General features: G+C 39.7%; 2 protein-coding genes, 1 long non-coding RNA gene and 3 pseudogenes across 5 annotated transcripts in view; 2 read left to right on the top strand and 4 right to left on the bottom strand.

Annotated features, from left to right (window-relative positions):
- Nucleotides 1–10,196: 10,196 nt before the first annotated feature.
- Nucleotides 10,197–10,458, bottom strand: LOC143671806 (signal recognition particle 9 kDa protein pseudogene; annotated as a pseudogene).
- Nucleotides 10,459–16,269: 5,811 nt separating this feature from the next.
- Nucleotides 16,270–21,226, bottom strand: LOC143670708 (rhox homeobox family member 2B-like). Its single transcript, XM_077145624.1, has 4 exons — nt 20,946–21,226; nt 20,479–20,827; nt 19,765–19,810; nt 16,270–16,737 (listed from the first exon to the last, which is right to left on the bottom strand). Exons 1-4 carry the CDS (start codon nt 21,025–21,027, stop codon nt 16,399–16,401), a joined length of 816 nt encoding a protein of 271 aa, XP_077001739.1. The 5' UTR covers nt 21,028–21,226; the 3' UTR covers nt 16,270–16,398.
- Nucleotides 21,227–53,641: 32,415 nt separating this feature from the next.
- LOC143670618 (protein tyrosine phosphatase type IVA 2 pseudogene) lies at nt 53,642–54,144 on the top strand (annotated as a pseudogene).
- Nucleotides 54,145–62,334: 8,190 nt separating this feature from the next.
- On the bottom strand, nt 62,335–111,424 carry LOC143671564 (uncharacterized). Of its 3 annotated transcripts, none has more exons than XR_013169600.1 (4): nt 110,587–111,424; nt 88,983–89,090; nt 67,369–67,501; nt 62,335–63,911 (listed from the first exon to the last, which is right to left on the bottom strand). XR_013169600.1 is itself a non-coding variant. In XM_077146777.1 (4 exons), the coding sequence occupies exons 2-4, from the start codon at nt 89,010–89,012 to the stop codon at nt 63,335–63,337; spliced, it is 510 nt and encodes a 169-aa protein (XP_077002892.1). In that variant the 5' UTR covers nt 89,013–89,090; nt 110,587–111,424; the 3' UTR covers nt 62,335–63,334. The 3 variants fall into 3 exon arrangements, 1 of the variants encoding a protein (XP_077002892.1); XM_077146777.1 differs by having other exon boundaries at nt 62,335–63,681; XR_013169601.1 differs by lacking the exons at nt 62,335–63,911; nt 88,983–89,090 and having other exon boundaries at nt 66,241–67,501.
- Nucleotides 96,068–98,774, bottom strand: LOC143671598 (actin-related protein 3 pseudogene; annotated as a pseudogene).
- Nucleotides 111,425–143,879: 32,455 nt separating the features above from the next.
- LOC143670249 (uncharacterized) overlaps nt 143,880–144,179 on the top strand; it is a 1,817-nt gene continuing 1,517 nt past the window's right edge. The window contains exon 1 of the long non-coding RNA XR_013169304.1: nt 143,880–143,990. This is a non-coding gene — a long non-coding RNA (uncharacterized LOC143670249). The remainder of the gene's footprint in view (nt 143,991–144,179) is intronic.

The following is a 144,179-nucleotide window of genomic DNA, read 5'->3' as shown; positions in this document are numbered from 1 at the left end:
GCCCCTGCTGCAGGTAAAGTCTCTTTCCTTTCCCCTGTGGGAAGCAGCCTGTGGGGGAGGGGCGTCGGCTGCTGCGCCTTGGGGAACTCACCGTTCTGGGGGGGGGCTGGCACCAGTCCAGCTGGTCCAGACTGGGGTACGCTGTGTGTCTGGTCACTGACGTGGCCCCAGGAACTGTTCTGTACTGTTTCTGGTTATTTAGTAGTTGTTCTGAGGATGAACTAAAACACGCACATTGTTATGCTGCTATCTTGGCACCTCCCCCAGTTATGCTGATTTTAACTGTCAAGGGCATAATAGTTTTGCTGTAGAGATTTTGAATCTAGTCTTCCAGAAGATAGATGGCCTGTGGGTCTTTCTTCCTGATAAGTAAATTAAAAGACGTGTTAAATGTAAGGCCAGTTGAATAAGCTAAATGTCCTTTTCTGGAATTTAAAGGAAAGATGTACGAAATAATGTTAAATGGAAAAAGAGGACCACACTATTGGATATCTTGTATCTAAAAACATAGAATCAGAAACTAGAATATCAGTTATCAAGGGCTGTGGTCGGGGTACAGAATGGGGAGTTAATGCTTAATTGATAAAAAGCTTCTGTTTGAGGTGATGGAAAAGCTGTAGTAATGGCTGATGTTGATGGTAGCACAACATTGTGAATAAAATTAACATAACTAAATTGTATATTTGAAAGTGATTAAGATGGGAAATTTTAGGTTGTATATATGCTGCCAGAACAAAAATTTAAAAAAACATAGAAGTGTACAACATAAAGAGTAGGCTCTAATAGAAGCAGCCTGTGGGGGAGGGGCGTCGGCTGCTGCGCCTTGGGGAACTCACCGTTCTAGGGGGGGCTGGCAGAGAGTGGGGTCCAGCTGGTCCAGAGTGGGGTACGCTGTGTGTGTGGTCACTGACGTGGCCCCAGGAACTGTTCTGTACTGTTTCTGGTTATTTAATAGTTGCTCTTGAGGATGAACTAAAACACGCACATTGTTATGCTGCCAACTTGGCACCTCCCCCAGTTATGCTGATTTTAACTGTCAAGGGCATAATAGTTTTGCTGTAGAGATTTAATTAGAGAAGTTGTAGGTTTAAGAAATATCAGACTATAGTTAATAGGATAATTATAATTTTTTTGTCAATTGTAACAAAGGTCTCACATTAATGCAAATAATAAGGAAAACTGTGCATGTGAGGGTGAATTAAGGGAGAGCTCTACTTTCTGCATGATATTTCTTAAACCTACAACTTCTCTAATTAAAAACTTGGGGAAATGCCAGACAAGGTGGCTGACAGATTATGGTTATATGTTCAGTAGCGAACAGATGGGAAAGCTGCCCGAATCATTTGCCAATTTCATTGCATTGAGTTGTTACATCCTGACAGGTTTCAGAAGAACCCACAGCCATATTCCTTGTCTCAGGGACTTTCTGGTGTCAGTGCAAATGTTAGGCAGGAAAGATGAGATTTTTGTGTGTCTATTCTGGCTTGTCAAAGAGGAGAGAAGGAGCTAGAGATCAGATGGCACGTCCAGTTGTCAGTCAGGTTTCCTGCCACCATGATGGCCCGGGTTAGCTGGATGAAGGAATTGTTCTTCCAGTCAAAAGGAGAGTCCCAAGTGGTGTCCTTGTTCCCCCTTTTGGGGGCAGTCTTCATCTTGACGGGGGTAAGGGAGGATGAGCAGCAAAGCCTGGATTCTTCCCTACCCTCGTTCCCTTCCCAGGCTAGGAAATGGGATAAAGCTGTTTTCCTTTCGCGGAACTACTGTGTTTAGATTCCAGAGGGCCAGAGTAAGAGAATTATCAGGGTGTAGACACTGAAGCTCCTTTTTTTAGGCAGCCATTAAAATTCTCCACAGTGCCAGTTGCCTGGGGGTGGTGGGTCATGTGGAAGGCCCATCTAATTCTGCAAGTCTGGGCCTATTGTTGAGTGGATTGTGCAGTAAAGTCCTTGGTCAGAGATGTCATCTGGATATCTGAAAGGGTGGCAAAGCTGTTTTTCCAAGGTATCCCATGTATGTACCACATCTGCATGATGAACTGGATAGGCACGGCCATAGCCTGAATAGGTGTCTACCGTGACCAAGGCACGGGACATACCTTGGGATAGCAGGAAAGAGTTGATGTAATCCACTTGCCATGAGCAGCCCACTGCAGCCTCTCTGGGAATAGCTCTGAAATGCCCTTTTCAGGCTCTGACTTGTAGTTGACATCTCTCACACTGGTAAACGGCAGATTGGGCCTCTTTTAACAAAAGAGGTACTTCATGGGGTTGGAATGTCCATGTCCAGTTTGGTGGTGAATCCACCCAGCAGCAAAACCACCCATGGGATATTCAGCTACTTCACAGATGTCACTGAGGCTAGGTTCGTTGTCCTCATCCTCTGGACAGCACTCATCCTCTGCCTCTCTCCAGGAGGATCTCTAGCCATGTCGAGTCTGAAAAACAGCCCTGTACTTCTATGTGAGACAAGGGAAACAACAGCTGCTGCCCAATGGACACCATGCGTTTTGTCTTGGCCAATCCATCAGTGAACCAGCAGTGAGCATCTGGTGGGGCATCTTTGAGTAGGGGTCGCCAGGATGCCAATGATGGAGGGAAGGGCCATTATCTGGCCATCGTTGATGGGGACTCTGCCACCTGCTCATGTGAGCATGTCATTCCCTGGGGGGCCAGGAGAGGGCCATCCTAAATACACCACTTCCACTTGATTACTCTCTATTGTGGGCACTGTCTGGGTGAGGGCAGTCCCGGCACTCCCAGGACCCAGGGCATGATGGGGATTTCTGGCCTCAGAAGGACCTGTGACCTCTTGTTTGATCCTTTCTGTTTCCACCAAGACCCAACCGCACATCAGAAGCTGCCTCTTGAAGGGGGAAGAGTGCTGGGGTGCATCTGTGAACCTTGTAGTTCCAAAACCCAGGGTTCTGTGAGTTCCTGTTGTTCCCTCCCTCTGCCAGAGGGACCAGTCACCACAGGTCTGGGTGGCAGAAACCTGCAGTGCAAACAGAGACCCAGGCTCCAGCGGCAAGATGACTGAAACAGCTGCTTTTACTTCTTGCAGAGCCCTTGCCTCCTTAACTCCCCAGGTGAAAACTCCTACCTTTCATGTCACCTAATATAGGGGTGCCAGGAGGATACCGAGATGAGGAATATGCTGGCACCAATATGTAAATGGGTGTCTGGGTCTGCGAGCTCCAAAGGGGACATTTCTGCTTTAAGGCCCCAGTAGTTCAGCTTCCACACTCCACTTGCTTTTATTCCCTGGCCGTACTGGGCAATTATAGGCAGAGAAAGGGGAGGGGAGTACACCTGCAGATAGAAGGTCCTATATGAGTTTAGTAATGTCCTCCCCATCCCCCAGGGAAGTGATATTGCTTGATAATGCAGTGAGGAGATCGGAGCACTGGGAGAGCATGGCCAAATGTGATGGCCAGAATTTGTTAAATGGGGAGTGCATCCCCACAGTCGCCATTGGGAGGTGCAACAGTGCAGGACATCAACTCTTAGAATGCTTTCCTACATGGGAAATGTGGTCATCTTAGCAGAAAGGAGCCAAAGGGACTGACCCACAGGGACTGACCCACAGGGTGGCAGTAACCTCCCTTCTCCACACCTGAAGGGAGAGGCAGGAGACCTGCAAATCCTGCCTCTTCCTGTACCACTCAGGCATAAACTCCATGAGTGGGGGACCCTGAGTGGCACAGGTGGCCCAGTCCATCCCAGGGGTCCGAGAGTCTGCCATGTTACTGGACATGTGCCCACTGCCCTCTGGCCCAGCTACCCTCCCAGTCACCACAGTTGTCACTCCTTTAGTATGGAAGACTCTTCCACAATGGGGGGGGGGGGAGGGTATGATAAACTCACTCACTTGCATCTCCCAGGGTGAGGAGCAAAATCAGCTTGTCCCACTCAGAGGGCCCATTTCTAATAAAATCATCAATGTCCGGCTGCAAAATAGGATTCTGGTGAGGGCCTAAATCCCTCCAGCTGGGATGGAATATCCATACACCTACACCCAGTGTGTCAGTGTATAACTATAGCTTTCTTTTTCTACTCCAAGGCTTGGTTGGAATGTGGAGGAGGTCACCCAGAGTGGCGTTTACTCATCTGTCTACCTTTGGACCCAGTCATACAGAGTTTGGGGCTGTGCCTCACCTAGCAGTGGCTCAGCCCACTCCTTCCCCTTTCCGCACTTCCTCCTCTCTCAGCTCCAGCTTGCTGAGAGTCTGTTGGAGATTGGGGTTTGATGCAAGGCAGTTGAAAATTCTCCACTCAGTGTGCTTAATCAGGCTGCTCATCAGTCCCTTCATCATAAAGTCGGGACAGTCAAGACAGGAGGTCCTCCCCTGTCTTCTGCCCAAATCTGTCTTTCATATCCTGTATCTCCTTCTTTGTAAAAGCTCGTATCTTCATTTGCACCTCCAGATCCCACTTTCAGTTTGAACAGCCTCCTGAATAACAACCTGTCTCACACTAAACTCAGAATCAGTCTGGGTAAACCAATTTGCCAATTCCCCGGCGTTCATGGGGGAATTTTCAAAATCCCATTTATCATTGCCTGTCTCCCAGAGGGCTGAGATAGCATGCCCTATGTCCCCCAGGCACGAGTCAGTGCATCTACCCATGCAGGTAGGGTGGGGGCGTCCCTTCAGTTTATCCCACAAAACCCTGAGTCCAGTGTTGCTAAAGATATTCCTGTACAAAAGGAGTGCAAGAACGAGTTGTTTAGAGTCATGCCACCAATTAATACTGCAAATATAAAAAGTTCTTGTGTGAACTACTACAAATATATGATACTTGTACAAAGAGTTAATAATAGAGTGATATACAGGGGGAAATTACCTATTGCCAAGCTACAGACTATAGTTAACAGTAATAGCTTAGTATTCTTTCATCAACAGTAGCAGGTGTACCACACCAATACTAGGGGTCAATAATAGGGGGGTAGATAAGGGATATGGGGTGTTTTTAGTTTTCTTTTTTGTACCTATCTGATATTTTTCTTATTGGAGCAATGAAAATGGTCTAAAGTTGAGTGTGATACTACACAACTAAATGATGATTACTGTGAGATGTTGATTGTTTACTTTTGAATATGTCTCAATAAAATCTCACATTAAAAAAGGAATGCAAAAGTGGTAAGAGGGGCCAAAAAAATTAATTCACTCCATATTTCTCTGTGCACACTGCTTGCTGTGCCAAAATCTGTGTAGTGAGTTGCTACAACGATGGGAACACAGGTTCAGGGCAAAGAAAATCTTTCAGCAAATGATCTCTTTATTTTACAGCATAAAGAGTCCAGAAGGGGCAAACCTTACATAGTGTTATCAGACAAAGGTGGTGGATTCTTTTGCCAGATGTGCTCAAATGACCAATTCCTGAGACACCAGGTTCTCAAAGAGAGAAAGAATTTATTATTAGGTATGTAGTAGGAGATCGAATAGACTATTGGCCCAAAATCTGTTTCTCCGAACTGCAGTCATTCTGACAGTTTTATTAGAGAAAAAGATGGGCAGGGTTTAGGATAATGAGCACAGTGGCTCATTATCTGTATCTGTAATTAGATGTAATTAGCAGTGATCTGATTATTGAGCATGTACAGATTGATTACATGCTTAGGCACAGAACGTATGTATGTAAGAAAAATCCTAATTTCTTGATTACAATTATTCCCTCTCTTGTGATAATAATCTCTCAATCTTGAGGATTATCTGGGCGACGACTCTTCTGTTTCAAGGCTGAAAAGGGGCATTGTCATTAAGGGGTAGAGGGATGAAACCATGAAACTGGATGCTGTTCTTGGAGAGTCTGGTAGTTCTGGTTTACAGAGCTTCTCTGGCACTGGAGCAATCTGGAGGTTTTAAGTCTCTGAAAAACAAACTTGAAGAGTAAAACTTTACAGAGCCCAGAATATGTTTCAGGCTTTTCAGGAATACTGTTGGTTGGGGTTTGCCGAATTGTGGCAGTTTTCTATATCTGCTGAAACTCCAGAAAGACCTTGCAACTTGATTTGAAATTTCTTAGTCATTGAAACTCTTATTTTTCCCCCCACTTTTGGTCAGTTCATCTACGATGCCAGGGCCATACTCATTCTTGGGACTTAAGTCTCATGATGCTAGGCCAGTTACGTCCCACAATGTCAGGGCCAGGCTTACACCCCTGGAAATTATGTCCCATGTAGTGGGGAAGGTCAGAGTTTGGCTTAGAGACAGACCACATTTGAGTAATAGCAGAGTTCTCTGGAGATGACTTTTTTTTTCCATATACATTTCTTTTTAAAAAAAATTTTTTTGTTTATTTTTTCCTTCCATCTTCTAGTTCTCCTTTTATCTTTTAAAAATTTTGATTAGAGGAATTGCAGGTTTGCAGAAAAATCGTGTAAAAAGCAGTGTTCCCACATACCATTCCTATTATTAACATTGTACAACCGTGTGGTATCTTTTTTTACATCTGATGAAAGAATATTATAATTGTATGATTTACAGTTGTCCATGGTTCACATTAGTGTATATATTTTTTCCCAGTATACCACTGTTTTAGTTTAAGCTGCCAGAATGCAATATACCAGAAATGTAATGACTTTTATTTATTTTTTAAAATTTTATTAATAAAACCAATCAACATATAATATGAACTTTCTTTTTTATCACATACTTGTATATTCATCATCATGATAATTTCTTTGAACATTTGCATCAATTCAGAAAAATAAATAAAAAGAAAACAGAAAAAATTCATACACACCATACCCCTCCCTTTCATTGATCACTGGCATTTCAATCTACTAAATTTATTTTAACATTTGTTCCCCCTATTATTTATTTATTTTTAATCCATATGTTGTATTCATTTGTCCATAAGGTAGATAAAAGAAGTATCAGACACAAGGTTTTCACAATCACACAGTCACATTGTGAAAGCTATATCATTATACAATCATCTTCAAGAAGCATGGCTACTGGAACACAGCTCTACATTTTCAGGCAGTTCCCTCCAGCCTCTCCATTATACCTTAACTAGAAAGGTGATATCTATTTAATGCGTAAGAATAACCTCCAGGATAACCTCTCCACTCTGTTTGGAATCTCTCAGCCACTGATATTTTATTTTGTCTCATTTCTCTCTTCCTCCTTTCGGTCGAGAAGGTTTCCTCAATCCCTTGATGCTGAGTCCCAGCTCATTTTAGGAATTCTGTCCCACGTTGCCAGGAAGGTCCATACCCCTGGGATTCATGTCCCACATAGAAAGGGGGGGGGCAGTGAGTTTGCATGTCGTGTTAACTGAGAGAGAGAGGCCACATCTGAGCAACAAAAGAGGTTCTCTTGGAGGTGACTCTTAGGCCTAATTTTAAGTAGGCTTAGCCCATCCTTTGCAGGGTTAAGTTTCATATGAACAGATCCCAAGATTGGGGCTCAGCATAGAGCTTTGGTTGTCCCTACTCCTTGTGAGAATATCAAGAATTCTCCACTTGGGGAAGCTGAATTTTCCCTCTTTCTTACCATTCTCCCAATGGAACTTTGCATATACTTTTTTATTCACTGTTCAAATCCTTCTGGGATTTATTGAGGCATCACTCTGGACAAACCTATAAAATCTCATGCCCTACTCAAGGTTCCATGTACTTATGGTGTTCTATTAAGCTGTCCATATAAGTTATATTAGGAAATACACTAGTCAAAATATAAACTTTGTACCAAATAAATATTTTTTGCTTTAGTCTTACACATAAGTTAAAATTTTAAAATATTAATTTCCATCTATTTTCAATACCCTACATTATTGATATTCCTTTGTTCTTCCTCATACAAAACATTTTTAAATTTGTACATTTAGTCACTATCATTACACACTCTAGGCATTCCTACATTATACCATCTCAGTTTTTTGTCTATCTTTCCTTCTGATTTCCTTTGTGCCCCCAGGCCTCCTGCCTCTATCATTCTCACATTCAGCTTCTGATACCTTATTTGTTACACTTCTTTTTTCCCTTTTGGTCAGGATGGCATTATTGATTTCATGGTGCCAGGGCCAGGCTCATCCCTGGGAGTCATCTATCACACCACCAGGGAGACTTTTACCCCTGGATGTCATGCCCCATGGCAGGGGGTGGTGCAATGGTTTCACTTGCAGATTTCGGCTTAGAGAGAGAGAGAGGCCACAACTGAGCAACAAAACAGGTCCTCCAGAAGTAACTCTTAGGCATACTTTATTTGTTTTACTTCTTTTCCTCCTTTTGGTCAGGATGACATTGTTGATCTCACTGTGCCAGGGCCAGACTCAACCCTGGGAGTCATCTCCCACAGGGCCGGGCAGACTTTTACCCCTGAATGTCATGTCCCACATAGGGAGGAGGGTAATGGTTTCACTTGCAGATTTGGGCTTAGAGAAAGAGAGGCCACATCTGAGCAACAAAAGAGGTCCTCCAGAAGGAATTCTTAGCATACCTATTGGTAGGCTAAGCTTCTCCATTACATACATAAGCTTCACAGGATCAAGCCTCAAGATCAAGGGTTTGTCCTTTGATTTGGGTATCCCTAATGTTTGAAACAGTATCAGGGATTTCCCTGGTGGTAAAGTTTAGTAGTTCCCTATTTTTACCCTCAAGGGACTTTGTTATTACTTTTTTATTATCTTGTATTTGCAGTTCTTTTGACAGTATGTGCATACCTCAGAGATATTGTGGGGTTGGCTCCAGACCATTGCAATAAAGTGAATACCACAATAAAGTGAGTTACACAAAATTTTTGGTTTCCTAGAAAAGGTTATGTTTACCCTATAATGTACTCTATTTCTCATGCAATAGCATTATTCTAGAAAAACAATGTACATACCTAGTTTGTTATGTACCACAGAAAAGTCATGTTCTTTTAATCTAATCTGTTGGGGCAGACATATTGTTGGGTGGGACCATTTGATTAGGTTGCTTCCATGGAGAACCTTCCCACCCAACTGTGAGTGGGACCTTTTTTTTTTATTCCTGTAATATTTTATTTGCTGACCTCTGTGAAACATTCCAAAATTCATAATGGCCAATGGAACTTTCCATGCTAAAATGCTACTCAACGTGACAAATTTCTAACAAAAAATATTTTAAAGTATAGTGCTTTCATTTTACTCTTCACATTTCAACATGTGAAAATTACATTTTGGTGGTAAAACTCAGGTGACAAATACAAGATAAATATCAACTAATATCATATTTCTGGTTTAATGGAAAACAATAGTTTTGACAGTCATGTTTAACACCTTGGTTAAGTAAAGAGACAATGGGCAGGGTTATCACAGAGGTATGCAAACATTTAACAGGTCAAATAATCCTTAGCCCTGCTGAGAAATTATAGATAGGATACATGTAGTAAATATTTTTGTAATAGGGTGATTTCAGTCATTAGTGACCATCATTCTATTCATGTGGTCAAAGTAATTGCAGTTATTTTTGATTACTGAAAACTGGATTCAAATAAATTATAACTCAGTGAACTAAATACCTTACATTCAAAAATATAGTTTAACTCTGGCAAGTTTAAGGTAAAGAAATACTTGTAATTCATAATTACCATTAGATATAATTGAGACTACACTACTATACTTAAATAGGTATACTATTATTCATAGTTAATTTCAGTTACTATATTAAATATTTACTGGTCATCAACAGCACACATTTTTATGCTCCAAAACAATTATTGATCCACTAAAATGGCTACATTTAATTTTCTTTTAAAGACAGAAGAACGAAATTGAAGGAAGATTGGCTCCTCTTGGTATCTTTTTCAAATTACGGATACAAATTTACCAAAGAAATAATTATATATTTTTCCTAACATCAAATAATCTGCAAAAAGTTTCTAAGATAGATGCATTTCATGTTCAATTTCCCAAAATAGAGGCTTTCTAACTGACTAAGTTAACTAATTTACATTCCTAGCTCTCTAAAGTAAAACATTAAAAAACAAAGCACAAAAAATGGTCTCTCGGTTTTTTTTTTGTTTGGTTTTTTTTTTTACATGGGCAGGCACCGGGAAACGAACCCGGGCCCTCGGGCATGGCAGGCAAGCATTCTTACCTGCTGAACCCCCGTGGCCCGCCCTCAGTTTTTGATTAACCCATTTAGTTACATAAAGTATTTTCTGTCCCAACACTTCCTCAAATTCAAAAGATATTTATTTACTTCCTAAGAACATGACAGTCTTCACTTCAGAACATGCAGTCGGTTTCCATGGCAACACTGCGGGATTCGTTGACTACCGTAAGTCGTTGACTGTGGAATTTCTCAATCTTCTTTACATCTTGAACTTGGTCTGTTCTATACACCAAACAAACTAAATCATCTGTTACTTTGATACAGACTCCCATCAGAATGCCTATATTTGAGAACCACACGTCCCTTCATAGGGTCTGCAAGGTAGAGCTTCTCGGCCGCGTGGCTGAGCTCCTCCCAGGTTTGGTACTGAGGCATGACAGGCTCGGGGTGGAAAGGGAAGAGGGAAGACAGGCAAGGCCAGGGAGGCAAGGCCGCGGACCCGAGGCGCGCGACCGGGCACACCTACGTACCCACCTCCCGCAGCCACCGGCGAGTGGGACCTTTTGAGTGAATTATTTCCATGGAGGTATGACCCCCCTGCCCATTCAGGTTGGGTCTTAATCAGCTTGCTGAAGTCCTTTAAGAGAGCTGAGAGATGACAGATGCTTAGGGAGGAAAACAACCCAGGCCAGAAGGACCCACAGGAGCTGAGAGAGCCATTACGGAAACCAACCCAAGAGAGAAGGGTCAGCAGACTTAGCCATGTGCCTTCCCATGTGACAGAGAAACCCTGAATGTGAAAGTATCCTATTGTTGATGCCTTAATTTGGACATTTCCATGGCCTTAGAATTATAAATTTGTAACCTAATAAATCCCATTTGTAAAAGCCAATCCATTTCTGGTATATTGCATTCCAACAGCATTTTTAAACCGAAACAATACCTTAAATAGAATGTGGCAGAGAGACGCGAAATAAGCACATGCTGTTTTAAAAAATGGCACAGATGGCCTTCCCTCATGCAGGATTGCCACAAACCTTCAATTTGTCAAAAATGCAATATGTAGAAAGCGCAATAAAGCGGAGCACAATAAAACCAGTTATGCCAGTAGGTAAAACTGTTGGTGCAGTCATGAGACAATCTAAGCCAGAGGGCCAATGATGCCAATTTAAAATAGCCATTTTCCCTTTAGTGACTGACACTATTAAAACTCACATAGGAAAAGAGTAGCAGGGTCTCCTTCAAGGAACACAGCAGGAAGGGGTTTCAAAAATTCATACTTACTCAAGAGTATCCTGGAGTCAGAAGCAAGGTTGTACTACCAGACTGCTCTTGAGAGTTGAGACCACAAGATAGGGTTCTCTCAGTAGCCCTGGCTATGGTCTCCCAGCTGTTGGCCACTTTAGGCTCTGGATCTGATAAAGAATGTGAGTAAGAGGGACCACCTGTGATCCTCAGATCCTGAGGCCACACCCTCAGTGCTGCACAAGCCGAGTACCAGAGCCATCGCTGCCTGGGGAAAAGGGAAGATCTCAATCGCCTTAGCTCCCAGAACCTGCCCCCTAGCAACCACAAGGTTCCAAAGAGAACCTCGGAAACAGTTCTTGCTGTATGGGCAAAACCTTTCCCTGGCCCCAGTAGGCCTCCAACTGACAAGAGGATTCCGCATGAGGCTCCCCAAGTGGTAAGCTGGACCGGATGCTAGGTCATTTTTCAGCCTTAGACTTGAAATAACTGAAGGGAAGGAGAATGGGCCAAAGGACATGGTTCAGTGAATGGCTGTATCAACAATACAGTCAATTTTGCTTGTGTTTTGGCTACTTTCTATGTGTGTGGGTGTATGTACCACATGATATATAATATAGAGTGCATACCCTGTCATATATGTCATATATGTGTGGTGTGTATGGGAATGTATAGGATTGGCTTAAATCAAAGTACTTTTTTTTCTGAAATTCTCTTGAATTAAAAGTAAAGTTACAATTGGATGGGAAGATAAGGAAAAAGTGTTCAAAGTATTTCCTAAGCAACTGACAAGGTGTTTATTTTATGCTTGCAAGATTTGATAGATAAAAATAAAGGACACATAGTTACATTTGAATTACAGATAAGCAAATATATTTTGTGGATAATATATTTTTCCCATGCAATATTTGGGACAAACTTATACTAAACATTATTTATTGTTTATCTGAAATTAAATGCATATTTATCTGTGGGTCCTACATTTTATCTGGCAACGCAAGGTTACTTTCCATTCTTCAAAGTCAACAAGGTAAAAAAGATGATGTTTTCTTTAAATTTGAAATTTCTTCCCATTGGTACTTTTTGGTACTACATTACTGTAGTCATAGAAAATTTAACTTGTCATTATAAAAATTCAAACAATTTATAATAGTTGAAAGCAGAGAGAACATATCTCCCCACATCCCATGACCAAGAAATAATCAGGGATGACACTGGTGAACGTTTTCACAGACATCTCTATGCATACAAAGATGAAGAAGGATCAATGCAGAGAGATAATTTAATAAGTTTGGAATTATACTACATATACTTTGTTTACATATAGTTTTAAAATATAAAAGTATTAATTTAAGTTTTACTTCAATTAGAAGAAAAAGAAACAAAAGATATTGAAAGAGCTGTCGAACTTTAGAAAAAATGTTTCTTGACCATAAGAGATACTAGTTTCACAAAATCCCTATCTGTCCTTCTCTAGGATGCCCTGGCGCACCCAGCCTCTTACCTTGTCCCTTGAGGGATAATGTTTCTTAAGACTTTCTCCAGCACCCACTTATCATTAAGAAGACTACATAGTGTACCAGAAAGAACAGTCAGGTCAGGTGGGCCTAAAGCCTAATTTGTTACTGTAAGGCCTCCTATCTTTGATGCTTGTGTTGTTTTGGTCCTCCGTGGTCAAGAATTGTGGACTAGAACTCAGTAGTAAGAGTGAAAGATAAAGTTAGAGAAACTGGTGGTCAGGGCTTGAGAGCAGAGGACAAAGCATACATGGGTGGAGGACTTATGATGAGGAAGAACAGGGAAGAATGATGGCATCCTAGGATTGTTGGCTTTGGAAGGGTCCTTCATTACATTCTACTGCTCCAGAGTTGTGAAATTGCTTAAAATGACCTTTTCAGGCAAAAGTTGCAAATTGGCAGCTGCAGGTTGAAACTGGTCTACAGGCTTGTTTTAGATGGCCAGCACACTTTTCAATAAACATATTTGAATTCATTAACAACTTTGGCTAGTCTTAAAAAATCGGAAACTCTGGCAGCCCTGTAACTTTCTTCCCCTGTAACACTGAGCTAGAGCTGAGTTTTGCTATCCGCTTTGGAGGTGACATATTCTTTCCCAGCTTGCCACGGTCCCCACTCTTGCTTCTGTCGTTTTTGTTACCTGCCTGGCCATGTTGACATTTGATTTTACAAAACTTGATCATTTTTGTAAGTTTTTTATTATGGAAAATGCCAAATGTATACTAAAATACAGAGAATTGTAAGATGACCCCCTTGGTACCATTAACCAGTTTCAACAATTATCGTTCACATCCAATCTTTTTTCATCAATAGCCTCACCCATTCTCCAACATCCCTGCATCCATCTCTGAATTGACTTGAAACAAACCTAGGTATCACATCATTTCATTAATAAATATTTCAATGTGTATCTTAATAGATATACCCTTTTTATAAAAATAAATACTGCATAATCATCACAGCCAAAACAGGAACAATTCTTTACTATTATCAAATATCTATTCTGCTCATTCTAAAGAAATTCCTCTCCATCTTATTCACCTCAGTTGATTTCCTCTGTCTTTGAGGAGAAAGGAAAAAGTAGAAAGAATTTGTCTTGGAAAGAGAGGTGGGGAGTAAAAGCATTTATAGGATCATCTGATCTCTACAAAGTAATATAGGAGATGATTCCTTTTGCTTACGTAACACATTGATTCTTTATGTTTTTTTTATGATTTTCTGAAACGTATGATTTCATGCTACCTTAGAACAACTGTGTATACATGGGACAGATTATTTATTTATTTATTTATTTTTATCTTTAGAACTTCAAGTTTTATTTTGACAATCAATTTAAATTTTACATTCTATTCCATAATGTAACTGGTTCTATTTTAACACAAAAACAATCCCCATTCCCCTTTAACAATAAAATTCATGACATGAATAACTATGACCTCCCAGGAAGAAACATTCTTTTCTTCTGTCTTAGCACAGGGGACAGCAGCAAGCCACAGCCCATTGGCCAAATTTGGCTCGTTAACCTTGACATTGCACAGTCTCTGGAGTCAGACAGACCTGGATTCAAATCCTGTCTTTCATTATTTTGTTTTTGTGGGCATTTTTCCTCATTTTTAAATACAGATAATATTCCCACACTCTTGGTAATTATGTGAAGGTCAGCCAGATCATGTACTTAAATTATTTAGTACATTGCTTGGCACATAATAAAGGCTTAATAGATGTAAGGTACCAAAAAATGTGGGGATGGTTTTACAGTACTATCCCCACCAACGTGCCCCAGCGAAAGGAGATTGTAACCTATTTCATCCTCTCAAACTAGTTACCCCAATGATAAGTAGTTTAAAGTCAGTTTCTATTCATTTAATACAGATATTAAGCAAAAGATCAGTCTAGTTCTAATTGTATTGATTTTAATTGTTGAAGGCACAATAGGTTTGCTGTGGAAATTCTGAATCTAGTCTACAAAAAAACTAGATCACCTGTGGGTCTTTTATCCTAAGAGGTAACATAAGGCACAGGAAAACTAATGCCAAATGATTATGGAAAATCTCCTTTTCTTGGATATAAGGAAAAGATGTATCATTGAAAACTCTTTGGATGGTGTAAAATTTTCATGAATCTGATCACCATGGAGAAGGATAATGGAAGTATGATTTCAAGCTTCCCAGCCCCCTTTTTCTCTTCCCTTTGACCCTCTGTGAGCATCTGCAGATACTCATGTGTTTTTGTGGTGAAGATAAAAGAACAAAAATGGGTGAGCAAGAGTGGGCAAAGTGGTACAAAATATGTCAAGTAGAAACAAATAATTATCAGACTAAATGTGTGCTGACCCCTGGGACTTTTCCTAAATAGTTATACAAAGCGCAGTACAATGTAATGAACAACAACAAAAACTCAACAAAAGGGGAAAAAAATTTCCTGGCAAATGGGTTTGCCTGCATGCATAGGGGCATTCCTGGACGTTTCTTACTTCTACCAGGACCTGCGGCCTCTGGTGAGGCAATAAACTCTTTCCACAGAAGCCCCCACATTAAACACAACTGCTTTGCTGATGTTTGACACCCACAAATGCGAAGGTAGGAGAGAAAGGAGGATGAAAAAGTAGCAGACAACCCAGAAAAAAAGGGATGCTTTCTCAAAAAAGAGCATTTCTTCACACTGGGAACACATAAACACTATGAAACTGGCCTTCAGTTGGCTCTCATGAGAAGACATTCTGGTGTAACTACAGCACCTTTTTGTATACAACGCAATCATTTCATTTAATGATAATGGTGTTCACAATCACTTTAAACATAAAACTACTTTAAAGGAACCTCACATTGCTAGAGATTGCACAAAAGCAAAAGTTATCCTGAGAATTAGGTGGGCCTGGCCTAATTTCCTCCTCACTTCATTTTTGTTTCTATTATTTTCTTCCCTGGCAGTTTCACATGAAGAAGATAGCATAAACAAAGCCACGGTGCAGCAGCTTCTTTTCAATAAGCAATTATTCTACAACATCGTTCAGGGGACCATTTTCTTACTCTCACTTCGTGCATAACTAAACCAAAAGGTTTCCTTTCAGTGTCTAATCAGCAGGAACCGAGGTTGTCTTAAGGATACCGAAGGAGCCAAAGTACATTTTAAGGTTTGATTGCCTGCTTCTGAGCGAGAGAAGGTATAGGAATATGCTCTCCTTAACTGGAACAGGGAGAGTGGGAAAAAAGAGGCTCATTCTGGCCTCTGGTAGGGTGGGGATGAGAAAGAGGCTTTGGAGGTGGGGCAGAGGAGAATGTCTGGGTCAATGTAATTCTACCACGTGCCCTAGGAAACTTCTGTGAGGTACAGGATCTTGGGGGTACTGCCTCCTTGACATTTTGTTTGAATGGGATTCCCTTAGCAATTCCCATCCATACCCTCTTGAACAATCCGACACACAGAAACAAATAAACAGAGAATTCACATCTTTATTGAAAATCTGAAAAAAGTACCCTAAAAAAACGGAACAATAACATGGTACTTTATTTAATACATTTAAAAGGCATTTGGTGAACTGCTATTGATGATTGGTATGCACAATTTGAGTATGGCAGAAAAGGGCTTTGGAAAACCTTCATAGAGACCATACTTAGAAATTGGGAGCTGCATAAGGATAATTGATGATAGGGCCCCATGCCAGACCATATGGGGGCGGGCCAAAGGGAGGTAACGGTGGAGGAAACATGGGTGGATTAGGCATGCGTGCGGGACCTAAGAATGGCATTGGTGGCATGGGTGGCCCAGGCAGTGGAGGAGGTGGTGGCATCATAAGAATCATTCTCCTGTCAGGCTCCCGAACATAAACAGCATTATTCTGCCTATTCAAGATTACGAAGACTGGCTGGCCCAGGACAGCAGGTGGCATATTTCTGAACATTAATGCTCTCTGATGTCTCCTCCACTTGGCCCTCCTATTCTTAAACCAAACCTTCAACAGAGGGAAAAAGGGATATATTTAGTATATTAACAATTATTGTCATCTTAGGAAAAAAGAGAACATGCAACTCTACATACTATTGACATTTTCCAACATAGGAGAAGCTATTTCCTTATTGCTAAAATGTGTTAGGAAAATGAGCACTACACCACTTCCCTTCAGCTTGCCTTTAGTGAGCATCAACTATGTGCCAAGTTCTGGACTAGAGTTCTTGTTTTATCTCTCTCCTCTCACTTTTAATATTCTTTCATAGTTTTTCCCAGGTTTTGGAAGTAGGTCTAGCTGATGAATTGCACCAGGTCTCTACTGATAATGTGTTGCCTGGTAACAAGCTATAGGAATGTCTAACCTGACATGAACATCAGGACAAGGTCAGTTCCCTCAACTTTAGTTACAGTTCCAGGATCCTGGACGGGAGTCACTGTTGACCACAGAGTTGGGCACCCTAGGTGGAGTCAGCACCATTCCGCAACAATGAGATTCCAATCTCATAACTAGTTCCTGTGGCAGGAAGTCCAATATGCATTTTAGGCAGATAGTCAAAGACAAACGGGGGGGGGGGTGTGGGCCACGGATGGCTCAGCAGGCAAGAATGCTCGCCTGCCATGCCAGAGGACCCGGGTTCGATTCCTGGTGCCTGCCCATGTTAAAAAAAATACATATAATAGGGTGCATATAGGAAAATAAACCTAATGCAAATTATGGACTATAGTTAGTAATATTTTATTATTCTTTAAATATAAATAAATCTGTATAGAGAAAATTAGATTAGTGGTTTTCTAGGCATGGGGAAGGATAGAGGGATTTGAGAGGTGACTGCTAAGGAGCACAGTTTTTCTTTTCGGAGTAATGAAAATGCTCTAAAATTACCTGTGGTGATGAATGTACATCTCTGTGATTATTTTAAAAGCCACTGATTGTACACCACAAAACAAACAAACAAACAACAAAAAAAAATACAAATGGGGAAGGAAATCACACACAAAAAAGCTCCCTCCTTAAATACCTGCCAACTATTAAAGACCAAAAATTAAAAGCTGTCAATTAGACTTCATTATCCCCTAAGCATCCTAGTTAATGGGGCAGGATTTACATTGCATTTAATGCTTTTGGAAGTTCCCAAACTGCAAATTTAATGTGAGACAAAGGGCCTCCTCTCCCTGCTTGATATCTCCTTTTCACTCTCACTCTCTCATCTTAGGATTTGGGGACTTTCTGCTGCATGAATAAACAGTCTTAAAAAAAAAAAAGGCCAGTGTAATACAGATCATTTGGGTGAATTAAAATCTACCACTGGTCAAATCTCCCTAATCATAATCAGGCCCACAGCGGGCTAGATATGGTATGGGGCATTAGGCTTGTATTTCCAATACTGGTTTCATAAAACAGGTCTATTGTATTTGAAATACGGAGAGATGAACCATCTCTTAAATGTTTCTTGGGGAAATTCATGCAGTAGAATTTGGAAATCAATGAGTGAATTTTGTCTTTTTCTTTTTTTGTTTCATGTGGCTCATTTTCCCTCTGGAAATCCATTGAGAGAGCACTATGTAAACCAGGAAGGGAAGGAAAGCAAACTCACTAAACCTTTTCTTTTCCTCTGAGTTTGCCTTGCCAGTCTGAGAAAGCAGAGTTCTACCCCTCCCAAACCGAGGGATGCCAGTAATCAGTGACCTGCCTTGTTGGGCTGCTTTTCTGGACACCATCGTCAGGTCTGCACCCCATTTCCATCACTGCATTCACACACATACTCTAGAGCAATGCTATTATGTTCTTGCTGATTTTTGTACAAACAACTTCGATACAACTTATGGTTTTCTATGCTCTCAAATAATCACCTTTTGATCCCATGAAACTACAAATTAGTCATCACTGCCTGAGTATACAAACAAGTATTTCAAATTAACACAGATAACCAGATAAGAATTTAGCATGAACCGAGAACCAATTTCCACCACCCAAAACAAATTCCACAAAATCCACCTCTTCATAACAGTACCATGAAAAAGGGGAAAAAAAATCCTTAGATGTTAGAAATTCCTCAAGAAAATATTCAATAATGCACTTGGTAATTTCATAGAATTGAATTTATAAAATATACCAAGACATATTTTGACTGTGTACAGTTCTTCTCTCACCTTTCCACCTTTCTTAGGTCAGTGGAACTGTATTCAAAATTGTTCTTTTTGTTTGTTTTGTTTTTTAGGCAAATTTCCAAAGGTTGCAAACCTTTCCCCCAACTCCACCATACTGTAACTTTTTTAGCAACGTTTTCAGGCTAACACATCAAAGTATTCCAGAAAATGAAAATTGAGAGCTGCCATTCCCTGCATCACTTTACCAAACACAAAAACGTATCAGGAGGGCCAGACACTTGGACTTCTCAGCTACTCTCCATCATCAGTTTCAGCTTACAAAACATACAGCAGTTACTCCTAAGGTATGTTCTCTGTGATTTCCCCTCACTCCAATACCTAAATATTTATAAATTCACTCCTTAAGCAAAGAACTTATGGCTGGTTTTAAATATTTTTAAAAATTCAGCATGTTGAACCTTCATATAACCTAGCTCCTAGGTATTTAAGGAGAGAGCTTTTTTTGTGATTTCCTTCCCCCACTTGAGCATGAATCTGAACAATTCCTAGTTAGACTGAGTCCCAAGATGACTCCACACAGAAGTATTCCATACATGTTAGAAGGTGAAATGTACTTATTGGACATATATTATATTTATACAATATGTATACTGGTAACAGGGAAAGTATTTTGGCTCATTTTTTTTTCCTTTAGGAAATCACGCTTCCTTTAGTAATGGGCCGTTCCCATAAGATGGAATTTACTTATTCTGCGCCCCGCCCCCACACAAGCCTCCAAAGTTCAAAACTTATTTGCCAAACATGGAAAAGGTAAGAAAAACTACATCAACTTGAGAAAATACTGTATAAAGCTGTCCAAGTTCAAAGCAAGTTTTAAAACAACTGCCCTGAACAAACTGCTTTTTACATCAGGTTTACTGACCTGCACTCGGGCTTCGGGGACATTCAGGAACCTCGCGAGCTCCCTTCTGAAGGTAGAAAATCCCAAATATTCAGTATTTGCGTTTGTGGACGAAATGAAACACGTAGTATACATTTAGTTCTTGTTTTCGAATTTACTATCGCACTAAGCTATCCGGCCCTCCCGTATTATTCTGTAATATCCAGCTTGAGGCTTGTTTTAGGGATGGTTTTCTCTCCCGTATCTTTTTAATATGCCAAAAGGCGAGGAATCATGATAAATGATGTTTTAATGCAGTATGAAAAAATATCAAAATTAATGCAAAAATAATCCATGATAAACAGATTATCAAAATTTTTTAAAAAGGCAACAACCAACCCTGAACTTGCTTCACTATGCATCACTCTCCTCATTCTTCTTCCCGCCCTGGTTCCGAGAGAACGTTATTTATACTAACAGGCTACCTTCAAATTTTCTCAGCCATGCTTATTTTAAATACTGCAATTTACCTTGTTGCCTAGTACTCGCCGTCCCCACCCCAGAACCCAAGGACACGTGGGCTCCACGCCTTAAAACTTCCTAGGTGGCGTTTGGTTCAGGAGGGCGGGTAGGTGGCGGGGGTGGGGGAAGGGCGGGGGGAGGGGACGATTAGGGACCCTGGGAGAAAGCCAAAGGTGGACCAGGACCAGACGGAGCGCTCTGGAATATGGGCGCAGCCCCAAACAATTCGCTTACCGCATTGCCTGGTCCAGATACGGAGTGTAACGGAAAACGTTCTCCAGCTCCTGCAGCTGAAAGGGGTTCAGCGGGGTGCGATAACGGCGCCGTGGCCTGTATGGAGGCTCCGGATGCTCAACGACCTGAAGGTCCGGGCCCCCCTGCTGCTGTTGTTGCTGCTCAGGCTCACTGCCGCCGCCACCCTCGTAATTCTCTTCGTCCATCGGACCTGGAGTTTCCACACCAACGTCGCCTTCTTCTTCACCTCCTTCTTCTCCTTCGGCGGCTGCTACTTGCTCAGGTTCGGTCTGTATACTCTCCTCTGCGTCTTTTCCTGATGTTATAATCTCCATGGGAGGATTCGCGTCTGCAAAGGGGTGAAATCAAAGAGAGAGATAAGGTTGTTGGAGCCCAGGGCTGTGGAACGAGGCTTAAGGTCGTGTCTTGGAGTTTGCCAAAGCACCTGTCCCTGTCCAGACACTGACCATGCTGTTCTTCCTGGCCCTTGTGGGTTCCTGGGTCGCCGTGGCCGTTGTCATCATGGCTGCACTCAAACAGAGACTCCATCCCTGAATATTGTCGAAGAAGCTATGCGTCTCGGTTGACCGCGCTGGGGACAAGGCGAACGCCTGCTCAGAACCAGAGCTGTGTTTAGCAGCTTCCTGGAGCCTCCGGTGGCCTACAGTACGAGCTATATAGTGCCCGCCCAAGATTCAAAGCCCACGAGTCGCCAGTTCCACGCCCTCTATTGGCTTTCCCTTTTACCGCCAGTTGCGGTGGGTTGGGCCTGTTGAGGTGCGTTTGCGACTTGGGCGTGGCGATTAAGTAGAGCCCGCGCACGCGGGAAGGATGCTGGTAGGGCACGTGCATGTGTTCGGAATTTGAAGCCTGGAGTTGCAGCTTAGCTGTCTCCTCCAGAGTCGGAGTACGGTGCCTGCCCCAGGTCATGCTGTATCCTGCACTCCGATGGAGGCTGGGGGGAGGTGGGGGGCAATTAACTTCCTAGCAGTCCCGGGAGTGCTTGGAGAAATTTTGGAGAACATCTCATTGCTCAGTTTTCCTTGATCCGGCAGCCAGTGCATGGCGCGGATGATCCTGCAGCCGGTGCATGGCGCGGGTGATTCTGCAGCCGGTGCATGGCATGGGTGATCCTGCAGCCAGTGCATGGCGCGGGTGATTCTGCAGCCGGTGCATGGCACAGGTGATCCTGCAGCCAGTGCATGGCGCGGGTGATCCTGCAGCCGGTGCATGGAGCGGATGATCCTGCAGCCGGTGCATGGCACGGATGATCCTGCAGCCGGTGCATGGCACGGGTGATCCTGCAGCTGGTGCATGGCACAGGTGATCCTGCAGCCGGTGCATGGAGCAGATGATCCTGCAGCCGGTGCATGGCGCGGATCATCCAGCAGCCGGTGCATGGCGCGGGATGGTAATTAAGCTGAAATGATCAGCTACTACCTTGGGGTTTTGAGCAAGGGCACTGAAAGCAGAGGTCTCCATGTTCCCCCGGCTCCAAAAGCAGGAGCTTGGGATTGGGTTTGCAGAGCACTCTGGCTGCTCAGATGCCACTATGTCAGAAAACCAACAGGTCCCTTTAAAAGTCTGAGTCCAAGTTTTTAGTAATGAATCTACGTCAGAGTGCAAGTGTAGAAACATGTACAGCGCCATGCCGGATCATCCGCGCCATGCACTGGCTGCCGGATCATCCGCGCCATGCGCTGGCTGCCGGATCATCCGCGCCATGCGCTGGCTGCCGGATCATCCGCGCCATGCGCTGGCTGCCGGATCAATGAAAACTGAGCAATGAGATGTTCTCCAAAAATTTCTCCAAGCACTCCTGGGACTGGTAGGAAGTTAATTGCACCCACCCCACCCCACCCCGCCTCCACTGGATTGCAACATGTACAGCGCTTAGAATATCTAAGAATGCTGACACTGCATTCTAGTTGTGACTGTAGATCACGCAATATCTGAAGTGTTCCCCCTCCCCCTTCCCCTCTCCCTACTCCCCTCACCCCCCCTTCCCGAGCCTATCTACAAAAGAGCACTTGTTCCCTGTGCTATGCTCCACATAGCTGTTGAATGCGGAAGAGTTTCGCTGTTTCCGCCACCGACTCCTCATCCTTCACCGCACCCATTTTTCTGGGTCTATCTTCCTGAGCTCTTGCTCAGAGATAAAAGTATATGTTGTCAAATTAGAGAGACAAGCCAGATTGAGAGTTCCATGGTTCTCCTTTCAAGAAGTGTTTGGTAGGTGTTCTGTGAGGTGTCATCCTGAATATTGAGACTAGCTTTTTTTCTTTAACTTTTTTATTGTGTAGTAATACATATATACAAAGCAAAGAAATAAAAAAGCAATCGTTTTCAAAACACTCTTTAACAAGTAGTGACAGGACACATCCCAGAACTTGTCATGGGCTACCATACAATCCTCTCATATTTTTCCTTCTAGTTGCTCTGTAATATAGGAGGCTAGAGGGCTTAAATATATATTTTTCATCACAGGCGACTTTTTTCCTTTTTTCTTTTGTGAAAAATAACATATATACAAAAACAGCAATAAATTTCAAAGCAGAGCACCACAACTAGTTGTAGAACATATTTCAGATTCTGACGTGGGTTACAATTCCACAATTTTACTTTTTTTTTTTTTTTTTTCCGCAATCACATAGTTACATTGCAAAAGCTATATCATTATACATTCATCTTCAGGAAACATGGCTACTGGAACACAGCTCAACAGTTTCAGGAACTTCCCTCTAGCCTCTTTAATACACATTAAGCTAAAAAGGAAATATCAATGAAATGCGTAAGAATAACCTCCAGGATAACCTCTCCACTCTGTTTGAAATCGCTCAGCCACTGACACTTTATTTTCTCTAATTTCTCTCTTCCCCCTTTCAGTTGAGAAGGATGCTGGTAGGGCGCGTGCGTGTGCATCCCGCCCCGCCTGCCGCGGCGTGAAGGGGGCCGCGCCTGTGCAGGCCGAGGGTTTATCTGATTTTTAATCTTTATGTTGGTAGCATAATTATCAGGCATTCTGCATTTTTAAACCTAATTTTATGAAGCATTCTCGTCTTGAACAGTAAAATACCACCTGCTGAATATAACAATTTTTATATTTACAGGCATAGCCATTTTCTTTCAGATGATTAGTGGAGGAGAATGAAATTATAATTTAAAGCTTGCAGCACAAATGCCAAGCATTGTAGTACCTTGGAACCTTTTTATTTGCTTGTGCTAAGTATGTGAAATAGTTCAAATTCTTATCAGTAATTGCTTGTTATATAGATACCACTTTTTTTTTACTCCATTTTTTAACTTGTGGTAGTGATGTCCTGTACTTTTTTATCACTTTAATGTGAAAATTAAAATTTCTAAGTGCCTTTTAAGGAACTCTTAAGATGAATAGTTACGTCATATCTCATAAGTGGGAAGAAAAACTTCAAATGGTTTTGTTGGATATAGCAGTTGGGCTGAAAATAGATAAATTATGTCAAAATGAGAATATTACATTTAGAAGTAAAGAGCTAAAGAGTGTTCCTCAGTAAGTAGTATAATAGGAATTACTGTTAAATATGACTGGTAAATATGTGGCCCAAGAATTTTTTTCATGGTCAGTCTTTAATAGCTTATTAAAGTTTTCCCCACTTTTATGAGTTTTTTTAAGTTACAAAATAATTGCCATTAACTCTAATTAAAAAAGGAAACTAGATATTGAAATAAATTTGATATTTTTGTAAAGAGTAAAAAAAAAGAAACACGGCTATTGGAACACAGCTCTACATTTTCAGGCAGTTCCTTCCAGCCTCTCCATTACATCTCGACTAACAAGGTGATATCTATTTAATGCATAAGAATAACCTCCAGGATAACCTCTCCACTCTGTTTGAAATCGCTCAGCCACTGACACTTTATTTTCTCTAATTTCTCTCTTCCCCCTTTCAGTTGAGAAGGATGCTGGTAGGGCATGTGCGTGTGCATCCCGCCCCGCCTGCCACGGCGTGAAGGGGGCCGCGCCTGTGCAGGCCGAGGGTTTATCTGATTTTTAATCTTTATGTTGGTAGCATAATTATCAGGCATTCTGCATTTTTAAACCTAATTTTATGAAGCATTCTCGTCTTGAACAGTAAAATACCACCTGCTGAATATAACAATTTTTATATTTACAGGCATAGCCATTTTCTTTCAGATGATTAGTGGAGGAGAATGAAATTATAATTTAAAGCTTGCAGCACAAATGCCAAGCATTGTAGTACCTTGGAACCTTTTTATTTGCTTGTGCTAAGTATGTGAAATAGTTCAAATTCTTATCAGTAATTGCTTGTTATATAGATACCACTTTTTTTTTTTACTCCATTTTTTAACTTGTGGTAGTGATGTCCTGTACTTTTTTATCACTTTAATGTGAAAATTAAAATTTCTAAGTGCCTTTTAAGGAACTCTTAAGATGAATAGTTACGTCATATCTCATAAGTGGGAAGAAAAACTTCAAAAGGTTTTCTTGGATACAGCAGTTGGGCTGAAAATAGATAAATTATGTCAAAATGAGAATATTACATTTAGAAGTAAAGAGCTAAAGAGTGTTCCTCAGTAAGTAGTATAATAGGAATTACTGTTAAATATGACTGGTAAATGTGTGGCCAAAGAATTTTTTTCATGGTCAGTCTTTAATAGCTTATTAATGTTTTCCCCACTTTTATGAGTTTTTTTTAAGTTACAGAATAATTGTCATTAACTCTAATTAAAAAATGAAACTAGATATTGAAATAAATTTGATATTTTCGTAAAGAGTAAAAAAAAAAGAAACACGGCTATTGGAACACAGCTCTACATTTTCAGGCAGTTCCTTCCAGCCTCTCCATTACATCTCGACTAACAAGGTGATATCTATTTAATGCATAAGAATAACCTCCAGGATAACCTCTCCACTCTGTTTGAAATCGCTCAGCCACTGACACTTTATTTTCTCTAATTTCTCTCTTCCCCCTTTCAGTTGAGAAGGATGCTGGTAGGGCATGTGCGTGTGCATCCCGCCCCGCCTGCCACGGCGTGAAGGGGGCCGCGCCTGTGCAGGCCGAGGGTTTATCTGATTTTTAATCTTTATGTTGGTAGCATAATTATCAGGCATTCTGCATTTTTAAACCTAATTTTATGAAGCATTCTCGTCTTGAACAGTAAAATACCACCTGCTGAATATAACAATTTTTATATTTACAGGCATAGCCATTTTCTTTCAGATGATTAGTGGAGGAGAATGAAATTATAATTTAAAGCTTGCAGCACAAATGCCAAGCATTGTAGTACCTTGGAACCTTTTTATTTGCTTGTGCTAAGTATGTAAAATAGTTCAAATTCTTATCAGTAATTGCTTGTTATATAGATACCACTTTTTTTTTTACTCCATTTTTTAACTTGTGGTAGTGATGTCCTGTACTTTTTTATCACTTTAATGTGAAACTTAAAATTTCTAAGTGCCTTTTAAGGAACTCTTAAGATGAATAGTTATGTCATATCTCATAAGTGGGAAGAAAAACTTCAAAAGGTTTTGTTGGATATAGCAGTTGGGCTGAAAATAGATAAATTATGTCAAAATGAGAATATTACATTTAGAAGTAAAGAGCTAAAGAGTGTTCCTCAGTAAGTAGTATAATAGGAATTACTGTTAAATATGACTGGTAAATATGTGGCCCAAGAATTTTTTTCATGGTCAGTCTTTAATAGCTTATTAAAGTTTTCCCCACTTTTATGAGTTTTTTTAAGTTACAAAATAATTGCCATTAACTCTAATTAAAAAAGGAAACTAGATATTGAAATAAATTTGATATTTTTGTAAAGAGTAAAAAAAAGAAACACGGCTATTGGAACACAGCTCTACATTTTCAGGCAGTTCCTTCCAGCCTCTCCATTACATCTCGACTAACAAGGTGATATCTATTTAATGCATAAGAATAACCTCCAGGATAACCTCTCCACTCTGTTTGAAATCGCTCAGCCACTGACACTTTATTTTCTCTAATTTCTCTCTTCCCCCTTTCAGTTGAGAAGGATGCTGGTAGGGCGCGTGCGTGTGCATCCCGCCCCCCCTGCCACGGCGTGAAGGGGGCCGCGCCTGTGCAGGCCGAGGGTTTATCTGATTTTTAATCTTTATGTTGGTAGCATAATTATCAGGCATTCTGCATTTTTAAACCTAATTTTATGAAGCATTCTCGTCTTGAACAGTAAAATACCACCTGCTGAATATAACAATTTTTATATTTACAGGCATAGCCATTTTCTTTCAGATGATTAGTGGAGGAGAATGAAATTATAATTTAAAGCTTGCAGCACAAATGCCAAGCATTGTAGTACCTTGGAACCTTTTTATTTGCTTGTGCTAAGTATGTGAAATAGTTCAAATTCTTATCAGTAATTGCTTGTTATATAGATACCACTTTTTTTTTTTACTCCATTTTTTAACTTGTGGTAGTGATGTCCTGTACTTTTTTATCACTTTAATGTGAAAATTAAAATTTCTAAGTGCCTTTTAAGGAACTCTTAAGATGAATAGTTACGTCATATCTCATAAGTGGGAAGAAAAACTTCAAAAGGTTTTCTTGGATACAGCAGTTGGGCTGAAAATAGATAAATTATGTCAAAATGAGAATATTACATTTAGAAGTAAAGAGCTAAAGAGTATTCCTCAGTAAGTAGTATAATAGGAATTACTGTTAAATATGACTGGTAAATGTGTGGCCCAAGAATTTGTTTCATGGTTAGTCTTTATTAGCTTATTAATGTTTTCCCCACTTTTATGAGTTTTTTTAAGTTACAAAATAATTGCCATTAACTCTAATTAAAAAATGAAACTAGATTTTGAAATAAATTTGATATTTTTGTAAAGAGTAAAAAAAAAAAAAAAGGAACATGGCTATTGGAACACAGCTCTACATTTTCAGGCAGTTCCTTCCAGCCTCTCCATTACATCTTGACTAACAAGGTGATATCTATTTAATGCATATGAATAACCTCCAGGATAGCCTCTCGACTCTGGATTCTCTCAGCCATTGACATTTTATTTTGTCTCATTTCACTCTTCTCCCTTTTCGTCGAGAAGGTCTCCTCAATCCCTTGGTACTGAGTCTCAGCTCCTCCAGGATTTCTGTCCCACGTTGCCAGGAAGGTCCACACCCCTGGGAATCATGTCCCATGTAGATAGGGAGAGGGCAGTGAGTTTGCTTGTTGTGTTGGCTGGAGAGTGAGAGGCCCCATCTGAGCAACAAAAGAGGCTTTCTTGGGGGTGACTCTTAGGCCTAATTTTAAGTAGGCTTTACCTATCCTTTATGGGGTTAAGTTTCATATGAACAAACACCAAAATTGGGGGTTCAGTCTATAGCTTTGGTTGTCTACATTGCTTGTGAGAATATCAAGAATTCCCCCCTTTTTCACCATTCCCCGAAGGGGACTTTGTAAATACTTTTGTATTCACTGTTCAAATCACTCTGGGATTTATCGAGGCATCACTCTGGACAAACCAACAAAATCTTATACCCTACTCAAGGCTCCATGCACTTATGGTGTTCAACTAAGCTGTCCACACAAGTTATATTAGGAAATGCACCAGTCAAAATACAAATTTTGTACCATTTTTTGCTTTAGTTTGAGACTGGTTTTTAATAACGGGCCCTATGCTTGACAATGTACATGATTTATCCCATTTTTACCATCACAATCACCACTGTTATCAATCCCATTTTTTAAAAGAAATTAAAATTTTTTGCGGGCCCATAAAAAAATTGTGAACCTTAAGCACCTGCCTACTGTGTCTAATGGATAAGTGCCCCAATTTGCCTCATGTTCCAGAGGATGGGTATGAAACTAACTAAAAACTAATTGGCCGACTAATACACTTTCAAAAAGCTGTCAAAGAATGACAATCCCACAGCCTCTCTCTGACTATAACCAAGACATTTAGCTCCTCTGCCTGGCTCTGGCTGGCTCTGGTTGGGTTCTGCAGGCCTAGAGATACCTGGTATACAATGTTGTCCTGGGGTCAGTTATTTCATGGGAGAACCACAAAGGCTTTGATCACGGTGTGCAGTAGCCTAGCAAGGACATCTGGGACACCTCGGGTGCTGTGCTCACTCGCATCTTGTATTTGCACAGTTTACTCCAGTATTATCTAATCTCCACTCACTCCTGTGCTTCCTTGGTGGAGTGTTGACCTCTCTGGACACCAGTCATGCTAGTATTTGCTTAAAATATTGACTTAAATCCATTCACTTTTTGAAAATCTTACTTAATGGAGTCTCATACTAAATAAAAATAGCCATGGATCATGGGTTTGATGTACCAGATTTATGAGAGCAGGGGCCCTGGAGCCAGACTGCTGGTGTCTGAATCCTGGCTTCCCTAGTCACTTGCTAGCTGGCTAACCTAGTGAGTTGCTTATTTTCATTTTGCCTGTAATATAACAACAGTCCCTACCTCATGGAGTTTTTTTGTGAGGATTAACTGAGATGATAAACAAAACTTTACAAATGACCATACCAAGTTGTCTCACATTTCCTACTACACTCAATTTAGTATTTATTTATTTGCAAGGGACCATGAGAAAAGAGGGAAGATGGTTATCATCTGGCAGTTGGCAATAAGGACAGGATGTTTCCTTTTGAAAATAATGTCCCTCTCGTGTATTTTCATACCTATGGGCTTCAGTCAGTAAGCCTGTGTTGGCTGCGAGGTGTATAGGGCATGGTGCCAAACAGAGTGGGAAGCACTGTGATACCTGGCCGGGCTGTTGTGCTGTAGGCTCTCACAGTCTGGCAATGTGGATTGTTCTGTTGTTTGGCTGAGAGAACTGTGCGTGTTGTCCTTCATGTAACTTTCACTGGCAAAAATATGCCTATGCCACTGTCACTGGGTGACGGGACCTTATTGGCCTTGGGTCAGTTTGGGCAGGTTCTTTTGAGCTCTGCAGTTTCTCTAATATAAAGGACGTATTGACTACTGACCTACCTCATAGGGGTGTTGTGTGGATTAATAAATGTTGGTATAGTACTTTGAACAACTACAAAAAATAGGCTGCTCAGTATAGGAGCAGACTGCTTAGCACTTCCACTTGCTCACCCTGAGACCCTGGACACATTGGCTGACCTCTTTCTATTCAGTTGCCACATCTGTGAAATGTGGATTATGATGGTTCCTGCCCTGTTGTGCTGTTGTGAAGTTTGAATGAAGTCCTATCTGAGTGGAGAAGATTCTTCTGTTCTGTCACTTTTTCCTTCATTGCTGTCATCTTCCTTTTCCTTCCTATAGTATGTTTCTATGTCTGTGTATGTGTGTATTCTAACACAGCATCCGAGGGTGTATCTAAGAGTGACAGAGATGCAAGTTTTGGAGAGAGAGAAAATCCATGAGTCATTTTCTCATGTAAATGCCACAAATGAGGAAGAAAGCAGTGTTATGAAAGTTACAAGGAAGAAGAGATCACAATCAGAACAAATCTGTAAACATAGATAGAAGAACTAGAACTTAGGTTGAATCTTGAAGTATAGATGGAAGTAATTTTTACTTTCTTAAAATAAATACTTTCCCCCACAATCACAAATGAATTGAATGATCATGGGGAAATGTAGGACCCCAAAATTAAATTAAGCTTATATATAACCATATATAACATCCAGGGTGATAATAACAAGTTTCATTTTTTTATCCTAAAATCTCTATCATAAGTACTATATTCCATACACTACGTGATATTCCATCTGTATTACCTAACATCTTACTATAAGCATTTCCTACACTTTAAAAAAGGTTTTTGTAAGCTGTGATTTAATGAGCATTATAGTCTGCTATTCCTTCATTTTTCCCTCATTCAATCATTTAATCAACGTTTATTGCCAACCATAGCCATTGTTGTATGCCACAGTCAAGCAAAGTGCCTAACACTTGTGAATGCTCAATAAATATTTGTTGAATGCATAAGTCAATAGAAGGCATTATACTAGCCCAGTACTGTAATTTAGTTAAACGTTTTCTATGGTGCTGAACATTAAAAATGTTTTCCCTGCTTTTATAACCAGTGCAGCTTGTGCATAACTCCTCAGATGGAATAAGTACAATGGGTGGAATTGAGAGATGGAGCAAATAGTCAAGACAGATAACTCAACAGGAAGATGGCACAAGTTCATACTTATGGAACAACGAATAATTCAGTTTGGCTAGAGATTTGGTAGGAGAGAAGCTGAAGCCAACGATAAAATTTCATCACAATTGCATACCAGTAAATACTTTGCAAAGTGTTTTCATGAGTATTATCTTACATAATTTCTTCACAGTATTTTCTCTATTTTACAAACTCTCTACGTCCAAACTCCATCTCCAGAGTTTGGACGTTATCTTGAATGCCATTGGGAGTCATCAGAGGGTTATTTCAGTATTATTAACATAACTTCTATATTGAAATAATTAAAGAAACAAGAAGTTTAAAAAGAGTACAGCGAGTTCTTGTGTATTCTTCACACAACGTACATTACTATAGTACAAATATCAAAATGAGAAAATCAATGTTGATACAATGCTATTAGTTTAGAGTTTCTCAACCTTGGTACTACTGATAATTTGGGAGAGATCATTCTTTGTTTGGGGGTGGGGAGTGAGAGGGCTGTCCCGAGCTTTGAAAGATGTATATAAGCACCCCTGCCCATTATCCACCAAAGGAATCCCTCCAATTGTGACAACCAAAAATGTTCCCAGACATTTCCAAATATTCCCTGTGTGTGTGTATGGGGGGGGCAGGGGGGAATTGTCTCAAGTTGAGAACCACTGTATTAACTCATGTTTAGAGCTTGTTTGGATTTCAACGTGTCAACTTTTAGAGTATGTGGGTTTTTTTTGTTTGTTTTGCTTTTGTGTAAGGCTCTGTGAAATTTGATCTACAAATGTAGATCCAGGTATCCATCACCACCATCAGAATACAGAACTGTTCCATCACCACTAAGAAACTCTCCATACTTACCCCTTCATAATCACGCCCTGTCAATCACTGATTTGTTCTCCATTTCTATAACAGAGTCTATAATTTTGTCACTTCTTAACTGTTACATAAATGTAATTGTACAGTATGTAATCTTTGGAGACTGTTTTTTTTTTTTTTTTCACTCAGCATAAGGTACTTGAGATCCTCCCATGGTGTTGCATGCATCAATACAGCCCCAGATGCCAATCAAGGCAGAAATTCTTAGTGGCAGAGTCCCCTCCCCCCAGAGGGGTAAATACCACAATCAAACAATATAGATTTATCTCTTTTCTCCAATGCAAAGTGGTGCATGAGGAGCTGCCTCTGTCGACCCTGACCAGAGCAGTTTGGGCCACCCTTGGTAACTGACCACTATGGGATTTCTTTCCCTATTCTTTCAGATCATTTGTGCTGCATAATAAAGCAGTCATTTGCTGAAAGATTCTGTTGTGCCCTGAACGTGTGTCCCCATAATGCACTGTGTAGCAACTCTCTACACAGATTCTGGTGGAGCCTCGAGCAGGGTGAACAGGGAAATATGGAGTGGGTTGACTTTTTGGTGATTCTTTTTATTGCTCTTGCATTTGTTTTGAACAAGAGTATCTTTAGCAACACAGGACTAATGGTTTTGTATGCTAAACTGAGGGAATGCCTCTGCCCTACCAGCACTGACCCATGGCTGGGGGACCTAGGGCTTGCTATCTCTGTCTTCTGGGGGAAGGATAATGATAAATGGGATTTTGAGAATCCCCCATGAATGCCAGGGAGTTGGCTAGCTGGTCCTATGCTGGGATCAATGAGGTTGGGGCTTCCCCCACCCTGCCTCATGGCTTCTTATATCTGTTCTCATTCTGGAACCAGGCATACCTGCAGTCAGGCTAGTCATTATTCAGGAGACTATTAGAACTGAAGTTGGGGACCCAGAGGTGAAAACAAAAGTACAAGGTTTTACAGAGAAGAAAATCTGGGATATGAAAGATAGATAAGGGCAGAAGTCAGGAGAGGATGCATGGGTGTCCCGAATTTACGATGAGAGCATGTTGAGCACCTGATTATCCAGGCTGATTGGAAAAGTCTTGCAGAAAAGTCTCGGGGAAGTTGAACCACAACTAGGCGAGGCACAGCCCCATCTTTGTTCGACTGGGAAGGAAATTAGACAAGGATACCCCACTCTGGGCAACCAGCCCGACTTCCAACTAAACCTTGGAATAATGAAAAGGAAGCCTTGGTTATGCTGCAACAGCTGGATATTGACACATGGATATTCCACCCCCTCCAGTGGGATTTAGTCCCTCATTAGATTCCCAAGTTATAATGGAATGTTGATGATTATCTAAAAAAGGGCACCCTTGAGTGAGGCAGCAAGCTGATTTTGCTTATCACCACAGGACTTCTTCTGGAAGACAAGATGGAACAGCCAAGAGCGTGCTGCCATAGTGACTGACAGGGGAGCCAGGCAGCAGGTGGTGGGCACATGCCTACTAACCTAGCAGGTTTGAGGACCCACGGGCCAGGTCAGTGGCCACCCCCTTCTCTGTGGGCCCTCTCTTGCTGAGTTATGTTCTTGTGGTTTCCAGAGCAAGAGTACATCATAGATGGGATATCCATTGGAATACTTTGGGAAAAATATAAATTAGGAGGGCCTTGGGCTTAACAGGGACAATCTTCCCCTGTCCAACCTCATTTCCATTATCCCCAGATCTTGGCAATAGAGGAGGAGGAGGAGTCTACAGATCTCCTACCATTCCCTTTGGCTCTTACTGAGGAGTCTGGCTTCTGGGAGGGCCTCTCTACCCAGACTTGCCTAAATTAAAAATGGCCTCGGGTGGGGCCAAGCTCCATACCCACACCCCCACCCCCAGGACCTTATGACTTATCCCCCAGTGTGTGTGGGATTTTGGACCAGTGAACAGACCTTTATGGTGCTTTTTGATGCAGGCACCCAGGCCTCTTCCAGGGAGAGGGAGAGGGGAAGGGATGGTGAATCACTTTGGAACGTTTCAGCATTCCACATGGGTGTGTGTAGAGCGGGGTGAGGTTACTGCCACCCTGTGGGTCAATCCCTTTGGCTCCCTTTCTGCTTCAATGGGTGTATTTCCTGCCAGGAAATGCATTAGGAGAATTAATGTCCTTCACTGTTGCACGTCCCAGTGGCAACTGCAGGGATGCACTCCCCCATTCAGCAAATTCTGGCCATCATGTTTAAGTAGGTGACTGGCCATGCTACCCCAGTGCTCCCATCTCCTCGATGTATTGTCGAGCAGTCGCAGTACCACCTCCCTGGGGGATGGAGAGGACATTACTAAACTCATATAGAACCTTCTATCTGCAGGTGTACTCCCCTCCCCTTTCCCCTTTCTCTGCCTATAATTGCCAAGTGTGGCCAGGGAAAAAGGCGAGGGGAGCGTGGCAGCTGACTACGGAGCCTGAATGCAGAAGTGTCCCTTTTGGTGCTCGTAGACCCAGACATCCATTTGCATCTTGGTGCCAACATATACCTCATCTTGAGATCCTTCTGGCACCCCTATATTGGATGACATGAAAGGTGGGTGCCTTCCACTGGGGAATGGAGGAGGAAAGGGCCGTGCAGGAAATAAAAGCAGCTGTTTCAGTCATCTGGCCTCTGGAGCCTGGATCTCTGTTTGTTTGCACTGCAGGTTTCTGCCACCCAGACCTGTGGTGACTGGTCCCTCTGGCAGAGGGAGGGAACAACAGGAACTCACAGAACCCTGGGTTTTGGGACTACAAGGTTCACAGATGCACCCCAGCACTCTTCCCCCTTCAAGAGGCAGCTTCTGATGTGCTGTTGGGTCTTGGTGGAAACAGAAAGGATCAAACAAGAGGTCACAGGTCCTTCTGAGGCCAGAAATCCCCATCATGCCCTGGGTCCTGGGAGTGCCGGGACTGCCCTCACCCAGACAGTGCCCACAATAGAGAGTAATCAAGTGGAAGTGGTGTATTTAGGATGGCCCTCTCCTGGCCCCCCAGGGAATGACATGCTCACATGAGCAGGTGGCAGAGTCCCCATCAACGATGATCCTGGTGCAGATAATGGCCCTTCCCTCCCTCATTGGCATCCTGGCGACCCCCACTCAAAGATGCCCCACCAGATGCTCACTGCTTGTTCACTGATGGATTGGCCAAGACAAAACTCATGGTGTCCATTGGGCAGCAGCTGTTGTTTCCCTTGTCTCACACAGAAGTACAGGGCTGTTTTTCAGACTCGACATGGCTAGAGATCCTCCTGGAGAGAGGCAGAGGATGAGTGCTGTCCAGAGGATGAGGACAACGAACCTAGCCTCAGGGACATCTGTGAAGTAGCTGAATATCCCATGGGTGGTTTTGCTGCTGGGTGGATTCACCACCAAACTGGACATGGAAATTCTGACCCCATGAAGTACCTCTTTTGTTGTTGTTTAACCATTTGCATGTTGAGAGATATCAGGATTGTTTCCTATTTTTGGTTACTACAAATAAGTTGCTTTGACCATTTGTGTACAGATTTTTCTTCAGAGAGAAAGGGTTTATTACAAGGCACATAGTAGGAGAGCAGATGGCCTAACAGCCCAAAATCTATCTCCCCAAACTGTAGTAATTTGGATTGCTTTGTTAGAGAAAAGATGGGTAGAGTTTAGGATAAGGGGCACAGTGGCCCCAGATGATGTAATTAGAGGTGATTATTGAGCATGTGCAGATTGATTACATGCTTAGTCACAGATGTATTAAAAAAAATGGCAGAATGAAGTATAGATGACTTGTAGGTTAAAGTCTAAGCTACTGCACAGGTCTGGCAGGCCCACTTTGGTTGCATCCAGTTTCGGTCATGAAGATAACTTTAGAGTTGGGGTAAGTTAGTTCTGGGCTGACCCAAGACCCTTCATTAACAGACATTAAGGGCTATCTTTAGTTATCACGAGACTCTAAAGTTGAAAAACTGAATAACTGGGTAAAAATGAAGGTTAGTCACAACGTTTTTACAATCACAGGGGCAGAAGATAAGGACTATACAACATTATCAGAGATCAAGGCAGCTGGATGACCATTTATAGATATCAGGAATTTCCCTCCAATATACCAGATAGCAAAGAAGGAATATCTATATAATGATTCAGTATTCAAAATTATCCCTTAAATCCTGATTTCTCAGTTACAATTCCTCCCTCTCATTTGATAATTATCTCTCAATTTTGAGGGATATCTGGGCGATGACTTCCTAACTGCTTCAAGTCTGAAAAGGGGCATTGTTATTAAGGGGCAAAGGGTTGAAACAATGACACTGGTTATTATTCTTGGAGAGTTCAGTATCTCTGAGTTTCAGAGCTTCTCTGGCATTGGAAGAATCTGGGGGTTTAAAGTCTCTGAAAAAAACCTTAATAGGTAAAATTTTATAAAACACAGGATATCTTTCAGTGTTTCCAGGAACATTGTTGTTTGTGGTTTACCGTATTGTGGCAGTTTGCAATATCTGGCTGAAACTTGCATTAGAGTAACCTCCAGAATGACCTCTTGACTCGATTTGACATTTGTGTGCAGATTTTTATGAAAGCACTTGATTAGGTTGCAATTCCTTTTTTTTTTTTTTTTGCCTTCAAATGTCCAGTTTCTCCAGCACTATTTGCTTAAAAGACTGTTTTTCCCCATTGAATTGCTTTTGCATCTTTGTCAAAAATCAATTGACTTATGTGTATGCATCTATATCTGTTTTCACCATTCTCTTCCATTGATCTGTGTCTTTCCTTCTGCCAATACCACACTGTCTTGATTACTATAGCTTTAAAATAAGTCTTAAAATCAGGTAGAGTGATTCCTCTCAGATTATTCCTCTTTTTAAAAATTGTTTTGGCTATTATAGTTCCTTTGCCTTTGTGTATGTATTTCGGAATCAGTTTCTCTATATGTACCAAGCATCCTGTGGGTATTTCGCCAGGAATTATGTTAAAACCTATAGATCAGTTTGGGAGGAATCGATGTCTTTACTGTGTTTAATCTTGAAATTCATGAATACGGTATATGTCACATTGGAGAATCTATGGAGGGGAGTAACAAGATCTGATTTATGTTCTCTGAAAATCTTACTGGCTGTTCTGTGGGTACAGGAGTCTGGCAGGTGACCTGAATAGAAGCAGAGAGATAAGTTAGGACACCATTGTAGAAGGTTAGATGAGAGATAATGATGACTCAGTCTAGATGATGGAAACTGAGAGATGCTGAATCTAGGGCTTATTTTTCAGGTGGAAGTAATAAGAGTTACTAATGAGTTGAATGTGGGGATTGAATAAGAAGGAAGTGGCAAGGATTACCAAAAGGGGAAAGATCTAGGCATTGTCATGCTATTTTGGTATGCTGGGTACAAGGTCCTTTTATGGATGATTGGTCACAGGCAGGGTGAACTAAAAGTTGGGACTTTTATAAAAAATATGTTTTCCAGTATAGTCCAAGTCCAAAGTCGTAGCTGAAGGCACTGTAGAATGCTTCCAACCCTCAGTGACTACTCTAGGGATGGATAGGGAATTTCCCTGGACTAAGGAAGACTAGGATTGGGTGGAGGTTTTCTGAGTCTGGAAGCGTGGCAGCAATGTTTCCTGGAACATGCTCATCATACCTGTGAGCACTAGGAGAAGGGTCAGCCTATAACTCTGTTCTATGATTTGTAACTGTGTCTTTTTCCCACCTCAAATCTGTTAAATACAGTTGTCTCTATATAAGAGGCTAACAATAAGTTCCTCCTTTTCCCATTGACCAGCATTTTACTCATCTAACAACCCATTTCCTAAGCTCACTGGGCAAGTTGTTTATCTTAGCTATTTGTGCTCCCCAATCCAAGAATCCCCTGTGCAAATACAAATAAATGATCTGGTTAGTTAACAAGGTTTGGGGTGTTTATAGGATGGATAAAACTGGGCAAATAAAAAAGAAAACAAATTAAGGTTTCCTTCAGAGTTTTAGTGAAACCCATCACTTTAACTCTCACAGCTGGTGTTTGTGGTCTAGGACATTTCAACATTAGCCTTACTTCCTAGTTATGCATTCGTTGGACAAAGACAATGCTTGCCACACTGGAGGGCAGATGTAACAGAGTGTGTTAGAGTGGAAACATATCTGGGATGGGTCCTCCAGAACAACTACTAAATAACCAGAAACAGTACAGAACAGCTCCTGGGGCCACGTCAGTGACCAGACACACAGCGTACCCCAGTTTGGACCAGCTGGACTGGCTACGAGCGCCCCCCAGAACCGTGAGTTTCCAAAGCTGCGGCGGCCAGTGCCCCTCCCCCATAGGCCACTTCCCAGAGGGGAAAGGAAAGGACTTTACCAGCAGCAGGGACTGGGCACAATCAAACGCCAATTGTGGAACTAATTAACAAATTCTGACTACTAAAAATAGGCCCCCAGCTTAGGTGAACCTGGTCAAAGTGGAGGTCGCTTATTTTTGCCCCAGCACCAAGGGGGCAGGGCTGATGGGAAAAGGGGGGAAAAAAGAAGAAAACAAAGGTTTTTGTGGCTGTGTATCTACAAAGGCTTGACTGCCTCTGGGTACAGCGGCAGGACTTTTCAGGCTGCAACTACCCCAGGCATGGGCAGAAGTGAACTCTTTTGGGGGCTTATCTGGAGCCTGTGCCTTCCCCAGGGGAGGGGTGAAGCCCCACCCAGGTGGAATCCCTCCATCAAGGAATTCAGACACCAGGGCTTGGAAATTTGAAGCCATTAAAACCAGCCTACAACTTCTCCTCTGTCTCCACCACGCCCCAGCAGGGAGAGTCCGCCAAAGTTAAAGGTACCGCATCATCTTATGCTGGTGGGACCTGCAGGCACACAAGCGCCTCATACTGGGCAGGATAAGAAAAACAGAGTCCAGAGACTTCACAGGAAAGTCTTTCAACCTGCTGGGTCTCACCCTCAGGGAAAACCGACGCAGGTGATTCTTTCCTCCTGATAGGAGGCCAGTTTGGTCTGGGAAAATCTGACTGGGGTCTATAATATCTAAGTAGACCCTCCTAAGTGTGTGTGGGGGGGGAAAGGCACCACAAAAGCAGGGCAAGAAACAAGAAAACAAGAACTGAAAAATTCTCCTCTGTTAAACAAAACTTAAGCTCAAGGTCCAGATAAAGCTGAACGGACTGTCAAAGAACAGATAGAAAACAAATTCATCCAGCAAGAAAACCCTAGATAAAAGAAGTGAAAGCAAACTCCAGAATAAACTAATTAAGGCAATTAAATGCCTAGACACCAGCAAAAAATAACAAATCACACTAGGAAAATTGAAGATGTGGCCCAGTCAAAGGAACAAACCAACAATTCAAATGACATACAGGAGCTGAAACAATTAATTCAGAATATACAAACGAATATGGAAAACCTCATCAAAAACCAAATCAATGAATTGAGGGAGGATATAAAGAAGGCAAGGAAAGAACAAAAAGAAGAAATAGAAAGTTTGAAAAAACAAATCACAGAACTTATGGGAATGAAAGACACAGTAGAAGAGATGAAGAAAAAAACAATGGAAACCTACAATGGTAGATTTCGAGAGACAGAACATAGGATTTCTGAACTGGAGGACGGAACATCTGAAATCCAAAAAGAAACAGAAACTATAGGAAAAAAATGGAAAAATATGAGCAGGGACTCAGGGAATTGAAAGACAATATGAAGCACACAAATATACGTGTTGTCGGTGTCCCAGAAGGAGAAGAGAAGGGAAAAGGAGGAGAAAAACTAGTGGAGGAAATTATCACTGAAAATTTCCCAACTCTTATGAAAGATTTAAAACTACAGATCCAAGAAGTGTAGCGTACCCCAAAGAGAATAGATCCAAATAGACATACTCCAAGACATTTAATAATAAGAATGTCAGCGGTCAAAAAGAAAGAAAGGATCTTGAAAGCAGCAAGAGAAAAGCAATCCATCACATACAAGGGAAGCCCAATAAAACTATGCACAGATCTCTCAGCAGAAACCATGGAGGCGAGAAGACAGTGGGATAATATATTTAAATTATTAAAAGAGAAAAACTGCCAACCAAGAATTCTATACCCAGCAAAATTGTCCTTCAAAAATGAGGGAGAATTTAAAACATTTTTCAGACAAAAAAATTACTGAGAGAATTTGTGACCAAGAGACCAGCTCTGCAAGAAATACTAAAGGGAACACTAGAGACAGATACGAAGACAGAAGAGAGAGGTGTGGAGAAGAGTGTAGAAAGAAAGACTATGAGTAAAGGTATAAAGAAGGAAAATGACATATGACATATAAAATCCGGAAGGCAAAATAGTAGTAGAAAGTATTACCCATGCAGTAATAACACTAAATGTTAATGGACTAAACTCTCCAATCAAGAGACATAATCTGGCAGAATGGATTAAAAAACAGGACCCATCTATATGCTGTCTCTACTCAAAAGACAAAAGGCCAAGGACACAAATGGACATTTACACACCAATGTTCATAGCAGCATTATTAACAATTACCAAGAGATGGAAACAGCCAAAATGTCCATCAACAGACAGTTGGCTAAACAAACTGTGACATTTACATAAGATGGAATATTATGCAGCTGTAAGACAGAATAAAGTTATGAAGTAATAACAACATAAATGGACCTTAAGGACATTATGCTGAGTGTGATTAGCCAGAAACAAAAGGACAAATACTGTATGGTCTCACTGATATGAACTGACATTAGTGAATAAACTTGGAATATTTCCTTGGTAACAGAGACCATCAGGAGATAGAAATAGGGTGAGATATTGGGTAATTGGAGCTGATGGGATACAGATTGTGCAACAGGACTGAATATAAAAACTCAGAAATGGACAGCACAATATTACCTAACTGTAATACAATTATGTTAAAACACTGAATGAAGATGCATATGAGAATGATAGAGGGAGGAGGGCTGGGGTGTAAATGAAATCACAAAGAAAGATAGATGAGAAAGACTGAGATGGTGTAATCTAGGAATGCCTAGAGTGTATAATGATAGTGACTAAATGTACAAATTTAAAAAATGTTTTTGCATGAGGAAGAACAAAGGAATGTCATTACTGCAGTGTGCTGAAAATAGATGGTACTTAATATTTTATTTATTTATTTATTTATTTGACTTCAATCATTCTTTTTTTTGTTTTTTTGTTTTTTTATTAATTAAAGAAAAAAAAGAAATTAACACAACATTTAGAAATCATTCCATTCTACATATGCAATCAGTAATTCTTAACATCATCACATAGATGCATGATCATCATTTCTTAGTACATTTGCATCGATTTAGGAAAAGAACTAGCAAAACAACAGAAAAAGATATAGAATGTTAATATAGAGAAAAAATAAAAATAATAATAGTAAAAAAAAGAAAAGGAAAAAGAAAAAAGACACAAACAAACAAACAAACAGACAAACAAAAAAAAAACCTATAGCTCAGATGCAGCTTCATTCAGTGTTTTAACATGATTACTTTACAATTAGGTATTATTGTGCTGTCCATTTTTGAGTTTTTGTATCTAGTCCTGTCACACAGTCTGTATTCCTTCAGCTCCAATTACCACTATCTTACCCTGTTTCTAACTCCTGCTGGTTTCTGTTACCAATGACATATTCCAAGTTTATTCTCGAATGTCGGTTCAGATCAGTGGGACCATACAGTATTTGTCCTTTAGTTTTTGGCTAGACTCACTCAGCATAATGTTCTCTAGGTCCATCCATGTTATTACATGCTTCATAAGTTTATTCTGTCTTAAAGCTGCATAATATTCCATCGTATGTATATACCACAGTTTGTTTAGCCACTCGTCTGTAGATGGACATTTTGGCTGTTTCCATCTCTTTGCAATTGTAAATAATGCTGCTATAAACATTGGTGTGCAAATGTCCGTTTGTGTCTTTGCCCTTAAGTCCTTTGAGTAGATACCCAGCAATGGTATTGCTGGGTCGTATGGCAATTCTATATTCAGCTTTTTGAGGAACCGCCAAACTACCTTCCACAGTGGTTGCACCATTTGACATTCCCACCAACAGTGGATAAGTGTGCCTCTTTCTCCGCATCCTCTCCAGCACTTGTCATTTTCTGTTTTGTTGATAATGGCCATTCTGGTGGGTGTGAGATGATATCTCATTGTGGTTTTGATTTGCATTTCTCTAATGGCCAGGGACATTGAGCATCTCTTCATGTGCCCTTTGGCCATTTGTATTTCCTCTTCTGAGAGGTGTCTGTTCAAGTCTTTTTCCCATTTTGTAATTGGGTTGGCTGTCTTTTTGTTGTTGAGTTGGACAATCTCTTTATAAATTCTGGATACTAGACCTTTATCTGATATGTTGTTTCCAAATATTGTCTCCCATTGTGTAGGCTGTCTTTCTACTTTCTTGATGAAGTTCTTTGATGCACAAAAGTGTTTAATTTTGAGGAGCTCCCATTTATTTATTTCTTTCTTCAGTGCTCTTGCTTTAGGTTTAAGGTCCATAAAACCGCCTCCCATTGTAAGTTTCATAAGATACCTCCCAACATTTTCCTCTAACTGTTTTATGGTCTTAGACCTAATGTTTAGATCTTTGATCCATTTTGAGTTAACTTTTGTATAGGGTGTGAGATACAGGTCCTCTTTCATTCTTTTGCATATGGATATCCAGTTCTCTAGGCACCATTTATTGAAGAGACTGTTCTGTCCCAGGTGAGTTGGCTTGACTGCCTTATCAAAGATCAAATGTTCATAGATGAAAGGGTCTATATCTGAGCACTCTATTCGATTCCATTGGTCAATATATCTATCTTTATGCCAATACTATGCTGTTTTGACCACTGTGGCTTCATAATATGCCTTAAAGTCTGGCAGAGTGAGACCTCCAGCTTCGTTTTTTTTCCTCAAGATACTTTAGCAATTCGGGGCACACTGCCCTTCCAGATAAATTTGCTTATTGGTTTTTCTATTTCTGAAAAATAAGTTGTTGGGATTTTGATTGGTATTGCATTGAATCTGTAAATCAATTTAGGTAGGATTGACATCTTAACTATATTTAGTCTTCCAATCCATGAACACGGTATGCCCTTCCATCTATTTAGGTCGTCTGTGATTTCTTTTAACAGTTTTTTGTAGTTTTCTTTGTATAGGTTTTTTGTCTCTTTAGTTAAATTTATTCCTAGGTCTTTTATTCTTTTAGTTGCAATTGTAAATGGAATTCGTTTCTTGATTTCCCCCTCAGCTTGTTCATTACTAGTGTATAGAAATGCTACAGATTTTTGAATGTTGATCTTGTAACCTGCTACTTTGCTGTACTCATTTATTAGCTCTAGTAGTTTTGTTGTGGATTTTTCTGGGTTTTCGACGTATAGTATCATATTGTCTGCAAACAGTGATAGTTTTACTTCTTCCTTTCCAATTTTGATGCCTTGTATTTCTTTTTCTTGTCTAATTGCTCTGGCTAGAACCTCCAACACGATGTTGAATAATAGTGGTGATAATGCACATCCTTGTCTTCTTCCTGATCTTAGGGGGAAAGTTTTCCATTTTTCCCCATTGAGGATGATATTAGCTGTGGGTTTTTCATATATTCCCTCTATCATTTTAAGGAAATTCCCTTGTGTTCCTATCTTTTGAAGTGTTTTCAACAGGAAAGGATGTTGAATCTTGTCAAATGCCTTCTCTGCATCAATTGAGATGATCATGTGATTTTTCTGCTTTGATTTGTTGATATGGTGTATTACATTAATTGATTTCTTATGTTGAACCATCCTTGCATAACTGGGATGAATCCTACTTGATCATGATGTATAATTATTTTAATGTGTTGTTGGATTCGATGTGCTAGAATTTTGTTGAGGATTTTTGTATCTATATTCATTAGAGAGATTGGTCTGTAGTTTTCTTTTTTGTAATACCTTTTCCTGGTTTTGGTATGAGGGTGATGTTGGCTTCATAGAATGAATTAGGTAGCTTTCCCTCCACTTCGATTTTTTTGGAGAGTTTGAGCAGAGTTGGTACTAATTCTTTCTGGAATGTTTGATAGAATTCACATGTGAAGCTGTCTGGTCCTGGACTTTTCTTTTTAGGAAGCTTTTAAATGACTGATTCAATTTCTTTACTTGTGATTGGTTTGTTGAGGTCATCTATTTCTTCTTGAGTCAAAGTTGAGTCAAAGTTCATGTCTTTCCAGGAACCCATCCATTTCATCTAAATTGTATTTATTAGCGTAAAGTTGTTCATAGTATCCTGTTATTACCTCCTTTATTTCTGTGAGGTCAGTGGTTATGTCTCCTCTTCCACTTCTGATCTTATTTATTTGCATCCTCTCTCTTCTTCTTTTTGTCAATCTTGCTAAGGGCCTATCAATCTTATTGATTTTCTCATAGAACCAACTTCTGGTCTTATTGATTTTCTCTATTGTTTTCATGTTTTCAATTTCATTTATTTCTGCTCTGATCTTTGTTATTTCTTTCCTTTTGCTTGCTTTGGGATTAGTTTGCTGTTCTTTCTCCAGTTCTTCCAAGTGGACAGTTAATTCCTGCATTTTTGCCTTTTCTTATTTTCTGATATAGGCATTTAGGGCAATAAATTTCCCTCTTAGCACTGCCTTTGCTGTGTCCCATAGGTTTTGATATGTTGTGTTTTCGTTTTCATTCGCCTCGAGATATTTACTAATTTCTCTTGCAATTTCTTCCTTGACCCACTCGTTGTTTAAGAGTGTGTTGTTGAGCCTCCACATATTTGTGAATTTTCTGGCACTCTGCCTATTATTGATTTCCAACTTCATTCCTTTATGATCCGAGAAAGTGTTGTGTATGATTTCAATCTTTTTAAATTTGTTAAGACTTGCTTTGTGACCCAGCATATGGTCTATCTTTGAGAATGATCCATGAGCACTTGAGAAAAAGGTGTATCCTGCTGTTGTGGGATGTAATGTCCTATAAATGTCTGTTAAGTCTAGCTCATTTATAGTAATATTCAGATTCTCTATTTCTTTATTGATCCTCTGTCTAGATGTTCTGTCCATTGATGAGAGTGGGGAACTGAAGTCTCCAATTATTATGGTATATGTGTCTATTTCCCTTTTCAGTGTTTGAAGTGTATTCCTTACGTATTTTGGGGCATTCTGGTTCGGTGCGTAAATATTTATGATTGTTATGTCTTCTTATTGAATTGTTCCTTTTATTAGTATATAGTGTCCTTCTTTGTCTCTTTTAACTGTTTTACATTTGAAGTCTAATTTGATGGATATTAGTATAGCCACTCCTGCTCTTTTCTGGTTGTTATTTGCATGAAATATCTTTTCCCAACCTTTCACTTTCAACCTATGTTTATCTTTGGGTCTAAGATGTGTTTCCTGTAGACAGCATATAGAAGGATCCTGTTTTTTAATCCACTCTGCCAATCTATGTCTTTTGATTGGGGGATTCAGTCCATTAACATCTAGTGTTATTACTGTTTGGATAATATTTTCCTCTACCATTTTGCCTTTTGTATTATATATATCATATCTGACTTTCCTTCTTTCTACACTCTTCTCCATACCTCTCTCTTCTGTCTTTTCGTATCTGACTCTAGTGCTCCCTTTAGTATTTCTTGCAGAGCTGGTCTCTTGGTCACAAATTCTCTCAATGACTTTTTGTCTGAGAATGTTTTAATTTCTCCCTCATTTTTGAAGGACAATTTTGCTGGATATAGGAGTCTTGGTTGGCAGTTTTTCACTTTTAGTAATTTAAATATATCATCGCACTGTCTTCTAGCTTCCATGGTTTCTGCTGAGAAATCTACACATAGTCTTATTGGGTTTCCCTTGTATGTGATGGATTGTTTTTCTCTTGCTGCTTTCAAGATCCTCTCTTTCTCTTTGACCTCTGACATTCTAACTAGTAAGTGTCTTGGAGAACGCCTATTTGGGTCTATTCTCTTTGGGGTGTGCTGCACTTCTTGGATCTGTAATTTTAGGTCTTTCATAAGAGTTGGAAAATTTTCAGTGATAATTTCTTCCATTAGTTTTTCTCCTCCTTTTCCCTTCTCTTCTCCTTCTGGGACACCCACAACATGTATATTTGTGCGCTTCATATTGTCCTTGAGTTCCCTGATACCCTGTTCAAATTTTTCCATTCTTTTCCTGATACTTTCTCTTTTTGGAATTCAGATGTTCCATCTTCCAATTCACTAATTCTAGCTTCTGTCTCTTTAAATCTACCACTGTAGGTATCCATTGTTTTTTCCAGCTTTTCTACTTTGTCCTTCACTCCCATAAGTTCTGTGATTTATTTTTTCAGTTTTCTATTTCTTCTTTTTGTTCAGCCCATGTCTTCTTCATGTCCTCCCTCAATTTATCGATTTGGTTTTTGAAGAGGTTTTCCATTTCTGTTTGTATATTCAGCATTAGTTGTCTCAGCTCCTGTATCTCATTTGAACTATTGGTTTGTTCCTTTGACTGGGCCATATCTTCAATTTTCTGAGCGTGATCCATTATTTTCTGCTGGCGTCTGGGCATTTAATCAGATTTCCCTGGGTGTGAGACCCAGCAGGTTGAAAGATTTTCTGTGAAATCTCTGGGCTCTGTTTTTCTTATCCTGCCCAGTAGGTGGCGCTCGTGGCGTTCATCTGTCTGCGGGTCCCACCAGTAAAAGATGCTGTGGCTCCTTTAACTTTGGAAAACTCTCGCTGTAGGTGGGGGTCGCCAGCCGAAGTGGCTTGGGGGAGTGCCAATCCGAATCTCCCAGCCGGCCCGGGGATCCGCACGTGGGGAGGGTCGCCGGCCTCCGCGGCTTGGGGGAGCGCCTGTCCAAATTTCCCAGCCGGCCCGGGACGCCAAGCGTGGCAGGGGGGCACCAGCCGCCGCGGCTTGGGGGAGTGCCTATTCACCGTTCCCAGCCGGACCGGGAAGGCACGTGTTTGGAAGGGACACCAGTCGCCATTCTCCGCGGCTTGGGGATCTCCGATCCAATTCTCCCAGCTGGTCTGGGGGGGCTGCGCATTGGGGGGGGGCGCCAGCCACCGCGGCTTGAGGGCACCGCCTGTCCAATTCTCCCAGCCGGCCTGGGAAGGAGGGAGGGAGGGACTCCTGCCGCCCCGGCCCGGGGAAGCGCACGCCCCTCAGTGATCTCACTGTAGCGGGTTCTCCCAGCCAGTCAGCTGTTCCAGAATGGGGTACACTGTCTTCTTGGTCTCTGTCGTGGCTCCAGGAGCTGTTCTGTATCGTTTCTACTTCCCTAGTAGCTGTTCTGGAGGAGGAACTAAGACCTGCACATCCTACTAAGCCGCTATCTTCTCCGGAAGTCAACTTCAATCCGGTACTTAATATTTTAAATTTTCAATTAATGTGTGAGACTAAAGCAAAAAATGTTTATTTGGTACAAATCTACACTTTGACCAGTGCATCTCCTAATATAACTTATGTAGATAGTTGATTGAACACCTTAAGTACATGGAACTTTGTATAGGACATGAGATTTTGTTGGTTTGTCCAGGTGATGCCCTGATGAATCCCAGAGTGATTTGATCAGTGAGTGGAAAAGTATTTGCAAAGTCCCCTTTGGGGAATGGTGAGAACGGGGGAAAACTCAACTTGCCCAAGTTGAATTCTTGATATTCTCACAAGCAGTGTGGACAACCAAAGCTATAGGCTGATCCCCCAGTCTTGGGGTTTGTTCATATGAAACTTATCTCCACAGGGGATAGGTCAAGCCTACTTAAAATTGAGCCTGAGAGTCACCCCCAAGAGAACGTCTTTTGTTGCTCAGATGTGGCCTCTCTCTCCAGCCAACACAGCAAGCAGCCTGACCACCTCCCCCTGTGTACGTGGGACATGATTACCAGGGGTGTGGATCTTCCTGGCAGCATGGGACAGAAATCCCAGAACGAGCTGAGATTCAGCATCAAGGGATTGAGAAAGCCTTCTCGACCAAAAGGGGTAAGAGTGAAATGAGACAAAGTGTCAATGGCTGAGAGGGGGACTTCCGGAGAAGATGGCAGCTTAGTAAGACGCGCGGATCTTAGTTCCTCCTCCAGAACAGCTACTAGGGGAGTAGAAACGATACAGAACAGCTCCCAGAGCCACGACAGAGATAAAAAAGACAGTGTACCCCATCCTGGAACGGCTGCCTGGCTGAGAGAACCCGCTCCGGTGAGATCGCCGAGCGGCGCGGGCTTCACCGGGCGCGGCGGCAAGCCGCCGGAGTTCCTCCCTTCCCCCTTCCCGGGCCGGCTGGGAGAATTGGACAGGCAGTCCCCTCAAGCCGCGGCGGCTGGCGCCCACACCACGCGCAGCCCCCCAGACCAACTGAGAGAATTGGATCGGAAATCCCCAGGCCGTGGAGAACGGTGACGGGGGCGGTCCCTTCCAAACACGTGACTCCCCAGGAACGGTGCACTCTCCCGGGTGGGCCGCGGCGGCTGGCGCCCTCCCGCCATGCTTGGTGCCCCGGGCTGACTAGGAAATTCGGACGGGCGCTCTCCCGGGCTGCGGCGGCCGGTGACCCTCCCCGCGTTCGGACCCTGGGCCGGCTGGTACTCTTCCAAGCCGCTTCGGCTGGCGAACCTCCCCGACGGTGAGAGGTTTCCAAAGTTAAAGGACCCACAGCACCTTTTACTGGTGGGACCCACAGACAAACGTGTGCCACGAGCACCACCTACTGGGCAGGATAAGAAAAACAGATCCCAGAGATTTCACAGAAAAATCTTTCAACCTGTTGGGTCCAGCACCCAGGGAAATCTGACTAAATGCCCAGATGCCAGCAGAAGATAGTGGATCACACTCAAAAAATTGAAAATATGGCCCAGTCAAAGGAACAAACCAATAGTTCAAATGAGATACAGGAGCTGAGACAACTAATGCTGAATATACGAACAGAAATGGAAAACCTCTTCAAAAACGAAATCGATAAATTGAGGGAGGACATGAAGAAGACATGGGCTGAACAAAAAGAAGAAATAGAAAAACTGAAAAAACAAATCACAGAACTTATGGAAGTGAAGGATAAAGTAGAAAAGATGGAAAAAACAATGGATACCTACAATGATAGATTTAAAGAGACAGAAGCTAGAATTAGTGAATTGGAGGATGGAACATCTGAATTCCAAAAAGAGACAGAAAGTATCGGGAAAAGAATGGAAAAATTTGAACAGGGTATCAGGGAACTCAAGGACAATATGAAGCGCACAAATATACGTGTTGTGGGTGTCCCAGAAGGAGAAGAGAAGGGAAAAGGAGGAGAAAAACTAATGGAAGAAATTATCACTGAAAACTTCCCAACTCTTATGAAAGACCTAAAATTACAGATCCAAGAAGTGCAGCACACCCCAAAGAGATTAGACCCAAATAGGCGTTCTCCAAGACACTTACTAGTTAGAATGTCAGAGGTCAAAGAGAAAGAGAGGATCTTGAAAGCAGCAAGAGAAAAACAATCCATCACATACAAGGGAAACCCAATAAGACTATGTGTAGATTTATCAGCAGAAACCATGGAGGCTAGAAGACAGTGGGATGATGGGATGATATATTCAATTTACTAAAAGAGAAAAACTGCCAACCAAGACTCCTATATCCAGCAAAATTGTCCTTCAAAAATGAGGGAGAAATTAAAACATTCTCAGACAAAAAGTCATTGAGAGAATTTGTGACCAAGAGACCAGCTCTGCAAGAAATACTAAAGGGAGCACTAGAGTCAGATACAAAAAGACAGAAGAGAGAGGTATGGAGAAGAGTGTAGAAAGAAGGAAAGTCAGATATGATATATATAATACAAAAGGCAAAATGGTAGAGGAAAATATTATCCAAACAGTAATAACACTAGATGTTAATGGACTGAATCCCCCAATCAAAAGACATAGATTGGCAGAGTGGATTAAAAAACAGGATCCTTCTATATGCTGTCTACAGGAAACACATCTTAGACCCAAAGATAAACATAGGTTGAAAGTGAAAGGTTGGGAAAAGATATTTCATGCAAATAACAACCAGAAAAGAGCAGGAGTGGCTATACTAATGTCCATCAAATTAGACTTCAAATGTAAAACAGTTAAAAGAGACAAAGAAGGACACTATATACTAATAAAAGGAACAATTCAATAAGAAGACATAACAATCATAAATATTTACGCACCGAACCAGAATGCCCCAAAATACGTAAGGAATACACTTCAAACACTGAAAAGGGAAATAGACACATATACCATAATAATTGGAGACTTCAGTTCCCCACTCTCATCAATGGACAGAACATCTAGACAGAGGATCAATAAAGAAATAGAGAATCTGAATATTACTATAAATGAGCTAGACTTAACAGACATTTATAGGACATTACATCCCACAACAGCAGGATACACCTTTTTCTCAAGTGCTCATGGATCATTCTCAAAGATAGACCATATGCTGGGTCACAAAGCAAGTCTTAACAAATTTAAAAAGATTGAAATCATACACAACACTTTCTCGGATCATAAAGGAATGAAGTTGGAAATCAATAACAGGCGGAGGGCCAGAAAATTCACAAATACGTGGAGGCTCAACAACACACTCTTAAACAACCAGTGGGTCAAAGAAGAAATCGCAAGAGAAATTAGTAAATATCTCGAGGTGAATGAAAATGAAAACACAACATACCACAACTTATGGGACACAGCAAAGGCAGTGCTAAGAGGGAAATTTATTGCCCTAAATGCCTATATCAGAAAATAAGAAAAGGCAAAAATGCAGGAATTAACTGTCCACTTGGAAGAACTGGAGAAAGAACAGCAAACTAATCCCAAAGCAAGCAAAAGGAAAGAAATAACAAAGATCAGAGCAGAAATAAATGAAATTGAAAACATGAAAACAATAGAGAAAATCAATAAGACCAGAAGTTGGTTCTATGAGAAAATCAATAAGATTGATGGGCCCTTAACAAGATTGACAAAAAGAAGAAGAGAGAGGATGCAAATCAATAAGATCAGAAATAGAAGAGGAGACATAACTACTGACCTCACAGAAATAAAGGAGGTAATAACAGGATACTATGAACAACTTTACGCTAATAAATGGCTGAGATATTCCAAACAGAGTTGAGAGGTTGTCCTGGAGGTTATTCTTATGCATTAAGTAGATATCACCTTGTTATCCAAGATGTAATGGAGAGGCTAGAAGGAACTGTCTGAAAATGTAGAGCTGTGTTCCAGTAGCCATGTTTCTTGATGATGATTGTATAGTGATATGGCTTTCACAATGTGAGTGTGTGATTGTGAAAACCTTGTCTCTGATGCTCCTTTTATCTACCTTGTCAACAGATGAGAGGAACATATAGAATAAAATTAAATAATGGGGGAACAAATGTTAAAATAGATTTAGTTTGAAATGCTAGTGATCAATGAAAGGGATCAGTAAGGGGTATGGCCTGTAAAAATTTTTTTCTGTTTGTTATATTTTTCTGTTGTCTTTTCATTTCTTTTTCTGAATTGATGCTAATGCTCTGGGAAATGATTATGATGATGAATATGCAACTATGTGATGACATTGTGAATTGCTGAGTGTATGTGTTGGGAATGTTTGTGTTTCTTGTAATTGTTTTTAATTAATAAAAAATTTTAAATAATCTGGAATTGATAGGTGGGGGGACAGTCACAAAGGGAGGCCAATCTAGGGTTCAGAATTTGATGGATAATTCATGAAATTCATTCACAGAGACAAGTGGGGGAATTCACCAGACTGGAAGAAATTACTCTTTTTAAGATGGATAAAAAATCCAGGATTATACTTGTTGAGTGAATAAATGGATGAATCTGTAAGTTTTTAATCAGGGATTTCTGATCTGTGTGGATAACAAATTTCTCTTAAAATAGATGGACAACAGGTGTTTTAAAGAACATTATTCTAGGAGATGAATGTTCACTTTTAGAGAGGAATCATAACAGACGTTAATCTCCTGACATCACTAATCCTTCTGGTTTTTCCTTTTTTTTTTAATTGCATGGGCAGGCACCGGGTAGCAAACCTGCTCAAGACAGTTAACTTTTTCTTTTCTGTTTTTGTTTGTTTATTTTTTTTTGCATTCAAAATTATTGAATCAAACCTGGGTCTCCTGTATGGCAGGTGAGAACTCTGCCTGCTGAGCCACCGTGGCCCGCTCTCTTCCAGGAGTTTTAACCACCTCTTTGGCATGTTGCTAGGAATCAGGCAGGTAACCTATGCCTTTTCCAATTCTCAGGCTAATTGACATAGCTGTCATGGAAAAAGCTTACTAGGTTCATTCGGGACTCCCTGAATTGTCTCCTCACACAGTTCTGCATGGCATAGGTCTATTTTGAAATTAAAATGAATTTAAATCATTTCTAGATTGAAATATTCTTATATGCTCTTTGAGCTAACTTGAGAGTTACCTTTGGAGGGACCAACGTATATTTGGAGGTGATTTGTGTGGACATTCCCACCCAAAATAGGCTGGAAGTTTATGGATGAATGACCACAGATTTTTTTTTTAACTTTTATTTTGGAATAATTTCAGACTTATAGGAAAGTAACAAGGAGAATACATGAGCAAATTTTTTTCTGATCTCTTTGAGATTAAGTTGCAGACAGGGCGCCCTTTATTCCTTAATAGTTCAGTGTGTACTGTCTCAAAACAACTACATTCGCTTACAGTACAAATATAAAAATCAGGACATAACATTAATACAATGATATTTTCTTTTTGAGTATGCCTTTAATATTTTTATGTTGCTCAATAACCCTTCCTTGGATCTAATGTTTTCTTTCTTTCACAGACTTTGGAGAGTTGAAATGGTCTCTAGAGGTAATTTATCAAAGCCCATCACTTTGCAGATGAGGGTACAGGGGCCTGGAACTGGGTAAGGACAGTCTAACACACCAGTTACTAGTGGTACCCAGGGCTTCTGAGCAGCTTGCTCTGTGCTCTTTCCACTCCACCAGATGCCTCAATTCAAAGATCATCTTCCTCTCCACGTGGCCATTCATACTTTTTCCTTTATTTTATTTTATTTTTACCTTGAGTGAACTAATGCAATCTTAAACAAGACATTGAATTAAACTATTTCCATCAGGCTTAACTCTTCCCATTTTTGTCATTATGCAGGTCATGGACTTTTACGTCACTCCCGTGTGTGTGTACTATCCCTGTATTTTGTAATTGTAAAATAACACTACTTCATATAACTCACCTTGTTGCCACATTGCTCTCTTGCGGGGAATGAATCAATTCTCTGTCCACTGGCAATGCATAAACATACCTATCCCCTCCTCGGTCTCACAAGCACGCACACACAAGCCTTCTGATACCAAGTTTCATAATTGATGCTTTAATCATTCTTATTCATTTTTCCAATTTCCCAGCTACGCACATTGTGATACCTTAAAATTGTTTTGATTTGCATTTTCCGTTGATCGCAATACTGGGCATTCTTGTTTGTGTTTCCTCTTGTATACATCGTTGAGGAGACGCAGCGGCAGCCGCCGCAGCAGCAAGACCGACTCGTGGACACACGCCACCGAGGCTGGGGGGAAGTCGTCGCCGCAACTGCTACCGCCGCTGCCACCGCCGAGGAGAGAGGTGCTTCCTCGCTCCAGCTGCCGTCAGATTGCAATGCCCATCCCCCAGCTCGCCAGCGTTTTGCGTTGGAATATAGGCTGCACATCTATGGCGATTCTGAGCGTGAGGGCAGACATCTGCCAGGCTCAGCACAGCGTTTTCGCTGAGAAGTGAGCTTGGAGGTTCTAGGTGCCATAATTAACATGGCCTTGAAGACTCTGGATACCGAGACTGGCCTCAGTAATGGTTGCCCCTCCCCTTTTTTTTTTTTTAATTGGAAGCTTATTTCTTTTAATGACTCCAGGAAAGTTAAGCATCAGGTAAACAAAAGTGGAAAGAGATCTACACTTTTAACTTGTCTCACTAGGGCCTAAATGTAGTAAAGGCTGCTTAAGTTTTGTTTGTAGTTGGATTTTTTAGGAGTCCGAAGGTATCCATCTACAGCCACTGAGGCCCAAGTTGAATTTGGATTCGAGTGGATTTTAAATCCTTCTACATATCTTGAAGAGAGAAGCTTCTTAAAGGAATAAATAAATTGAATAGAGAAAACACTGATTGATAATAGACATTTTAGTGGTCTTTTCAATGTTTACTGCTGCAGAATATTTCAAGATTTATTGATTCCTCCTATCCCCGACCCCCTCTTCCATTTTCCACTCACAGTCACACAAGCACGCACACACTTTTTACTTGCCATAATGAACCACCCACCTCCTGTGGAGCTCTCCTATGAGAACATGCATTTTCTGCTAACTCATAATCCTACCAATGCTACCCTCAACAATTTCATAGAGGAATTTAGGAAATATGGAGTAACAACTTTGGTTCGAGTTTGTGATGCTACATATGATAAAGCTCCAGTTGAAAATGAAGGAATCTACGTTCTACATTGGCCATTTGATGATGGCGCTCCACCCACCCCCTAATCAGATAGTAGATGATTGGCTTAACCTATTAAAAACCAAATTTCGTGAAGAGCCAGGTTGCTGTATTGCAGTGCATTGTGTTGCAGGATTGGGAAGGGCACCAGTGCTAGTCACACTTGCTATAATGTGGAGTGAAGTATGAGGATGCAGTTCAGTTTATAAAACAAAAAAGAAGGGGAGCATTGAACTCAAAACAGCTGCTTTACCTGGAGAAATACAGACCTAAGATGCGATTACGCTTTAGAGATAACAATGGGCATTGCTGTGTTCAGTAGAAAGTAATGTAAAAGAAGGCTAACTTGATTGTGTCATTTAGATGGAACTCTTGTTACCTGGAAATGTGAATCTGGAATCTTAACTGTGTCATCAAAGTACTAATGGATTCAGTACTCCTCCACCACTCTCCTCATGATTGGAAAAAAGCAAACAAAAAAGAAATCCCTCTATTACATGAATAAAATATTTTTTAAAAGGAGAAAGAAAAAGGGATTAATTTAGTGAAGGATGATTTTGCTCCCAGTGTTGGAGTTTGAATTTCTGCCAGGATTGAATTATTTTAAAATCTTGTGTCTTTTTAACTTTTTCAAAATAGTTCTCTAAGGAAAACCAGAACATTAGCCTGTACAGAACCATCTGTTTGGGGAGCACACTCTTGCATTACGCTTGGCATATAGATCTCCCTGTGGTAGGATTTCTTCTTTTTTTAATTCTCTCTTCTCTCCTCTTCTCTTCCCTTCCCCTCCCCTCCCCTCCCCTCCCCTCCCCTCCCCTCCCCTCTCCTCTCCTCTACTCTCCTCTTTTCTTTTCTAGGTTGGGAAGGGTATATTTTCTCTCTCGTCTCTCCTCCTCCCCACCTTTTCCCCACAAGTTGTAGATATAATAGGGGAAGCTCTTGTTGCTGTAGATGTGTGTGCAGTCTGGCAGCCTTAAGCCCATCTGGGCACTTTTAGGGGGAGAAAACAAACAAACAAACATAAAAAGCAGAGGCATAAACATTATGTGCTCCAGATGGTTTTTAGTCTTTACTGATAATGAAGTGTTGTAATAGTTTCTTTTCCTGAAAACCTTATCCAATGTTAGATAACGTAGCCAAGAGCCTTTTTGTTTTGATTTTCGTTTTGGCAAATTAGTGGGGAAATGGGATTTTAAGAGGAGTCTTTCTTTTCAAAGAACTTAGCTGAGAGTAGAATTTTTCCCTTTTCCAACCAGTGAAGCTAAGTAGGTATCTCAGAAACTTGTTTTCTGAAGGGATAGACTCCAGGCGATCACTGAAGTTGTCCAGGCAGAGAGTTATTAGTTCACTTTCTACATGTCGTAGAATTGTGGCTGTAGCATTACTCTGATTTTATTTCTAATGATGTCAGAGTATGCTGGTAGTTTAACATTTTTATTTTAGAACTGATTTGTACTCTGAATTTTCAGGAATGGTCAAAGGAGTAGCAGCAAAAACATGATTATCTGGACTTGAGAAATGCCTGTGATGGGTATTTTCCAAACTGCCCCCTATATGTACAGTTCAGTTTACCCACTGATTGACTTGTTTTTTTCTTACTAGGTTCTTTTTGAGATTAAAACAAACAAACAACAAAATGCTGTTCAAAACCAACATGCCTAGTGAGTATGTGTCCACGGGCCATAACAGGGTAGAAGAGAAACATAGGGCAACACGAGTAGCAAAGGGACTGTGTCGCTTGTGAGGTGGTATAGAATTATTTTTGCAGAGTCTTTGCTGGGTTCAATGTGCTGATCTAGACAAGCTATTTTTCTGCTTCTTTGCGGGAGGTAGTTGTGACTGGATTGCATTGACGAAGCAAGTTGAAGGGCACCATCAGGGGCTCTTGCACTCTTTCCACCTGAATATTACATGTTTAATAATGTGCTGCTTCTAAGGCTCTAAATACAGGCTCAGGGTCATCTTCTCCTGCTGGAATTTACTGTGCAGAACCAAAAACTTCCCATTTTGCCAGTAGGAATGGACCAGGACCTTGTCTCATACTGATGATACCTCAGATGTTGGCCAGCTATATGAACTGCCTATTTCCTATTGCTGGAGTTGTTTTGAGTTTTAGCTACATGCACATGTGTAGATCTTTCCTTGCCCAGACCCCAAAACAAAACAAAATAATGCTTTTTGAAATTGCTTGTAGGATTTTAAAGTGAAATGATAGTACTAGCCAAAACTCTTTATTTCAGAACATGACAATAGATTCCTTTAATATTTGCTCAAGATCAAAACAACATACCCTCCAAGCTCAGATGGACTGTCTGTTGACATCAAGTGTTTTGATCGATATGATAACAAATCTTTTCCCTTTGACATACCCTAATTTTTTATTGCTAGTGGGAGGGTGCGTGTGTGCAGTGTCTAGTATCAATGCCTGCTCGAGTTAGGAAAAAGTACATTCCTGGTTCTGTATGAGGAGAAGGGTGTATAAAGCAACATGAAACATTAGCCCTTATTTTGTTTTACATTGCTTTGTTTATATGTTATACTATACAATAAAAAAGTTAAAAAGAAAGATAAAAGGACTCAAGTAAGAGGATTAAGACCCATCCTGAATGAGGGGGTCACACCTTAATTTAAGTAATCTCATGAAATGATTGTCCTTTTGATGGGTCCACACCCGTAGGAATGAATTAACTTAAATAACATATTTTTCTGGGGTACCTACAGCTTCAAACTATTGCAATCATCTTCTGAGTCTTGTACATAGTAGCTCACTCTCTGGATGAGAAGATCAAGCATCTATTCTTTAAAAGTTGCACAGTGATGGTAGCACAACACTATGAATGTAATTAATACTACTGAATTATACATTGGAAAATGGTTAAAATGGAAAATTTTAAATTTTATATATGTTGCCAAAATAAACATGTTTTAAAAACCCAAGAACTGTACAGTACAGAGTGAACTTTAGTGTGAACTATTATAGTTAATAGTGTAATTATAATAACACCATTTGACTAATTGTAATGGAGGTACTATACTAATGCAAAATGTTAATAATAGAGAAAACTGTGGCGGTGGGGGGACTCTATTTTCTGCATTTTTTTCCTTTAAAACTACAACTGCTCTAATTAAAAAAAAAAAAATTAGGCGGGAGGTGCGATGGTGGCTCAGTGGCAGAATTCTTGCCTGTCATGCCAGAAACCCAGGTTCGATTCCCAGTGACTGCTCATGCAAAAAAAAGACTAGGCAATGGGAATATGGTGGTGACATGTCACAGACCCTCCTTCAGGTTAATCAGAAATACAGGGATGGGAGAGTATGTGAAGGTTCAGAGGCAAGAGAACAGGGAGTGCTTGGTAAACTGTAAGTAGCTCCTCTCATTTCAGTTGGCATGTGTCTGCAAATGGAGATGTGATAAAGAATGAGGCTAGAAAGATTAGCTGAGGGAAGATCAAGAAGGACACTAGAAGCTCTGCTAAAACCCGTCCAAGATTTACCAAATTAGATACAATTTCTTCATTCTGGCACTCAAGACTGTACAATGTGGCCCAGTCTGCCCTTTTAGTCTTTACTCTCAGTCACTACACTGACGTTGCTGTTCTATGATGTGGCATATAGTTCTTCCCTCTTCCTTGCTCTTAAGCCATTTCAACCTTGGCTTTGAATCTTTTTTTTTAATTTATTTATTTTTTATTTGTGATACATAACCACATACAAACACATTCTTATATGATTATTCCGTTCTTGTTATATAATCAGTAACTCACACTATCATCACATAGTTGTATATTCATCATCATGATCATTTGTTAGACCATCTGCATTAATTCAGAAAAAGAAAACAGAAAAAATTCATACATACAATACCCCTTACCCCTCCCCTTCACCGATCACCAGCATTTCAATTTACTAAACTTATTTTAACATTTGCTCCCCTTATTATTTACTTATTTTTAATCCATAACTTTTACTTGTCTGTTGATAAGGAAGACAAAAGAAGCATCAGACACAATGCTGTCACAACCACACAGTTACACTGCGACAGCCATATCATCATACAATTATTTTTAAGAAACATGGCCACCGGAGCACAGCTCCACATTTTCAGGCAGTTTCCTTCAGCCTCTCCATTACACCTTAACTAAACAGGTGATACCTATGTAATGTGTAAGAATAACCTCCAGGATAACCTCTTGACTCTGTTTGGAATCTCTCAGCCATTGACACTTTATTTTGTCTCATTTCGCTCTTCCCCCTTTTGGTTGAGAAGATTTTCTCAATCCCTTGGTGCTGAGTTTCAGCTCATTCTAGGATTTCTGTCCCATGTTGCCAGGTAGGTCCACACCCCTGGAAGTCATGTCCCACATAGAGAGGTGGAGGGCAGTGAGTTTGCTTGCAGTGTTGGCCGAGAGAGAGAGGCTACATTTGAGCAACAGAAGAGGTTCTCTAGGCGTGACTCTTAGGCCTAATTTTAAGTAGGCTTATTGGCTTTGGATTGTAACATACCGACAGTAACAACACACACACACACACACCAAAGGCAGGCTTCATGTTAGGAAAATTCAACATGTAAAAACCCAGGAATGGTCAATAGATATATAATAGGTGAAGAAAAGCCTTACAGTAAATTATTTTGCATTTTTTAAAAAATGGAAAGTGATTATAAAGTATTATATAAGTGAAAGCATATATAATCTGCTAGTCTTGTGACAAATTATTTTAGTCTTCTAATTGATTGTACATGCCTAAAAATCTGTCTAGCAATTACAAAACTTTATAGTAATGATGTAAACTGATAAGGAGGAAAAAAAACCTATCTATGAATGTCAATGTTATGAATAGATCAGAAGATTTAAAGTTCTCTAAAAGAATTTTTAATATTTTGGAATTTCATGGCAGTTTTTATTTGTATATTGTTTCTGTGTTATACTATCTCTCTAGCAAAAAATGAAAAAAAAAAAACCACCTATGGGTCTTACGCATTTTGGAGGAATTGAATGGAAATATCTTTTTAAATTTTTTTTTTTTATTGTATGCTGTATGGCAGGGTCACATTTATTCTTTTTCCATGCGAGTATCCCATTATTGCAGCACCATTTGCTGAATTTTTTGTTTGTTTTTGTTGGTTTCTTTGTTTGTTTGGGAGGTGCCTGGCCCGGGGAAATATCTCTTTAAATTGAAAATTAATGTACTTGCACTATTTTTGCTGTACCTCAACTGTTAGTTTCGATTCCCCCTTAGGGCCTTCGAACTTTCTGTTTCTTCTGTCTGGAACACTCTTCCCTAAGATATTCTCATGGCTCACCTTTGTACCTCCCTTCAAAAGTTTGCTAAAATGCCACCTGTTCATTGAGACCTTTCCTGGCCACTTTAAATTTGCAGCTCTTTCCTTTTATTTACTTCATTTATTTCCCTTAGTACTCATTGCTACCTAAGATGCTAAATTTTGTTCATTTATCCTATTGCCTCTATCAATGTCAGGTACACATTAGATGTCTGATAAATATTTGTTGAGTACACGAACTCTCCATACCATTACAGGCATACCTCATTTTATTGTGTTTTGCAGATATTACATTTTGTACAAATTGAAGGTTTGTGGCAATCCTGCACTGAGCAAGTCTATCGGCACCATTTTTACAACAGTATGTGCTCACTTCGTGTCTCTGTCACATTTTAATTAAGGTATGTACAACTGTTTTATTTAGATTTAATGCTATTTTACACTTAATATAATATGAACATAATTTTTATATGCATTGCAAAACCATAACATTTCTGTGACTTGGAAGCCAAAAAATTAATTTTTTTGTGTAAATTTTTTTTATTGCTGTGGTCTCAACCAAACCTGCAATGCCTTCGCAGTATGCCTATATTTCCTCACAGATAAAACACTCTCCTCAACTTCACAGGACTGTTGTGAGGAGAGAGGTGATTAGAACGTAGAAGGTGACTGAGAAGCTGAAAGCTCTGTACAGGTAATGATAGCAAATCGTCATATTTCCAGCACCACTGATGCATGGAGTCAGAGAGGTCAGGTCTACTATATAAGTGCCAAGCACTTCCAATGGAAAGAATTAGTAAGTGTGTTGCAGATTTCCTAGTCCTCACCATAAGAGGGGATGGTAAATTAGGAGGGGCCATTTTTTTTATATGAATGTTAATAGCAGCTTTGTTCATAATAGCCAAAACAATTGTAAACCACCAAACTGTCTATCACATGTTTGTATAAATAAATTGTGATAGAGCAATACAATGGAATACTACTCAGTAATTAAGATGAAGAAAGTACAGATACGTTTAAAGTATACAGACAATGATATTCTCTATGATTCATTCATATGAAGTCCCAGATCAGGCAATGCTAAGCCCATTCTTGCCCCCCCCACACACCTAAAAACTTAAACACAAACAGGCTTAGATAAAAATATTTGTTCTTATACAATAAAAAATATGAACCACACGACCAGAACACTCAATAGACAAAAGAATTTTAAGATGGATGACATATTATAAAAAGAAGATTAGTCTGACCAATAATGAGTATAATGCAAATTAAAACAACGGATAAATTGGAATCTCACAAATTAGGAAAATGGCTAAATAAATATATTGTCATGGCATGAAATATTACTAAACCCTTAAAAATGATGAGGTACACAGTGAACCTTAAGTTAAACTATGGACTATAGTTAACAGCACAATTGTAAAACTGTGTTATCACCAATTGCAACAAATGTTTCACAGTAATGCACAGTATTAATAAAGAGTGATATATGGTAATATTGCATTCTCAGTTCTATAAACCCATAACTTCTCCAACAAAGAAAACAAAACCAAAAACACCCACCATAAGGTAGATTATATGCATCAAACATGGTAAGTTGTCTAGGATGTATTATTAAGTGAAAAAAAGCATAGGCTAAAAATAGTACATGGTATTATACAATTTTTGGTTAAAATACATATACACACACAATGCCCCATAAATAAAAATCTTAAATAAAGGATTATAGTTGCCATTCTACATTATAACTGATTTAATTCTATACTCTAGAGTATTTCACAACAAACTGATGTTATCATTATAATCCAAGAGTATAAAATGTTTCCACTTTGCAAATTACAAATATTTAAAGAAGACATAGAGCTATATAATTAAAAAACACAAGTATAGAGTATTTATTATTTTTTTTTTAAAGAAGAAGTAAAATTTCTTTATTTACAGAAAATATGGTCATTTACGTTGAAAATCTACAGAAAAGCTACTGGCATTGATAATTAAGTTAAGCAAATTTTCAAGATTAAAGAGAAATGTAAAAATCAACCACATTTCTATATATCAGAAATTGACATTTTAAAAATAGTATCATTTATAAAGCTTCAAAATATATTAAATGTTTTGGGATAAATCTGAGGTATACAAGACATGCACTGAAAACTTTAAGATATTACTAAGAGGAATTTAAAAGCCTTAAATAAATGGGGAAATCTGTCATGTTCATTAGTTATAAGTCTCAAGATTGTTAAGATATCAGTTCTTTCCAAATTAAACTATTGAGTAATTATAGTTCCCTATGATCAGTTGACTGAGGAATATGTAGGTTCCACCCTGAAGGACAGTGGTGAAGGAAAGCCCACCCAGAGGGCAAAGTTTTGAACAATGCACCTAGTTGTTAATTTTGCTTGGAGGAAGAAATGGCCAGAGGTGCATTTCTGTATTGATTCATGGGCTGTGGTAAAGTCCTTGGTGGCCAGGGACTTGGAAAGGAAGATGATTGTAAAATCAGTGACAAAGAAGTCTTGGGAAAGCTTTGTGGGTAAACCTTTCTGAATTGGGGAAAAACATGAAGATATTTATGTCCCATTTGAATGCTCACCAGAGGGAGACTTAGCAGAGGAGGATTTAATAATCAAGTGAATAGGATGACCCAACCAACCTTTCCTTAGCCACTGCTTTCATTTACAATGAGCTCATGAACAAAGCGGCCATGGTGGAAGAGATGGAGGTTATGCATGGGCTCAGCAACATGGACTTTCACTCACCAAGGCCGACCTGGTTATAGCCACTGCTGAGTGTCCAATCTGCCAGCAGCAGAGACCCACACTCAGTTCCTGATATAGCACCATTCTCTGAGGAGATTGCTACCTGGTGGCAGGTTGATCACATTAGACCACTTCCATCATAGAAGGGGTAGTGTTTTGTTCTTCCTGTAACAGACGTAGAGTACTTATTTTTGTAAATGAAAAAAGGGTGGTTTACTTTTTTTTTCTTTTACAGTATTTTAGTCATTTATCCTTTAGAAATATTGGAAAGAACAGTCTAGGAAGGGACAGTAAATTAAAAATTCATGGGAAATTTTTTTTTCCCAGGGTGGTTTACTTTAAAACAATTTCTAAATACATATATTTCAACTTTTGACCGTGCTTACCCCCATTGGGAACAGAGCAACAAGTGAATTAATATCTGCTTTATTCTTTTTCTAAAAATATTTTTATTAATAAAAACAACATACAAACATGCATTCTTTACAAACATTCCATGCATGGTGTACAATCAGTGGCTCACAATATCATCACATAGTTGTATATTCATCACCATGACCATCTTTTAGAACATTTGCATCACTCCAGAAAAAAAAAGAAAAAAAAACTTATACATACCATACCTTTTACCCCTCCCTCTCATTGACCACTACTAGTATTTCCATCTGCCCAATTTATTTTAAACTTTGTCCCCCTTATTATTTGTTTATTTTTATGCATATTATTTACTCATCTGTCCATACCCTAGTTAAAAGGGGCACCAGACACAAGGTTTTCACAATCACACAGTCACATTGTAAAAGCTGTATCATTATACAATCATCTTCAAGAAACAAGGCTACCGGAACACAGCTCTACAGTTCAGGTATTTCCCTCTAGTCACTCCAATGCACCATAAACTAAAAAGAGGATATCTACATATATGTAAGAATAACCTCCCAACTGTTTGAAATCTCTCAGCCACCCTGCTTTATCCTTAAGTTTCAGTACTGTTCAAATTTTTAAATAGTGCAAGTATATTAGTTGTCAATTTAAAAAGATATTTCCCCAGGACAGGCACTTCCCAAACAAACAAAGAAATCAACAAAAGCAAACAAATAATTCAACAAATGGTGCTGCAATAACGGGTTACTCAAAAATAAAAAGAATGAAATGTGACCCCGCCATACAGCATAGAAAAAAAAATTAAAATATTTAAAAGGATATTTCCATTCAACTCCTTCAGAACGCATAAGACCCATAGGTGTTTTTTTTTTATTTACAGCAAGGAGACTAGTGTAACTGAAGGTGAATGGGGAGAAGGTAGTAAGTGATAGGGTCAGAGAGCAAGTAATTGGGGGGACAGAGGACTCAGATTATATCAGGACTTGTGCACCATTATTGGAGCTGGTTTTATGATTGCCTTTAACATATGCTTTACCCACACTGTTTCAGTTCATTAGGGTCACAAAAGGCAACAAATAAACATTCTAAAAAACAAAAGCAGACCTGCTTGTGCTCCAGAAGCTAGTTCCACTTCCTTCTACCTGAATTACCCCCTGCCAGGGAACACCGCTCTCACTCTTAGGTCTCCTCATTGCCAAAGCCGTTTCCGCTTGCCGCCCCTCATTCCTGGTTCTGTGAAGTAGATGCCAGGCCCTGGGCAGTGACTCTGGAAGCCTGATGTGGTTTGGCCCACTTCCTGCCACTGATACAGAGCGAGTGACTTGTAGGAGCTTAGAATCGTGGAACAATAGGAACGTTCGTTCATTCTCTGAGCATTGAGTCCCAAGCTCGGCGAGGGTCAAGATGACGAACCAGGCAGACCCCATCCTTGCTGTGAAGAGGAAGACACAAGTAAATGTGGAATTACAGTAACTGGGAGATGCCGGGCAAGAGATGCAGGAGGAGAGGCCTGCGGGTGAGGAAGCTGGGCAGCGGAAGCAGCCCGTGCAAAGGCCCTGTGGTAGCAGGGAGCTTGGTGCATAGCAGTAGCCGGAAGAAGCTCAGAGATGGAGCAAGCTGGAATTGGCCACCGAGTCTGGATGAGAGATGGATTACCAAAACCTAGATATAATAAACCTATTATTAGAAGTGATGATAAATGCTCTGAAAGACCCTTGGGGGAGGGGTAAGAGTTATATGGGGGCAAACCAGATTCCCCGAAGGCGCTGATTTTATTCTATGGTTTAAAACGTGGAAATAGGAAGTCTCCAGTAATCCCTTGGCCCTTAAGTGGTTGCCATTAACATTTAGCCATTGAAAGGCCCTCCCTGCACATACAATTTAATTATAGTTCCCCACGTGCCTTCCCTATTCACTCCATCACCTTTTTCAGGTCTCTATTTAAATATTACCTCACTGGGGCCTTCTTTGAAATCATCTTTTAAAAATCACAAAACCTTCCATTGCTTTTCCCCTCCCTGTCCTTATTTCTCTGTTGTACCTTTCATCCTCTAACTACCGTTTCTGTTAATTTCTCTTGTTCACTGTCTGTTTCCCCACTAGAGCATCAGCTCCATGAGGGCAGAGACTATTGTCTGTATTATACCTTGATTTATTCCCAGTGCCATTTATTGAATGAGTGAGTGAATGTATATTACTATTTCCTTCCCTTTTTATAAGATGAAAGTTATTTTTGTACTTCACTGAAATTCTATAACTCTAACTCATCAGTGGACAATAGGCAACTTTTTAAATGGCCGTATCATATTGAATTCTGCAGATATGCGGTAATGTTCCCCATATGGTCTCAAGGACATTTGAGTGTTTTTTTGAGGGGCTTGCCCCCAATGCTGCATCCAACCTCTACAGGCAGTCATCTCTTTAAGGGCACAATATGTCACAGTTGGGGGTCACCTCTGAAGCTGGAAGACCTGGGTTTGGATCCTGACTCTGACGCTCACGACTTGTGGCTTTGGGCCATATCTGAAACTTCTCTGACCCTCGGTGTCATCATCTATAGAATAGGAGTGATAACAATCCATCTTTGGTTTATTGTGCAGATTCAATGAATTAATACGCATAAAATGCTTGGCACGAGGCCTGGCACATTGTAAGTTGTCAATAAATAGAGACCATTTCTGTGGCCGAAGAAGATCAAAGGTCAATTAGCATTTTTACTTCACTGTGAATAGAGGTGGACCCGGGTTGTATTGGGGTCTGAAGCTATCTTTTAAGAAAGAATTAAAAAGACTAAATACGAAATTACAAGGACATCTCCCATGTCCTTGTGTCGGGCGGGACTTAGGAAGTGAGGGAACAGGAGGCGTACATGTCATTCACTTCATAGGAAAGCCACTTCTGACGGCCACCACCTCAGCAAAGAAGCTGTGCCGATTTCCACACCCCCAGGCAGAACAAGAATGTTTGTATCTTCACAGCCTTGCCCACCCCATGGCCAAGGGGTGGCCGCTGTGTGGTTTTAGTTGCCTTTCCCTGATGAAAGAGTGAGACTGAGCACTTTTCCTTATGTTTACTGAGGGTCAGAAGATATGATGGAATGGGATGGCTGTTATTAAAATAACAAATGTGGATGAGGGTGTAAAGAAATAGGAACCTTGGGACATTGCTGGTGGGAATGTAAAATGGCACAGCCGCTGTAGGAAACAGTTTGGCGGTTCCCCCAAAAAGCTGAACATAGAGTTGCCATATGACCCAGCAATTCCACTCCAAGATAAACACCCAAAAGAGTTGAAAGCAGGGACTCAAATAGATACTTGTTCACCAGTGTTCATAGCAGCATTATTCATAAAAGCTGGGAGTCACACAAGTGTCCATCCGAAGATGAATGGATAAATGAAATGTCCATGCAATGGAATATTACTCAGCCATAAAAAGGAATGGACTTCTGATACCTTCTGAGTGAAATAAGCCATACACCAAAGGACAAACACTGCATGAGTCCACTTATATGAAATACCTAGAATGAACAATTTCATAAAGACAAAAAGTAAATTAGAAGTTACCCAGGGGCCGAGGACGGGAGGAATGGGGAGTCATTGCTTTTGTCTGGGGTGAGAGAGAAGCTTTGGTAATGGGTGGTGGTGATGGAAGCACAGCATTGAAAATGTAATTAACACTGCTGCATCCTACACCCAAAAATGGTTAAAATGAGAAATGTTATGTTATACCTGTATGACTACAATAAAAACCTTTAAATGATTTAAAAAAAAAAAAAACAAAAAAAACAAAAGCAATGATATTTTGTTAATGATATAAAGATAGGCACAGTCATGGCTAACATCTGAATTCTCCAATTTAGTGGCCTGATTTTTATTTGGCGGATTCTTTTTTTTTTCTTTTTTTTACTAATTTTTAAATTTTTTAAAAAATATAACAACAAACAAACGCAAACATTCTTAACTTATGATCATTCCATTCTACACATATATAATCAGTAATTCACAATATTATTACATGGATACATATTCATCATCATGATTATTTCTTAGAACATTTACATCAATTCAGAAAAAGAAATAAAAAGACAACAGAAAAAAATTCATACATACCACACCCCTTACCCCTCCCTTTCATTGATCACTAGCATTTCAATCTAAATTTATTTTAACAATTGTTCCCCCTATTATTTATTTTTATTCCATATGTTTTACTCGTCTGTTCATAAGGTAGATAAAAGGAGCATCAGACACAGGGTTTTCACAATCACACAGTCACATTGCAAAAGCTATATCATTATACAATCATCTTCAAGAAACATGGCTACTGGAACACAGCTCTACGTTTTCAGGCAGTTCCCTCTAGCCTCTCCATTACATCTTGACTAACAAGGTGATATCTATTTAATGCATAAGAATAACCTCCAGGATAACCTCTCAACTCTGTTTGGAATCTCTGAGCCACTGACACTTTATTTTGTCTCATTTCACTCTTCCCCCTTTTGGTCGAAGTTTTCTCAATCCCTTGATGCTGAGTCTCAGCTCATTCTAGGATTTCTGTTCCATGTTGCCAGGAAGGTCCACACCCCTGGGAGTCATGTCCCATGTAGAGAGGGGGAGGGCAGTGAGTTTGCTTGTTGTGTTGGCTGGAGAGAGAGGCCACATCTGAGCAACAAAAGAGGTTCTCTTGGGGGTGACTCTTAGGCCTAATTTTAAGTAGGCTTGACCTATCCCTTGTGAAGTTAAGTTTCACATGAACAAATCCCAAGATTCGGGGCTCAGCCTATTGCTTTGGTTGTCCCCACTGCTTGTGAGAATATCAAGAATTCAACTTGGGGAAGCGGAATTTCCCCTTTTCTCACCATTCCCTGAAGGGGACTTTGCAAATACTTTTTTATTCACTGTTCAAATCACTCTGGGATTTATTGGGGCATCACTCTGGACAAATATTTGGTGGATTCCTGTCTTACAATGTTAATGGGTCACACCTTTTCATAAACTTCAGCCACAACTGTCTTTTATTTGTAGGAAAAGAGGGTTGCCCATTAGTCATACAACTTGTAAGGAAGTGAAAATTTAGATTTGGACCATGGCCCATGCCTTTAGCCCCTATATTGCATTACCTGTCCAGTTGGTAGTTACATCGTCAATGACCTCATTTGTCAAAATAAAAACCTGGTAAGGGGCGGGCCATGGTGGCTTAACAGGTAGAGTTCTCTTCTGCCATGCCGGAGACCTGGGTTCGATTCCTGGTGCCTGTCCATGCAAAAAAAATTAAAAATAAAAAAAAGAATAATTAAAATAAATAAATAAATAAATAAATAATAAAACCTGGTAAGTTCTTAAATGATTTACGCAATCTTCATGGCCTGTGTAATCCAGGAAACTGGGAGCCATTGACGTAGAGTGGTTGAGTTCTGTTTTTAAAAAGATATGCAAATGAATTTTGATGACTGTTTTTCTTGTACTGGTGTACATTTTTCAGGATTGTAAACTTTAGAAGGATAAAAGATTGATTTTAAATATATAACCCAACCAACAGTGGTGTACATTAGTGAAAGGCTAACAGGATCAATTAAAAGAACACAATAGTATACACTGGTGGGAAATACACAAACTTTGGAGTTGGATACGCTTGAATTTGAAACTCTGCTCCTACTTAGGATATTTGCTCTCTAGACCTCTGTTTGTTCATGTGTAAAGCAAAACTGTTAAATACTACCTGATAGGGCTTTGTGACATGACAATATTTGACACATATTGAGGAAATCAGCACAATATTTGATAGAAGCTCAACTAATATTTGTTTGCTTCTTGTTAATTTCAAAGTTGTCTTTATTCTAGGTACATTGGCTGAAGAGGAAGAGGAGGAGGGTGAGGGCGAGGGTTAGCAGGAGGAGGAGGAGGAGGAGAAGAAGACATGTAATCTTACCACTTCTGAGATAACTATTGTTTTCGATTTAGTATGTATCCTTAACTGTTTTTTTTTAACTTTTTTATTGTATAATATAACATATATACAAAGCAAAGAAATAAAAAAGCAATAGTTTTCAAAGCACTCTTCAACAGATGGTTGCAGGACAGATTCCAGAGTTTGTCATGGGCTACCATACTATCCTTTCATATTTTTCCTTCTAGCTTCTCAGAATATAGGAGGCTAGAGGGATTAAATACTTTTTTATCATCGCAAGTGACTTTTTTCATTCTTTTTTTTTGTGAACAATAACATATATACAAAAAAGCAATAAACTTCAAAGCACAGCACCACAATTAGTTGTAGAACATATTTCAGAGTTTGACAGGGGTTACAATTCCACAATTTTAAGTTTTTACTTTTCACTGCCCTAAAATACTGGAGACTAAAAGAGATACCAATCTAATGATTCAGCATTCATATTCAGTTGTTAAATCCTATCTTCTCTGTAAAACTACACCATTACCTTTAACCTTTCCATACCTCTCTTTAGGGGTGTTTGAGCTATGACAATTCCAAATTGAGAGACTGGGCTAGCTTTGAGGACTTATCTGGACTAAGGACTCATCTGGAGATTGTAGATTTCTGGAAAGTTACACTACTGCATGGAACCCTTGTGGAACCTTATATATTTCCCTAGGTATTCTTTAGGATTTGCTGGAATAATCCTGATTGTAGGTTGGCAGGTTATGATAGGTAGCAAGGTCTACCTGAAGCTTGCATAAGAGCAATCTCCAGAGTAGCCTCTCGACTCTATTTGAACTCTTTCTGCCACTGATACTTTATTAGTTACACTTCTTTGCCCCCTTTTGCTCAGAATGCAATTGTTGATCCCACGGTGCCAGGTCTGCATTCATCCCTGGAAGTCATCTCCCACGTTGCCAGTAGACTTTCACCCCTGGATGTCACGTCCCAAGTAGGGGGGAGGGCAATGATTTCACTTGCAGAGTTGGGCTTAGAGAGACTGAGGCCACATCTGAGCAACAAAAGAGGTTCTCCAGAAGTAGCTCTTAGGCGTGCCTATAAGTAGTCTGAGCTTCTATGCTACCTACATAAGCTTCACAAGAGTAAGCCTCATGATCAAGGGCATGGCCTTTTGATTTGGTGTCCCCAATATTTGACACAGTATCGGGGGATTCCCTGATGGTAAGGTTTAATAGTTCCATATTGCTTCTCCCCTCCCTCAGGGGATTTTGCCAATACTTTTTGATTATCTGGTTAATATAATCTAGGATGTATCTAGGCATTAAAATAATCTATACAGGACTTCCTGGAAGATGGCGGCTTAGTAAGACGCGCGGATCTTAGTTTCTTCTCCAGGACACCTACTAGGGGAGTAGAAACGATACAGAAAGCGCCCAAAGCCACAACAGAGATAAAAAAGACAGCGTACCCCATCCTGGAACGGCTGGCTGGCTGAGAGAAGCAGCTCGGGTGAGATCGCCGAGGCGCGCGGGCCTTACCGGGCGGGGTGGCAAGCGGCCGGAGTTACTCCCTTCCCCCTTCCCGGGCTGGCTGGGAGAATTGGAGAGGTGGTCCCCTGAAACCAAGGTAACTGGCGCCCACACCACGCGCAGCCCCCGGACCAACTGAGAGAATTGGATCGGAAACCCCCAGGCCGCGGAGAACGGTGACCCCGTGACTCCCGGGGAACGTGCACTCTCTCGGGCGGGCCGCTGCCGCTGGCGCCCTCCCGCCACGCTTGTTGCCCAGGGCCGACTAGGAAATTCGGACGGGCTCTTTCCCTGGCTGCGGCGACCAGCAACCCTCCCTGCGTTCAGACCCCGGGCCGGCTCAAGCCGCTTCGGCTAGCGAACCCCCAGGACGGCGAGAGTTTTCCAAAGTTTAAGGTCCCACAGCACCTTTTACTGGTGGGACCCGCAGACAAACGTGTGCCACGAGCGCCACCTACTGGGCAGGTTAAGAAAAACAGAACCCAGAGATTTCACAGAAAAATATTACAACCTTGCTGGGTCCAACACCAAGAGAAATCTGAATAAATGCCCAGACGCCAGCAGCAGAAGATAACTGTCCACGCTCAAAAGATTGAGAATATGGCTCAGTCAAAGGAACAAACCAATAGCTCAAATGAGACACAAGAGCTGAGACAACTAATGCTGAATATACGAACAGAAATGGAAAACCTCTTCAAAAATGAAATCGATAAATTGAGGGAGGACATGAAGAGGACATGGGCTGAACATAAAGAAGAAATAGAAAAACTGAAAAAACAAATCGCAGAACTTATGGAAGTGAAGGATAAAGTAGCAAACATAGAAAAAATAATGGATAGCTACAATGATAGATTTAAAGAGACAGAAGATAGAATTAGTGATTTGGAGGATGGAACATCTGAATTCCAAAAAGAAACAGAAACTATAGGGAAAAGAATGGAAAAATTTGAACAGGGTATCAGGGAACTCAAGGACAATATGAAGCGCACAAATATACGTGTTGTGGGTGTCCCAGAAGGAGAAGAGAAGGGAAAAGGAGGAGAAAAACTAATGGAAGAAATTATCACTGAAAATTTCCCAACTCTTATGAAAGACCTAAAATTACAGATCCAAGAAGTGCAGCACACCCCAAAGAGATTAGACCCAAATAGGCATTCTCCAAGACACTTACTAGTTAGAATGTCAGAGGTCAAAGAGAAAGAGAAGATCTTGAAAGCAGCAAGAGAAAAACAATCCATTACATACAAGGGAAACCCAATAAGACTTTGTGTAGATTTCTCAGCAGAAACCATGGAAGCTAGAAGACAGTGGGATGATATATTTAAAATATAAAAGAGAAAAACTGCCAACCAAGACTCCTATATCCAGCAAAATTGTCCTTCAAAAATGAGGGAGAAATTAAAACATTCTCAGACAAAAAGTCACTGAAAGAATTTGTGACCAAGAGACCAGCTCTGCAAGAAACACTAAAGGGAGCACTAGAGTCAGATACAAAAAGACAGAAGAGAGAGATATGGAAAAGAGTGTAGAAAGAAGGAAAATCAGATATGATATATATAATACAAAAGGCAAAATGTTGGAGGAAAATATTATCCAAACAGTAATAACACTAAATGTCAATGGACTGAATTCCCCAATCAAAAGACATAGATTGGCAGAATGGATTAAAAAACAGGATCCTTCGATATGCTGTCTACAGGAAACACATCTTAGACCCAAAGATAAACATAGGTTGAAAGTGAAAGGTTGGGAAAAGATATTTCATGCAAATAACAACCAGAAAAGAGCAGGAGTGGCTATACTAATATCCAACAAATTAGACTTCAAATGTAAAACAGTTAAAAGAGACAAAGAAGGACACTATATACTAATAAAAGGAACAATTAAACAAGAAGACATAACAATCATAAATATTTACGCACCGAATCAGAATGCCCCAAAATACGTGAGGAATATACTGCAAACACTGAAAAGGGAAATAGACTCATATACCATAATAGTTGGAGACTTCAACTCACCACTCTCATCAAGGGACAGAACATCTAGACAGAGGATCAACAAAGAAATAGAGAATCTGAATATTACTATAAATGAACTAGACTTAATAGACATTTATAGGACATTACATCCCACAACAGCAGGATACACCTTTTTCTCAAGTGCTCATGGATCATTCTCAAAGATAGACCATATGCTGGGTCACAAAGCAAGTCTTAACAAATTTAAAAAGATTGAAATCTTACACAACACTTTCTCGGACCATAAAGGAATGATGTTGGAAATCAATAATAGGCAGAGTGCCAGAAAATTCACAAATACATGGAGGCTCAACAACACACTCCTAAACAACGACTGGGTCAAAGAAGAAATTGCAAGAGAAATTAGCAAATACCTCGAGGCGAATGAAAATGAAAACACAACATATCAAAACTTATGGGACGCAGCAAAGGCAGTGCTAAGAGGGAAATTTATTGCTCTAAATGCCTATATCAGAAAAGAAGAAAAGGCAAAAATTCAGGAATTAACTATCCATTTGGAAGAACTGGAGAAAGAACAGCAAGCTAACCCCAAAGCAAGCAAAAGGAAAGAAATAACAAAGATTAGAGCACAAATAAATGAAATTGAAAACATGAAAACAATAGAGAAAATCAATAAGGCCAGAAGTTGGTTCTATGAGAAAATCAATAAGATTGATGGGCCCTTAGCAAGATTGACAAAAAGAAGAAGAGAGAGGATGCAAATAAATAAGATCAGAAATGGAAGAGGAGACACAACTACTGACCTCACAGAAATAAAGGAGGTAATAACAGGATACTATGAACAACTTTACGCTAATAAATGCAACAATTTAGAGGAAATGGACGGGTTCCTGGAAAGACATGAACAACCAACTTTGACTCAAGAAGACATAGATGACCTCAACAAACCAATCACAAGTAAAGAAATTGAATTAGTCATTCAAAAGCTTCCTAAAAAGAAAAGTCCAGGACCAGATGGCTTCACATGTGAATTCTACCAAACGTTCCAGAAAGAATTAGTACCAATTCTCTTCAAACTCTTCAAAAAAATCGAAGTGGAGGGAAAACTACCTAATTCATTCTATGAAGCCAACATCACCCTCATACCAAAACCAGGCAAAGATATTACAAAAAAAGAAAACTACAGACCAATCTCTCTAATGAATACAGACGCAAAAATCCTCAATAAAATTCTAGCAAATCGTATCCAACAACACATTAAAAGAATTATACATCATGACCAAGTAGGATTCATCCCAGGTATGCAAGGATGGTTCAACATAAGAAAATCAATTAATGTAATACACCATATCAACAAATCAAAGCAGAAAAATCACATGATCATCTCAATTGATGCAGAGAAGGCATTCGACAAGATTCAACATCCTTTCCTGTTGAAAACACTTCAAAAGATAGGAATACAAGGGAACTTCCTTAAAATGATAGAGGGAATATATGAAAAACCCACAGCTAATATCATCCTCAATGGGGAAAAATTGAAAACTTTCCCCCTAAGATCAGGAACAAGACAAGGATGTCCACTATCACCACTATTATTCAACATTGTGTTGGAGGTTCTAGCCAGAGCAATTAGACAAGAAAAAGAAATACAAGGCATCAAAATTGGAAAGGAAGAAGTAAAACTATCACTGTTTGCAGACGATATGATACTATACGTCGAAAACCCGGAAAAATCCACAACAAAACTACTAGAGCTAATAAATGAGTACAGCAAAGTAGCAGGTTACAAGATCAACATTCAAAAATCTGTAGCATTTCTATACACTAGTAATGAACAAGCTGAGGGGGAAATCAAGAAACGAATCCCATTTACAATTGCAACTAAAAGAATAAAATACCTAGGAATAAATTTAACTAAAGAGACAAAAAACCTATATAAAGAAAACTACAAAAAACTGCTAAAAGAAATCACAGAAGACCTAAACAGATGGAAGGGCATACCGTGTTCATGGATTGGAAGACTAAATATAGTTAAGATGTCAATCCTACCTAAATTGATTTACAGATTCAATGCAATACCAATCAAAATCCCAACAACTTATTTTTCAGAAATAGAAAAACCAATAAGCAAATTTATCTGGAAGGGCAGGGTGCCCCGAATTGCTAAAAACATCTTGAGGAAAAAAAAACGAAGCTGGAGGTCTCGCGCTGCCTGACTTTAAGGCATATTATGAAGCCACAGTGGTCAAAACAGCATGGTATTGGCATAAAGATAGATATATCGACCAATGGAATCGAATAGAGTGCTCAGATATAGACCCTCTCATCTATGGACATTTGATCTTTGATAAGGCAGTCAAGCCAACTCACCTGGGACAGAGCAGTCTCTTCAATAAATGGTGCCTAGAGAACTGGATATCCATATGCAAAAGAATGAAAGAAGACCCATCTCTCACACCCTATACAAAAGTTAACTCAAAATGGATCAAAGATCTAAACATTAGGTCTAAGACCATAAAACAGTTAGAGGAAAATGTTGGGAGATATCTTATGGATCTTACAACTGGAGGCGGTTTTATGGACCTTAAACCTAAAGCAAGAGCACTGAAGAAGGAAATAAATAAATGGGAACTCCTCAAAATTAAACACTTTTGTGCATCAAAGAACTTCATCAAGAAAGTAGAAAGACAGCCTTCACAATGGGAGACAATATTTGGAAATGATATATCAGATAAAGGTCTAGTATCCAGAATTTATAAAGAGATTGTTCATCTCAACAACAAAAAGACAGCCAACCCAATTACAAAATGGGAAAAAGACTTGAACAGACACCTCTCAGAAGAGGAAATACGGATGGCCAAGAGGCACATGAAGAGATGCTCAATGTCCCTGGCCATTAGAGAAATGCAAATCAAAACCACAATGAGATATCATCTCACACCCACCAGAATGGCCATTATCAACAAAACAGAAAATGACAAGTGCTGGAGAGGATGCGGAGAAAGAGGCACACTTATCCACTGTTGGTGGGAATGTCAAAGGGTGCAACCACTGTGGAAGGCAGTTTGGCGGTTCCTCAAAAAGCTGAATATAGAATTGCCATACGACCCAGCAATACCATTGCTAGGTATCTACTCAAAGGACTTAAGGGCAAAGACACAAACGGACATTTGCACACCAATGTTTATAGCAGCATTATTTACAATTGCAAAGAGATGGAAACAGCCGAAATCTCCATCAACAGAAGAGTGGCTAAACAAACTGTGGTATATACATACGATGGAATATTATGCAGCTTTAAGACAAGATAAACTTATGAACCATGTAATAACATGGATGGACCTAGAGAATATTATGCTGAGTGAATCCAGCCAAAAACTAAAGGACAAATACTGTATGGTCCCACTGATGTGAACGGACATTCGAGAATAAACTTGAAATATGTCATTGGTAACAGAGTTCAGCAGGAGTTAGAAACAGGGTAAGACAATGGGTAATTGAAGCTGAAGGGATACAGACTGTGCAACAGGACTAGATACAAAAACTCAAAAATGGACAGCACAATAATACCTAATTGTAAAGTAATCATGTTAAAACACTGAATGAAGCTGCATCTGAGCTATAGGTTTTTGTTTTGTTTTGTTTTGTTTTGTTTTGATTTTACTATTATTACTTTTATTTTTTTCTCTATATTAACATTCTGTATCTTTTTCGGTTATGTTGCTAGTTCTTCTAAACCATGCAAATGTACTAAGAAATGATGATCATGCATCTATGTGATGATGTTAAGAATTAATGATTGCATGTGTAGAATGGTATGATCTCTAAATGTTGGGTTAATTTCTTTTTTTCCGTTAATTAAAAAAAAAAAAAAGAGAAGGGATAATTGGAGATGAAGGGATACAGACTGTACAACGGGACTGGATATAAAAACTCAGAAATGGACAGCACAATACTACCCAATTGTAATGCAATTATGTTAAAACACTGAATGAAGCTGCATGTGAGGTATAGGTTTTTTGTTTTTGTTTTTTTTGTTTTTTTTTCTTTCTATTATTGTTTTAATTCTTATTCTGTTGTCTTTTTATTTCTTTTTCTAAATCGATGCAAATGTACTAAGAAATGATGAATATGCAACTATGTGATGTTATTAAGAATTACTGATTGTACATGTAGATTGGAATGATTTCTAATTGTTTTGTTAATTCTTTTTTTAATTAATAAAAAAATAAATAAATAATCTATACAGGATTAAAGGACCTCTTTCTTATCCTGTGCTCCCTGTGTTTCAATTGTTCAAATGAGCTGTACAGATAGGTTGAAGTAGATTATGCACTACAGAAAATTTCAGTTCTAGATCAAATAAACCTTTCTTCCATTGTTCTCAAAGAGTATGTGTGGTTCTAAAATATAGGCATTGTCTTCCTTACCCCATGTTCTGAATTACCTTAATGCCAACCTGCTTGGCTTCATTCTTATCTCTAAACACCAGGTTATATATATCAAACAGCGTCTCATGGGCCACGGTGGCTTAGCAGGCAAGAATGCTTGCCTGCCATGCCTGAGGACCCGGGTTCGATTCCCGGTGCCTGCCCATGTTAAAACAGCCTCTTGAAATCCAGAAATAATAATCACCACTGTGACTTAATGTGTCCGCTCTAAAAGCTTACAATCTAGGCCCCTGTTTTCTTATAAGCATTTTCTAAAGGTGACCATACCATTGTTGGTATTTTGTTTCTGGCTTATTTTGCCTCACCAAACGTCCCCCACATGTTCATTCACATCGTTGCATGCCTCATGACTTTGTTACTTTTTGTAGCAGCACAACCTTCATTCATAAGTATACACCATCGTTCGCCAATCTACTTCTCCGTCAGTGCATTCTTCAGGCACTTGCATTCATTGGGCTTCATGTAGAGGGTCCAAAGTCCACAGTCCATCAACATTCTCAATTTTAGATAATTTCATTGTTCCCAAGAGAAAGAAAACCAATAAACACACCCTCGCCAAATAGGAAATCTAAACCGCCTCTTAACTCTTGTCCCTCACCTCATTATTTACCTCTGCTGTTACTGTGGTTGTGTCGATGGTTTCCTTTTGAACATAGCTGATAGCATGCAATAGCAGTTTTCCCCCTGTACCCTGGACTTAAACACGCTTTGTAGAAGAATCATACCTTTGAGGTAATTCTTGCAAGAATTAATTCATATTACTAGTGTTAATCAGTGGGACACATAGGCCTATACAACCCCTTTCAATCTTGCTCATCTTCAATATGGTAATATTACTTATAGACCCACTAAAGAACCACTTTCACTCTTATCTTTTCCCCTACATTGGAGTTCAATCTCATTAGCTAATGGTTCACCCATCTCTAGTTTCTATGTATCTCTAAGTCCCCTGTAGTCTGTATTATAAGCCTCTGATTTTAACTTTACACTGGTCATAAAAGTGGAATCATACAGTATCTATTCTTTTGTGTCTGGCTAATTTCGCTCAGCATTATGTCCTCAAGGCCCATCCATCTTGTCATGTGCCTCAGGATGTCATCTTGTACTACTGCATAATATTCCATGGTGTGTGTGTGTATTTATATATATATATATATATATATATATATATATATATATATATACATACCACATTTTGTTGATCCACTCATCTGTTGATGGGTATTTGGTTTGTTTCTATCTTTCAGCGATTGTGAATATTGCTGCTATGAACATCGGTGTGCAAATGTGTGTTTGTGTCATTGCTTTCAGCTCTTCTGGGTATATACCAAGTAGTGCTATTGCTGAGCCTTAACTGTTTTTTTCCTGTGTACTTTTACATATAATCATGTTACCATTATAACTACATAGGTTTTTAAAACATAGTTTAAATAATCCTGTACCTCTTATTCTGCATCTTTTTTCTTTTTTCTTTAATAATACATTTTGAAAATCAGAAAATATCAGGCTACATCAGTGGTTCTGGTGGCTGTTTTCCTGCTAGGTGACATTTGGCAATGTCCAGAGACCTCTTTGGTTATCACAACTGGGGGGAGAATGTGCTATTGACATAGAGGCCAGGGGTGCTGATGAACATCTTATATTGCACAGTTTATTGGAATCCAGTTTACTGGTATCCTTTAAAAGAGGAAGCATTTGGAGGAAAGCTTCAGAATGGTGAAAGCCAGAGCCCATGCAGCCAGGGACCTTTGGAGATGAAGAAGGAAAACGCTCCCAGGGGAGCTTCATGAAAAAAGAAGGTTAGAGAGAGAGCTAGCAGATGTTGCCTTGTTCACCATGTGCCTTTTCAATCGAGAGAGAAACCCTGAAGTTCATTGGCTTTTCTTGAGTGAAGGTAACTTCTTGTTGGTGCCTTAATTTGGACATTTTTATACACTTGCTTAAATGGGATATTTTTTTCAGCCTCAGAACAGTAAACTAGATACTTATTAGATTTCCTGGTTTTTTTTTTGTTTTTAAAAAAAAAGCCATTTCGTTTCTGGTATATTGCATTCCAGCAGCTCGAAAACTAGAACAGGGACTTTGCAAATAGTTTTTTATTCTCTGCGCAAATTATTCTGGGATGTATCAGGACATCACATTAAACCTGTACAAACCAACAAGATCTCACTCCCTATTCAAGTTTCCATGTAATTATGGTGTTCAAATAAACTGACTAACCAGGTTAAAATAGACAGTGTGCTAAAGAAAATATAACTTCTACACCAAATAAACATCTCTCCCTTTGGTCTCACACAGAAGTTGAAGATTTAAAATATAGAACATATCATCCTTTACCCTGTATTCTGATTTACCTTAGTCCTATCCAGATCAGCTTCATTCGTATTTCTACTCAAAGTCATATCCTTTTTCAACTTTTTAAACAGTTGCTGTTTGGGGTAATGCTGACTTTCGTAGCTTCAGAGCTCTAACTCTGAGTCTCAGGTGTTACACAAATACCTGAAGTTCCAGGGAATGACCAGGTTATATGCAAATAGCTCAGCATCACAGAATTTAGGAATAATAGTTAAACTCTGGAATAGATGTGACTGCTATAAGAGCTTACAATCTAGGAACCTTTACAGTAGGCCCCAGCCTGATAACCCATGATCTCAAGTTCAATTATCTGAGCTTGTATATTACAGTTAGTCCATATGAGTGAGGCATGATAATTTGGCTTTTTGTTTCTGATGTTTCATTCAACATACAGTTCTTAAGGTTCATTCACCTAGTTGCATGCCTCACAACTTCATTCCTTCTTGCAGCTTCTCAGCAGTCTATTGTATATAAACACCACAGTTCCCCATTCCATTCCTCAGTTGTAACCTTAGGCCACTCCTATTCATTACAAATTGCAAACATAGCTGCCAAAAACACCAGTGTACAAATGTCCATTCGTGTCCCCATCATACAATCCAGTAAAACATCAGAGGTTCCTGGTATATAATCATGTAGTCATGTCTTCATCACCACAATCTATATGAGGGCGGAGAAATGTTTATTGAAGAGAAATAAAGTACAAGCTACAGGAGAGGGCAAGCATGCTCAAGGGAGCAATGTGCATGGGTTGTTTGGTACATGTGTTTTTATTAGATCAAACAAAGGGAGGTGGGGTTTGAGATTTTGGTACATTGTGATTTGTCACTAAGCATTCAAATTAAGGGTTACAAGTAGGCTGTTGTGATTGGCCATTCATACATTTTTGTGATTGGTTAGTGTATTAGTTAGGGTTCTCCAGAGAAACAGAATCAACAGGGAACACTCGCAATATAAAATTTATAAAAGTGTCTCACGTGACAATGGAAACGCAGAGTCCAATGTCCGTAGGGCAGGCTGTGAAGCCGATGATTCCAATGGAGAGTCTGGACGAACTCCAAAGGAGAGGTTTGCCGGCTGAAGCAGGAAGAAGAGCCTGTCTCTTCTGAATCCTCCTTAAAAGACTTCCCATGATTAGATTGAGCATCACTCATTGCAGAAGACACTCCCCTTGGCTGATTACAAATGGAATCAGCTGTGGATACAGCTGACGTGATCATGATTTAATTCTATGAAATGTCCTCATTGCAACAGACAGGCCAGCACTTGCCCAACCAGACAAACAGGTACCACCACTTGGCCAAGTTGACACATGAAACTGACCATGACAGTTAGTAAAGATATAAATTAAGGGTTGTAAATAAACTATTGAGATAGGTTGAATACACACTCAAATTAAGGATTATAAACCAGTTGTTGTGATTTGTCCATGTCCTGTTGTTGAAAAATGTATCCTGTTTTGCTCAACTGTTTCAGGAACTGAATTGTTTTCTTCAGATGCCCTCCCCCTCTGCAACAGATCCAAAGGCACCTCAGGGCCTGCAAGATGTTTTTCTTTGTCTAAGGTGCTTCGACAGTATATTCTTTTTTTTTTTTTTGGATGGGCAGGTACCGGGAATAGAACTGGGTCTCTGACATGGCTGACGAGAACTCTGCCTCCTGAACCACTGTGGTTCACCCTCAACAGTATATTCTTATATCTTGTAGGAGTAGTTCCTCACTGAACTTTTAAAAAGTCTTAATTATTTTATTTTCTCCTGGCTCATTTATTCACAGAAAACCTGAGGTAAATATTGCTTCCATTTTATACATGAGAAAAAAGTGTCTATATGTTTTAATTACACAATAAGGACTCGACCCAGGTCATCTGCTTCTCCTTATAGTGCTAATATTTCAGGAAGAATCAATTGAAAGTGATGGTAAATATCCATGTATCTAGAACAGTATTTCTTAATGTATGGTCTGAGAACCACCTAAATCAGATTACCTAGCATGTGAGATAAAAGACAGACCCCTAGGCAATTTGCCCAACCAAATGTATTAGGATTTCTAAGAGATGGATTCTTAAAAATGCACAATTTTAACTTTTCTTTAGGTGATGATTCATATAATAGTAAACAAAATACATGGACTGTATTTTATTTTAGCACCTGGAAGAAATGTTGCCACTGATTAATCTTTTTGTTTTTTTACCTTCTGAAGTATTCAGTTGCGAGGTGAATAAGATCAAATGTGAAAGGTTTAGGAGGGGAAAGGGTGAGAAAGAAGGACGGTAGACCGGGAAATTTAAAGTGGGCGGGTTTATTTCTGTTTCTGTTTAAATTCTTTACTGACATATACAAGTGATATATAACTTCTCTGGTCTCCATATACTCATCTGTAAAAAGTGGAATGAAGATAATAGTATCTACCACATATTAACTCTAAAAAGCTCTATCTAAAAAGATATTTTACTTTCTTGTTCTCTAACTCACTGAGGGTGCTTTATTCCATCGGGCATTGAAAGGAGTTCATATCAAGTGAAATGATTACTGCTGTCAAAAAATGAAAACTAGAAATCATTATAGGTTATTCTTTTTATTTTAGTGATTATAAAATTAAGTCCAATTTATTGGTCTGGTCAGAGAAATCTAGGATGTGAAAGAACTTTCTTCTCTTCTTTTTAGATTTATCTTGTTCTGTTTCATACTTAAATGTCTTACTGTATTTTACAAATTTGTAAATTCGTAAATCTCCAAGGTCCTGGTGGCAGTTTGAAAAGATTTATGTACCCTAGAAAAGCCATGTTTGAATCCTAATCAGTCTTGTGAGAGCAACATTTTTTTTCCTAATCCCTATTCAACATTGCATGTTCGAAACTTTGATTAGATCACCTCCCTGGAGATGTGACTCAGTCAAGAGTGGTTGTTAAGCTGGATTACGTGGAGATGTGTCTCCACCCATTCTAGGTGGGTCTTGATTAGTTCACTGGAATCCTATGAAAGAGGAGACGGTTTGGAGAGGGTTCCTTTTTGAAAATGAGGAGAGAGTGGCAGAACCATGACAGAAGAACGAAAAAACCAGGAGTCCACAAGCCAGCAGCCTTTGGAGATGAAGAAGGAAAATGCCTCCCGGGGAGCTTCATGAACCAAGAAGTCTGGAGAAAAAGCTAGCAGACACCGCTATGTTCACCATGTGCCCTTACAGCTGAGAGAGAAATGCTGAATGTCACTGGTCTTCTTGAACTAAGGTATCTTTCCTTGGCTGCCTTAGATTGGACATTTCTAAAGACTTGTTTTAATTTGGACAATTTCACAGCCTTAGAACTGTAAACTAACAACTTATTAAATTCCCCTTTTTAACAGCCTTTCTGTTTCTGGTATATTGCATTCCGGCAGGTAGAAAACTATAACAGCCCCCTTCAAATCCTTTTATCAAATAAAAACTTTTACTGTAATAGCAGAAAGAGAATGCCATTAGGTGACACGGGAGATAAAAGATCTTGGTATATATCTTTGAGAAGAACAGACTTCTCACATTCTCCTTTCTTAAACAGTGTTTTCAAGAATTGGAAAGCATTGACTAAGGAAGCAATATTCTGATGGGTAAAAAGAATAACTCAGTTATTTTCATTTATTCCTACTAGAAGCCTATGGAATATAGTATGTATCTTACTAAAAATAAATTGGAAAAGAAAAATTATTAAAACATTTTTTTACCAGGATGCCACAGTTATTTCTAGCATCCAATGAAATAGTAATAGAAAAAGCCTTTGAAAAAAAATAGACGGAAGCACACATATTCAGGAGGAGAGGAAGAGAATCACACCAGCCATCCTTTGGGAAACATTTTTAATCGGAAATTTACTTACAAAAAAGAGTGAATTATAGAATCGTAGCAATTCAAATTTAGGACCTTTAGACATTTGGTCTAAACTACGATTCCTTGGGTGAAGAAACAAAATTCCAGAGATGGGAAGTAATTACTTGGCTAGTTATTGGCTTACCTGGGCCTAGAATCTAGGTGTTTTGATGCCCAACCTAGGGTACTTTTAGCTGAACATTGTGGCTCATTTCAATGAACACTGGGTGAGTAAATGCTACATACCAGGCACTGTGCCACAGATTTTAAAAAGACACAGCCCCTGCCCACCAGGAGTTCACAGTCCAGTGAGAATAAGTGAGTGACAGTTACAGGGTAGGGTGATGCATGCTATTTAAAGTTTACAAAAAGTGCTGTGGGAGCATAGAGTCTTGAATGTTGGGTGGGGGGAAAGCTCAAGGTAAGTTTCCAGGTGATGCCTGCACTAAACTCAATCATGAAGGTTGGGAGAGATTTAAGAGACAAACAGCTGGGAAGGGGGGAGGATATTTCAAGCAGAAGAAACAGCAAGAATATAGAGGATGAAACAGTATGGCTGCATGGGCCAGATCTATAAGCAGTTTTATGGTAGGAGAGCAAAAAATGAGAGGCAGGAGAAGGGACTGAAGAAATTGGTGCAACCCAGAATATCAAAGATCTTGTCTGTTTGAAGGAGAAGTTTGGGATTTCTTCTGGGTGCAATCTGAAACCAGTGTGGGTGGGAAGCAAAGGAGTGACATGGTGACTTGGTTGATTTGCTTATATCTATCAGGCTGTTCAGAACAGAATGTATTAAAACAGTGGATGTCAGCCTGGCGCGAGATTGTCTCCCAGAACACAGTTGGCAATGTCTGGAGACACTGTTGGTTATCACAACTGAGGACTGCTACTGACTTCTGGTGCATAGAGGTCAGTGATGCTGGTAAACATCTGATAATTTATTTTTCTGAATTTATCACTGTGCTTTGTAGTGCGGCCCACTTTGTAGTGTGGCCCACTTAACTTTTCTACATGTATTTACAAAAACTTTTAAAATCATTTTTGCAAGTATATATAGAGAGGCAGACCCAGTGAGTCTGTAGACTGCCAATTTTGGTAATTCTCAAGACCATGGTTCTCATAGTGATTCTGAGAATGGGAAGATAATGGCTCTTTGCATCATATAGGAAATCAGCATGATGTAACTCAGCCACTTGCTTCTTTAACTCCAACGCCCACCTATGGATTAAATGAGGTCCTTGGGTTCTATCCTCAATTAAGGAAGAGTGAGGAAGTAGAAAAGAAAGTTGACAGAAAAAGAGAGTAGGAAGAGATGCACGTAGTGGAGAGAAGAAAAAAACACCAGTGTTTTAGCTTGCTGAAGCTGCCAGAATTGCAAAATACCAGAAACGGAATGGCTTTTAAAAAGGGAATTTATTAAGTCGCAATATACAGTTCTAAGGCCATGAAAATGTCCAAATTAAGGCATCCCGAGAATGACACCCTAGCTCTAAAGAAAGGGCTGATGAAGTTCAGAGTTTCTTTCTCAGCTGGGGGGGCACATCTGCTAGCTTTCTCTCCTAAGACTTCCCTGGGGGCATTTCCCTTCTGTTCCAAAGGACTTTGTCTGTGTGGGCTGAGCTTTTTCCAAAGTGGTTCCCTCTTTAAAGGGCTCTAGTAAGCAACACCGCCTTGAATGGGTGGGGACACATCTCCATGGAAACCATCTAATCAAGTTACCAACCATAATTGGGTGGGTCACATCTCCACGGAAACAATAAAAAAGATCTCACCTCGCAATATTGAATGAGGATTAAAGGACATGGCTTTTCTGGGATACATAATACCTTTAAACTAGTACATTCCACCCTTTGGACCCCCAATAGACATGTTCTTTCCAAGTACAAAATACATTCATTCCATAATAATATCAGAAATCCTTAAACAATTTCAGTAGCAATACAAATGCAATACAAAATCAGAAACAGTACAAAATCTCATCAACGTCAGATACAGGCATGGTCTGTCCTAAGGCAAAATTCTTCTCTGGCTCTGGACTTGTAAAACTCAGAACAAATTATCTCCTGCCAACATAAAAGGAGAGGCAGTCATAGGATACATATTCCCATTTCCATAGGGAAAAACTGGAAGGAACACAGGGGTCACTGAACCCAAACAGTTCTGAAAACCTGCAGGGCAAACTCCATTAGATTTCAAAGTCTGAGAGTCATTTATCCTAGGGGCTTCTGAAAGCAGCAGTCCCACCCTTTCCAAGGGCCTAAGCAGAGGCCTGCCTCTCTTCAAAGCCAACCTTGGGGGACATTGGGGAGACCAATTTTTTCTAGGCTCCACCCTCTCCAAGCATCGGGGCTGCACCCGGACTCTCTGCCATCTCTGGGGCTCATGCTCAATCTCTCCAGAACAGTAGGGTGGCAGCCAGGCTTTCCCCAATCCCCAAGGAATGTGCTCTACCCTCTCTAAGGCCTGAGGTGACACAACTCTTCCTGAGCAATGGGGTGGAAGGCCCACCCTCTGCCTTTGGGACAAACTCACCTTCTTCAAGTGCATGGGTGGGCCTGTTCTCCTGACCCGAGGTTTCTTGACTTCAGACCTGAGCTTCCATGGTTCTGCCTTTGAAGTTATTTTTCCTCCAATTTGTCCCTTTTCTGTCCCTCTTAGTCCAGACTGGCAGTGGTTCCATTTATACAGATCCCACTACACTCTAGTTGGTTTTCTATGCAGTAGGTAAGGATAGCCATCAGTCAATAGGACTTTCCACAAATTCTTTCTGGATAATTCCATCTCAAATCCTCGCTGTCTTGTAATGGCTGACTGCTTCCATACTTGGTTAAATCCTGACGTGGGGCACTATACTCTAGGATCTTCCCTTCTGGAAGCTCAGAATTTTCCAGACCATCAATTTCTGGTTTCTTTGCACCTAACAGTTCAGTTCTCAACTTATTTCTTTCCTGTCACATTTCACGGTAAGCTGCAAGGAGAAACCAGGCCACACTTTTCACATTTAATTTGGGAATCTCGTCTGTTAAATATCCAAGTTTGTGGTTTAAAAAAATCTGCCTTCCATCTAAAATCAGCAGTCAATTTTGCCAGATTCTTTGCCACTTAAAAAGAAGGATCACCTTCTTTCCAGTTTTCAATAACACATGCATCATTTTTGTCTAAGGCCTTATCAGAGGTATCTTTAGAGACCACATTTCTACCAACAGTCTCTTCAAAACATTCTAGGCCTTTTCTATCAAACTCCTCATAACTCTTCCAGAATTCCCCTTATCCATTTAAAAAGCCCTTCCAACATGTTTGGTATTTGCAAACTGCAGCAGTTCCCCACTCTTGGTATCCAAATCTGTTTTAGTTTGCTGAAGCTACCAAATAACATTATACTGGAAATGGAACAGCTTTTAAAAAGGGAGTTTATTAAGTTGCAAGTTTACAGTTCTAAGGCCATGAAAATGTCCAAATTAAGGCATCCGGAGAAAGAAACCTTAACTCCAAAGAAAGGGCCAATGATGTTCGGGGTTTCCCTGTCAGTTGGGAAGGCACACGGTGACATCTGCTAGCTTTCTCTCCTGGCTTCTCCTTTCAAATGGCTTCATCAGGAGGCATTTTCTTTCTGCATCTCAAAAAAACTCTGGCTGTGTGGGCTCTGTCAGCTCTATGGCTTCTGAGGTTTCTCCAAAATGTTTCTCCTTTTAAAGACTCCAATAAAATAATTAAGACCCACCTTAATTGGATGGAGTCACATCTTCGTCTAATCAAAAGGTCACACCCACAGTTGGGTGTGTCACATCTCCATGGAAACAATACAATCAAAAGGTTTCCACCTTAAACAATAGGTGTGGCCCCCAAGACTGAATCAGGATTAAAACATGGCTTTTCTAGGGTACATAAGAGCTTCAAACTGGCACAGGCCTGAACATGTCACTTTGGGGACACAATTCAATCCACAACACCTTTAATTTTGCTTGACTTTGGTAAAATCTGAGGAGGTTGTGAAGGACAGGTATTAAAATTCACGTGTTTACAGGACATACAGTCTTTGTTGCTTCTCCTCTAATACCTTTTCATCCTCTTCCTCTTCCTCCCTGCTCTTCCTCCTTCTCCTGCTCCTCCCCTTCCTCCTATTCCTATTCTTCTTCATAATCTTCCTAAAAACCTTGGCAATTATTTGAAAACAGCAGTCTTTGCTCAGTGACCATACGGAAACAGTCTATGAACCAGATTTGATCCACAGGTCATAGGTTGCCAATTACGGCCCCATCACAATTGTGAAACAGTGAGTATGGAATTGGGGGGGGGGGTCACAGGAATGGTTCAAATGATTGAGAATACTGATATTTCTCTCTCCTTGACTTAATTATCCATTAGATAATATGATTCATGAAGGCATTAGCTGCTTCCAATCCGTTAACCACTCTGTGTCCAACATTTTTTTAGTATAGTCCCTGGCACAGAACTTGCCAATTAAGGCTATTTAAGAGACCTCCTCTGATTTTTCTCCTAATACTTAACTGAAATTCTTACCACAGTGCTCCAATCTCTAAACAATGCAACAATGAACATTTCTCCAAAGATAAACATATTTAGCAGCAGTAAATACTTTAGTTAGACATGAAGGAGGACTTCTTAAATACATTCTGGAAAGGAAAAGGCATTGGAATAACTTACTTGGAGAGGCTGTTAGAATTTCCTTGGCATCTTTTGAGGATGTGGCAGATGGTTCCTGGCTGAACGATGAGACTGGGGCTAAATTGCCTTTTTTTGGCCCCAGATTCTCTGCTTCTTGAGTTGCTACTCTAAAAAAGGAACTGTTACGCAGCCCTGGGCTTTGGCTTCAATGGCTCCTGCTCTGCAGATTCCCCAAGTGGTGAGATGGAGAGACTGAGGACAGCTCTCCCAGTGTGTATGCATTTAGTGTCCAAAGAAGGAAAATGACCTGCATATTTCCTTTCTACATGCAGTCTTTTATCCTATGTATTCAACATGTGCCCAATTCTTTTATACTCCCTACTCTACTAGGTGACCATCACTGCTACCTCTGTAGCCTTGAACACTGTATAATGCAACAGGCCATGTTAGCCTTGCAGCTGAAGAGGTAGGTGTTCAAGGGTTGCGACAACACTTTCAGTAGCAAACCCCTAATAACCTTCTCATTACTATTCCTTCTTCCAATCAATCCTTCACCCCTGCACCTCCCCCCATTCACTATGCTGCCTTCAGCATTGGAACTTGTCCCCCTTTCCGGTTCTCCTACATGGGCTCTTGTCAAGTGCCAAGTCTAAATGATGTTGGAAGCTGAAAGCAGGTCCAGGACTAGGGTGAGGTGAGTGAAGCATTTATTTGCATTTACTCAGGTGGAACATTTACTCAGTAATCAAGATAAATAATATTTTGATGCAAATTTAATACAATATTTTAGTTTATATAAAAAATAAAATCAGCAAACTATGGTACCTTCTTGTTGGTGTCACTGTATTGTGAGCCCTTACACCATTTGAATTCTCAATTGTCCATTGTTTCCTATGGCACATTCCCTTTATTGTGTGTCACCCTCAAATATATGCAGACAGGGATCCATGGGTATATATAGAATGTATGTATAGGCATGCGTGTTTTGAGAGTCCACAAATAGACTGTAAAACCCCTACTTCATACACTTCTTAGTATTCCCAAAAGCAACACCCAAAACAGTGCTGAGTGCAAAGCAGACATTAAGGAAGGATTTATTGACTGGCTTGTGAATATGGGGAAGGGAGGCTGCCTTTGACCAAGAAAAGTTCCTAGGGACTTTTACTAACCGAGCTTTTCCAGTGTAGGCTTTATCCTCCCATTTTCCTCCCAGCATACAGAGCAGTCCCGAGAGACACACCAGGAGGTGGCAAATTTCTTTCCAAGAAGGGTGTGGAAGATGCTTAGTTGTGGTTTGAGAAACTAGTCAGTATCTTGTTCTCTCTGATGTCCTGTTTATGGAGGCCCTGTTGGAAGTTCTGTCTGCATTGAGAAGGCTCTCTATTGTGTCCCTTTCTCCTTCATCACAATTATCCTCCTTTCATCCTTAGTAAGTCTGTGTGTGTGTGCATATGCATGTGTGTTCATATCACAATTCAGTGTCCACATACTGTATGTAAGGGTCACAGAGATGAACAAGTCATGGAGAGAAAGACTATCCATGAATGACTGTACTATATGAAGTAGGACAAGGTAAATGCTACAAAGGAGGAACAAAACAATGTTATGGATGTTCACAGAAGGAAGAGGTCACATTCAGTACTGTTTTGGTTTGCAAAAGCTGTCAAAATGCAATATACCAGAAATAGATTGGCTTTTACAATGGGATTGATTAGTTCACAAATTTGCCATTTTAAGCCTATGGGAATGTCCCAATTAAGGCATTAACAGCATGAAACCTTCTCTGAAAAAAGGCCACTGGCATCCTGGGGGTTCCTCTGTCATATGGGAAGGCACATAGCAGGCATCTACTGGTCTTTTGCTCCTGGTTGTTTTTTTTTTTTGCTTTCACCTCCTGGTTCCAGTGGCCTCCTCTCTGAGCTTCTGTGGATCCTCTCGTAACATCTCTGAGGGTTTTCTCTTTCTGGGAGCTCTCTCTGGGTGTTTCTCTTTGAAGTCTCTAGGCTTTTATTGATCTTTTATCCTCATAAAGGACCCCAGTAAAGGATTAAGACCCACCTTGAGCTCGTCATTGAAGGCTGAGGTCATGCAGTGTGAAACCTATGTCTGATATGTGGAGGTTGTGATTCCAGGAACAGCAACTGTCCAGGAAGATGGAGATGTGACCTGGGAAGTAGAGACAGCATCAGACCTAAGTCTGGAAGAGAGGAATGGAGGTGTAAAGCAGAGACCAGAAAAGGGCAGGACAGTAAGTAGCGAGGAGAAGAATGAGCTGCCCTTTCTATCTGGGACTGAAGATTTGTTAGGGAATAAGGAAAGTGTTGGGAAGAGTTATGGAGGTTCATGCCTTAATGGGAGCTAGCAGAAAATGGCATATCTTCAAGGAATTGGCTGAGGCACCAGTAGCTTGCACAGTATAATCTCATCCTTAGTATCAGCAAAAGTTTGGGGCAGAGGAAGGGAGAGTCATAAGAGAAAAATGGTGACTTGAAGAAGTAATCAATGTTGGTTGGGTGTTAATGGCAAAGTAGGTTGCAAGTGGACACAAACACAAGGGGGCTAACTGAGGTAATTATGAATAAAGCTGCTATGAACATTCATTTATAAGTTTGTGTGCATGTGAACATAAGTTTTCATTTCTCTTGGGTGACTACCTAATAATGGGATTACTAGGTCATACTGTAAATATATGTTTAACTTATAAGAAACTTCCAGACTGCTTTCCAAAATGCCTGTCCATTGGCAATGTTGCTCACCATTCTCATCAGCACTTGGCTTTGTCAGTTTTTTTTTCCTTAGCCATTCTAATAGATTAGTTTAGTTGTATCTCATCTTGGTTTTAGTTTATATTTCCCTAATGATTAAAGATGTTGCACATCTCTTCATATACTTATTTGCCATCTGTATATTGTTAATGAAATGTCTGTTAAAATTTTTCCCATTTTTAAACTGAGTTGTTTATTTTTATATTGTTGAACTTTGAGAGTTCAAATTTCTGGATACAAGTTCTTTGTCAGAAATCTGATTTGTAAATAAGTTCTTTTAGTCTTTTTTTATCATCTTCAGTGTCTTTTGTAGAACAAAAAGTAAAGCTAATTTGACATTTTTTCCTTAAATAAAAGACCCACCTTAAATTGGGTGGGTCACATCTCAATTGAAACAACCTAATCAAAAGGTTCCACCAACAATAGTTCTGCACCAACAGGAAAAGATTAAAAAAACATGACATTTTCTGGTGTACATAACTGCTTCAAACCAGCACAAGTACAAATCTGGAAACATACATGGAAGAGGTGGAATTTGAGATGCATCTTGCAATATGAGGTAGAATTTTCTTTACTTTCTTAAAATAAATACATTTCCACCATCATAAAAATACTGAATGATAATTAGTTGTGATAAATTTAGAAAGTATTGAAATATATTAAGGAGCCCCAAAAGATTAAACTCATCCATGAAATTGTCTATCATTGAGAGGTAATAATGATACCTTTCAAGGTTTTTTCCTATAAATTGATTTACAAGTTTTCCATATGTTATCTAATATTCTATCTTTGTTGCCTAATAGCTTATCACATGCATTTCCTACATTTAAAAACAGTGCATTTGTAAACTTTGAATAAATTACTGCATAATAATCAATTTTCAATGAGGCTCTCAATTGTGTGGCAGACCCCACCTGCTCAAGGACAGCTGGAGTAGTCTGAAAGGTTTTTGTGACATCATGACTCTCAAAGATCTGCCTGCAGTTGAAGACTGCAAACTGGCAACAATCTGGAAGGGTGATGTTTTAGTTTCCAGGACTGCTCAAGCAAATACCATGCAATGGTTGGTTTAAACAATGGGAATTGATTATGTCACTGTCTTGAGGCTAAAGAGAAGTCCAAATCAAGTCTTTATCTAGTTGATGTTTTCTTCCTGAAGACTGGCATTCTGGGGCTGGCTGCTAACAATCCTCGGTCCTTAGCTTGTCATATGAGAGACTCAGACTTGGCTAGAGGAAGAGGTTGATATCTGGCCATAGGAGTTGAAGCTCTTGCTGCAAAGAGAGATACCTTCTCATCCACAGGGAAATTTTTTAGTACTTCCCTTCTGGTAGTGTGGTGGTTTGAAGCTGTTATGTACCTCAGAAAAGGCCATGTTCTTTAATTCATCCCCATGGGTGCAGACCTATTGTGTGGGACCTTTTGATTGGGTTATTTCAATTGAGATGTGACACACCCCATTTAAGGTAGATCTTAATCCCGTTATTGGAGGCCTTTATAAGAGGACAAAACACATATAGGAGCTAAGAGATGAAATTCAGAGACTCACCCAGTGAAGCTGAGAGACAGAGCAGCCAGAAGCTGGAAGCAATGAAACCCCGGACAGAAGGATGAGCAGACACCAGCCATGTGCCTTCCCATGTGACAGAGGTATGCTAGATGCCAGCAGCCTGTCTTCAGAGTCCAGGTATCATCCTACTGATGCCTTGAATTGGACATTTTTACAGCCTAAGCACTGTAAATTGTAAGCTAATAAATCCCTATTGTAAAAGCCAACTCACTTCTGGTATATTGCATTTCGGTAGCTTAAACCAAAACCGGTAGCATTGTGCCTGTGAGGAGTTTCTCATAATTTATTTGTACTTCTCTCTCCTCCAGGCCATAATAATCTCAATCTTTCCTCCCACGTGAGATTGTAGCCTAATGCCTCTCTCCAAGTGGTCCCAGGACTTCCTGGAAGAGCTTTTGGCTCTTGCTCCTGAACACTTGACAAAAAGGAAGCTGAACTCTGGAGCCTGTGTTCTAAAATTGATTGTGGTGTTGCATGAAAAATTATAGGATGATGCTGTGAGCCACTGATTGTATACTTTGGATAGATTATATTGTGTGTGAATATATTTTAATAAAATTGCATTAAAAACAAGCAAACAAAAAAAGATATAACCCCTTAGAAAAGTAACTTTATGCTGCATATAATGCTCTATTGCTAGTGAAGGTCTGATCACTAATATTTTGTGCACCCAGTATTGACCCTATATGGAAGGAAACTGATGCTATGCAAAACAGTCAATGGGCTGAATTAAGAGCCATATGGATGATAATAGTGAATGAACTAGGAGACACGCTTAATTATCTGAACCAATTATTGTGAACAGCTGGGCTGTTTACAAGGGCCTCATGACCTGGATGGCAACCAGGAAGCAAGAACAATGGACAGTCATAGGTCATCCCCTATGGGGATAAGAGCTATGGCAAGACATATGGGATGGCTGCCAGTGACAAAAAGTATCTATCAGGTCCCCACCCACCCTCCTAACAGGCTACCTGAGAACATTAAGGCAGTTGTCTAGCTCAAGTCCGGAGTCACACTACTGAAACCTGAAAAGCAGCCAAGTGGCTTGTTTGAAATAGCAGACACTGAGGTATCAAACCTTTGGCATTTAGCCCAGCAGTTCCAGCTGCCCATCACACACTCACAGCTTATAGACATCACAGGGAGTGCCCACTGTGCTCCCTGCAACAAGCATGCTGATTGTCCCACCAGATGGGACATATCAGACGATCACAAACTCCAGGGACCCCATGGCAAGTGAATTGCATCAGCCTCTTTCAGCTCTCAGAAGGGCAAGGTATGCATTCACCATGGTAGATACTGGCATGTGACTTCTGTTAACTTTTCCTGTAGGCAAAGCTAATCAGCGAGCCACCATACACTGTCTAGAAAGGGTAAGCTTAGGTATCTATGGGATAGGTATCTATGGGATACCTACATAAATAAACAGTGATTGAGAAATCCCTCTCACTGGACAAATGACCCAAGCATGGGCTATGGACTATGACGTAATGTGGACTTTTCATGTACCCTTTAACCCTACAAGTGCAAGTCTTACAGAAAGAATGAAAGGTCTCTTAAAGGAGCAGTTGAAAGATGATAAGAAATCCCTACAACAATGAACTAAAAGGCTTTGCCAGGGTCTAACCCACCTAAACTCAACATTATGAGCTGCAGCCCCAGTTCCTGTTGTAATGCTAATGGAAAATTAGCATTTGCCATTTGCCATGAGAATGGCAATGAGAATACAAATTAAAGGGCCAGCCACTTTACAGCATAAAAGGGGGAATGATAATTTTTTGTTGCCTATGCCTCAGACCGTACAAACAGGGGCAAATGAGGTCCATTGACCTTGGTGCTGGCCTATGCAGCTATGCTGGTTGGGAATCTTAAGCCCATGGGGAATAGGAGTTATCCACGATGTTGTAATCTCACAATCATTTATAAAAAAAAAAATGCCCGTTAAAATTTTAATCTCCAATCCAGGCCCTCCTATTCACATAGGAACTTTATTTATAACCATGTGGATTCTTCTTATGCCTAGACTAACAACTGATGTCATGATGAAGGACTCTGAAGATTTACAAGGGGAGAATATCTAGTATTTCAGACCTCAACACAATGTTCATCTGTTGGGTGCCTTACTATCTACCAGTGGAACTCTTGCATGTATATTACTAGATGAAGAAGATTTATCCCTTATTATTCCCCTTAAACATCTTTCTTTTCACCCTCAGCACCCTAGCAAAGATCTTTCTACAGTGGGCTTCAGTGGTAACCTATGCTCACAATCAAACTCAATGTTAGATTTTCACAGACTTTCCAACTTCAGGTGCTACCAGCCTTCCCTGAACCATACCTCATGCCAACTGGACTACGCAGAATGCCCTGTTGATGTGGCAGAATTTGATGCAGGGACAAATCTGCAGTGAGACTTTCTCTTTTATTTATTTATTTATTTTTGTGTGCTGCGTGGCGGGGGTCACATTTCATTCTTTTTCCATGTGAGTATCCCGTTATTGCAGCACCATTTGTTGAATTTTTGTTGGTTTATTTGTTTGATTTGGGGAAGTACCATGGGTGGGAAATCGAACCCAGGTCTCCACATGGCGGGCGAGAATTCTACCACTGAACTACCCTCGCACCCCCTGAGACTTTCTCTTTAAAGACTGAAACCCAATTGCCATCTCATGATGAGACTCGTACTTATACCTTTTCCCTTGTGAGGGAGCAAGTAAATATGCCCCAGACTACATTAAGGTATGCCGTGCAAGATGGAATAGGATAAGCAGTAACCTTAGACTGTATTGCCCCTGTCTGCACGGAGCATCTTAATGGGAACCAAGATATGGGGTGGTTATCCTCAGAAGTGTGCAATCTTACCATTGAGCTACAAAATCATAGCCTTTTGCAATGGCGAAGTGCCTCCAACAGATATGGAGCATATGTCTCCCCCATGGGGTAGCTATGGACCTGTGGGCATATCCCTCCTCTGTAGGTGGCTATGAACCTGTGGGCAATATGGATGGCCCTATTTACCTTACAACTGGGCAGGACTCTGTACATGGGGGCAGCTGTATGTTCCTGTCACATTACATGATTCTTTACCACATACTCCTAGCAATTGGGAAATGGCTAAATCTAGATAGCGAGTGACGCATACCCCTGGTGGTTTTATTCTTTAGCTATTCTCACCCCAGGGGCTGCCACAATGGTCACCAAAATCATATAACACCTTTAGCTAATCATATAGCTCATGTGCTTAATGAATCTAAATTAGCAATATCATTGTTGCAATGATGAAACCACCCAATTACAGAAAGTAGTGTTACAAAATACAATGCTTTAGACATTTTAACTATGGCACAAGGCAGAACCTGAGTCCTTATAAACATACAATGTTGTGTATATATTCCTGATCCCTCACATAATATTTCACAAGCTTTAAATCATATGCAAGAGCACAGACACAATATGGATTAATTATCTACTGACCCCTTCTCTACTTGGTTTAATTCTCTTATTCATCTTTGGTGGCATTACTTTATAGGATTATTTGTCCTATGTACTGGATTATTACTATTCTGTTGTCTTTTATATTGTTGCTGTGCTATATGGATCCAATACCTGTCCTATGGTCAATACAACCTGTTAAAGGGGCAATGTAGTGGTGGAATCTGTGGCACACGGACTGGGCCCCCTCCTATATAGCCTGTAACAAATCTGCTTTAGCCAAGGACAAAGGTCAAGAAAGTAAACAATCTCCACAACGAGGGAAGAATGTAGCCATGGGTGAAAAAGAAAAAAACAGCATTGATTACATCTTAGTCTTAAAAACTAATCTTAGTAAAACATCATGTCTTAGGCCCCTTTCCGGATTATACTAGAGACCTGGTGTCCCCATACTATATGTGAGATCTTTGTTCTAAAATCACATATTACCCTCCCCTGGGCTCCTATTCCTGGCAGAGCACTGAATGTCCAGACTGGCTACCACCATAGAATCTCTTCTGTCCGTAAGTCCCAATAAACCTATATCTACTTCTGTGCCTGTCTATTTTTTGGTCTTGCAACAGCCTCAGCTCGTGCTCTGCATGAACTCTATCTGGGCCTGAACATCATGCAAGCAAATTCTGCTATAACCATGGCACCTTACCTACTATAGTCATTTCATAGTATGGCAGTGATGTTCACAATTAACTTTTCACATGGACCACCTTAAATAAGGCTTGCATTGCTAGAGATTGCTCAAAACCAAAGGTTCAACAGAGAAAAACTTAATGCTTTTTAAATAGTGGACCACGTCTTTTTGCACAGTACTACTTTCTGGTTTTGTTGTTTTCTACCCTGGCAATTTCACATGAAGTATACAACATGAACAATGCCTAGGTCTGCTTGCTTCTTTCAAATGGATGATTATTCTTGAACATGATCGTGAGGTCATGTTTCCTCTTGCTTAAAAGAACACTCAACCCAAAATATCTTTTCACTATTTAATCAGCAGGAACCAGGATTCTCTCAAAGAATGTTGAAGGTGAAAAAAATACATTTGAAGGCATGATTGTTCATTCCTGACCTGGGGAAGATACACTAATATGCTCTCCTGGTTTTGGAGAGAGGGGAGAAAGGAGTAAAGAGCCTCTAGCTTTTATGGACTGTCCTCTTGTGTCTCCTTTGAAACAGAGGACCTTTGAGCCAGAATGGCTCCCATCCCCCTCTCTCCTCCATAAAAAGAAGGGTAGTGAACAGAATTTGGAGAGTACCTGATCAACATATGGTTGTTACTTCACCAAAAAGCTGAGTGAGTAGCCTTTTAAGAAGTTTCACTAAAGTCATGATGTGCCTGAGCTCGTCATCATGAATGGAGCTTGGCCCTGGCTTGAAACACATTGTTTTCGAATTAGGAACACATCTTGCCACATCATGCACATTTATATAATCCCAGTTTGGCATGGTGAGAGTTAGAATGGAGGAGATAGGGATCAGAGGACAGAGGAGAAAACACAAGTTAGGGAAAACCTGCTATAGGCATTTAGGAAATTTCTGTGATGTGCAAGTCCTATTGATGGTGACTCAGGATGTCACTTTATGAAAGAAGACCTCCTTGCAATTTTATTTGAACAGTATTCCCTTAGAAATTTCCTTCCATATCCTGCTAATCACTTTTGACACGCAAAAATAAATGTATTGCGAATTCCCATCTTTACTGAAAATACAAAAATGTTTCCCACCAAAAGATGAGGCCTTAGCTTTGTTCATCTGTACAATTAATTCAACAGGCTTCTGGTGAACTGCCTTTTAAAAATTTTTTTTTTAAAAAGGAAATTTTTGCCTTCATTGGGATGGTGTTAGGCTTTACATACACCAATTCTGATCATCAAATTATTGTTCTTTTTAAATAAAAATATTGCTACAGAATTGCAATACTGGTCCAACTGTCTACTTTTCTTTTAAAGCAAGAAACAGAATGTGAATAATCAGAAAGCACTAGAAGGTATCAATTAATCCAAAATACTAGCTTAGTTCCAAAAGCACTTGCAAAGAAAACCATGGAGAGGGTGAAGGGGGATGGAAGCAATTCCAAATAACTGGAATCCCATGAATGTGTATGTCAAGACTCATGAGGCTATTTTTAGAATTTATCTGTTACTTGGTCACTTTTTTACCTCAAATACTACAGTTTTTCTTTGACTTTTTCCTCAAGGTATAAAAAGTATGAAATATCAACAAGCTTCACACTTAGATGTGTACAATTCGAGCATTATAGAGCTATCTACATACCTATAAATCTCCTGAAATATTGGATAATTCAATAGTATTAAAAATATCAGGGCACAGAAAGAACTACAAACCTACTTCTTTTCATTACACATAAGAGTCAAATATTCAATCTGAAAAAAAACACTTATTCATTTTAGCTTTCCTCTATATTTTCATGTTGATACACTTATTAAAATATTCCTGTATAATTATGATTGGTCTTGTTATTGTAGGTGAGGATTAAAACTGCAAAACCAGCCACCCAGACAAAACAGGTAATCAGAAAGATTATCTCTTCCCCACCTCCCTAGCCCTGATAACTAGAAGTCAATTTTATGGCATGAGCCCAAACACCGGGTGTGACAACAAATGCTAGGTCCAATTTCTTCATAATTCTTTTTGGTGTGGGCATGCTTGGTAGAACTTAGGTGTGGAGGCCAGCATCTATCCCCCAAACCAGACTGCATATTGCTGCATGTGGTATGTATTAGGCTTTGGCTTCAATCTACCACTACTCAATTCCTCACTTAATTTCAGTCTGGCATCTCTGTTCCTTTTCAAGCAATGTCCAAAGTCCCTGAACATGGTTGAACCTCCAGAGAGGTTCTTATTGAAAGGACGTCTGACATCAATAGGACAATTCTGAATGACCTCATCTGCAATTTCTGAGATAGGTTGTTTGAAGTCTGGATTAGCAAACTCTTGGTGAAAAAAATATTTCCGGTCTCAAGAATCACTTGTAACCAAAATCAATGAAAAATTCTCTCTTTGAGATAGCATTGATTTCAGTATACGGCTTAATCCACTTTGACCTGTCTGTGTCATACTTGTTAAATTCTTTTTACTACAGCTGGGTAGACGTAACTATAGCACTCCTTTACTGCCATAGCTGTTTCCAAGGATCATTCTGGGGGTATTCCCACTTCTCCGTCTCTCAGCAGTTGCTGAATACAATGCGTTATAGCTCATCCTGTGATTGGAACGTGTTTAATACTGCCAATCACGTACCCCTTAGCCACAGGAATGACATAAGTGACACCATCTCCACTATCTATTACTGTACCAGTCAATGTCCATTCTCCTACTTGTCTGGAGGTCCAGGGTGCAGCTAAGGCAAGAATAGCCTGCACAGCAAAGTACAAGCCTGGAACACTGAAGGACTCAAATCTTATTTCAGCAGTATATTCCCTGTTTTCTAGAGTATTCAGTGGAGATTCAGTCAAAAGAAAATAATGGCCTTCGGGTTCTGCCCTTAAGTATTTAAAGATCACTTGCTCCATAAACCTTTCCATCAAGTCCCAAACTTCAACTATTCTATGGCGAATTGGCCACTGTGTTGCATATATAGGCTTTCTTTTTAAATGCTTCATCACCAATGAAGAAATCTAAGTCATTGACACCTTTCATCACCCTCCTCTGAGCTTGATCACCCATTTTTGCTCACTCTTTAATAGCAATACAGGAAGGGATGACCCACTGTGGTTCTGTATTTCCAGCATTTCCTGGTTTTGTATACCCAGTGCCACAGTCCACCACACAGATGGCAGTCGTCCTGCCATCTTACTCCTCGCCTGCTGCTACCACTGCTGGCATCTGCTTCTTGCTGGTTGGGGCTGGGGATTGGCAGCACAAGGCAGGGGCTATCTGACCATTCACAGCCAGGCTGCCCTCTCTGTCCAGGAAAGTTGAAATAGTAGCGAGAAGGCAGCACACTTGGTCAGCGGCTACCCCTTCTGCAACCCAGGCAGGCAGTCCCTGCCCTGTCCCACTGCAGCCTTCTCCCCATTTATTTTCCCTCCCCCTCACTCCTGCACCTTACAACTTCTACCCCTCATGCTTCCTTTACCTGGGAAGCCAAGATGGCACCTAGTCTGATGAACTGCTTTTAATTTTGTGTTATGCACAATTTGAACTTGCCAGGAAAACACTTTTGAAATACTGTTATGAAGGTTATTTATTAGAAAACTAGGGCTATATGGCACCATGGGATCAATGCCATATTGACCAAAAGGGGGAAAAGAAATAAAACAAAGTATCAGTGGTGACAGAGTTCAAATAGAGTCGAGAGGCTACTCCGGAGATCACTCTTACACATGCTTCAGTTAGACATCGCTATCATAGTTTGCCAAACCCCAACCAAAACCATTCCTACCAAGCCTAAAGAACACCTAGGGCTGTATATAAGATTCTACAAAGGTTATGCACTAGGGTAGCTTTCCAGAAACCTACAACCTCCAAACGGGTCTCTGGACTAGATAAGTTCTGAAACCTAGAGGGCCCAGCCTCTCCAGAACATCAGATAGTTCCATCTTCCTACCCCATATTAGTGACAGCCCCTTCCAAAATGAAAAAGTTAGAATGGGCATAGCCAAAATACCCCTAAAGAGTAGGAGAAAGACCAAAGGTGATGATAGAGTTATACTGAGAAGGTAGGTTTTAAGAAATGAGTATGATTGCCGAAGTAAAAACCTAAAATTGTAGAATTATAACCTATACCAAACTCTAAACTCTGTTCTACAACTAATGGTTGCGATGCACTTTGAAATGTACTGCTTTTTTGTATATATGCTATATTTCACAATAAAAAATAAAGTTAAAAGAAAAAAGAAAACTGGGGCTATAAAATGACTGTTGATGACAAGAGCCGTACCAGGATAAATAAGGCCAGAATGAAGAGATGCAAAGGCCAGGATGCAAAGGTGGATGAGGCAAGGGTGACATGGGTGGCTTGGACAGTTTAGCATCCTAGGTGGTCTGAGAGTGATGGAACCAGAAGAACCCAACTCCAGTCGGGCTCCTGAACTAAGATGTCATAATATGGCCCATCCAAGATTACACCCAGAGGGAGGGATATGGCAGCAGGTGGCATATTACTGAATGGTAATGCCTTCAGATCTCTCTTCCAGTTGAAACTTTTGTTCTTAAAGCTAACCTTCAATCTGAGGGAAAAGAGAGATTGTTGTAGTATATTGAACACATAACGGCATAACAGAAAAAGTTTCAATTTGCAATTCTATGTACAATTGAGATTATAAACTGTAAGGGGAAAAGCTATTTCCTCATTTTTAAAACACCTAAAGAGCTCCGGAGAGGCGGGGCGAGACTGTGCGCTCCCACTGGAGAGGTGGCTCCCGGCTGGGCAGGTGTGTGATGTGGGGTGGGGATGTGCGCGGGGAGCGGGGTTTGGGGCGGGAGTGCTTGGAGCGCAGTAGGGGGGTGGGTGGCAGGGTTCAGGTGCGTTGGATGTGGGGGAAGTCCCAGGTTACCAGCGCACATGAGGGTAGAACATTCAAGGAACGCGACTTGGCTTGCTTCCTACTCCCCGTCTCCCTGTGTGTGCACTCCTGAGATCTCTGGACCTCCATTTGGAAATGGGCATGATAGGCTGTTTGCACTAGCTGGATGGATGGTCTCTGGTTCTCTGCGTCTCAACTCTTCAGCCTTTGCAACCACGGCTTCCCAATGTGGTGTAGAAGATCCTCCCAGGTCACTTGCACCCTGGAATTGCCATACCAGCAGCCTTCCCATCCCTTCTCTAGCTGTTCCTTTGGAGCAGTGGTGAATTTGATCTATCCTATTCTGCCCTCTTTCCAGAACTCCTGTTCTGCAATCTGTATATTCTCATTTTCTTCAACTCTGTACTCAACAGTGGTGCCCTCACTAATTCTGCGGCAATCTTCAATACATTATCTAATAAAAATGAGATGCACGTATGCTAAAGTTCTCCAGGGAGACTGATCTTGCCTTGCACTTAAAATAATGCAACTTCAGATTGAGGTGACATTCTTGGGAGCTTCCTCTCACTCTTCCCTCCAAGTAAAGGTGCAGTAACTAAGTACCCCACATCAACTTGCTAAAAAACGAGTGCAGAATGAGTATGCCTTACCCCGATCTTCAAATGATATTTTGAATAAAGATCTAGGATTGTTTTTAGTGTATGAACCTGCCTTGCCTGCCTGAGAAAGTGGAGACCTCACCCTCCCAAACCGAGGCAGGGCTAACTGCAAGCCTGAGGCATGAGGATGTTAGCACTCGGTGGCTTGCCTTGTTCGGTAGCTTTTTTGGACAGCACCACTAGGTCTGCAACTTGTTTCACTATACACATACACACACACACACACATACACACATTGGAGCAAAGCTAACAGATTCCAGCTGATTTTTATTGTTTTTGGAATACATTCTTTGAAACAACTTTTGGTTTTCTGTGCTCTCAAATAGTCACCTGAAGGAATATTCGTAAAAATAATGACAGAGAACTTCCTAAACTTAGCAAAAGATATGAATATGCACATTAAAGAAGTTCAATAGGCCCAAATAGGGTAAAATTGAAGAGAACCATGCCCAGAAACATAGCAGCTAAATCATCAAAAGCAAAGGACAAGAAGAAAGTTCTAAAGTTGCAAGAGAAAATCAACGCATTATTGTGTATTTTGAAGCTGTGGTAGCCCAGAAAAATATGTTCTTAAAGTTAATCCATTCCTTGTGGCCTCTCTCTCTCTAAGACCAATTCTGCAAATGAAATCTTTGCCCTCCCCCTTTGTGGGACACGGTATCCAGGAGTGAAAGTCTCCCTGGCGGCATGGGAGATGTCTCCCAGAGATGAGTCTGGCCTTGGCACCGTGGGATCAACAATGCCATCCTGACCAAAAGAGGGGAAAAGAAGAGTAACAAATAAGGTACCAGTGGCTGAAAGAGTTCAAACAGAGTTGAGAAGCTTCTCTGGAGGTCACTCTTATGCAAGCTTCATATAGACATTGCTACCTATCATAGCTTACCAACCCCCAACCAAAAGCATTCCTGTCAATCCTAAAGAACACCTAGGGTGTTATATAAGATTCTACAAAGGTTCCACGCACTAGGGTAACTTTCCAGAAACCTACAACCTCCAGATCGGTCCCTGGACCAGATAAGTCCCAAGACCTAGAGGGCCCAGTGTCTCCTGAACGTCAGCTAGTTCTATCTCCCTACCCCATATTAGTGTCAGACCCTTCCAACATGAAAAATTTAGAATGGCCATAGCCCAAACACTCCTAAAGAGAGGGATAGAAAGATCAAAGGTGATGGTGGAGTTTTACAGAGAAAGCAGGGTTTCGAAATGAGTATGATTGCTGAATCATTATAGTGATATTTCTTTTCATCTCTAATATCTTAGAGCAGCTAGAAGTAAAACCCTAAAATTGTGGAACTGTAACCCATACCAAACTCTGAAATATGTTCTACAATTAATTGTTGTGGTGTACTTTGAAATTTATTGCTGTTTTGTATATATGTTATTTTTCACAAAAAAGAAAAAAATGTTGATAAAAACACAAAAGAGAAAAACGTTAACCCATTCCTGTGGGTATAAACCAATTGTAAATAAGACCCTTTGATGAGGCTACTTCAATTAAGGTAGTTAATATTTTGTGACAACTCAGTCAGGATGGGTCTTAATCCTATTGCTGCTCTTGTCATTCTCCCATCTTGTTGGGCTCTGTCTCTTGGTATCTATTCTTGTTCTCAAAAGGGACTCTCTCCAAAATGTTTTCTGTTTTAGAGAATTCCAGTATACTAATCAAGACCCACATAGAATGAGTAGAGCCACATGCCCCTCTATTCAAAAGTTAATACCCAAAATTGGGTGAGTCACATCTCTGTGGGGATAAACTAATCAAGTTTCCAACCTACACAGTACTGAAAGGGATTTAAAAAATAGCTGCCTCCATGAGATGGATCAGGATTAAAACATGGCTTTTCTAGGGTACATAGAAAAACTGGCACACTTGGAATTCTTAAGGACAATAGAGACTGGAGAGTCTACAAATGCTGAAACAAACAAAAAAAAAACAAAAAAAGAAGGTAGGAGGTCTGTGACTCAGACCTACCAGTCTGGCCCCCTCCCCCACACTCAGTTCTTCATGGCTTCAGAGTTACACAATGGCAGAACCCTGGCCTGGGCACCTCCCGCCGTGGTTACAGATTACAGAGCCACTCACAGCAGCCATTTAGAGCCCCATGCATATTCAGAGACAGGGACCTAAGACCACAAAGACACATGGCAGAGTCCAAGCAGTTCACAAGACTGTGCACTCAAAAGGGCCTCCAGTAAACAAATGAGACCCACAATGGACTGCTGGAAAGTGATATATACACCAAATCAGGTCTCCAGTTGCTGGAGCACTAAATTAAAAAAATGGGCATTTTTGAACAATGACCCCATTTGGCATCCTGGAGCTATGGGATAATCTAATGAGGCAATTAGTGGAAGCAGAAAAACCTAGCTGGAAAAAAGAACACTGAACTGCTGTAGGACATGTTGGGCCCAAGGACTGAAAGTTGTAATGAAAAGGAGGAACATGGCATGAGAGAGCAGTTGAGCAAATCACTGCTGCTGGGTAGAAAATCTGCACAAAAAGACAGAATAGTTCAGGACTCCTGTAGAAGAAACAAAGGACAAGAAATCTCCTGGAGATGAAATAATTATATGCAATTAATTAATAGTTGCGCCACATGTCCAGGGCAAGAAATAGGTGCAGAAGATCTCAGAAAATCTGAACAGCTAAACATGGACTGATTTAAAGGCTGAGTATAAGCTGATATAAGCATTGAAGAAAGGCCTTAACACACAGCCAATCTATAAGAAAACATAGCCAAGGGCAAGAAAATGACTTCCAGAGTCAGCATCTCAAAATAATGAAATACTCAAATATCAGCAAAATATCTCAAGATATAGTAGGAAACAAGATGGCTCATTCAAGGGAGCAAATTGAAAGTTCAGGGGAAAAAGAGATTTTGTAATAACAAATCAAAGAAGTTCAAACAAATCTCCTAAATCAATTCAAGGAGTTGAAGGAAAACAGGGATAGAAATAAACTGAATATGGATATGGAGTTGAAGGATAAGAAAATATGTGAACAAAAAGAATAATTAGAAAGTTTAAAAAGAAACATAGAACTTATGGGATGAAAAACAGAATGATGAAGGTTAAAAATACACTGGAGGCATACAATATCAGATTTGAACAGGTAGAAGATAGGACAATCGAAATCATACAGTCAGAAGAATAGGTGGAAAAACAGCAAAGTCTAAGAAATAATGACTGAAAATTTCCCAACTCTCACAAAAGGCATAAAATACATGTCCAAGAAGTACAATATACCCCTGTTTGATTAACTCTAACAGACCTGCTCCAAGATACATAATAATTAGAATGTCAAATGCCAAAGACAAAGAGAGAATTCTGTAAACAGAAAAAGAAAAGCTATTTGCCACATACAAGGGATTCTCAATTATACTAAATGCTGAGTTCTCATCAGAAATCATGGAGATGAGAAGGCAGTGGTATATGATATACATAAGATGCTGAAAGACAAAAAACTGACACTCAAAAATTATTTATATGGCAAAACTGTCTTTCAAAATTGAGGGACAGTTTAAGGCATTCACAGAAAAAACAAAAACTGAGAGTTTGTCACAAATACTCTATAATAATTGCTATACAGTTTCTTCATATTGAAACGAAAAGATAGGAAATGGTGGCTTGGAGCAGTAGGAAGAAGTGAAGATCTTCAGTGAATGTAACTAAATGGGTAAATGCAAAACTCAATAGTATTGTATTCTCAATGTATCATTCTATTCTTCTTTCATATGAGAGTTAGATTAAGAAATGATAATATTTCCTTATAATGGACATGCAACATGTAAAGTGGTAATGTGTGACAAAAACAACATAAAGAGGGGAAATTGAGGGATATGAAAGCAGAAAATGTGCACGATATTGCAGTGAAGTTGGTATCTTTTCAAACTAGTAAACTATAGATTTAGGTTGTTTAACACAAATCCTAGGGTAACTATAAAGAAAATTATTATATTTTTTATTATATTATAAAAATATACAGATAATGAAATGAAAGGGATCAATTACATCACAAAAATCAACTATACACAAAGTAGACAGCAATAAAGGAAAAGAGAGAAAAAAGACAAAAAAATAAAGCACAGAATGGCTGAAGTAAGTCCTGCTTTATCAGTTATAGAACTAATTGTTAATGGATTAAACTCTCCAATCAAAAGACACAGATTGGCAGAATGGGTAAAAAGCATGATCCAACTATATGTTGTTTACAAGAGACTCATTTTAGATTCAAAGACACAAATAGGTTGAAATTGAAAAGATACAATAAGATATTCCATGCAAAGAATGACAATAAGAGAGCTGGGGGCCACGGTGGCTCAGCAGGCAAGAATGCTCGCCTGCCATGTCAGAGGACCCGGTTTCGATTTCTGGTGCCTGCCCATGTGAAAAAAAAAAAGAGAGCTGGGGTAGTGTTCTAGTTTGCTAGCTGCAGGAATGCAATATACCAGAAATGGAATGGCTTTTTTTTTTTAACTTTTTAATTGTATAGTATAAATTATATACAAAGCAAAGAAATAAAATAGCAATAGTTTTCAAAGCACTCTTCAACAAGTGGTTATAGGACAGATCCCAGAGTTTGTCATGGGCTACTATACGATACTCTTATATTTTTCCTTCTAGCTGCTCCAGAATCGGCTAGAGGACTTAAATATTTTTTTATCATCACAATCGACTTTTCTCCCTTCTTTTTTGTGAAAAATAACATATATACAAAAAAGCTATACATTTCAAAGCACAGCACCACAATTAGTTGTAGAACATATTTCAGACTTTGACATGGGTTATAATTTCTCCAAGCATTGGAGCCACACCCAGGCTCTCTGCCATCTTCAGGGCACATGCTCAACCCCTCCATGTGGTGGCAGCCAGGCTCTCCCCAATCCCCAAGGAATGTGCTGCACCCTCTCCAAGGACTGAGGTGGGACAACTCTTCCACTGCAACGAGGTAGAAGGCCCATTCTCTGCCTTCGTGGTAAACTCACCATCTCCTCGTGCTTGGGTGGGTCTGCTCTCCTGGCCCAAGGCTTCTTGACTATGGACTTTAGCTTCCATAGTTCTGCCTCTGAAGTTATTTTACCTTCACATTGTCCCTTTTCTGAGCCCCCCACCCCCATCCAGACTGGCAGCAGCTCCATTTATACAGGTCTCATAGCACTTTTGTTGGCTTTCTATGTAGTAAACAAGGGTCGTGCCCATCAGAGAGCAGGAGTTTCCACAAATCCTTCCTGGATAATTCCATTTCCAATCCTGGCTTTTTCTGAAATGGCCGACTGGTTCCACATTTGGCCAAATCCTCATGTGGGGTACCACTCCCTGGAGTCTCCCCTCCTGGAAGTCCAGAATTTTCCAGAACATCAGTTTCTGTTTTTTTTGTATCCAAGAATTCAGTTCTCAGCTTATCTCGTTCCTGTCACATTTCGCTATAAGCTACGAGGAGAAACAAGGCTGCAGTTTGCACATTTAATTTGGAAATCTCTTCTGCTAAATATCCAAGTGCATGGCTTTAAAAATTTGCCTTCCAGCCAAAGCCACTAGTCAATTTTGCTAGATTATCTGCCATTTTAAGACAAGGATTGCCTTCCTTCCAGTTTGCAATAACACATGCCTCATTTCTCTCTAGAGCCATGTCAGAGGTATCTTTAGAGTCCACACTTCAAAGCATTTTACTCCTTCTCTATCAAGCTCCTCACAACTCTTCCAGAATCTTCCCCTTATCCCATTTAAAAAGCTGTTCACTTCCCTCTTCCCCTCTACATAGGATATGACTCCCAGGGGTGTAAACCTCTCTGGCAATGTGGGACAGAAATCCTAGAATGAGCTGGGACTCAGCATCAAGGGATTGAGAAAACTTTCTCAACCAAAAGGGGGAAGAGCGAAATGAGACAAAATAAAGTGTCAGTGGCTGAGGTATTTCAGATAAGAGAGGTTATCCTGGAGATTATTCTTATGCATTATATAGATATCCCCTTTTTAGTTTAAAGTGTATTAGAAAGGCTAGAGTGAAATGCCAGAACTGTAGAGCAGTGTTCCAGTAGATGTGTTTCTTGAAGATGATTTATAATGATATAGCTTTTGCAAGGTGACTGTGTGGTTGTGAAAGCCTTGTGTCTGCTTCTCCGTTTATCTAGGGTATGGACAGATGAGTAAAAAATATGGATTAAAAATAACCAAATAATATGGGGGAAAAGGTTAAAATAAATTGAGTAGATTGAAATACTAGTGGTCAATGAAAGGAAGGGGTAAGGGTATGGCATGTATGAGTTTTTACTTTTTCCTTGCTTTTGCTGGACAGATGTAAATGTTCAAATAAATGATCATGGTAATGAATACACAATTATGTGATGATATTGTGAGCCATTGATTGTAACCATGTCAAGAGTGTATGGTATGTCTCTTCATTATTTATAATAAAAATATAAAAAAAGGGAAGACAGTGGGGACAAGTCAGAAGAAGGAAGTCAGCAGGAACTGACTGAGAAAGGAGAAGATACCATCATGTGATAGGGAAACCAAAGGTCCCCAGGGGTTGCTGGTCAGCCAGAATGCTACTGACCCCAGAAGAAAGCAAGCTTTCCAGCCTCTGAAATCAGAAGCCAATAAATTTCTGTTGTTAAACCAAAAAAAAAAAAAAAAAAAAAAAAGAGCTGTTCTAACATGCTTGGTATTTGCAAACTGCAGCAGCACCTCACTTCTCTGGTACCCAAATCTGTTCTCATTTGCTGGCTGCCAGAATGCAATATACCAGAAATGGAATGGCTTTTAAGAAGGGGAATTTAATAAGTTGCTAGTTTACAGTTCTAAGGCCAAGAAAATGTCCCAACTAAAGCAAGTCTATAAAAGTATTCAAATTTAGGCACCAACAAGAGGTTACCTTCACTCAAGAAATACCGATGACGTTCACGTTTTTTCTCTCAACAGGAAAAGCACATGGCAAACATGGCTAGCTTCCTCTCAGGCCTCTTGCTTCATGCAGCTCCCCCAGGGGTGTTCTCCTTCTTCATCTCCAAAGATCGCTGGTTGGTGGTCTCTGTATTCTTGTGTCTCTGCTGCTCTCATCATTCTCAAAAAAGGACTCTCTCCAAAATGCTTCCTCTTTTAAAGGATTTCAGTAAAGTTATCAAGACCCACGTGGAATGGGTGGAGTCACATCTCCCTCTATTCAAAAGTAAATACCCACAATTGGATGAGTTATATCTCTGTGAAGATAACCTAACCAAGTTTCCAACCTATGGTACTGAATAGGGATTAGAAGAAACGGTTGCTCCCACAAGATTGATTAGGTTTAAAATGTAGCTTTCCTAGGGTACATAAATACTTTCAAACTGGCACAGACGGTAATGCTACTCAAAGCAATTTATAGATTCAATGCAACCCCAATCAAAATTCCAACAACCTTCTTTGCAGAATGGAAAAACTAATCATCAAATTTATATGGAAGGGTAAGGGGCCTGAGAAACCAAAAACATCTTGAAAAAGAACAAAGTTGTACAACTCACAATTTCCGTCTTAAAACTTATTACCAAGCCACATTAATGAAAGCACAATAAGATCAATGGAATCTTATTGAGAGCTCAGAAATCAACCTTTACACTTATGACCATCTGATTTTTGCCAAAGTGGCAAAGACTACTCAATTAGAAAAGAATAGTCTCTTCAACAAGTGGTGCTGGGAAAATTGGATCTTCATTTGCAAAAAAAGGGGGGGATCACTACCTCATAACTCCACAAACATCAATTTGATGCTGATTATAGATCTAAATATAAGAGCTAAAATTATCAAACTCCTAGAAGAAAATGTAGGAAAGCATCTTCAGGACGTTGTGTTAGGCAACGGTTTCTTACACTTTACACCCCAAATATAAGCTACATAAGAAAAACAGATAAATGGGACTACATAAAAATTTAAAACTTTCGTTCCTCAAAGGACCTTATCATGAAAATATAACGACACCTTACACAATGGGAGAAAATATTTGGAAACCACACATTTGAGGAATGTGTAATATCCAGAATATATAAAGAAATCCTTCAACTTAACAACAAAAAGAAAAGCAACTCAATTAAAAAACGGCAAAAGACTTGTATAGACATTTATCCAATAAAGATATATATATATATAACCAGAAAGCACATGAAAAAATGTTCAACATCATTGGCCATCAAGAAAATGCAAATCAAAACCACAATGAGATACTTAGTTCACACCCATTAGAATGACTGCTATTTAAAAAACTGGAAAGCATTGGAAAAGATGCAAAGAAATAAAAACACTCACTCATTGCTGATGACAATGTAATATAGTGCAGCTGCTGTGGAAGACAGTTTGGTGGGTCTTCAGAAAACTAACTTTAGAACTACCATAAGACCTGGCAATCCCACTACTATGTACATACCCAAAGGAACTGAATGCGGGTACTCGAACAGATTATTTGCACACTGATGTTCATAGCAGCATTATTCATAATTGCTAAAAGATGGAAGAAATCCAAGTGTCCATCAACTGATGAATGGATAAATAAAATGTGGTATATACTTACAATGGAATATTATTTTGCCACAAAAAATAATGAAGACCTGATACATGCAACAACATGAATGAACCTTGAAGACATCATGTTGAGTGAGATAAGTCAGACACAAAAGGACAAATGTTGTATGATCTCACTTATATGAGATAACTAGTGTGTGAAAATTTTATTCTCAATTTTATAATTGAAAATGGTTAAATGGAAAATTTTATATTGTATGCATAATAAAAAAATTTTAAAAACCCATAGAACTGTACAACACAAAGAGTGAACCCAATGCAAAGTATGGACTTCAGTCAATGATATAATATATTGGTTTTTATAATATTGGTTCATCAATAGTAACAAGTGTGTCACACTGATACAAAATGTTACTAATGGAGAAAATCAGGGGGGTGGTATATAAGAACTCTTGACTTTTTGTATAATTTTTCTATAAATCTACAACTTCTCTAAAAAATGAAGTTTACCGTTTTCTTTGGGGGTATGGAGAATGAAAGCACTTAAAAAAAATTAACACAGGGAAGAATCTAGTCTGAACTGAACTGAGAACAACTGACCCCCCACTCACCTGGCCATCAAACAAATCCCACAAAACCCACAACTGCATAATAGTACTACCAAAGAGGGAAAAACATCCTTGGATTTTAGAAATTCTGCAAGGGAATATATGCTCATGCATTTGGTCATTTCATAACATTTAATCTGTGCGTTATCTGCAAGGCACGTTTTGACTGTGCACAATTCTTCTCCAACATTTTTTACCCTTTACGGTCAAAGGAACTTCATTCAAAATAGTTCCTTTTGATTGTTCGTTTTTTTTTTCACAAATGTCCAAAGGTTGCAAACCTTCCCCTCCATCCCTAACATAATGTGACTATTGTAGCAATGTTTTCAGTCTGGCATATAAAAGTATTCCAGAAAATTAAAATTTAGAGCTGCCAGTCTTTGCAATGCTTTATCACGCATTTGAACAACAGCAGGAGGAGGACTAGACCCTTGAACATTTAAACTCTCTCCCCACCAGTCTCACTTTATCACAGAACAACCGTACATAAAATACAGGATTCCTATATACCATCCCGCAGCCAACACCTTTTATTGGTGTGGAACATTTGTTACAATTGATGATAGCACATTTATATATTTGTACTGTTACCTGCCTTCGCGGTTCTCTCCTTCCATGGAGCCTGGGGTTCCTACTTCAACACGGACTTCTCCTTCTCCTTTCCCTCCTCCTCTAGCTCCAGAGCCAATGTGGCCTTCTTCACCTCCTTCTTCTACTTCTGCTGCTTCCTTCTCAGGTTCAGATGAATTTTCTCCTGGCTATATTCTCCCATTGCAGTCACCGAGATCCCGGGAGGCTTCGCATCCGTAAAGATGGAAAGCCAAAGAAAGTTCAGGCTGTCCGCGAGCCCAGAGCCCGTGGGCAGGAGAAGGCGACGCTGTAGAGACCCGGAGATTGGCGTCGCGGTGGCGCAGCGTTCTGTACACTCACTCCTCCTTGGGAAAGTTCGTTTCCTCGAGTTCGTTGAAGCACCTCTCCGCGTCCCAGTACTGACCATGCAGTTCTTCCTGGTTCTCGTGGACTTCCAGGCTACGGTAGCTGGCTGCACCCAGGCGGAAGCTCCATACTTTGAGTGTTGTTGACGGAAGCTCTCTGTGCCTCTGCAGGTTATGTGGGGATCTCTGTCGATCCTCCTGTGGGGATTAGTGCTGGAGCCAGTAGCCAGGTAGGCTCCTCCCTCGCCGCCAGACCTGTTACAAACTGACACCACTTCACGTTGGACGCCGGGTTTTATGATGATCCAGCCATCAACCCAGCAGTAGTGAATACTTAAGTTAGACATGAGGAAGAAAGTAAATACAATCTGGAAAAAAACTGGAGTAACTTATTTCGAGGAACTGGTAGAATTTCCTCCGTGTCTTTTGAAGATGTGGCAGATGGTTAGTGGCTAAAAGATGGCACTAGGGCTTAAATTCCCATTTTTGGCCCAGATTCTGTTTCTTGAGTTGCCACTCTAAAAGAGGAACTGTTATGTTTCCCTGGACTTTGGCTTCAACTGTCTCCTGCTCTGCAGATTCCCCAAGTGATGAGATGGAGGGACCCAAGACAGCTCTCCCAGTGTGTATGCATTTAGTGCCCAATGAAGAAGGTGTGTGACCTGCATATTTCTCTTCCACATGCAGTCTTTTATCCTATGTATTCAACGTGTGCCCAATTATTTTATACTTCCCGCTCCACTGGGTGACCATCACTGTATATCCTTGAAAATTGTATGATGTGGCAGGCCATGTGGCCCAGTTTGAAAGGATTATGCACCCCAGAAAAGCCATGTTTTAATCCTGATTCATTTTGTGGAGATAGCAATTTCTTTGAATCTCTATTCAGCACTGCAGATTGGAAACTTGATTTGATTATCTCCACGGACATGTGATACACCCAATTGTGGGTACTTTGATTAGAGAGAGATATGACTCCACCCATCCAGGTGGATCTTGATTAGTTTACTGGAATCCTTTAAGAGAGGAAACATTTTAGAAAGCCACAAGGGAGCCACGAGAAACATGAGAGCCCACACAGCCAGAGACCTTTGGAGATGAAGGACAGTGCTCCTGGGGGAGCTTCATGAAATAAGAAGCATGGAGAGAAAGCTAGTAAATGTTGCTATGTTCACCATGTGCCTTTCCAGTGAGAGAGAAACCCTGAACTTCATGGCCTTTCTTGAGTGAAGGCAACCTTTTGTCGGTACCTTAATTTTGACATTTTTATAGACTCACTTTAATTGGGACATTTTCACAGCCTTAGAACTGTAAACTTGCAACTTATTAAATTCCCATTTTTAAAAGCCGTTCCTGTTCCGTATACTGCATTCTGGCAGCTAGCAAACTATAACACCATATTAGCCTTGCAGCTGAAGAAGTAGGTGTTTAGGGGTTGAGGCAACACTTTCAATAGACAACACCCCACCCCCCACAGGCTGCCTTTAGCATTAGACCTCCCCCCACTCCCTAGCTTGAACGCTGGTTTGGGACTAGGGCAAAGTGAGTTAAGCACTTGACTCTGGCAAACATTTAAAGGTATGCCCCCCCAAAAAACTCAGTAGTCATGATAAATAATATTTAATTCACATTCAGTGCAATATTCTAATATATATTTAAAAACAAAATCAGCAACCTACAGACCGCCTGTCTGATTTTGTCATCTTCAGAGATCTTATAGCACTTGCAGTCTCCCTCATCCAATTTGAATCATATCACACATTGCCTCGGTTGTGTGTAACCTTAAAATATAGGAATGAATTCATGGGTATATACAGAATGTATGTATATGTATGTGTTTTGTGATTCCTCAGTTAGACTGTAATTTCATACATTTCTTAGTATCCCTCAAAGCAGCACCCCAAAGCAGTGCTCTGTACACAGCTGGCATTCAGGAAGAATTTGTGGAATGGCTAGTGAATATGGCAATGAATGGCTGCCCTTGATCAAGGCCAAGGCTCCTGGGGATTTATACTAATTGAACTTGTCCGTTGTAAGCTCCATCTTCCTGTCTTCCTCCTAGATCATCTGGAATTCCCAAGAGACAAACCCTGAGGTGGAAAAGTCCTTTCCAGGAAGAGTCTGGGGTTTACATGGTGGCTGTGCTGGTTTGAAAGGATGTATGTACCATAGAAAAGCCATGTTTTAATCCTAATTCCATTTTGTAAAGGCAGCCATTTCTTCTAATCTCTATTCAGTACTGTATGTTTGAAACTGTAATTAGATCATCTCTCTGGAGATGTGACTTAGGGAGTCACATCTTGATGTGATCTTTATGTAATCTTGAGTGATCAAGAGTGGTTGTTAAAATGGATTAGGTAGAGACGTGTCTCCACCCATTCGCATGGCTCTTGATTAGTTTATTGGAATCCTATAAAAAGAGGAAACATTTTGGATAAAGGGGAGATTCTGAGAGCAGAACGACATAGCCACGAGAAGCAGAGAGTCCACCAGCCAGTGATCTTTGGAGATGAAGAAGGAAAATGCCTCCCAGGGAGCTTCATGAAACAGGAAACCAGGAGAGAAAGCTAAGAGATGATGCCGTGTTCACCACGTGCCCTTCCAGCTGAGAGGGAAGCCCTGACTATGTTCGCCATATGCCTTTCCACTTGAGAGAGAAACCCTGAACTTCATCAGCCTTCTTGAACCAAGGTATCCTTCTCTGGATGCCTTTGATTGGACATTTCTATAGACTTGTTTTAATTGGGACATTTTCTCAGCCTTAGAACTGTAAACTAGCAATTTACTAAATTCCCCCTTTAAAAAGTCATTCCATTCCTGGTATATTGCATTCTGGCAGCTAGCAAACTAGAACAGTGGCTTTAGATGCGGTTTGAAAAACTAGTCAACATCATGCACCCCTCTTTATCTGAAGCACTCTATATGGACAAAAGTCCTGTCTGAGTGGAAAAGTCTCTTCTATCCTGTCCCTTTTCTCCTTCACTGTTAGCTCATTTTCCTCACTATTGTATGTGTGTGTTTGTGCATGTGAGACTCCAAGCAATTTATCATGTCATGGAGAGAAAGAAAATTAAAAATAATTTTACTTTAAAAGTTGAATCAAAGTGAATGCCACAAGAGAGGAACTAAGCAATGTTATGGAATTTCAAATGAGGAAGAGATCACATTAAATACAAATCTGGAAACATACTTGGAAGAACTAGGATTGATGATCAATTTTGAAGGGTGGGTGGGAATATTTTTTCCTTCTCATAAAATAAATACATTCTCCCCAAACACGAAAGTGATGAAAAATCATTGTAATATATTTGAAAAGTATGGATAGTATGAGACTCCCCCAAATTAAACTCACCCATAATCTTGTCTGTCTTCCAGAGGTAATAATGTTCTTTTCTTTTACAACTTTTTACATGTAGTATACTCCATACATGATCCGATATTCTATCTTTGATGCCCAGCTTTAGAAAAAAATTTCTTATAAAATTCTGTGCACTGAATAAAAGTTAAACGAAAGTAAAAGAAGTATTTTTTTTTTTTCGCATGAGCAGACACTGGGACCCAAACCTGGATCTCTGGCATGGTAGGTGAGAACTCTGCTTGCTGAGCCACTGTGACCCGTCCTAAAAGAAGTATTTTTAATTCCAGAATAAATTAGAATAAATTTGTACACAGGACGACTTGAAAGAAAAAATATTATATTAGTAAAAAAGGCAACATCCAGCCTAAGAGATGTGTAAGTCAAGATGAAACACTTTAACTCTTTCAAGTTGGAGACAGTGGGAGGTCTGGGAAGTAATTAGGGCCTTGCAAAACTCCAGTTGATGTGTTCCGTGCTTTACAATTCTCTCTGGCTGTAACATAACAATGTTTCTGTATTTTTCAATATCTCCCAAATCTTCCAACTTTGTCAGCAATTATACACATTCCTGAAGTGCTCTCTCAGCTCTGCCTTCATTACCTTTCCCCAAGGTTGACTACCTGAGACCTTGTGCCCAGAGAGACAAACATCAAGAAACAGTTAACTTTGAGGATATGAGCCACGATGGTGGCTTAGTGAGTTGTGGAATTTAGTTCGTCCTCCAGAGCAGCTAGTAAATAGCCAGGAACAGTACAGAAGAGCTGCTAGGGCCATGTCAGTGACTGGACACACAGTGTACCCCAGTCTGGAGCAGCTGGACCGGCTGTAAGCCCACCCAGAACTGTGAGTTCCCCAAGCTGCAGCGGCTGGCACCCCTCCCCCACAAGCTGCTTCCTAGAGGGGAAAGGAAAGAGACTTAACCAGCAGCAGGGGCTGAGAGCAACCAAGCTCCAATTGTGGAATTAATTAACTAATTCTGACTACTAAAAATAGGCCCGCAGCTCAGCTGAACCTCCAGTAAAAGCTGACGTTGCTGATTTCTGCCCCAATGCAGAGGGGGCAGGGCTGATAGAAAACAAAGGAAAAACAACCAGAGGTTTTTTGGATCAGACAGCATGAAATACTTGAAAGGGTCTGGGCCCTGAAGGAAAGGAGGTGGCACATAGGACCTGCAGATACACAGAGCAATGTACCAATTTAAGCTCTTGATTGGCAAACCCGAGAAAGATGCACTGAGTGAGAAGTAGATTGGTGAATGATGGTGTAGACATACAATCCAACATGGTGCTGCTACAAAAAGGAATGAAGTTGCGAGGCATGCAACGATGTGAATGAAACTGTGGGACATTTGATGAGGCAAAATAAGCCAGAAACAAAACAGCAAATATTGTATGATCTCATTTTAAAATACTTTTAAGAAAACTGGGGCCTAGATTGTAAGTTCTTATAGCAGTCACACTTAGTCCAGAGTGGTAATTGTTATTTCTGGATTTTGAGGGGCTGTTTTACATATGTATAACCTGTATTTAGAGATAAGAATGAAGCCAATTGGGTTGGGATTAGGTAATTTAGAATACAGGAGTAAGGAAGACATTGCCTGTATTTTACAACTTCACCTATTCTTTGAGACCAAAGGAAGAAAGTTTTATTATGTTTAGAACCTAGGTTTTCTGTAGTGCATAATCTAACTCAACTTGTCTCAATAAGGCATTTAAATAATCCAAACACAGGGAGCCCAGAATAAGAATGAGAGTTTTTAATCCTGTACAGCTTAATATAATGCCTGGATACATTTCAGAGTACATTAAGCAGGTAATCAAAAAGTATTGGCAAAGTCCCTTGAGGGGTGGGAGAAAAAATATGGAACTATTAAACTTTACCACCAGGGAAACCCTGGATACCATGCCAAATATTAGGGACACCCAAGTCAATAGGCCAAGCCCTTAATCTTAAGGCTTCTGTATGTAGCAGAGATTAGCCTACCTATAAGCATGCTTAAGAGTTACTTCTGAAGGACCTCTTTTGTTGCTCAGATGTGGCCTCACTCTCTCTAAGCACAACTCTGCAAGTGAAATCATTGCCCTGTCCCATGTGGAACATGACATCCAGGGATTAAAGACTCCCTGGCAGCGTGGAAGATGACCCCAAGGGATGAGCCTGGCCTTTGTACTGTGGGATCAACAATGCCATCCTTACAAAAAACAGGAAAAGAAGTGAAACAAATAAGGTATCAGTGGCTGAGAGAGTTGAAATAGATTTGAGAGGCTACACTGGAGGTCACTGTTACACATGCTTCAGTTAGACATTCCTACTTATCATAACTTGCCAAAACCATTCCTGCCAATGTTAAAGAATATCTAGGGCATTATATAAGATTCTGCAAAGGTTCCATACACTAGAGTAACTCTCCAAAACCTACAACCTCCAGATGGGTTCATGGACCAGATAAGTCCTGAAATGCAAAAGGGCTAGCCCACCCAGAACATCAGTTAGATCCATCCCCCATCCCATATTATCAACAGCTCCTTCCAATATAAAAAAGTTAGAATGCGAATAGTCAAAATACCCCTAAAAAGTGGGAGAAACATAAAAGTTGATAGTGGAGATTTACAGAGAAGATCAGGTTTAACAAATGAGTATGAATGCTGAATCATTAGACCAATATTTCTTTTAGTCCCCAGTACCTTACAGCAGCTAGAAATAAAAACCTAAAATTGTGGAATTGTAACCCATACCAAACTCTGAAATCTGTTCTACAACTGATTGTTGTGATGTACTTTGAAATTTATTGCTTTTATGTATACATGTTATTTAAAGAGAAGGAGGAGTATAACAGAGAAGGTTATAGGATTGAACAAATGAGTATAACTCCTGAATCATTATATTGATATTTATATTAGTCTCCAGTGTCTTGGAGCAGCTATAAGTTTGTGGGAAGCTGCTTATGGCACCGGCAGCGTGCCGGCCATCGTCTTGGTGTCTGACGCCATCTACTGACCACCTTGTGGTCCAACACCATCTCGGATACTAACTCAATTTAAGTTTTTATCTTAGGTTAAGTTTTTATCTCAAGCTAAGTTTCTATTTTCTCATGTCTGCTCTACTCTGCCCAGAAATCTGCTGACTAGCCTCGGCTGATCCGCCTTTGCTATCTTCGTTCCTGCGGATTGGCCTAGCCGCAATACAATGCCCATCACCTGCTAATGCCTGATACAAGGCACTTCCCCTGTCCCTCTGGATAAATACCCTGGATTTGCCCTCAATAAATTGAGACTTGATCAGAATCCTGTCTTGTCTCCATTCTCTGTGTCTTTTGTCCCATTTGTTCTCACTCCCTCCCTCAGGTCCAGGTTCGTCTGTCCCACGGGTCGGGTCAAGTGGCGCCTGAACTGGGACCTGAGTACGAGGGATCCAGTGAAGAACGCAGACAAAGAAAACCGGCCAGTTTTTAAAAGGGGCCACTGCAGGGAACCTGCCCTGCGGGAAGTAGCCTGTAAGAAGAACCTGCCGACAGAACCTCGGTAAGTGGTTATGGGACAAGAAATTAGCATAAAACTTTTGTAGAAGGTCTAGCAGATGCTTTAAAGACACAGGGAGTAAAGGTTAAAGTTAAAGATTTGTTACAATTTTTTGAATTTTTAAAAGAAGATTGTCCCTGGTTCCCACAAGAGATAAGGCACCTCTGGAATTTGTGAGGGACTTTCGGGTTTATGTTTTATGTCACAGCATAGGAATATACCTTTACTGAGGAACCGAAAGTGTACACGCCTCCTGGAATTTGGGAGGGCTTTTAAATTTATGTCTTATAATGAGCAACTCACCATCAATACGACGGGAATATTTATATTTACTTAAGGGATTGTTACACTCCACGGGTTTGGAGGCTTCTGATGCTCTACTTAAGAAACTTTTTAAACATGTCACGAAAAAGTATTATTGGTTTCAGCATAACGGCTGTAATGTTTCCTATGATTATAATAGATTTAAAAGATTGCTTCTTTACCATACCTTTAGAAAAAGTATTAATTAACTTCTGAGCTTGTTCTTAATAAGCTGCCTTTATATAAAAATTCATAAACATCTGAGTCAGAAAATATTCAGTAAGATCTATGCAGAACAAGAGTTAGTACTCACTAATGGTTCCTATGGAATTGTAACAGATTGGTCCCCTAAGGGGTATGCAATTCGAGATTATAGTTCTGACTCAGGGTGTTCTGTTAAGTTACCTTGGTTTAATCAAAATAATTATTCTACTGAAATTTATACCAATGTTACAGATAAAATCCTATGACTCAGAATGGGAATGGCAGCCCCATCTCCTTTTGTTAACTTAAATCCTCAATCAACAGCAATTTGGAAACTGGCCATGAGTTTAGCTCCTATTCATGTTTGAAAAGAAAAATATATTATCAGAACTTTAAAACTAAAAATTCTTGTTAAAAACTATATATTAATGCTTCAAAAATGCATTAACTAAAATATTCTAAGTATTTAACATTATTTTAACAAATTTAATTTTGATGGTAATTATATGTGGTAAAATATTTGTTTAAAATAATGATTTAAATATAAAAATATGAATGATGTATTTTTATTAATAAAGAAAATAGTTTTATCTTAAGATAAAATGAATAACTGTTACAAAATGAGAAAAATGTAAGACAAAGCCTGAACTAATATAATAATTACTGAAGGTTTATAAAGATGGAAATTATGGTCAAAATCAAGAAAGAGTTAATGAGTCTAAAATAACAACGTTTTCTTGGATTCTTAATGAAAAAATATAAAAAATTTTTTTTTCTAAACAGTCAGTGTAAAAGGCAAAGAATCTATGTTTTATCAAAATAGCTTACGTTAATTTATCATGTCATTATCTGTGTAAAATACACTGATTTTCTTCTGGGTATCCTTATACTGGCAAAAAACTGTTTCTTTTCTTGCCCCAGACCAGGTGACTTAATCTATTAATCTAAGTAATATTACTGTAAATAAATCTATTACTGACTAAATAATATTCAATTCATATAAATGCCTAAATTCCTTTAAGCCAAAATATTTTAACGCTTTATCCAGTGTTTGTATAAACTACATAGGTATAAACTAAATTTATCCCAAAATAACCATGACTTAAGTTGCAAACAAATCAAATTTAAAAGCTAAATGCAAGAAAAAATATACTTGTGGCCTCTGTTCTGTTCACCTAATGTTGCCATTACATGCAGCTCATGTTGCTATCACATGACCTTGAAAAAGAAACAATTACAATGTGCACTCTAGTTGGGAGGCCTGGCTATCCTCCCGGACAGAGATGTACTTTCATAAAGAAATCTAGGTCCCAGAAAGCTCCTCTTGGTCCCTAGCCAGTTCCCAGAGGACCAAACTGGGCCCGGTCATGTAAGCAAATTAGAATTGAGCCACTATTGTAGAAAAATATCATAAAACTATATGCAATAAATTTAAAATTAGCAAAACACACAACCAATTATAAAAAATCCTCATCCCTACATTCCTTTTCAATCAATCCAATGAATTCATTTTACAAAATCTAATCATTTACTATGAATGCATATCACTATTATGCATATCACTCTGTTTTCAATTTTGCTACTTATCACTTTAAAAATTCCTACTTATATGTTGCAAAACTGAGCCGGCCTGGAGCTGTATTCCTGGATAGAAAGGTACCTCAGCCCTCTAAAAACACCCCCCATTTCTGGGCAAGGAAAAAGTAAAGTCCTTTAACAAATGTATTTTTCCTGTGTGGAGCAGTCTGGTCCTGCCCCCCAACCCTCACTAAAGTCTATGCTCATAAAACTAAAAGGGGAAGATCAACAAAATAATATAAAAATAAATACACCAAAATATCAATTAGCAAAAGCTATTAGAAAAATATTAAAAATAATCTATGGAAACCAGGCATGATAAAGGTGTGGGTAGGGGATTTGCTCTTATCATTACAGGTGATGGAACCTCAATTCGAATTCCCTCAAAGAAAATAAACCCAGACATGTCGACCCGGACGAAAATAATAACTAAATGGGTAATGTATATTATAAAACGCATACCTTTAATTGCTGAAGGGCAGTGACATAATTGTACTTATTGAATTTATATTCCTAACCCACCTTTGCTACTAGCCCTAACATGGGCCAATCCTACTTTACCAAAATATCTGAATACTAGTTTAGGATTCCCAGGCCCAATAAATTCAAAACTTCCAAACCTACTTAAAAAAGAAGAAAAATGGTATCAAATTTAACTCTTCTATTTTTAAACAGACCCATACACATACCTAAGGTTTCACTTAAATGGGAATAAAATCACCAGCCAGAAAATGGAATTAAGACCAAATAAATTGTCAACTGTAATTGACTTTCAAAAACTTTTAGGGGACATTAACTGACTCCAGCCTTACCTAAAGTTAACCACTGGAGATCTCAAACCATTATTTGACCTCCTTCAGGGAAATTCTGACCCCAATTCCCCCAGGACCATCACCCCTGAAGGACGTAAAGCAATTGATAAAGTAGAGCAAGCTATTCATTCACAATTTGTTACTTTTATAGATTATACTCAACCATTAGCTCTAGTGATTTGTCGAACAGCTTATACACCTACAGCTGTGTTTTGGCAAAAGGCACCCATTATGTGGATTCATTTGCATGCTTCTCCCGCAAAGACTATTTATCCCTACTATCAGGCAGTTGCTGATATCATTCTTTTGGGTCGAGAACAAAGTGTCAAATATTTTGGTAAAGATCCAAACATAATTATTCAACCATATACTATGACACAGGTTAATTGGCTTTTTCAAACTACAGACTGTTGGCCTGTTGCTTGTGCTTCCTATTCAGGCCAAATACACAATCATTACCCTAATAATAAACTTTTGCAGTTTCTTAGCACTCATGACTTTATATTTCCACTTAAGACATCCTTGCAGCCAATTAAGAATGCCCTCTTAATCTTTACTGATGGGTCCTCATCAGGGATCGCCGCTTATGTTGTTAATGATATAATTACTCAATTCCAAACACACTGCACTTCTGCTCAACTAACAGAATTACAAGCAGTCATAGTGGTGTTTTCAGCTTGTCCAAACAGATCTTTTAATCTTGATACAGATAGTGCTTATATTGTTCAATCTGTGCCATTATTAGAAACTGCAGCTCAAATTAAAAATGTTTCTCAAGCAGCTTGTCTGTTTATTCAGTTACAATCTCTCATTCAAAACAGAACCCAACAATTCTTTATTGGTCACCTTAGGGCTCATACTAATCTCCCTGGGCCACTGTCCTTAGGAAATCAATTAGCTGATCAAGCCATGCGTATTATGTACTATGCAAACATTATTCTTAGTAGCCAATTACCTGACTTAGTCACAAAAGCTATTGAAGCTCATAAGCTGCATCATCTTAATGCTCGCACCTTAAGGCTAATGTTTCACATCACCAGAGAACAAGCACGCCAGATAGTCAAACAGTGCCCACGCTGCATCACACATTTACCTACACCACATCTAGGGGTTAATCCCCGAGGTCTAGTACCCAATGCATTATGGCAAATGGATGTAACATACATCCCAGAATTTGGTAATCTTAAATATGTGCATCTTAATGTAGACACCTTTAGTGGATTTATATTTGCTACACCCCAAACGGGTGAAGCAGGAAAACAAATTGTTGCACACATGTTAGCAGCCATGGCTGCGCTAGGAATTCCTCAACATATAAAAACTGATAATGGTCCCAGATACACAGGTCAAATGTTTCAAAAATTCTGTCAACAACTGCAAATTAAACACACCACAGGCATACCATATAATCCACAAGGACAGGGAATAGTAGAACGAGCAAATTTATCTTTAAAGAACACCATTGAAAAAAGTAAAAAGGGGGAGTGGTACCCCACTAAAAAGTCACCTAGAAATTTACTTTCACATTCACTTTTAATTTTAAATTTTTTAATTTTGGATCAAGATGGACGTTCTGCTGCAGAACGATTCTGGCACACAGAATCAAAGACACAGTTCGCCACAGTCCTCTGGAAAGATCCATTGGACAACACTTGGCGAGGACCGGATCCGGTCCTGATATGGGGAAGAGGATCAGTTTGTATATATTCTAAGGAATTTGATTCAGCCAGATGGTTGCCAGAGCGATTAATAAAACAAATAGACAACAACAATCTGTCCAGGGCAAAAAAGTTGCCCTGAGAAAAGGCATTTTTCTCTCTTTCTTTCTCCAGCACAGCTGAAGCTAACAAACTGGCAAGCCCTGCTATAACTGAAATGTAATTTACTCCCTAGCATATATGTTAATTGCTAAGCTGTTTGTTTGAGATTCATTACAGGCATAAATAAGAAGACTTTAAGCATTGAAAGAATTGATCGAAGAATTTTCCTGCGAACTACCGTCAACGCATCATGCGCTTGCCTTATTAATAATCCTATCATTAGATCTGATGAAAAGAAGAAGAAAACTGAGACCCCTCTGCGGAGCGGGTTTAACAGAGTATTGCCTTGTTTTCTCCCACTTTTAGGATCTTCACTTGGCTTACTAATACTACTTTCACTAGGATCTATCCTCTTCAATAAAGTGATGGTCTTCTTAAAACAATAACTAAAATGCCATAAAAATGCGGCCCCTTCAGTCTCCAATTTTAGACTGGCCACGGCAAAGTTGCGATGGTAATAAACATCTATAAATACTCCATCTGCACATCCCAAAGTGCAGGACTGGGTAGCCAATGACAGGCAACTGGACACCTTAGTCTGAGCGATCCACCACCTAAGACAGAGGCCTGGCCTTATGCTGCCTTGAACCTCCATGACGGGTAAGGTTGCAGATTGCCTACTTTGTGGTGTCCCGACCTAAGACAGGCACAGTCTCCTTGGGATAGGCCGTTGTTGCAGTCTCCATCTTTTAAAAATAATAAAAAAGGGGGACCTGTGGGAAGCTGCTTATGGCACCGGCAGTGTGCCGGCCATCATCTTGGTGTCTGACGCCATCTACTGACCACCTTGTGGTCCAACACCATCTCGGATACTAATTCAATTTAAGTTTTTATCTTAGGTTAAGTTTTTATCTCAAGCTAAGTTTCTATTTTCTCATGTCTGCTCTACTCTGCCCAGAAATCTGCTGACTAGCCTCGGCTGATCCTCCTTTGCTCTCTTCGTTGCTGCGGATTGGCCTAGCCGCAGTACAATGCCCATCACCTGCTAACGCCTCATACAAGGCACTTCCCCTGTCCCTCTGGATAAATACCCTGGATTTGCCCTCAATAAATTGAGACTTGATCAGAATCCTGTCTTGTCTCCATTCTCTGTGTTTTTTGTCCCATTTGTTCTCACTCCCTCCCTCAGGTCCAGGTTCGTCTGTCCCGCGGGTCGGGTCATAAGTTTAAACGAAAAATCATGGAACTGTAACCCATACCAAATTTAACATCTGTTCTACAATTACTTGTTAAAATATACTTGAAAATTTATTGCTTTTTTGTATATATACTATATTTCACAATAAAAAATTTTTTTAAAAAGTTACCCCCAAAGAGCCTCTTTTGTTGCACAGATATGGCCTCTCTCTCTAAGCCAACTCAACAGATGAATTCACTGCCTTCCCCACTATGTGGGACATGACTCCCTGGGGTGTAAATCTCCCTGGCAACATGGGACAAAAATCCCAGGATGAGCTGGGACCTGGCATCAAGGGATTGAGAAAGCCTTCTTGACCAAAAGGAGGAAGAGAGAAGTGAGACAAAATAAAGTTTCAGTGGCCGAGCCAAACAGAGTCAAGAGGTTATCCTGGAGGTTTTTCTTATGCATTATATGGCTATCCCTTTGTAGTGTAGGGTGTATTGGAGTGGCTGGAGGGAAGTACCTGAAACTCTTGAGCTGTGTTCCAGTAGCCTTGATTCTTGAAGGCAATTGTATAAACATATAACTTTTACGATATCACTGTGTGACTGTGAAAACCTAGTGTCTGATGCTCCTTTTATCCAGAGTTGGACAGATGAGTAAAAAATGTGAATAAAAATAAATAAATAATAGGGGGTCAAAGGGTAAAATAAACTGGGTAGATGGAAATACTAGTGGTCTATGGGGGGGATAAGGGGTATGGTATGTATGAGTGTTTTCTTTTTCCTTTTTATTTCTTTTTCTGGAGTGATGGAATGTTCTAAAAAATGATCATGGTGATAAATACACAACTATATAATGATATTTTGAGCCACTGATATACATCATGTATGTACTGTGTGTGTGTGAAGATTTGTCAACAAAAATATTTTTTAAAATGTAAAGTAATTAAAATTCTACAAAGAATGTCCTCTGATCATAATGGAATTAAACTGGAAATCAGTAACCATAAAATACCTAGGGAAAAAACACAAAACACAAAAACAAACAAAAAGAAAACAAATGAAGGTGATCAGGTTGGGAGTAAGGTAATTCAGAATACAGGGGTAAGGAAGACATTGCCTGTATTTTAGAATTTCACCTACTCTTTGAGACCAAAGGAAGAAAGTTTCATTATGTCCAGAGTGTAAATTTTCTGTAGCACATAATCTAACTCAACCCATCTGGATAGAGCATTTAAACAGTCCAAACACAGGGAGCCCAGAATAAGAATGAAGGCCCTTAATCCTGTATAGCTTAATGTAATGCCTGGATACATCCCAGAGTATATTAAGCAGATAAGCAAAAAGTATTGGCAAAATCCCTTGAGGGATGGGAGAAAAATTATGGAACTATTAAACTTTACCAGTAAGGAAACCCTGGAGAGTGTGTCAAAGATTAGGGAAACCCAAATCAATAGGCCAAGCCCTTGATTTTGAGGCTTGCTCTTGTGAAGCTTATTTATGTAGTGGAGAAGCTTAGACTACCTATAGGTATGCCTAAGAGTTACTTCTGTAGGATCTCTTTTGTTGCTCAGATATGGCCTCTCTCTCTCTCTAAGCCCAACTCTGCAAGTGAAATCATTGTCCTTCACATTAAGTGGGACATGAAATTCAGGGGTAAAACTCTCCCTGGCCGCATGGGAGAGGACTCCGAGGGATGAGCCTGGCCCTGGCACTGAGGGATCAACAATGCCATCCTGACCAAAAGGGGGGGAAATAAGTGTAACAAATAAGGTATCAGTGGCTGGAAGTGTTCAGAGTCGAGATGCTACTCTGGAAGTCACTCTTACGCAAGCTTCGGACATTGCCACCTATCATAATTGCCAAACCCCAACCAAACCATTCTTGCCAATCCTAAAGAACACCTAGGGCATTATACAAGATTCTACAAAGGTTCCATGCACTAGAGTAACTTTCCAGAATCCTGTATCTCCAGAGGGGACCAGATAAGTTCTGAAATGCAGAGAGACCAGCCTTTGCAGAACATCCACTAGTTCATCCCCCCACCCCATATTATCGGCAGCCCCTTCTAACATGAAAAAGTTAGAATGGGCATAGCCCCTAAAGAGTGGGAGAAAGATGAAAGGTGATGGTGGAGTTATACAGAGAAGATTGGGTTTAACAAATTAGTGTGATCATTATATTGATATTTCTTTTAGTCTCCAATATTGTAGAGCAGCTACAAGTAAAAACTAAAATTGTGGAATTGTAACCCGTATCAAACTCTGAAATCTGCTCTACAACTAATTGTTGGAATGTGCACTGAAATTTACTGCTTTTTTTGTATATGTTATTTTTCACAAAAGAAAAAGTCGATTGTGATGATAAATGCACAGCTATATGATGATATTGTGAACCACTGATTTTACACTTTGGATGATTACATGGTATGGGAATATACAATACATATCAATAGAAAAAAAAATAGATCGCACCTGGTAATATTGAATGAGGAGTAAAGGAAATGGCTTTTCTGGGGTACAGGACAGTTTCAAACCAGCACACATGAACTAGCATCATATTGTCTCAGTTTTTGTTTATCTGGGAATTTCTTAACCTATTCATTGTGGAAAATGCTCGCTATCTCTTACAGGTACAACAGGTGAATTTGGTGCGATGGAGGCGGTACTGCTTGTCCCTGAGCTGAGGACCCTCTGTAGTTTGGGTTGGAAGTCGCTCCTTCTGCGGCTGTCTTGACTCCTGGCCGCCGCCCTCCTGTTTCTCGCCCCTTAAGCCAAGAGCTCCTGCGCCAGTTTAGCCACTGCCTCCTCCTTTTCCTACCCCCGTCCCTAACCTCCACGAGTTCCGAGCATTTTCCTCATCTCTTCTCGTTACAATCATTGAGAGCATAAGAGGCTTTGCATCTGAAAAGGTGGAAAGTCCAAAGAGAGAGATCTGAATATTGGAGTTCAGGGCTCTTGGGCAGGGGAAGGCGAGGGACCATGACCTGAGAGCAACGTCGGATCCGCTCGTATCTCCCAGGTTAAGTTCTTTTCCTGGAGTTCGCTAAACACCAGTGCCGGTCCAGGCACGCACCATGCCATTTTTTCCAGGTTCTCGGGGACGCTTAGGTTGCTCTTGCCTGTGTCATCGTGGCTGCACCAGGTGGAGGCGCCAGCTGCTATTGGACCTCTGCGTCTGCCGTAGTTTCAAAGGGTATACGCTCCCGGTTAGACACCCACTGTTGGCTTTCTCCTTGTCTCCAGTTGCAGTTGGGTAGGACCTGCTGGAGCGTGCACGATATCTGGACGTGGCCGTAAAATTAGCCGAGCATGTGAGAGAGCAGCCTGGTAGGAGGCATCCATGCGTGGGCAGCGGTCCAATTTACAGCTTAAATGACTGTTCCGGAGTCGCGGAGTTCCTGCCCAGAGCACCCGGCTGGAATGGGCTAGCGTATGCAAGTGTGTTTGAAGTGCGGAGTTGGGGAACTACACTATCTCCAGGAACCCTTGAAGAAATAGTTGGAGACTGTCTCTTAGCCCAGGCCTTGATGCATAGCAGCTGGCAAATGACACAGTGCACTTTGCTTTCCCCGAGGTAGAGACGGAGAGACCGGGCTGAGGAAAGCGGTTAGTCCAGGACAGCCCAGCACGCTGAAACAAACAGTCCATCCTGCCGTATGGAGTCTGAGCACGACTCTCCTCTCCTTGGAGTTGTTATCTAATGAAAAGGACCCTCCAATACTGTTCCTTTGTGCCCAAAGTCTGCAAATCGGGCCAATGATTTCTATGAAACGATTAGCTAGCAGACTGCTGGCTCTGGGTTTTTGCATCAGGCAGTAAGAAAAGCCCCGCATACCCCCGGGGGCCACAGGGAGCAGAAGCTTGGCGCTGGATTTGCAGAGTACTCAGAGTGATCAGGTCAAATCCCCAAAGCTCCAAGGATTCTTTAACAATGACGTGGGTCAGAATGCAAGTGTAGAAATCTACCCAGTGCCCAGTGGATCCAAGAATGCTGACACTATATGAGGGCCTTCCTAGGCAACAGGTTAACTGGAGACAGCTAGAGGTAAATGGTTGAAACTAAATGGTGGGAAACACAAACTTCTCAATCCTAACTTCTTTTACTTGTTGAAATAATTAATTAATAATATAGATAACTAATGACACCTAGGTAATTCGTTAACTACAGATAACTATAATAAATTGTTGAAACCAGGAAGCCGAAAAAATTTTTCAGATAATTTTTAACTTTTTTTTAAATTAGAGCAACTGAAAAGACAGAAAAATCATGCAGAAAGTACAGATTTCCCTTGTACACACCTAAAACACAGTTCCATTATCAACATTTTGCATTTTGTGGTACTTTTGTTACAAATCCATAAATAAAATTAAATCATACTATTAACTATAGTCCGTAGTTTACATTAGGGTTCACGTTTTGTGTTGTACACTTATATGGATTTTAAAGCTTTTATTCTGGTAAAATATATACAATCTACCATTTCCCTTTTTTTCGCATGGGCAGGCACCAGGAATCAAACCTGGGTCTCTTGCATGGCAGGCGTGAACTCTGCCTACTGAGCCACCATGGCCTGGCCGATGAGTTCCTTTTTTAACCACATTCAAATGTGTAACTCAGTGGTATTAATTATATTCACAATTTTGTGCTATCATCACCACCATCCATTACCAGTTTTTTTCTATCACACCGAACAGAAACTCTCTACCAGTTAAGAACAAATTTCCCGTTTCCCTTCCCCACCCAGGCCCTGGTGACCAGTATTGTAGTTTCTGACTCTTTGAATTTGCATAGTCTAATTATTTCATATAAGTGAGATAATATATTTGTTCTTTAGTGTCTGGCTTATTTCACTCAACATGATGTCTTCAAGATTCATCCATGTTATAGCATATATCAGAATATTCCTTTTTACAGCTGAATAATATTTTGATGTAATTATCATTTTGTTTGTCTATTCATCAGTTGACAGACACAGTTCTTCCATCTTTTGACAATTATGAATAACCATGAACATTCATGAAAATATTTGTTCAAGTCTCTGCTTTCAATTTTTGGGGTATGTACTTAGAAGTGGGATTACCAGCCCATATGGTAATTATATACTTTCCGAGTAATGACCAAATTGTTTTCCACAGAAGTTGCACAATTTTGCATTCCCACCAATGATGTACAAGGATTCCTATTTCTCTACATTTTCATTGACACTTGTCATATTCCATTTCTTTTAAAAATAGCCATTCTAGTGGGTATGAAGTTGTATCTGATTGTGGTTTTTATTTTCTTTTCCCTAATGGCTAATGATGCTGAACATTGTTTCATGTGCTTATTGGCCATGTATATCTTCTGTGAGGAGATGTCTATTCAAGTTCTTTGGCCCTTTTTAAGTTGGGTTGTTTGTCTTTTTCTTGTTGTGTTGTAGGATTTCTTTATGTGTTCTGGATATTAAACTCTTATTCAGATATATGGTTTCCAAATATTTTCAACTATTCTATAGGTTGTCTTTTTTACTTTCTTGATCATATTCTTTGATGCTTAAATACTTTTAATTTTGATGAAGTTTCGTTTATCTATTTTTTTTCTTTTGTTGCTCGTGCATTTAGTGTAAAGTCTAAGAATCCATTGCCAAATAGAAGGTCCTGAAGATAGTGTCCAATATTTTCTTCTAGGAGTTTTATAATTTTAGTACTTACATTTAGTTATTTGATCCATTTTAAGTTAATTTTTATGTGGTGTGAGGTAGGGGTCCATGTTCATTCTTTTTGCAGCATCATTTGTTGAAGAAACTATCCTTTTCCAATTGTGTGGACTTGGCACCATTGTCAAAAATCAGTTAGCTATAGATGTGAAGGTTTATTTCGGAACTCCCAATCCAATTCCATATGGCTGTCTTTGTGCCAATACCATGCTGTTTTGATTACTGTGAGTTTGTAGGAAGTTTTAAAATCAGGAAGTGTGAGTCTTCCCATTTTGTTTTTCTTTTTCAAGATAGATTTAACCTTCTATGTGAATTTGGTGATTTTCTTTTCTGTTTCTGCAAAGAAGACTGTTGGGATTTTTATTGAGATTGTGTTAAATCTGTATATTGCTTTGGGTAGAATTGACATCTTCACAAAATTTCGTTTTCCAAACAATTAACACAATTTGCCCTGTAATTTATTTAGTTCTTCTTTAATTTCTTGTACTAATATGTTGTAGGTTTCCATGTACAAGTGCTTTACATCCTTGGTTAATATTATTCCAAGATATTTGATTCTTTTAGTTCTATTGTAAACAGAATACTTCTTAAAATTTCATTTTCAGATTGTTAATTTCTAGTTTATACAAACATCACTGGTGTTTTAAAATTTTTTATTGTATAGTATAACATATGTACAAAGTAAAGAAATAAAAAAGAAATAGTTTTCAAAGCACTCTTCAACAAGTAGTTAAAGAACAGATCCCAGTTTGTCATGGGGTACCATACGATCTTCTCATATTTTTCCTTCTAGCTGCTCCAGAATATATGAGGTTAGAGGGCTTAAATTTTATTTTATCATCACAATCGACTTTTCTTCCTTCCTTTTTTTGTGAAAAATAACATATATACAAAAAAGCAATAAATTTCAAAGCACAGCACCACAATTAGTTGTAGAACATATTTCAGAGTTTGCATGGGTTATATTTCTATAATTTTAGGTTTTTACTTCTAAATGCTCTAAGATACTGGAGACTAAAGACATATCAACTTAATGATTCAGCATTCATATTCATTTGTTAAATCCTATCTTCACTGTATAACTCCGCCATCATCTTTGATCTTTCCATCCCTCTCTTTAGGGGTGTTTGGGCTATGACCATTCCAGATTTTCCCTATTGAAATGGTCTGTCACTAATATGGGGTTGGGAGATGGAGTTATCTGATGTTCTGGAGAGGCTAGGCCTTCTAGGTTTTAGGACTTAGCTGGACCAGGAACCCATCTGGAGGTTGTAGGTTTCTGGAAAGTTACTCTAGTGCCTGGAACCCTTGTGGAATCTTATATATTGCCCTAGGTGTTCTTTAGGATTGGCTGGAACGGTCCTGATTGGGGTTTGGCAGGTTATGATAGGTAGCAAGGTCTAACTGAAGCTTGCCTAGGAGCAACCTCCAGAGTAGCCTCTTGACTCTATTTGAACTCTCTCTGCCACTGATACTTCATTAATTATACTTCTTTCCCCCCATTTGGTCAGGATCTAATTGTTGATCCCACTGTGCCAGGTCTGGATTCATCCCTGGGTGTCCTGTCCCATGTTGCCAGGGAGACTTTCACCCCTGGATGTCATGTCCCACATAGGGAGGAGGACAATGATTTCACCTGCAGAGTTGGGCTTAGAGAGACTGAGGCCACATCTGAGCAACAACAGAGGTCCTCCAGAAGTAACTCTTAGACATGCCTATAGGTAATCTAAAACTTCTCCACTACCTACATAAACTTCACAAAAGTAAATCTCATAATCGAGAGCATGGCCTATTGATTTGGGTGTCTCTAAAGTTTAGCACAGTATCAGGGGATTCCCTGATGGTAAGGTTTAATAGTTCCATATTCTTCCCCCCCCCCCAAGGGGACTTTGCCAATACTTTTTGATTATTGGCTTAATATACTCTAGGATGTATCCAGGCATTACAATCTATATAGGATTAAAGGTCCTCTTTCTTATTCTGGGCTCCCTGTGTTTTAATTGTTCAAATAAGCTATACTGATAGATTGAGTTAGATTATGCACTACAGAAAATTTTAGTTCCTGACTAAATAAACCTTTCTTCCTTTGGTCTCAAAGAGTATGTGTGGTTCTAAAATATAGACACTGTCTTCCTAATCCCTGTCTTCTGAATTACTTTAACTCCAACTTGTTTAGCTTTGTTCTTATCTCTAAATAACAGGATTATGTGTGTGTGTGTGTGTGTGTGTGTGTGTGTGTGTGTGTGTGTGTGTGTATAATAATCACCACTCCAGAACGTCACTGATTTTTGAGAGTTGATTTTGTATGTCTCTCAAGGAGGCTTTGTCATTCCCATGATGCCAGGTCCTGGATCAGCCCTGGGAGTCCTGTCCCACATGCCAGGGAGATTTACACCCCTGGGAGTCATGTTCCATGTATGGGAGAGAGCTGTTAGTTCACCTGCCAAGTTGGCTTAGAGAGAGGGGCCACATCTGAGCAAGAAAAGGGGTACTCTTAGGCATAACTACAAGTAGGCTTAGTCTATATCCCTTGCAGGAATAAGTTTCATAGGGTTGAACCCCAAGATTGGGGGCTCAGTCTATTGACTTTGTTGTCCCCACTTCTAGCGAGAATATCAGGAATTCCCTATATGGGGAAGTTTAATATTCCTCCTCTCTCCCTATTCCCCAAAGGGGACTTTGAAAATACTTTTTTATTCACTGCCCAAATTACTCTGGGATATATCAGGGCATCACATTAATCTGTACTAACCAATAAGATCCCATGCCATATTCAAGATGCCATCTAATTATGGTATTTGAATAAACCGACCATACAAGTTAAATTAGAGAATGCACTACCCAAAATATAAATTTTACACTAAACCATCTCTCCCTTTGGTCTCACACAGAAGGTGAAGTTTTAAAATATGGACAATATCATCCCTTATCCTGTATTCTGATTTACATTACTCCTATCTAGATCAGCCTCATTCATCTCTATTCGAAGTCTGATCACTTTCTCACCTTTTTGAATAGTTGCTGTTCGGGGTAGTGCTGAGTTTCATAGCATCAGAGCTCTAACTCTGAGTCTCAGGTGTTACATAAATATCTGAAGTTTCAGGGAAAGGCCAGGTTATACACAAACAGGTCAGTATCTCAGAATTTGGAAATAACAGTTACAACTCCAGAATATATGTGACTACTATAATAGCTTACAATCTAAGACCATTTACAATAGGCCCCAACCTGATAACCCATGCTCTCGACTTCATTTTTGCAAGTTTGTATATTATGGTTAGTCCATATGTGTGAGGAATGATAATATTTGCCTTTTAAATTTTTTATTGTATGATATATATACAAAGCAAAGAAAGGAAAAAGCAATAGTTTTTCAAAGCACCCTTCAACAAGTAGTTACAGGACAGATCCCAGAGTTTGTCATGGGCTACCATACCATCATCTCAGATTTTTCCTTCTAGCTGCTCCAGAATATTGGAGGCTTTCCCCTTTAACTTTATAAACATAGTTGATTTAAAGATTTTGACTGCTGACTACCATAAGGGGAACCCATATGGGACAATTTTTATTGCCTGTTGCTTCTGGTGGCCGTGTTCATGTCAGCATATTCCATCCTGGAACAGGCTACTTTTTATTGTGTGCCAGAAAATATGTTCAAGTTACTGGTAGGAATAATTTGAGGCTTAGCATGATTTTATTTGTCTTTCTATTTCTGACATTTCATTCGACATACTGTCCTCAAGGCTCATACACCTAGTTGCATGCCTCACAACTTCATTCCCTCTTGTGGCTGCTCAGTAGTCCATTGTATGTATACACCATAGTTCCCTTCCATTCCTCAGTTGTTGTACCCTTAGGCCACCTCCATCCATCCTGGATCGGGAACACTGCTGCCATAAACACCAGTGTGCAAATGTTCATTCGTGTCCCCACACTCAGTTCCTCCAGGTATATACTGAGCAACAGGGTTTCAGTATTATATGACAAACCCACCCCTAGCCATCTGTGGAACCACCACACTGCCCTCCAAGGGGCTGCACCTCTCAGTTTCCCTACTGACAGTGAATAGGTACATCTCTCTCTTCACATTTTCTCTAGCACTTGATTCTCTATTCATTTTTAAACAATTTTATTCGCACGTCATACAAACCAACCTAAGTAAATAGCCATGCCTTCACCACCATATTCTATATGAAGGCATTTTCTTTTCTTCTGCAAAGAATCCATGCCCCTTTGCATATTCCCCACTTGTTGCCATTTAATTTTGGCAGAAAGCCTTTGTTACATTTAGTGGAAACATATTAGGATGTTACTGTTGACTATAGACCGTAGCTTGCATTGATTGTATTTTTTCCCTGTATACCATCCCATTTTCAACACCTTGCAATGTTGACATTCATTATTCTCCCCCATGCAAAAACGTTTTCATATTTGTATATTTAACCACCATCCTTGTCCACGCTAGACATTCCTAAATTATATCATCTCAATCTCTATTATCTATCTATCATTCTGGTGTCATACATACCCCCAACCCTTCTTCCTAAACCATACTCACATTCAGCTTCATTCATTGTACTTATTATTGTACTTTTATTATCGTGCTACATTCAGATAATCTTGTGCTATCCATTTCTGAATTTTTACACTCAGTGCTATTTCATATTCTGTATTCCTTCAGCACCTAATGCCCAATCTCTACCCTCTATCTCCTAATAGTTAAGAACCTGTGTTCTTAACTTTAACTCTCAAAGTTCACTCATTAATGTTAGTTCATTTTATGAGACAATACAGTATTTGTCCTTTAGTTTCTGCCTGATTTCACTCAGTATAATGTCCTCAATATTCATCCATGTTGTTACATGCTTTATGAATTTATTCTGTCTTACAACTATGTAATATTCCATTGTATGTATATACCACAGCTTGTTTAGCTACTCATCTGTTGATGGACATTTGGACAATTTCCATCTCTTGGCAATTATAAATAATGCTGCTATAACATCGGTGTGCAAATGTCCATTTGTGTCCTTGCCTTTAGTTCCTCTGAAAATATGCCTAGTGATTGGATTGCTGGATCATATGTAAATTCTATACTTTAGCTTCCTAAAGACTAGCCAAACTGCCTTCCAGAGCAGTTGTACCATTTTACATTCCCACCAACAATGAATAAGTGTGCCTCTTTCTCCGTATCCTCTCTAGCACTTGTCATTTTCTGTTTTTTTTTTTAATGGACATTCTACTGGGTGGAAAATGATATCTCATTGTGGTTTTGATTTGTATTTCCTAATAGTGAAGTTGAGCATCTTTTCATGTGCCTGTTAGCCATTTGTATTTCCTCTTCTGAAAAGTGTCTGTTCATATCTTTTGCCCCTTTTTAAATTGGGTTGTTTATCTTTTTGTTATTGAGTTGTAGAATCTCTTTATATATTCTGGATAGTAAACTCTTTTTTTTTGGGGGGGGGAGTGGTTTTTGTGGAGGGGGCAGTGTTTTTGGATAGTAAACTCTTATATGCTATGTGGTTTCCAAATATTGTTTCCCATTTGTATAGGCTGCCTTTTTACTTTCCTGGCAAAGTTCTTTAATGTACAAAAGTGTTTAATTTTGAGGACATCCCATTTTTCTATTTCATTTTTCATTGCTCACACTTTGGGTGTAAGGTATAGGAAACCACTTCTTATCACAAAATTTATAAGATATTTCCCTACATTTTCTTCTAACAGTTTTATGGTCTTAGCTCTAATGTTTAGGTCTTTGATTGGTTTTGAGTTAATTTTTGTGTAGGGAGTACAGATATGGATCCTGTTTTATTCTCTTACATATGGATATTCAGTTCTCCAAGCACCATTGAAGAGGCAACTCTCTCCCAATTGGTTTGGATGGACCAACTTATCAAAGATCAATTGTCCATAGATGAGAGAGTCTATTTCTGAACACTCAATTAAATTCCACTGGTCAGTATATCTATCTTTATGCCAGTACCATGGTATTTTGACCACTATAGCTTTGTTATATGCTTTAAAGTCAGGTGATTTGAGACCTCCAACTTCATTTTTCTTTCTCAAGATATTTTTAGCTATTTGAGGGACTCTTCCCTTCCAAATAAATTTATTGGTTTTTCTATTTCTGCAATCAGAAATTCTTACAGAAAAATTTCTGTAAGTTTTTGGAGTTTTAATTGGTACTGCATTGAATATATAAACCAATTTGGGTAGAATTGACATCCCAACTATTATTTAATCTTCCAAGGCACGAACAAGGTATGCACTTCCATTTCTTTAGGTCTTCCATGATTTTTTTCAGCAATTTCTTGTATTTTTCTGTGTATAGGTCTTTTGTATCCTCGGTTAAATTTATTCCTAAATATTTTATTCTTTTGGTTGCTATTGTAAGTGGAACTTTTTCTTGATTTCCTCCTCAGATTGCTCATCACTAATTATAGAAACACTACTGAATTAGGGGTGTTAATCTTGTACCCTGCCACTTTGCTGTACTCATTTATTAGCTCTAGTAGCTTTGCTGTAGATTTTTTGGGATTTTCAACATATAGTATCATATCATTTGCAAACAATCAGAGTTTTGCCTCTTCCTTTCCAATTTGGATGCCTTTTATTTCTTTTTCTTGTCTAATTGCTCTGGCTAGAACTTCCAGCACAATCCTGAATAACAGTGGTGACAGTGGACATCCTTATCTTGTTCCTGATATTAGAGGTGTTCAATTAAGCTGTCTACTTAAGTTATATTAGGAACTGCACTTGTCAAAATATAAATTTTGTACCAAATAAACATTTTTTTGCTTTAGCCTCACACATAAGTTAAAATTTTTAAATATTAATTACCATCTATTTTCAACACCCTGCAGTAATGATATTCCTTTGTTCTTCATGCAAAAACATTTTTTTAATTTGTACATTTAGTCACTATCATTATACACTCTAGGCATTCCTAGATTATACCATCTCAGTCTTTATCATCCATCTTTCTTTTTATTTCATTTGTGCCCCCAGGCCTCCTCCCTCTATCATTCTCACATTCAGCTTCATTCAGTGTTTTAACATAATTGTATTACAGTTAGGTAGTATTGTGCTATCCATTTATGAGTTTTTACAATCAGTCCTGTTGCACAATCTGTATCCCTTCAGCTCCAATTACCCAATATCGACCCTATTTCTATCTCCTGATGGTTTCTGTTACCAACTGAAATATTTTCCAAGTTTATTCACTAATGTCAGTTCATATCAGTGAGACCATACAATATTTGTCCTTTTATTTCTGGCCAATCTCACTCAGCATAATGTCCTTAAGGTCCATCCATGCTGTTACATACTTCATAACTTTATTCTGTTTTACAGCTGCATAATATTCCATTGTATGTATATACCACAGTTTGTTTAGCCACTTGTCCATTGATGGACATTTTAATCCTGGACTTTTCTTTCTTGGGAACTTCTTGATGACTGATTCAATTTCTTTACTTGTGATTGGCTTGTTGAGGTCATATATTTCTTCTCGAGTTAGTGTTGTTTGTTCATTCCTTTCTAGGAAGCTGTCTATTTCATCTACATTGTCTAGTTTATAGATACTCATAGTATCCTCTCATTACCTCCTTTATTTTTGTAGGGTAAAGTGGTTATGTCTCCTCTTCCATTTCTGATTTTATTTGCATGCTCTCTGTCTTTTTTTTTTTAACTTAGCTAAGGGTCCATCAATTTTGTTGATTTTCTCAAAGAACCAACGTCTAGTTTTGTGATTTTCTTGATTGTTTTCGTGTTCTCAATTTCATTTATTTCTGCTCTAATATTCATTATTTCTTTCCTTTTGTTTGTTTGGGGTTAGTTTGCTGTTATTGCTCTAGGTTTTCCAAGTGAACAGTTAATTCCTTGATTTTTGCTCTTTCTTCTTTTTTAATATAGGTATTAAAGGCAATAAATTTCCCTTTTAAAATTGCCTTTACTGCATCCCATACATTTCGATATGTTGTGTTTTCATTTTCATTTGCCTCAAAATAGTTATTGAATTCTCTTGTAATTTCTTCCTTGACCCACTGGTTGTTTAACTGTGTGTGTTGCTTGGCCTCCATATATTTATGAATTTTCTGGCCCTCTGCCTATTATTCATTTCCAACTTGATTCCATTATAATCCGAGAAAGGGTTTTGTATTATTTCAATCTTTTTCAATTGATTGAGGCTTGCTTTGTGACCCAGCATATGGTCTCTTCTTGAGAATAATCCATGAGCACTTGAGAAAAATGTGTATCCTTCTGTTGTGGGGTGTAATGTTCTGAAAATATCTGTTAAGTCTACTTCATTTACTGTATTTTTCAAAATCTCTGTTTTGTTATTGATCCTTTGTCTAGCTATTCTATCCATTGATGATAAGTGCAGAATTGGAGTCTCCAACTATCATGGTAGAGGTTTCTATTTGTCCCTTCAGTGTTGTTAGTGTTTGCCTCATGTATTTTGGAGCACTCTGGCTTGGTACATAAATGTTTATGATTGTTATGTCTTCTTGTTGAATTGCTCCTTTTATTAATATATGGTGTCCTATGTCTCATTTAATTGTTTTGCATTTGAAGTCTAGTTTGTTGCATATTAATATGGCTACCACTGCTCTTTTCTGATTGTTGTTTGCAGGAAATATCTTTTTTTCAACTTTTCACTTTCAACCTATTTTTGTCCTTGGGTCTAAAGTGAGTCTCCTGTAGACAACATATAGATGGGTCCTGTTTTTCAATCCACTCTGCCAGTCTATGTCTTTTTATTGGAGAGTTTAATCCATTAACATTAATGTTATTATTGTAAAGGCAGTACTTTCTTCTACCATTTTGTCTTTTGGATTTTATATGTCATATCTTATTCTTTTCTCTTCTTACCTTTACTGATAGTCTTCATTTCTACACTCTTCTCCAGACCTCTCTCTCCTGTCTTTTCCTGTCTGCCTGTAGTGCTCCCTTTAGTATTTCTTGTAGAGCTGGTCTCTTAGTCACAATTTCTCTGCATGACGTTTTGCCAAATATATTTTAATCCCCCCTTATTTTTGAACGACAGTTTTGCTGGGTATGGAATTTGTGGTTGGTAGTTTTTTTTCTTTCAGAATCTTAAATATATCATACCACTGCCCTCTCAACTCTATGGTTTCTGCTGAGAAATCCATACATAGCCGTATTGAGCATCTCTTTTATGTGATAGATTGCTTTTCTCTTGCTGCTTTCAGAATTCCCTCTTTGTCTTTGATATTTGACAATCTGGTTAGTAAGTGTCTTAGAGTAGGTATATTTAGATCTTTTGTGTTTGGGGTACACTGTACTTCTTAGATCTGTGACTTTATGTCTTTCAGAAGAAATGGGAAATTTTCAGTGATTTTTTCCTCCATTAGTCTTTCTGCTCCTTCTCCCTCTCTTCTCCTTCCAGGAAACCCATAACACATATATTCATGTGCTTTATGTTGTCATTCAGTTACCTGCTCATATTTTTCCATTCTTTTCCCTATATTTTCTTTTGTGTGTCAGATTTCAGATGTCCTGTCCTCTAGCTCACTAATCCTTTCTTCTGCCTCTTCAAATCTATTGTTATAGGTCTCCATTCTTTTTTCATCTCTTGTATTGTGCCTTTCATTCCCATTAAGTTCTGAGGCCCACGACTGAGGAGAAGCAAATTTCCTTGAGGTTGAGACCCAACAGCTTATCAGACTTTTCTTTGAAGCCTCTAGACTCTGTGCATTTCCTATCCTGCCCAGCATGTGGTGCTTATCAGCCTGTATCTTCCCACTAGTGTAAAGTGTGGTGGTGCCTTTAATCTAAGAAGCCTCTCCCTGCCAGCGGTGTGGTTGAGACAGAGGCTGGGGTAGCAAGCAGGCTTTGATTGCTTCTGTCTTCCAGCCCCTGGGGCCTGAATTTTCTGAAGGAGGGCTCCCATTTGAGATGGGCCCCACCCCCCTTTTCTTGGGGAAAACACACCCTTTTGGGAATGGTACACCTGACTATTTACTTTTTCTTTCAGATATGCCTTAATTCTGCCCTTCCCTGGTGCAGTGCTAGAGCCTGAGAGTGCTAGCATTTCTATCTAATGAGCTGTTAAGAAGGTGGGGGAAAAAGCCTTTTCAGAGTTGGACTCCAGGTCCCCACGTTTACCAAACAACAGCTGGAGTTGGTGTGTGGTTTTGTGTATCCCCAGGCTCTATGTGCCCCTTTTTCTTGGGGGCCTCCCCTTTTCTCGTAATTTGCATTGCCCAACTGTAAAAGCCTCTGTTTCCCACCCCCCATCAGCCCCACCCCTCTCTTCAGGGCAAAAATTCCTGGTTCCTTTAGTGCTTACTTCAGGTTTATCTGTGCTCAGGGCCTGTTTTCAGTAGTCAGAACTTTTAAATTAATCTGCCATTGGAGCTTGGTTTATCTAACTCCTTGCTACTAGTACAATCTTTTTCCTTCTCCCTTAGGAACCAGACTGCCATCCCTGTGGGGGACGGGTGCTGGACTCCATGGCTTGGGGGACTTACAGTTCTGTATGGGATCTCAGTCATTCCACCTGTACGAGACTCGTGCACAATGTGCGTCTGGTCACTGATGTTCCCCCAGCAGTTGTTATGTACAGTTCCTGGCTACTTACTAGCTGCTCTGGAGTACAAAGTAAATTCCACACCTCATTATACCTCCATCTTGCCCTGTGTGCTGATTTGAAAGAATTTATGTACCCCAGAAAATCCATGCTTAATCCTAATCCAATCTCATGGAAGGAACAACTTATTTTAAACCCTATTCAGTACTGCATGTTGGAAACTTGATTACATTATCTCCAAGGAGAAGTGACTCACCCAATTGTGATGTATTAACCTTTCATTAAAGGGAGATGTGACTCTACCCATTCCAGGTGGGACTTGATTAGTTTACTGGAATCCTTTAAAAGAGGAAGCATTTTGAAGAGACACATAGAGTCCACCAGCCAGCGACCTTTGGAGACGAGGAAGGAGAATATCCCCAGGGAAGCTTCATGAAAGAAGCCTGGAGGGAAAGCTAGCAGATGTCACCATGTTCACCATGTGACTTTCCAGTTGAGAGAGAAACCCTGAACTTTACTGGCCTTTCTTGAGTGAAGGGAACCTCTTGTTAGTGCCATAATTTGGAAATTTTTATAGACTTGTTTTATTTTGGACATTCTCATGGCCTTAGAACTGTAAACTTCCAACTTAATAAATTCCCCTTTTTAAAAGCCATTCTGTTTCTGGCATATTGTATTCCAGCAGCTAGCAAACTAGAACACCCTGTAAGCTTGATTTATTCTTTGACCCATTTTTAACACTGTATTGTTTAATTTCCACATATTTGTGAATTTTCCATATCTCCTATTATTAATTTATGGATTCATTCCATTGTGGCCAAAGATTTGTTTATTGAGACTTGTTTTGTAGCCCAATAGATGTCTATCCTAGGGAATGATCCATGGGCTCTAGAGAAGAATGTGTATACTGTTGTTGGGTGAAAGGCTCTATATATGTCCGTTAGATGTACTTGGCTTACTGTATCATTCAAATCTTCTATTTCCTAATTGTTCTTCCATTTAGCTGTCCCATCCATTATTTAAACGAGTGTATTGAAGTCTTCTACTGTCCCCGTTTTCCAGGATGTTTACCACGAAATTTGTTAGATTAACAATACGAATTTATTTGCTCATAGTTCAGAGTCTATAAGTTTTGCTTCCTCCTGGGGTTGGCATTGTTCTGACTGGATGACAATGCTTTAGTTCCTTGGCTTCCCTATCACATGGTGTTCTTCACATCACATAATGTTTTATTCTTTCTCTTCCAGTATCCTGCTGAATTCCAGCTTCCCCATCTTTCCCATTTTTTTCCCATGTCCAATTTCCTTTGCTCTAAGGATTTCCCCCCAATAGGTTAAAGCTCACCTTATTAGTTTGGGCACCCTTAACTAATAATACCTTCAATGGTCCTTTTACAAATAGGTTTGCACCCAGAGTACCAGGGGGATAGGACCTGAACATGCCTTTTGAGAGGGACATAATTCAATCCCCCAAATGTAGTATTTGTGCAGAACTGTCTACTTCTCCCTTTGTATTGATCAATATGTAGTTCATATATTTGGGGGCTCTGTTGTTAGGTGCATAAATATTTATAACAGTTATATCTTCTTTGAAATCAACCTTTATCAGTATATAATGTCCTTCTTTGTTCCCTGTAACAGTTTTTTTACTTTAAGTCTATGTTATTAATATTAGTGTAGCCTCCCATGTTCTGTTTTGCTTACTGTTTGCATGGAATATTTCTTCCATGCTTTCACTTTCAACCTACTTGTGCCTTTTAGTGTACAATGAGTCTCTTTTCTCAGAGTTAAAGCTCTGACATAGAGTAGAGATATGAATGAAGCTGGTCTGGATAGGACTAAGGTAGATCAGAATACAAGGCAAAGGATGATATGGTCCACATTTTAAAACTTCAACTTCTTTGTGAGACCAAAGGGAGAGATGTTAGTTTGGCGCAAAACGTATATTTTGGGTAGCACATTACCTAATTTAAATTGTATGTTAAGTTTAATTTAACAGTTTACTTGAATAACATAAGTACATGGAATCGTGAATAGGCAATGAGATTTTGTTGGTTTTTCGAGGTTAGTGTGATGCCCTGATATATCCCACAGTAATTTGGGCAGTGAGTAAAAGTATTTGCAAAGTCCCCTTAGGGGACTGGGGAGGAAGGAGGAAATATTCAACTTCCCCATTTGGAGAATTCCTGATATTCTCGCAAGCAGTAAGGACAACCAAATCAACAGGCTGAGCCCTCAATCTTGCAGTTTGACCCTATGAAACTTATTCCTGCAAAGGATAGGTTAAGTGTACTTATAATTATGCCTAAAAGTCACCTCCAGTAAACCTCTTTTGTTGCTCAGATTTAGCCTCTCTTTCTAAGCCAACTTAGCACGTGAACTCACTTCCCTCCCCCAAACATGGTACATGACCCACAGGAGTGTAAATCTCCCTGGCAATGTGGCACAGAAATCCCAGGCTGAGCTGGGACCCAGCATCATGGGGTTGCAAAAGCCTTCTTGACCAAAAGGGGAAAGAGAGAAATCAGAAAAAATAAAGTTTTAGTGGCTGAGAGATTTCAAACAGAGTTTAGAGGTTATCGTGGAGGTTATTCATATGCATTATATAGATATCCCCTTTTAATTTATGGTGTATTGGAATGGCTAGTGGGAAACACCTGAAACTGTTGGACTGTGTTCCAGTAGCCAAGACTCTTCAAGATGATTGCATAACAATATAGCTTTTACAGTGTGACTGCATGATTGTGAAAACCTTGTCTGATGCTCCTTTTATCCATGGTATGAACAGATAAGTAAAAAAAAATTGATAAAAATAAATAAATAAACAATAGGGGGTAATGGGTAAAATAAATTGGTTAGATTGAAATACTGGTGGTCAATGAGACAGAGAGGTAAGGTGTGTGGTATGTATGAGTTTTTTCTTTTTCCTTTTTCTGGAGTGATGCAAATATTCTAAAATTGATCATGATGATGAATACACAACTATGTGATGATATTGTAAGTCATTGATTAAACACCATGTCTGAACTGTACATATATGAAGATTTGTCAGTAAAAATACTAAAAAACTAGATGAGTCTTTTGTAAACAGCATATAATATCCTCTTTTTTAAAATCCATTCTGTCAATCTCTGCCTTATGACTGAAGAGTTTTATCAATTTACATTTAAAGTAGCTACTGATAATGCAGAACTTTTTTCTTCCATTTTGCTCTTTGGTTTTTGTATGTCTTAAAGGTTTTCTTCCCCTCAATTCTTCCATTACTCCCTACTTTTGTATTTAATGGATCTTTTTTAGTGAGCCATTTTAAGTCCCTTTTCATTTGCTTCTGTGTATACTTTTCAGATATTTTCTTTGTGGTTACCATGGGGCTTAAATTTAACATTCTAAATCTATAGCACTCCCATTCCATTTGATACCTACTTTACTTCAATAGCATACACAAACTATGTTTATAAACACCTCTGACCCTCCACCTTTATATTGTTTTTATCACAAATCATACCTTTATATACTGTGTGTTCAAAACCATAGATGTAACATTACTTCTTAAGCATCTGCATTTTAGATCTTGTAAGAAGTAAAGAGTGAAGTTACATACCAAAAATACAATACAATAGTACTGGCATTTATAAATCCCTATACAGTTTCCAATACTAAAGAGTTTATTTCCTTATGCTGCTTTGATTTACTGTCTAGTATCCCATTCTTTCAATTTGAATAACTCCCTTTAGCATTGCATGTAGAGCAGGTCTAGTGGTGATGAACTCCCACAGCTTCTGTTTTTCCAGGAAGGTCTTAATCTCTCCCTCATTTTTGAAAGAAAGTCTCACTGGATATAAAATTCTTGGTTGACAACTATTTTCTTTCAGCACTTTATGTCATCCCATTGTTCTGTTGCCTCTGTGATTTCTGATCAGAAGTTAGCACTTAATCTTATTGGGGCTCTCTTGTACATGACATGTTGCTTCTCTCTTACAACTTTCAGGATTCTCCATTGGGATTATCTTTGGCATTCAACAGTTTGATTATAATGTGTCTGGACACGGATCTCTTCAAATTCATCCTGTTTGGGGATCATTGGGATTTTTAAGTGAGTATATTCACATCTTTAGTTAAATTGGGGAAGTTTTCAGCCATTATTTCTTTGAATATTCCCTCTACCCCTTTCTCTCTTTCTTTTCCTCCTGGGACTCTCATTATTCAAATATTGATAAGCTTATGGGTTCCCATTGCTCTCCTAGGCTGTGTTCACTTTTCGTCATTCTTTTCTCTCTATGTT

The sequence above is a fragment of the Tamandua tetradactyla genome, chromosome X (genome assembly GCF_023851605.1).
Source record: "Tamandua tetradactyla isolate mTamTet1 chromosome X, mTamTet1.pri, whole genome shotgun sequence".
NCBI classification, from domain to species: Eukaryota; Metazoa; Chordata; class Mammalia; order Pilosa; family Myrmecophagidae; genus Tamandua; species Tamandua tetradactyla.
Note: the sequence above shows the minus strand (reverse complement) of the source record. Positions and strands in the feature narration are given on the sequence as shown.

Bases quoted from the DNA above. Each gene is read 5' to 3' on its own strand.
- LOC143670708 (XM_077145624.1), bottom strand. From the start codon at position 21,027: ATGGAGTCTCTGTTTGAGTGCAGCCATGATGACAACGGCCACGGCGAC. The intron at 20,828-20,945 runs GTCAGTGTCTGG...ACCCCTTTGCAG, and splicing joins GGGCCAGGAAGAACAGCATG to ACGCGAATCCTCCCATGGAG. The intron at 19,811-20,478 runs GTAAGCGAATTG...TTCTACCTTCAG, and splicing joins TATCTGGACCAGGCAATGCG to AAGGGAGCTCGCGAGGTTCC.
- LOC143671564 (XM_077146777.1), bottom strand. From the start codon at position 89,012: ATGACCTCAGCCTTCAATGACGAGCTCAAG. The intron at 67,502-88,982 runs GTGGGTCTTAAT...TTGCATGGACAG, and splicing joins CCTTCAATGACGAGCTCAAG to GCACCAGGAATCGAACCCAG. The intron at 63,682-67,368 runs GTAATGCAATAT...TCCTCTTCACAG, and splicing joins TGTAACTACCAACTGGACAG to CAAGGATGGGGTCTGCCTGG.